This window comes from Phocoena phocoena, chromosome 1 (assembly GCF_963924675.1).
Source record: "Phocoena phocoena chromosome 1, mPhoPho1.1, whole genome shotgun sequence".
Lineage (NCBI taxonomy): Eukaryota > Metazoa > Chordata > Mammalia > Artiodactyla > Phocoenidae > Phocoena > Phocoena phocoena.
In genome coordinates this window covers 122,853,271-122,997,449 of record NC_089219.1, presented here as the reverse complement: position 1 = coordinate 122,997,449, position 144,179 = coordinate 122,853,271, and the positions used below count along the sequence as shown (strand labels likewise).

General features: G+C 39.1%; 2 protein-coding genes and 4 pseudogenes across 5 annotated transcripts; all 6 read right to left on the bottom strand.

The window, feature by feature from the left end:
• LOC136126388 (RAD52 motif-containing protein 1-like) overlaps positions 1 to 2,619 on the bottom strand; it is an 8,759-nt pseudogene extending 6,140 nt beyond the window's left edge.
• A 29,241-nt stretch (positions 2,620 to 31,860) lies between these two features.
• Positions 31,861 to 40,671, bottom strand: LOC136126043 (RAD52 motif-containing protein 1-like). The gene is given in 7 exon segments (XM_065881095.1): positions 31,861 to 31,962; positions 33,424 to 33,509; positions 35,143 to 35,241; positions 36,211 to 36,379; positions 36,755 to 36,877; positions 40,025 to 40,226; positions 40,598 to 40,671. Coding segments are annotated over 7 exon segments (855 nt in total).
• Positions 40,672 to 41,006: 335 nt separating this feature from the next.
• LOC136142264 (leucine-rich repeat-containing protein 37A-like) lies at positions 41,007 to 77,807 on the bottom strand (annotated as a pseudogene).
• A 1,986-nt stretch (positions 77,808 to 79,793) lies between these two features.
• Positions 79,794 to 120,883, bottom strand: LOC136142166 (leucine-rich repeat-containing protein 37A3-like; annotated as a pseudogene).
• Positions 85,875 to 86,694, bottom strand: LOC136132083 (leucine-rich repeat-containing protein 37B-like; annotated as a pseudogene).
• On the bottom strand, positions 87,161 to 96,306 carry LOC136125950 (RAD52 motif-containing protein 1-like). Of its 4 annotated transcripts, none has more exons than XM_065880963.1 (7): positions 96,202 to 96,306; positions 95,651 to 95,830; positions 92,416 to 92,538; positions 91,869 to 92,040; positions 90,812 to 90,907; positions 88,702 to 88,787; positions 87,161 to 87,262 (listed from the first exon to the last, which is right to left on the bottom strand). In XM_065880963.1, exons 1-7 carry the CDS (start codon positions 96,304 to 96,306, stop codon positions 87,161 to 87,163), a joined length of 864 nt encoding a protein of 287 aa, XP_065737035.1. The 4 variants fall into 4 exon arrangements, with proteins under 4 accessions (XP_065737035.1, XP_065737043.1, XP_065737053.1 ...); XM_065880971.1 differs by having other exon boundaries at positions 95,651 to 95,837; positions 96,212 to 96,306; XM_065880981.1 differs by lacking the exon at positions 90,812 to 90,907 and having other exon boundaries at positions 88,702 to 88,783; positions 91,868 to 92,040; positions 95,651 to 95,837; positions 96,212 to 96,306.
• Positions 120,884 to 144,179: the final 23,296 nt, after the last annotated feature.

The following is a 144,179-nucleotide window of genomic DNA, read 5'->3' as shown; positions in this document are numbered from 1 at the left end:
AAAAATGATAGGAAGATACCTGCCAATGAATAAAATAACACCTAATTGGAACTTCCGTGCTGGTGCAGTGGTTAAGATTCCGTTAACTCAATGCAGGGGGCCCAGGTTCGATCCCTGGTCAGGGAACTAGGTCTCACATGCATGCTGCAACTAAGAGTTCGCACGTCACATTTAAGAAGCCTGCAAGCCACAAAAAAAAGGAGCCTGCCTGCCTGTTGCAACTGGGGAGCCTACATGCCACAACTGGGGAGCCCTTGAGCCGCAACTAAGGAGCACGCCTGCTGCAACTGAGACCCAGTATAAGCAAATAAATAAATAAATAAATAAAATTTAAAAAGAACGCATAAGTAAAGTAGGGAAAAATTTCGGGGTTGTGGGTAGTAAACTAAGGCTCTGCATTAAATAAACAAATCTAATACGAATGCCCTTTCCTCTCAACTCTATAGTGACTTGGAGAACATTTTCTTCATTACGCCATCAGTGACCGGGCTTTATGCTGTGAAAATCTCACAACCTACGCTTATGGAATGGTCTTAATGTCCAATATAAGAAAAGAACTCATTACTCAGAACTGATACCAAGTAACTGTTTCATAATCTTTCCAGGACCATTTGTAATATCTGAGTGGTACGTGAAATGGTCACAGTGTCCGCAAAGTAAAGAATGTCTGACACAAAATCATTTCAATCCCAGGGAGTACTGCCAGGATTGAAGAGGGTGTTAAACAGGGTAAAGAAGTGGGAGGTAGTGTACCTGGAGTCACATCTGAGGAGAGTTCTCAGATTCAATAAAGGTGAAATCAGTGAGTAAAGAAATATGGGTGAGAAGAGGCAGCAACGTCAGTAGGAAGTAGCCAGAGCAAGAAGCCAATCAGAGAAGACACACAATTATAAAGGGAAAGGTCTGGGAAGTCTAAGCCACACTCACTTATTCAGAGGAATTGTAAAGGTCCTTAACATAATGAAATGTTAATTCTGGGTAAGTAAATTTGGATGGCATGTTAATATGGAATAAGGTTTCTACAATGCATTAAAGAATATTTACCCATTTTCTGGAATCTGAAGTGAGTTCTTAATAGGCAGTTTGAGAGTGATGATGATGATGAAGCCTCCTTTATGTTACATCTGACAAAAGTTTGTCAAACTCAGGACTTCCCTGTTGGCACACTGGTTAAGAGCCAGGTTGCCAATGCAGGGGACACGAGTTCGATCCTTGTCTGGAAAAATCTCACATGCCGCAGAGCAACTAAGCCCGTCTGCCACAACTACTGAGCCTGTGCTCTAGAGCCCGTGAGGCACAACTACTGAATCCCGTGTGCCTAGAACCCGTGCTCCACAACAAGAGAAGCCGTCGCGATGAGAAGCCCATGCACCGCAACGAAGAGCAAACTCCGCTCGCCGCAGATAGAGAAAGCCGGCGCGCAGCAACAAGACCTAATGCAGCCAAAAATAAATAAATAAATTCATTAATTAATTTAAAAATTTTTTGTCAACTTCACACATTTAAAATCCACATAAATGTATATATAAGGAATATTCTTGTGAGGATTTCTTAAATTAAGGGGCAGCAGAAAATGACATGGGGTTTAACATCAGTTAAGTTTGGGTTTGGCCTCTAGTTTCCACATTTACTGATACGAAACTTAAGTAAGTCACTTAACCATCCTGAGTTCGAGTTTCTTCATCTAAAAACAGAGAAAGAAACAACTGGGGAACTGGGGGATCAGTGAAGCAGTGCATCTGAGAGCATTCTGTACACCACAGTGCTGTACAAAAGCTGGACGTTTCCCGCCCCCCCCACCGGGACCTCAGTTCCCAGACCAGGGATTGAACCCAGACCCTCAGCAGTGAAAGTGCAGAGTCCTAACCACTGGACCACCAGGGAATTCCTGATGGCCTATTAGTTTTAAATTCAGCACTTCATCCCAGTAGAGCGAGGAATTCCACATTTGGACCCACCTTCACTGGAGATGTATGAAAAAGCTGCTTCTGGTCGCATGCCTTTTGGGCTCTGTGGGCATCCCTTGCTGAATAAAACTTGATGATGGCAGAGAACCCAGGACCACCCGCTGCTGCGTTTGGGAAGACTCGGACGGAATACAGAAGGCCAAACTGGGAGAAGACTGTAAACAGAGAATGCTTTAGGGTGGTCTCACACTAAGTAAGTGCAGTAAATTTCAGGCCCAGAAAACCAACCCTCCCATTCCCTTGTATTCCCCCAGCCTTTCGCCACAGGCAACTGTGGTGAGCCTGCAACTCCCAAACACTTCTCCTTTCATGAACAAGTTTCCTTCTGAAATCCTAAGCTTCGAGAAGCATTAGGAGGCAATACCTTCTGTTGGGGACTAACTCTCAAAGATCTATGGGGGTGAGCTGACTGCTCGGGTCGTCTCTAGAACTAAGATTCCTCTCAGCGGAGACCACAGGCAGATGAGGTACTGAAGCAGTACCCTGGGGCGCCCAGTTACAGGGGCGCGGGGCGGCTTCCTCCACCCTTCCCTCCGCTCCGGCTCGTCTCACTTGCAAGGCCTCGGCCGTGGGTCGAGAGCTCAGTTCCCACAGCAGCAAGGTTTTGTCAGCCCTGATATGTCAGCCCCGCGTAAGGTACCAACTGCACCATCCCACCGTCACCGCACGTGCGCTGCTCGGGGCGCACCATGCTTTTTAAATACTTAGTGCCAATAAATCTAATACATAGAAAAATAGTTGAAATCCCCTGAGTGTTTTGTGGATAGAAAAGCTTGAGATTCAGAGCAAGTTCAGAGCTTGACAGTCAAAGAATAAACTAGCTCTCCATTCCATTAGAAGGGCTAGGTAGCAGCTTCTGGTTATGGAATTCAAAACTCTCAGGTTCCCAATAGGACATAAAACAGCATCACTTGTACTCTTTATAAAATTGCAGAAACAAACAAAAATATATTTACACCTGTCCTATAAGACAAAGGGTACTTGAGACCTAATGTATATAAAATCAGTTTACAAACTGTGAGGCACTATATCAATAAGTTCACATTTGCAGAGAGCACAGCATAGGATATGTGGCCATTAATGTTAATTCCCTTCCCGCTTCCATTCCTTTATCTTGTTCCTTTATGTATGCGGATCAGTTACATTATTAAGCTAACAATGTAACTGAGCTATTATGAGCTTAATAATGGAACCAAGAATCTGATTTTTATCAAGGGGATAGTTCTTAGAAACGTAGGGAGCTGGAACTCTGAATGTATGAATTACAATAATGCAATTACATCATGAATTTTAAAATTTATCATCATTGATTAAAAATAAAAGTATTAAATTAAAAATTTATTATCCCGCAATTGAGACTCACCACAATGTGTGACGTCTGTCAGGCATTCATTGTCACAATGCAGCTTGACTGTCTTTCAGACAACCTCAACACTATTTTTAAATTGGCAGAGGCAGCAGGCCATAAGGCTAGCTAAGATCCTATAAATAGAAACATAGGTAATTAAATTCGTGGTAAAAGAGTTACTTGAGTAGGCAGAAGAGGTCGGCCAAGGTCACCACAGACCAGTGCAAAAAGGAGCTCTTGGGGCATATGGACTGCAGAACTGGATAGGGGCCGGTTGGCCAATTGCTGCTCTTGACTGTTGTAAATAAATATAGAGGAGGAGAGAGGCGCCCAACAGAAGGAGTAAGATGGTAGTAGATATAGTATGCCTAGAAAAAAGGGAATAGGGATTAGAATCAGGTGACACTGATCTGTAGTTTAAATCCGAATTATCTCCTTCCAAACCGAAAGCCTCACTTTGGGTTGAGAGTACACAGGAAGAAGGCAGACTTCTAAGAAGAGTCTGAATAAGACCGCTCCTTCTGAGAATCCCTTTCTCAGTTCCTATTTGTGAGTAGTAATATATTAGAAATTATTCTAGTAATAAAAATGCATCGTGGTTAAACAATAACAGAGGTCGCTTTGGCCAAATCTGGACAAAAGGAACATTCCAATGAATAACATTACATTATAATAAGTTATCACATAGTTAATTGAAAAAAAAGCACATGAGTTCATAATGATACTCAAAATGAAGGTGGGGGGGCTCTTCTTTATAAAATAATGTCAGCTAATAAATGCTAAAGGAAAGACAGAATTAGGAAAGTGTCATTTTGCATCTATCAATGTAATAATCGATTCAGACAAGGATTATCATTGAGACACAGTTGGGTGAAGAGTTGTTTGAAAGTAGGATCTTCACTGATCCCAAACTATCACCCCACATATTATTTTTCAATTACCAAGGGGAAAAATAACTTTACAATGGAGAGATATGGAAGATACCACCTTAATCAAGTGATCAAACTTAACACTGGGCCACCTGAAGTGATGAAGTATGAAGACTACATCACGTATATAGTATTCTTCCCCCAAAATTTACTTTGAATCTAATGAGGAAACGGACAAATCCAGATTGTGGGGCAATTTATAACACAACTGGCTTAGAGTCTTCAAAAATGCCAATGTCATAAAAGACCAAGAAAAAAAATAGCAGGGAAATATTGTAGATTAAAGGAAACAAAGACAAGACATGAAATGCCTAATCTTATTTGGACCCTGTATCAAAGCAAAACACACTTAAAGAATGTTATAGGATTCTGGCCAAGATGAAGTAACAAGGACCAATTTAACCTTCCATCTGAAGCAATGAAAAATAAGACAGACCATACGAAAAAAGAGTTTTCAAGAAACTGGACCTCAGGCAATAAAGTTCAGTAATCCCCATGAGATGGGAAATAAATGAAGTGATCCCTATAATTGCCCTAATTTACTTCTATGAGAGAGTTTCCAGGTCACGGTACAGTGAAGAGAAGTCCAGGCAGAGACTGCTGGGCTCCCTGACTGAGGAAATGGAGCTGCGAGTCTGGGAAAACCAAGGTAACTAGAGTTCAAAAAGCAGAGTTATCAGTGACAAAAGAAGTGCACAGACAAAGAACTCTGGAGATATGCAGAGGAATCTCTTGAGAGTTCAACAAAGTATTTGTCAGTACATTTGTGTGAGGAATTACTTGAGGCCAGGAAAAGAACCATATGAAAGGATTAATAATAAGAATAACTGGATATCACACAGGGTTGTAGGAATAGTACCTGTTCTTACAAGTCAGACTGGAAAACCTCATGATACTGAGAAAGGACTTGTCTCAGTAGTTGCAAATAATGAGCTCCAGACTAAAGGCTACTTGGACTCCTACCCAACGAATCTTAAAAACTAGACCTAAAATAATAAAATTGTTTTGAGTAACTAAATTTCACTCAAAACAAATCCCAAGCATTTTACATGAATATAAATATATATAGCACACAATAACTTAAAACTCACAATATCTGGGATCATATGAAAAATTGCCAACCATGCAAAGAAGTAGGAAAATATGACCCATAGTGAGGAGAAAAGGTAATCAATCAAAACTAACCCATAATCTATACAGATGTTACAATCGGCAGAAAAGAACATTTAAAAAGTTATTATACCTGAAGTAAAGTTATTATAACTGTATTTCATATGTTAAAAAACCTAGACTAAAAACTGAAAATGTTAAGTACAGGCACGGAAAAGGTAAAAGAGACCAAAATTGAGCTTCTAGAGATTAAAACAATGTCTAAATGAAAAATATATTGAACGAGGTTAATGGCTGATTAGACACTGCAGAAGAAAGGGTCACTGAACATTAAGGCATAGTAATAGAAACTATCCAAAATGAAACAAAAAGAGTAACAAAACTAAACAACAACAAAACTTAATAGAGCATCAGTGAGCTGTGCAACAACTTCAAGTGGCTTAATACATGTGTACTTAGAGTCCATGAAGGAGAGAGAAATGCAAAAATTTGAAGAAATAATAGCCAAAATTTTTCCAAATTGGTAAACACTATAAAGCCACAAAGTCAAGAAGATCAATGAACTTTAAGCATAAGAAACATGGACAAAACTACACCAAGGCACAAAAAATAATCAAATTGCTCAAAACCAACAATAAAGAGAAAAATTTAAAAGCAGCCAGAGGAAAAAACTATACACTACATACAGAGGAACAAAGATAACAATGACAGCAGAATGTTTGTTGGAAATAATGTAAATGAGAACACAGCAAAATAACATCTTTAAAGTAGTGAATTGAATTATATCAAGCTAGAATTCTATACGCAAATCTGTCAAAACAAAAGCAAAATAAAGACTATCTCAGACATTCAAAAGCTGAAAGAATTCATTACTAGTAGACTTTCACTTTAAGAAATGTTAAAAGAAGTATTTTCAAGCAGAAGGAAAATGACACCAGATTGGAATATGGATCTACACAGAAGATTAAGAATACAGGAATAGGGACTTCCCTGGTTGTTCAGTGTTTAAAAATCTGCCTGCCAATGCAGGGGGTCAAGGGTTCGATCCCTGTTCCGGGAAGATCCCACATCCCGCGGAGCAACTAAGCCTGTACGTCACAACTACTGAGGCTGCACTCTAGAGCCTGTGTGCCACAACTACTGAAGCCCATGCACTTACAGCCTGTGCTCTGCAACAAGAGAAGACTTCCAGTGAGAAGCTGGTGCACCGCAACAAAGAGTAGGCCCTGCTCGCTGCAACTGGAGAAAGCCCAGGCGAAGCAAAAAAGACACAACGCCGCAAAAAAATAAATTAAAAAAATACTTAAAAATTTTTTTAAAGGATTTTAGTCATTCAATATATATCTCCAAACACAATGGAAATAAATTAAAAATTAACAAATCTGAAAAAGCTCCAAATGTTTGGAAACTAAACAACACACTTCTGAGTAACTTTGTGGTCAAACAAGAAATCAAAAGGGAAATCAGAAACTATTTTGAACTCACTGGAACTGAAAACATAATATGTCAACATGTGGGATATTGCTAAATCTGTACTCAGCTTACTCAACTTCCACCTTAATCTGGGAAAACGAGAGCAAATTAATCACAGAGTAAGAGAAGAAATAACACAATAAAGATCAAAGTAGAAATAAATAAAATGGAAAACAGAAAAATACTATAGATATTAAAAGGATAGTAAGAGAATATATAGAATATACCAATAAATTCAAGATGAAATGGACAAATTCCTTGAAAGACAAACACTAGTAAAGTTTTTCAAGAATATAGATATTAGGGCCTCCCTGGTGGCACAGTGTTTGAGAGTCCGCCTGCCGATGCAGGGGACATGGGTTCGTGCCCCCATCTGTGAAGATCCCACATGCCACGGAGTGGCTAGTCCCGTGAGGCATGGCCGTTGAGCCTGCGCGACCGGAGCCTGTGCTCCGCAACAGATGAGGCCACAACAGTGAGAGGCCCGCGTACCGCAAAAAAAAAAAAAAAAAAAAAAAAAGAATACAGCTATTAAAGAAATTGGATGTGCACTTTAAAACCTTCCAACAAAGAAATCTTCAAGTCCAGGTGGCTTAACTGATAAATTCTACTGAACATTTAAGGAATAAAATAATTTCAATTCTACACAAACTGTACCAGAAAGTTGAAGACAACGGATTTCCCAACTAATTTATAAGGCCAACTTTCACTGTATCAAGATTACCCAATGACATTGCAAGAAAACTATAGACCAATATCTCTCATGAACACAGGCAAAAATTCTTAACAAAATTTTAGCATATCAAATCCAATATTATATAAAAATATGATACATCATGACCAATTGTGTTTATCTCAAGAATGAAAGGTTGGTTTAATATTTGAAAATCAATTTACCCAACTTTGTACACTAAAAAATAAAAATAAGACATCTCTGGTGGGGCAGTGGTTAAGAATCCACCTGCCCGTGCAGGGGACATGGGTTTCAGCTCTGGTCCGGGAAGATCCCACATGCCACGGATCAACTAAGTCCGTGCGCCACAACTGATGAACCTGCGCTCTAGAGCCTGTGAGACACACCTACTGAGCCCATGTGCCACAACTAGTGAAGCCCATTAACCTAGAGTTCATGCCCTGCAACAAGAGAAGCCACTGCAATGAGAAGCCTGCATACTGCAATGAAGAGTAGTCCCTGCTCGCCACAACTAGAGAAAGCCTGTGTGCAGCAATGAAGACCCAATGCAGCCAAAAATAAATAAACAAATTAAGAAAACAAAAGAAGGGAAAAATCACATAATCATTGCAATAGATGCAGGAAAACAATGCAAGAATCTAACATCCATTCCTTAATAAAGAAAAACACAGGCCTCAGTAGACTAGGAATGCAGGAGACTTCCTCAACTTGATAAATGACTTCTACAGAAAACATAACATCATCTTTTTTTTTTTTTTTTTTGCGGTACGTGGGCCTCTCACTGTTCTGGCCTCTCCCATTGCGGAGAACAGGCTCCGGACGCGCAGGCTCAGCGGCCATGGCCCACGGGCATGTGGGATCTTCCCAGAAGGGGGCATGAACCCGCGTCCCCTGCATCGGCAGGCGGACTCTCAACCACTGCGCCACCAGGGAAGCCCCCATAACATCATCTTTAATGGTGAAGGCGAAAGTACTTTCTCTCCAGGATCAGGACAAAAGCAAGGATGTCTACTCTCATTACTTCTATTTGACATTGCAGTGAAGGTTCTAGCCAGTGCAATAGGGCAACAAAAAAAAAGAGATATTCAGAATGCAAAGGAAGAAGTAGAACTATCTTTATTTGCAGATAACATGATTATGTAGAAAACCTAATAGAATCTACAAAATTGCTACTGGAACTAATAAATGAGTTTATCAAGTTTCAGGGTACAAGATCAACATTCAAAAAGATTAATTTATCTCAACAATCAGAGATCAAACTTTTAAAATACTACTTATAATAGAATCAAACATATAAAATACTTAGAATAAATCTCATAAAATATGGAAACACTTGCACACTGAAAACTATAAAATATTGCTGGGGGAAATTAAGGAAGACCTAAATAAATGGAGAGATATAATGTATTCATGGATCCGAAGATTCAATATTGATAAGGTATTAATTCTCCCCAAATTGATTTATAGATCAAAATCCCCATAGGCTTTTCTGTAAAAATAGGCAAGCTAATTCTAAATTTTATATGGAAATAAAATTTAGAATAACTAAAGCAACGGTGAAAAAGAACAAAGTTGAAGAACAGTAACTGATTTCAAGGCTTATGAAGCTACACTTCCAAAACAAGGTGATAGTAGTGTACAGACACACAAAAAATCAAAGGAACAGAATAGAAAGTTCAGAAGTACAGAGATGTGGACAACTGACTTTCAGGTTCAAAGGCATTTGAGAGGAGAAACGATAGTCTTTTCAACAAATGATGCTGGAACAATTGAATATCCAGGTGCAACAAAAAAAAACTTCCATCGATACCATATACAGAAATAAACTCAAATTGGTTCAAAGATCTAAATGTATAACACAAAACTATAAAACTTCTAGAGCAAAACAAGTGAAAAATTTTATGACCTTGAGTTAGGCAAGATTTCTTAGATACAACACCAAAAGTGTAATACATAGAAGAAAAAAAATAGATAAATTAGCCACCATCAAAATTAAGAATTTCTGCCCTGCAAAAGACACTGAGAGAATGAAAAGATGAGTCCCAGAATAGGAGAAAATACTTAGCAACTTACACATTGGATAAAGGACTAATTTCAAGAATATATAAAGAACTCACAAACCTCCAGAAAAATATAGATAAAAGATTCAAAGATATACATATGGAAAATAAGCATATGAAAAGATGTTTGACAAGATTAATCATTAGGGATGCTAGAGTGAGAAAAAATTACACACCTATTGAACTATCTAAAATTAAAAATACTGAGCATACCAAGTGTTGGCCGCAACGTGAAGAAAATGCAACTCTCATACACTGCTGTTAGAGATGTAAAATGATCAAACCACTATGGAAAATAGGTATTTTTTAAAAACTTAAACATACACTTACCAATGGTCCAGCCATTCTACTTGCAGGTATTTACCCAAGAGAAATGGAAGTATACATCCATACAAAGACTTGTACACAAATATTCATAGCAACTTTATCTGTAATACACAAAGACTGAAACAACTCACATGTCCATCAATGGTGAATAGGTAAATTGGGGTACATCCGTATAATGGAATACTATTCAGCAATAAACAGAAATGAATGACTGATATATACAACAATATAGATGAAGACTTAAACAATCATGCTGAGCTTAGAAGCCAGTTAGAAAAAAGTATACACTGCATGACTTCATTTACATAAAATTCTAGAAAATGCAAACAGAAAGCAGATCAATGGTTGCATGGCGACTGGAAAGGGAAAGGAACGATAGGAAGCAATAATTACGAAGAAACGTTAAGAAACTTTCTGAGGTGATAGACATTTTGATTTTGGTGATGTCTTCATGGTGTGTATGTATGTGTGTGTGTGAATTACTGTATGTCAATTATACCTCAAAAAGATGTTAAAAGACCTATTATATGAGAGACACAATTGGGGAAAATTGAATAGCAACTATTTATTAGGTAATATTATTGTGCAGGAATTTAATTTCTTCAATACTGTGTGTTAACAGTATTGTAGTTACATAGGGAATTTTTTTTTTTTTTTTTTTTGGTGCGGTACGCGGGCCTCTCACCATTGTGGCCTTTACCGTTGCGGAGCACAGGCTCCGGACGCAGAGGCTCAGCAGCCATGGCTCACGGGCCTAGCTGCTCCACGGCCTGTGGGATCTTCCCGGACCGGGGCATGAACCCATGTCCCCTGCGACAGCAGGCGGACTCCCAACCACTGCGCCACCAGGGAAGCCCTGTGACAATCTTTTGAAAGTAACTGTGAACGAGTTTTAGGAGTACAGTACTAATTTATTTACAACATCAGATAGATCTGATTCTTTCACTACCTCTTTCTGTCATTTAAGAGGAACACAAATTCAAAAGGAACAAGTTGGTGCCTCTTCCATTACAAATATTTTCTAACCTACCACGCATTTTCTACTTCATCACCCCCGTCCCACACCTTGTTACCCTGCTGCATAGATGCTCAAATAGCTCTCATATATGTTTTGCCATCAACATCCATCTTTCTGCTTCCAGTATGAAAGTTTCTTGGGGAGAAAGTCCCTGCTCTGTGCGTCTTTGTATCCCCAGCACTCAGTACAGTGCTGACACACAGTGGGCATGGCACTCAGTGAACGTTTTTGAATGAATTCATTAATTTTTAAACCGTGATTTATTTATTTATTACCACAATGTATTTTCCCGTGCTGCCTACATAACTACAGTGAAACTCTGATTCTTATAAGGAACTCTTGCTGTTATAGGATGTTTAGGAAAGGTGGTGAGTTTAAGACGTTGTATTATCGCTACTAAAACCTCCTGGTGAAGGGACCTCATGAGCCTGCTCTCCAGTTCGCTGGAAAAGAAAAACTGACCCTTGGTGCTATCTCCCCAAGGTAGGCATCAGCAAACTAACAAGGGAAAGGAAGGAGGGCGCTAAAGATAGGCATCTGCAGGAATTGCTAATCCAGCTCCAGACACAGCCTCAACACCTTCATTAACCCAAAATGTGTGAACTGTGTGAAACTGGATTTCTGAACCACAAGACAAGTAAGAGAGTCTTTTCCAAAGTCAGGTGTAGAAGAGCTCTTTTTTACCTTGAGTCTGAAATCACCTTCGGGCCATTGAACGTACCCTCTATCATTTCCTTGAGTCATGAGAAATCACAGAATTTTTGATCTGAAGGGGTGTACAACCCACACTTCCTATTGAAGAGTAGTCAGCAAAGAAAGTATATTGTATTAGGCTACAGCAATGTATTTTCTTTATATTTTTCACACTACAGCTGAACACAAACAACATTTTTCCATACCTCAAAGGTTCCTATTGGCCACAGATAATTCACTTCAGAGATATATGCTTTTTGAAAAATAATGTTCTGGGTGGCTGGGGAGAGCCATGTGGTGGGTGTACAGGAATTCTTTCTGCTTTACCATTTAAAAGAGCTAATAATGCTTGGGGAAGCACCCACACCTTTTTCTCTCTGCAGAATTCGGTGCTAAACTTAGTTCTTTGCAGCTCTGTGTTGCATACATTTTAAGCAGTTAGGAACTTTGCACATGAGGAAGATTAAAAGTTAAATTCAAAAGTGGAACTTCATGGACTATTCACATATTGGAGAGGCATCAGTTGGATTCCATGACAATGCTAATTTGAGTGTTTTTGCTTGGTGCATTTTATTGCCCGTGCCAAAGATCAGTACTATGGAAAGCAGAGCGTTTCATATATATGAGTTAAACAAGTCTCTTGGCCTCTTTGTTCCTTAGTTTCCTCATTTGAAAAAATAAAATAAATGGCTCTCAAGACATGTTTTCCAGAATTCATACTGGTCTTACACCCAGCTAACCAATAACTGCATGATGTTTTTATACACAGTTTTTTACATGTATTCATCTTCTATTTCACTTACTACTTGTGGAAAAACTGCATTCCATGCCAGGCCTGGATGTTCCAAAGCTCAGTTCTGTGAGTAAATTGCAACCAAAATTTCTACAAAAAAAGACAGAAGCAAAAGAAGAATAAAAATATATATTCTTTCAGAACATTTATCCTTCGGCAATAATTCTAATTTATATATGATGAAACATAACATCACTACTCCCTCCATACAGTAAAGAAATCTCACTGTGGAAGATATTATGATTTATACTTCCATGATTATATATGTGGTGCATTAGATAGAAAATAGTAAATGTTCATTAAATACTTGTGTTAAGTGATCTTTATTTCTCTAGAAAGGCAGCACTCTTGCCATTTTTGACTGGTTAATTCTTTGCTGTGGGAGGCTTCCTTGAACAGTTGGATGTTTAGTAGCATCTCTGACCTCTGTTCACTAGATGCCAGTAGCATATACAGTTCTGACAAGGAAATATATCTCCAGACACTACCAAATGTCACCTGACTGCAAAAATCACCCTGGTTGAGAACCATTGCTCCATAAAGATTCCTCTGATCTGTGTAATAATTCTCACACTAATCTTTGCTAGAGACAAAAAGGATTTGCTACATAATTTTAGTAGTAATTTATTCTTATTTCAAATTGAGTAACAAACTAATCTTATAAAAAATTAAGCTTTATAAAAATTCCAAATATAATGAAGTTATATTTGTAACTTACATAAACTGCAAAAAAGGTAGTGGTTCACATGTACGTCTTTCGATAGTCTGTATTTTACTGTAAGATAAATCTCTAGGAAATGTAAAAGGAAAATATTGCCTCAATTAGCTATTACATATCTAATTAGTAGGAATAACTAGTAGAAGTTAGAATGATAATAAATAAGAAGCTTTGTTCTAATCTCCAAACCTTACGAATTACTATTTGAACCTTCCAGAGCCCCTAACCCTGCCTTCACCTCTCTTAAAGAGTCTCACCTTCAGGATCTTCATAAATTAAATATACAACTATAGATCTTTATAGATTTTGGAGGTAATCTTTCCTGAGAGCAGAGGCATTGATTAGATTCCAACTTTTGTGGTCTTATCAAATTCTAGATTATGAGCTCAAAGGTTTTATCTCTATATATCATTATAATTTCTAATATTAGAAGGAATATTCTTATATTTACACATTTCCCAGTATAGTTCTGTTTTTCTATGCCAATTCGTTACCAGAAGAAATAAAAGATACCCTTTCACACAACTCCTATCATTAATATGTAACGTTAATTCAGGATTACACTTTCTATCGTACTGACTTTTATTCGAAAATACCTACTCTTGACGATAGCTGACTATCTTATTTCCATTGATTCCAGCTTAGTCTCTCATTTCACCTAGATCGGTATAACTGTCTTCTGACTGCTGTTTCCATCTCTACCCTCTCCCCTTCTAAAATATGCTCCACAGGATCACCAGGTTAACTGCTCTGGCCGTGGAATCAGCCTCACCGTCAGCAGGTGATTACTGAACAGGGACTGCATGGAGCTTGGACCTACCCAGCAGCAAACCTGCTCTAGCAGTGGGATCAGCCTCATACACCAACAGGCACACACCAGCTCCAGGAATACCGCATTCCAGCAGCATGTGTGACCAGAACACTCACTTGCAGGCCAGAAGCAGCCATGGACTCAGCTGGGTCCTGACCCTGCCCATCAGAATGCCAACACAAGATTAGGGATACCTCAGACCCTGCAGATAGCTGTGTCAGGGACAGTGATCCAACACCAACTCTGCGACTCCTGGGTCCTGCAGCCAGAGCTCAGGACCTGTGTCTTCCTCCCAGTAGCCAGCATAGCCCCAGGACCAGGGACTGGGCACTAGCCCTGAAATCACCTGGACTGCAGTTCAACCCATAAGCCATCCAGCACTAGATTTGGTGTCCCCCAGAGTTGTGCAGCCAGCTGCCTTATGATTTAGCCTCACCAAGCAGCACAGACAGCTTCCATACTAGGCAAAGTCTGGCAAACATGCACTCTGGGGGCAGCCAAGGCTACCAGACCACCCACAGTAGTCAGCCCACCACAACAGAAGAGCCCAAGCAGCCCACATAGTGGGTACACCTAGAACATATAGTTCTAGTGAGCAGGGGAGAGTGGGCTGCTGGGACACATAGGATCTCTCTTACAAAAGGCCACTTCTCCAAGGTCAGGAAATGTAACGAGCCTACTATATACATAGCAATAAAAACAGCAAGTTAAGTAAAATGAGGTGACACAGAAACACGATCCAAATGAAGGAACGAGATAAGAACTCAGAAGAAGATCTAAGTGAAGTGGAGATAGCCAATCTCCTCAACAAACAGTTCAAGGTAACGACTATAAAGATGATCAAAAAACTCAGGAGAAGAATGGATGACCAGAGCAAGAAGTTAGAATTTTTTAAAAAAGAGTTAGACCATTAAAGAAAAACAAAACAGAGATGAGGAATACAAGAACTGAAATGAAAAATACACTAAAAGGAAAGAAGCTGAAGGTAACAGAAAAAGATGGGAAAATACAGCAGGTGCATGGACTTGAAGAATTAACACTGTTAAAATAACCATACTACCAAAGACAATCTACAGATTTAATGCAATCCCTATCAGAATACCAAAGCATTTTCACAGAACTTTAAAAAGTAATTTTAAAATTTGTATAGAAACACAAAGACCCCAAATAGCCAAACAATGTGGAGAAAGAACAGAGCTGGAGGCATCACGCACCTAGACTTCAGGTTATACTGAAAAGCAAGAGCAATCAAAGAGAATCGGACCGGAGCAAAAACAGAATCAAAGATCACTGGAATAGAACAGAGATCCCAGAAAGAAGCCCACACACGTATATTTAATTGATTTATGACAAAGCAGGCAATATGGAGAAAAAACTGTCTCTTTAATAAGTGGTACTCGGAAAACTGGTCAGCTACATGGAAAAGAATAAAATTAGAGTATTTTAGCACACCATATATAAAATCAATGCAAAACTGAATAAATACTTATATAGGACCATAAAACCCCTAGAGGAAAATACAGAACATTCTTCAACATAAATGACAGCAAGTTTTAGGTTCAGTCTACAAAGACAAATGAAACAAAAGCAAAAATAAACAAATGGGACTTCACTAAACTTAAAAGATTTTGCACAGCAAAGGAAACCAAAGACAAAATGAAAAGACCACCTGCTGAAGGACAGACAATATTTGCACATGATAAGAGGTTAACACCAAAAAGATGACCAAGCAAGGGTTCATATCTAAACTACAGAAACAGCACATACAACTCAATATCAGAACAACACCCAAAATCATTTTTAAAAATATGAGAAGACCTAAAGAGTCATTTTTCCAAGGAAAAAGTATAGATCGACAGCCAGAACTCACAAAGATGCTAAACATAGCTAATCCGGCAATAAAATGCAAATCAAAACAATGAGATATATCACCTCAGGCTTGTCAGAATGGCTGTCATCAAAAAGGTCACAAATAACAAAGGTCATCAACAAGTTAGGGGATAAAAAAGATTTTCTATGATGACTTCAGCAAAAGATGAAATTTTGCCATTTGCAAGAACATGGATGGACTTGGAGGGTATTATGCTTAGTAAAATAAGCCGCAGAGAAAACAAGCCTGGTAGGTTATCAGTTACACGTGGCATCTAAAAAATTGAATACAACAACAACAACAAGAACAAAACAGACTCACAGATTAAAGAACAGACGAGTGGTTACCAGCAGGGAGAGACAAGGTGGAGGAGCAAAACAGTAGTAGGAGACTCTAAGGAAGAATCCACTATGTATAAAATCAATAATCTACAGTGACGTACTGTATAGCATGGGGGATAGAGCCACTCTTTTATAATAAGTATAACAACCTAAACATTTATGAATCACTATGTTGTACCTGTGAAACTAATATAATAATATAAATATAATATAATAATGTAAATTAACTATAGATCAATAAAATATAAAGAAAAAATAAAGAGGAAATTATTAGATAGAAATCAATTAAATAAACACAAATTTTGGAAATCAAGGAATTAAAAAACAACATGTAAGACACAACATTGGCATTTAAAGTGTACGATTATTCATTTAAAAGAAATCATTTAAGTGGTGAAAAATGGCACCCATTCTCACAATTTTGTATATCTAGCATAAATTATTAGCTACAAAAATATGTTACAAATATTCACTAAAAAAGAAAGACAAAATTTGGATTAACCCATTTTAGTATACAAATTTAATATCAAAGCCTCTATGTAACATTGATTTGAATAAGTTCTGTTAGCCACTTCTAGTTTCTTTGTGATGTAAAATCTTTTAAAGCATAAAAATCAGCCTTTCTACATTATTCCATTAGACATACATAGAAGTTAAAAGAAATGAGAAGACAGAACAATCAACCAAGAAGGTAAATTTCCTGAGAAACACTCGTTCGTTCTCCCTCCTCCTTTTCCAGGTCTCTTTCGATTCCAATCAAGAGAAGTCTTGAGAATTCTGAGAATATTTCTTTCAGGGCTTCAAATCACCATACCTACATCCTCCGCCACAACTACACACACAGGAACAAAAATAAACCTCTGCTATCTACTCACGTAGGAGGGATTCATGCAAAATAAACTCTTACATGGAGAACAACAGGTGAGTTTTCTACCTGTTCTTTGTAATGTCCTTCCATTATAGTAAATCCCACACATTATGAGGCAGAAGGGGTTATGTGAGCTCTTCCTTGAAGTAAAAAAAACTTGCATTCATTTCAAGTACCTGGTGATCATAGGGTACAGCCAGGAAAGGTGCCATCCCCCCTGGGGGGAGGGTCGGTGAATGGGCTCCCGCAGCCATGCACCTCCTGATGTACAGATTCTGGAGAAACAAAGGGCGGTCACACCGCAGTCAGCCTGTCAGGCTGTCGGGCCACTGGGCAACCACACCAGCCTGGAAGTGCCCCATCAGTTGCTGAAAGCAAAACTCTGTCCCCGCCGTGAAGCCAGGTAATCTGGGCCAGAGAGTCAGAGGAGACCGGTAATCAACTCCTCCTCTCTGCTCACCTCCTTGGGGTTACAACAACCCCGTCTCCAAACCCAACTCTGATCCTGGAGTGCCAAAGTGGGAGTGCAGGTGGGCTCTGCCATGCTTCAGCGCACTCTGGAGGTTGTCTGCTCTAATGGCAACTCTCAGCCCTTCCTCCTCCTCCTTCCCTAGTCCTGGGGGCTGCCTTGCCCTCTGCAGCTGCTGGCCTGACTTCATTCTGCTTTTTTCTCCAATTACACTGAAGTGTCCTACAGAGGTCTGGAACCTCTTGAAGGAAGGTCTTTTAGTCAATACACCTTTACTGTGAGAAGCTGGTTTCAAGAATGAACCTGAAATACTCTATTTTTCTCCTGATGATTCCAAGGAGAGGCAGCTCAAGTTTTCTAAATTATAAGAAAAACCAAGGTAAATATGATATTCTGAGCCAGAGGTGAAAAAGCAGTTTTTAGCACCCCCTCCTCATGTCATATGACCGGGATTTAAATCAATCAACCGCCACTGGTTTTTAAATCACATGACCCAACTTTAAGTCAATCAGCTGCTTCCCTATAACTCATGTGACTTGGCTTTGAATAGTAAGAAATGCAGAGGTATAAAAATGTTCTGAACAATAAATGGAAAAACAACATTTTAGAAAGCTCTTTTCTTTTCAAATGGACCATTCATTGCATACAGAGTTAAGGATTCTCTTCTGGATTTCTTGAACTGTAAACACATACAATGTCACCGTTGGCTTGACTGACTTAGCTTTTTGGGGCTGTTAACATCTTTATTGGAGTATAATTGTTTTACCATGTTGTGTTAGCTTCTGCTGTATAACAAAGTGAATCAGCTATTCGTATACATACATCCCCATATCCCCGCCCTCTTGTGTCTCCCTCCCATCCTCCCTATACCACCTCTAGGTGATCACAAAGCACTGAGCTGATCTCCCTGTGCTATATGCAGCTGCTTCCCACTAGCTATCTATTTCACCTTTGGTAGTGTATACATGTCTATGCCACTCTCTCACTTCATCCCAGCTTACCCTTCCCCCTCTATGTGTCCTCAAGTCAGTTCTTTACATCTGCTTCTTTATTCCTCAGCAGCGACTTCTGCGAGGGGTGGATACTTACTTTTATGCTCAGAAGAAATCCCCTAGTTTGTATTTTTTTTTTTTTTTTCAGTACACAGGCTTCTCACTGTTGTGACCTCTCCCCCTGTGGAGCACAGGTTCCGGACACGCAGGTTCAGTGGCTATGGCTCATGGGACCAGCCACTCCGCGGCATGTGGGATCTTCCCGGATCGGGGCACGAACCCATATCCCCTCCACTGGAAGGTGGACTCCCAACCTCTGTGCCACCAGGGAAGCCCCCTAGTTTAAAACAGATTTCAGTTTGATCCTGTGAAACCATCAGAACTTCCCACCAGAGATAAATGAGGAGATTCTGGCCATTATTACTACGCACGGGGAACACGGTTGTCCTAGCTGTACTTGCCAACCCTCCTATTTTACCCACCTATTTTTATCCACCTTCTTCCTTGTGAGTACCTTTGACCAACCCTGAGCTCAGACTCCTGACCTATTATAGTGACTTTGTCAGCCTTTCTTTAAAAATGGACAGGTAGGGCTTCCCAGGTGGTGCAGTGGTTGAGAGTCCGCCTGCCAATGCAGGGGACACGGGTTCGTGCCCCGGTCCGGGATGATGCCACATGCCGTGGAGCGGCTAGGTCCGTGAGCCATGGCCGCTGAGCCTGTGCGTCCGGAGCCTGTGCTCCGCAACGGGAGAGACCACGACAGTGAGAGTCCCGCGTACTGCAAAAAAAAAAAAAATAAAAAAGGACAGGTAATAAAATGAATTTAACCTAGAAGCAGCAGCTCAGTAAGGGAAAAAAATCATCAGAAGTTATCTAATCACAGCCACAGCCATCCAGGGCTCTGTCTTATCCGCTGGGGCATAAGAATGGGACCTTCCTAAGCTTGAAGGGCATCCAATCAAATAAGTAAAGGTGTCGCTCACCTCCGGCTCTTGGAGGGATTGCTAGGCAGTCTACCCAGTGTTTACTAACTGCAAAACACTGTCATGGTTTTGAAACACCTATGTTCAAGGAAAGCTTTTTAGGGTACATGAGGAAGGTTTCTTTTTGACATCAAGCAGAAAATAAATCACCAAGCTCTTTGAGCACAGGGGTTCTTAAGAGGGAAGTAGAAGGAAGGAATGGGCAGAAAAGACGATCTCCCCTGAAGTGAAGGTCGTTTTTCCAAAAGAGTAGGATTTAGTCTCACTTTAAGGAGAACACTTTTAAATAGCTGGGACAGCTCCAAACTGCAGTTTAGGGAACGAGTGCTTCAAAAGAACAGTGCTTTAAAAGTCCTGGCAAGGCAGCAAGAGGATGAAGAGTTTGTTTTGCATAGTTTTGAACACAGGAGTAAAGAAGCAGAGGCATCTCTGACTAAAAGGACCTGAGATCCTATGGCATCAATGCGGCACTTGCAGGGGGCATGGGGTGTGGGAGGCGATATTTCTCTCTCAACAACTGCCAGGGCAGCCACCCCTCGCTACTCCACCCCCCTACTCCCTTCACCCTTCCTCTCTCCACCGTAGGGTCCCAAGGGGCAGTACTTCTTAAGCGGGAGCCCTCGGGCACCATCTCTGCAGTCTGGATTCTTCCTGGAGCCTGGAAAATTCTGCAACAGGAAGCCAGGTCTGCAAGGCCGCTGGGATGAAGTTGGACCTGGAGGCCTGGAGGGGAACTGGAGCCCTGAAGTCCACCCATGTCCTTGAAGCCGAGGGAGGAAAACATCCTCCTAACAGTACTTCTCAGGGCTCAGCGTGCTCCCTACCGGGCAGTGATCCATACTCACTTGAGGCAGCAAGGACTGCCTCTAACTGGCTCCCTCAATTCCGCCTTAAGGGTCCTCGGACATAAGTGAGAGCACAGGCCCCGGATCTCTTTAGTCAGCTGAGGCCAGTGCTGCAGGGGTCCCTCCAGTCCCATCCCCCAGCCCCTCCCTCTGGGACTGTATCTAATAGAAAAAAGAGCACAGAGGAATTGGCTGAATCAAGGGACCTGGGAGCCTGGGTGTGAGTTTGAAGACCGAGAACCTAAGGCGCAATTACATATTATTGGAAACTCTTGTGGGGTGTGTGCAGGGAGGTTAGGAGGCTGAGAGGCTGAGTTGACCTGGTGAGTCCAGCCCCAGGACACCACACAGCCCCGCCCCCCCTTCCCTGCCATCAGACAAGGGGTGCCGCAACTCCAGTCGCAACTCCAGTCGGGACTCTGCACTTCCCCCTCCCTGATTCTCCTCCAGAAGAGCAGGTGGCCTCCCTCTGAGGGCAGGGTCAAGACAACTCACCAAGTCCCCCTGCACTAAGGCGCTACTGGAAACTCTTCCTGAACAGCAGTGCTGGCTTGGAGCGAACCCGTGCACCCCCAAAGTTGTTCTCATCCTGCAGCTGAGGGACGCAGTCTTTAAGTCAGCTGCCTTGGCTTTAAATCATTCAGCACCCCCCTTTAAGTCAGGTGACCCGACTTTAAATCACTGTGTGCCCCTCATGCCTGCAACTTCAAAAGTTGGGAACTTCACTTTGATCCCAGCAGCTCACCGAGCTGAACGCACACTGTAGTCACCCCCAAGCCTGGCTCAGAGGCAAGATATAAGGTAAGGGGATGGGCGTGCACTCATGGTGATGAGAGTGTACTTCATGTACCAGAACGGTCTAGGCACTCTGGGGTACAGCGAGCAGTGCACGATACAGCAGCTCCCTGGCAAAGCTGGTGATGCACAGGGAGAGCAGGCACACCCATGCATGCAGAGGGTCCAGGACGGGAGCTGGAGCACAGCCAGCCGGGAGGGTGTGAAAGCGGAGGATCTGAGCCTTCTTGAGAAAGGCAGACACAGAGGATGGATGAGAAACAAAGACCAGATGAAATATGGATTTGCAAAACACACCCTGATCTTGAAATTGGCGTGGGGGGGCACCCAAGATTTGAGTCTTCTTACTCCCCAGTACCTAGTGCTTTGGCCTTTGCCCAAATACTTATAAAATTTACTGATAATATCTAGCCCATAGAATACTGCATTTGTACTGGTATCGCGTGTTAATGTTTCTATAGTGGAATAATCTGTTCTACAAGAAACATGTACACTATCTGACATAAATGAAAACCCCTCTTTATAAAGTACTATATCGGACTTCCCTGGTGGCACAATGGTTAAGAATCTGCCTGCCAACGCAGGGGACATGGGTTTGAGCCCTGGTCAGGGAAGTTCTGACATGCCGAGGAGCAGCTATGCCCATGCGCCACAACTACTGAGGCTGCAGGCCACAACTATTGAAGCTCGCGTGCCTAGAGCTGGTGCTCCACAGCAAGCGCAGCAAGAGAAGCCACCGCAATAAGAAGCCCGTGCACCACAACAAAGAGTAGCCCCCGCTCGCCACAACTAGAGATGCCTGCGCATAGCAAAGAAGACCCAACGCAGCCAAAAATTAATTAATTAATTAATTTTTTAAAAGTACTATATCCTTCTGTACAACTTCTCTGGGAAGAACAGAGAGATGGCATAGGAGAGTGAGAAAGACCAATATTTAGTGCACATCTCTCCTGCAAGTGCTCTGCTGGCTCAGATACATTTATCCCCACTTTACAAAGGAGAAAATAAGCTCAGAGAGCTTTAGTAATTTTCCCAAAGCCAAATAGCTATTGAGTGGCAGAACCAGGATCTGAACCAAGTCTGTTACCTTCAAAGCCTAAGTCCTAATCACAACAAAACTCAATTAATATTTACATTTATCGAATTACATTGAAGACTGGGGAGTTCTTGGCACAATCCTGAATAAGAGTGAGAAAGAAAGAAATAGCATTGCTCCTACAGTCAACCAAAATTTTTGAGCAGCTGCTAGATGCCTGGCTCTTTTTGGGGTTCAGCAGTGATCATGACAGGAAGAGTCCTGTTTTCATGGACCATGTAGTGGGGAGGAGAGACGGGTACAACTTGGGTGAGGTATTTCACCTTGCTGGGCCTCTGTTTTCTCATCTGGAAAATGGGACGGGTGTTCCTCATTTTCTGGGATTGTCCAGCCCTCACATTCTCTGATTCCATAAGAAGCATCTGTTTTCCTGTTTCTTTAAAATTCATTCAGGCCATGAACCGTGATGAATGTTGTTAGCTGCTCCCCAAATCACTCTATTCCCACCCTTTTCCTGTGACCAGGTTTTTACCGAAACATGACTCACAATCAGTCAAGTCACAGAACCTAAGGGGCACCCAGCAGAAAAATTCCAACCCTTGCTTCTCAGGAGCTCTGAGGTCTACCTGCCAGGTAAACTTAACTCACCTGGCACAAGGTGGCCATCCCTGGTTTCACATCAACATGATCTCAGGCACAAACCTCCTTGTTTTTCCATTTTGTCTTTAAGCAACTTGTTGAAACAACTGTACAAATATGACAAACATATAAAATCAGGCATCTTCTGCCCCCAGTGCCTACTAATAAATGATTTTCTGCCACTTTAATGATAAAGATAGAACATTTCAACATTCTGCTGCCCTTATTATTTGTCATTTTTGTTGATATTTCTATTGAATACACCTTTCAATATTTTAACAATGGAACATTCATGTAGGTTTTTGCAGACCCAGACTTTAGTGGAAAAGGTTTTGTTGTTATATTTCTATTATGTTTCCTCTAAAAATCATTATCCTATTTAAATGGATTAAGTCAAATCTATATGGCATTTATCTTATGAACATTGATGAAATGAATACATAGAGGGCAGTAGTACAAGTTGATTGGACTTGAGAACCTCTATTAGCACAGTTACGTATAAATATTATCTATAGGTAAACCAAACTACATGCTGAATGAGATTCTCTGACTCTTTTTCACTGTCTGCCCCTCAAGCCTGTGAGAAATGGAATATTTCTTGCCAGCTCAGTAAACAAAGGGTGTCACAGTCATCAGCACTTGCAGCCCTCCAGTGTGAGCCGCGGGCGATGAGGAATTCAGGACATGCAAATACAGAATGCAGGCCCCAGAGAGCTGAGGTGCATATGAAAGGAAGGATTTCAAGGGAGCCCAGACTCTGGCATCTTCGTATAGAAAGAAAAGCGCTACATTCCTCACATTGGGAGAGCTGGTTTTCCTTAGTTAACAATCACCTTTTAATGTTCCCCCTTACCTGCGCCAGGGCCCTGCCCTGTCCCCTCCCCCCCGATACTTTAGCTCTGGAAGGAAGGAGCTCAGAGGGTCTCGGCTGAATAAGGGGCCTGCAAGCTTCGGGAGGAGTTTTCAGCCGCTTTCCCCGCAGTCGGGAGGAGGGGCGCTGACGCTGCAGCCGGACCCTGCTCCTCCCTTGCCCCGTTTCCCCTCCGAACGCTCAGGCCGACCCCCTCTCCACGCCCCCCAGGCCCCGCGAGCCAGGCCGAGGGCAGGGGGGGAGAGGAGGGACCGAAGTTCCCCGGACCAGACGCTGGGGGCCGCTCTTTCTGCACAGCAGCGGCGGGGGGCAGCGAACCCTGCCTCTCAGAAGCTGGTCTTGCGCTGCCGCCCGGGCAGCGGACCAGGCGGAGGGTCGGCGCCCACTTACCCGGCCCGCGGTCCGCACGACTCTCCCGGCTTCGGCCGCCGGGGCCCGTCCAGAACCGGCAGCCTCAGTGAGGCCGCCCTCCCCTCGGCCTCCGGGGAGTTCCGTGATGGCGGAGGGAAGAGACCCCGAGCTGCAGCAGTTCCAGCTCTGCGGAAACGCGGGCTCCGTTCTTGGCGTAGAGGGTTGGACCGCTCTGATCCGAGGCCTGCCGGGAGGGAGGGGGCGCCGGGGGAGGGAGCCGCCAGGAGCGCAAGGCCCCGTCGGGGGTCCTGGAGGGGCGGCCCGGCCTGGGGGCCCCGCCCATTGTAGCAGCCCATGCCTTTTTCCTGGAATCCTACACAAAAAAGTTAGAAAGATACACGGTCTATAGTAAATATTCACAAATGATTGTTGCTGCTGTTCTGACTATTCTATTAAACGTGTAAAATCCATAAAACACTTTAAGTTCAAAATTAAATATGAATTTTTACCTTTCTAATTATGTCTCTGCTATTCACAATTGTCGTTAATGGATCAGAGACTGTGGCATCACTAGTTAAAAATGAGCTTGTGAAAAAAATAGAACTCAGGCCCACCGGACCTCCTCAATCATACACAATCTGCACTTCTACAATCTCCCCAGTGTACTTGTGTACCCATGAATAGTTGAAAGGTACATTTCTACCTCAACATGTCTTTTGTGTCTCAGAAATACACATATTTTATCCAATTTGATATAAATAAAACATTCAAAAATGTATATGCCTGTGTTGAAACCATCATTTTATAATTTCTTTTCCAGATAAGTATAGTCTCTATACTGGTTTTGTGGATCACATGCCACACTCTTTTCTTGTAGTTAGAAATAAGGTAGAGAAAGTTACTTTGTAAATATATATATATATATATATATATATATATATATATATATATTAGTGGATAACTGAAAACACTCTTCTAAATTAAAACCAGTTCTCTTAACTTGCTGTTTTCTTCTTGGGTCACCTTATGAACTCTTCCCATGGCCACATGGCATGTGTACCCTTAATTTCAGGGACTGCTGACATTCCAGGATATGGCCATACATTTCTCTCAAGAGGAGTGAGAGTGCCTGGACCAACATCAGTGGGAATTGTACAGGGATGTGATGTTAGACAAGTATAAGAACCTGCTCTCCTTGGGTGAGGATACCTTCCTTCTAGAATTCCTTATCCAATCACAGCGTTTAGAGTCCTTCATTTGTAGAATGTCTCCTGGAATCTTCTGCTTCCTACAATAGGGTTTCAGATTGCAACGTTTCAGGAAATATTGGGAGTTTGTGGGTATAATTTATCTTATTCTTTTAAAATTGCAGCCTCCCTCAACCACATAGCACAGGGAGAGCAACTTGGTGCTTTGTAACCACCTAGAGGGGTGGGATAGGGAGGGTGGGAGGGAGGGAGATGCAAGAGGGAAGAAATATGGGAACATATGCATATGTATAACTGATTCATTTTGTTATAAAGCAGAAAATAACACATGATTGTAAAGCAATTATACTCCAATATAGATGTTAAAAAAATAAAATTAAATTGCAGCCTTCCTTTTTTTTTTTGCGGTACACGGGCCTCTCACTGTTGTGGCCTCTCCCGTTGCAGGGCACAGGCTCCAGACGCGCAAGCTCAGCGGCCATGGCTCACAGGCCCAGCACACAGCATGTGGGATCTTCCCAGACAGGGGCATGATCCCGTGTCCCCTGCATCGGCAGGCGGACTCTCAACCACTGCGCCACCAGGGAAGCCCTGCAGCCTCCCTTTTAATATACTTTGTAACTGCTTGGGACGTGTCTATATGAACTGTGTACTATATGCTTCTGTTATAGTCCTTACAATATTTTATTGTCTTATTTTCTGTAACAATTTTCCATGGATTCTTTGGGCTTAAGGTATATTAAAAGGGAGACTGCAATTCTGGGACTTCTCTGGTGATGCAGTGGTTAAGAATTCGCCTGCAAATGCAGGGGACATGGGTTCGATCCCCAGTCTGGGAAGATCCCACGTGCCACGGAGCAACTAAGCCAGTGGGCCACAACTACTGAGCCTGTGCGCCACAACTACTGAAGCCAGTGCGCCTTGAGCCTGTGTGCCATTTATTTTTTGGAGAATAAAACCACCTCTGAGTGATTAAAATTTAGACCAGCTAGTCAAAAGGCTTTATCACCTGTTCTTCTAAAACACTGATCAACGCAACAAGTTTTACTACGGATAACAGTACAACTGTATTCTGGAGCTCATTTCGGCAATATGGTTTATGACCTTGATGCTGGATCACGACATTTCAATGGTATAGCTGCTATTAATTGTCTGTTTGTTCAATGATTAAAGTCTCACGTGTTCTGAGCTCAGACTGGAGTCATCCTGGTTGCTGTCCACTGCAGATTTCTTCCAGTATGAAAGGACAAGAGCAATACAGCTTACTTTATGAAACGTCTGCAAACTAAATGATGATATAATCTACATTCAATTAATTTATACATACCCTACTGTAGAACCCGGTTTGTTACGGTGGCAGAGCTCGGTAATTATGTAAAACTGAAACCTTTATCTGCACTGGTTCAAGTCCTCTTCCTAAGAATATGTTTATAATCAACATTCTTTCACAAATGAACCAATTTAATTCACCATAGCATTCCTCATATTAACTAAATGGAAAATACTAGGCTATATACAAATGCAGAAAGGGCCAAAAATCATCAGCCCCCATGGATTATTGCAACCCATTGCTGAGGCATTTAAATTTCTTATTAAAGAACCACTATGTCCATCAACATCATCAATTTATATATTATTGCCCCAATGCTAGCCTTAACCCTGGCTCTCACAACATGAATTCCTCTTCCCATACCTTATCCAATCATTAATATAAACGTAGGCATATTAGCCATATCACACCTAGCCATTTATTCCATCCTCAGATCTGGATGAGCTTCACATTCAAAATACTTACTCACTGGAGCTCTAGGGACAGTAGCACACACAATCTCATATGAAGTAATGTAGCAGTTATTCCATTCTCAGTCTTACTGATAAATGGATCATTTACAATTTCAACAGTAATTATTACACGAGAACACCTATGACTAATTTTCTCCTGACCCCTACCCAGAATTTGATTATCTCTGCAGTAGCAGAAATCCAATGAAGCCCCACTTGATTTAACAGAAGTAGAATCAAAACCTGTATACATCTTCAGGCCCATTCAGACCGCCCTTCCTAAAGAATATGTCAATTTCCTTATAATAAACATTTCCACAACAATCTATTTTTAGGAGCATTGGACAATCCCTAGGTGCCAGAATTATATACAGCCCAAGTCATCATTAAAACACATCTAACAATCTCCTTTCTATGAATTTGAGCATCCTACCCAAAAGTTTGATATGGTCAAAATATACATCTCTTATAAAAACTTTTTTTACTACTATCGTTAGCCCTATATATATGAGAGTTTTCACTACCTGTCATCATACCAGGCAACCCAACACAAACTTAAGAAATATGTCTGACAAAAGAGTTTCTTTGATAGAGTAAATCATAGAGGTTTCAATACTCTTATTCCTGGAATTGAATTCTTCCTAAGAATTTTACATTCTCCATGCTACCACATTACACCACATGCTACATAGTAAGGTTCTCTAAGTAAGCTTCAGGCTCATACCCCCAAAATGTTGTCGTATGCCCTTCCTGTACTAATAAACTCTCATTGTTTTTACTATCATTTTACTGACCATTTTCTCAGGAAACATAATTGTATAACAAGCTCACACTGGTTAATGGTATCCCCATTCTAATAAAAAAACACGAACCCATAAGCTACAGAAGCATCCAACAAATATTTCCTAAAACAATCCACCACATCAGTACTACTTATAATGGCTATTATCATTAATCTAATATACTCTGGTCAAAGAACACAATGAATAACAAAAATCTTTAATCCAGCAGCATCCACCCTCGTGACAATCACCCTTGTCACAAAAGTAGGACTTTCCCCATTTCACTTCTGAGTGCCTGAAGTCACACAAGGTATCCCATGAACAGCAGGCCTGATGCTATCAGCCTGACAAAACTGCAGCCCTATCAGTTTTATATCACATGTCACCATCCATCAAGCTAAATATACTATGGATCATAGTGATATTATAAATCATAGCTGGAGGCTGAGGCAGACTTAGCCATACTCATCTGGAAAAAACTACACCCTCATCAATTGCCCATATAGGATGAATAACAGCTATTATAAAGTATATTCCAATTATAACAATCCTAAACATACTAATTTATATCATAACAACACTCTCTTCTTCTTACTTATGCCCAGATCATGTACTACAAGAGTATCATTATCACACACAAGAGATAAAACACCTCCCATCACAATCCTTTTCCTCACCATTATAGTATCATTAGGACATCAGCCATCACTATCAGGGTTTTTACCCAAATGAGTAATTATCCAAGAGATAACAAAAATGATAACATCATTCTACCAACACTAATAGCCATCATAGCAGTCCTCAACATATATTTCTACTTGCAGCTAACATACTCCATATCACTAACTATGTTCCCTTCATTAAACAGCACAAAAATAAAACAATTTGAACATACAAAGAAATAACCTTCCTATCATTATCAATCATAATATCCACACAATTACTACACATAACACCCATTCTATCAGTGCTGGACTAGGAATTTAGGTTAGTTCAGACCAAGAGCTTTCATAACCCTAAACAAGTAAAATTTACTTAATTCCTAAAAATAAGGATTGCAAGACTTCATCCTACATCAATTGGATGTAAAGCAAACATTGTAATTAAGCCAAATCTTTACAATATTGATGAGTTTTAACCTCAGGAAAGTTTAGTTAACAGGCCAATCCTCTGGTCAGCTGGCTTCAGTCTACTTCTGCTTCATTTGAGAAAGAAAAAAAAAGGCAGGAAAATCACCAGCAGAAGTTTAAGCAGCTTCTCCGAATTTGTTGATTCACCACAGGGTTTCTGAGAAAGAGGGCTCAATCTCTGTCTTTACATTTACAGTCGAATGCTAGCTCAGTCTTTTTACCTCTGTTCATACACTGCTGATTATTTTCAACAAATCACAAAGATATTTTATATTTACTATTTGGTGCTTGAGCTGGAGTAGTAGGCAGCACCTTAAGTATATTAATCCAGGCTGAGCTATGCTAACCTGGAGCGCTACTTGGAGACGCCCAAATCTGTAAGGTAGTCATAACAGTCCCTGCACTTGTAATAATTTTCTTTATAGTTGTACCCATTATATTGTAGGGTTTGAAAATGGACTTGGGCCACTAATAACTCGGACACCTGAGGTAGCATTTCCCAAAAAAAATCACGTAAACTTTTGACTACTTCCCCCATCATTCTTGCTCCTACGCATATCACCAATAGTAGAAGCAGGTTCTGGTACCAGTGGAATCCCATATTCAGTTCTAGCCTGCAATCTGGCCCACGCAGGAACCTCTGTCGACCTAACCATTTTCTTCTTACATTTAGCCCGTGTCTCTGTAACTCTTGGTATTATTACTTTTATTACTATAGTCTTTCATACAAAACCAGCAGTCATATCCCAATACCAAACACCACTATTAGTTTAATCTTCCCCAACTATAGACATATTACTATAATTACCAGTGTCAGTCCGAGCAGCCAGAATTGCTATACTGTTAAGAGATAGAAATCTCAACACTACTTTCTTTGACCCTGCAGGAGGAGACCGAATCCTATACCAACACCTGTTTTGATTCTTTGGTCACCCTGAAGTCTGCATTCATGGCCTACCAGGGTTTGTTATAAACTCACATATCATTACATACTATTTAGGACAAAAAGTGTCTTTCAGCTATTTGGGAATAGTATGAGTCATGTCTACTGGCTTTTTAGGATTTCTCTTGTGGGCCCATCATACGTTTACCATAGGGATAGCTGTCAACTCAGGAGAACACTTTGCATCAGCTACCGTAATTACTTCTATCCCTACAGGAGTAAAAGTATCTAGCTGATTAGCAACTCTTTCTTTAAGTTTTCTTTTTTTTTGGCTGCGTTGGGTCTTCGTTGCTGCACATGGGCTTTCTCTGATTGCGATGAGAGGCAGCTACTCTTCGTTGCAGTGTGCGGCCTTTCCATTGCAGTGGCTTCTCTTGTTGCAGACCATGGTCTCTAGGTGCGTGGGCTTCAGTAGTTGTGGCTTGCGGGCTCTAGAGGGGAGGTTCAGTAGTTGCATCGCACGGGCTTTTTACTCTGCGGCATGTGGAATCTTCCCAGATGAAGGCTCGAACCCGTGTCCCCTGCATTGGCAGGCGAATTCGTAACCACTGCGTCACCAGGGAAGTCCCTGGTTAGCAAATGTTCACGGAGGTAATACTGTATGACCTCCCACTATATTATGAGTTTTAGGCTTTAGTTTTTCTTTTTACAGTAGGTGGTTTGACAGGAATTATCTTAGCCAACTCATCCCCAGACATTGTCCTCTAGGATACATACAATGTAGTAGCACACTTCCATGACCTAATGTCCATGGGAGCAGTCTTCACTATTATAGGAGGGTTCCTACACTGATTCCCACTATTCTCAGGTTATACAGTTAACTCAGCATGAGCAAAAATTCATTTAACAAGTATATTTGTAGCAGTAAATAGGACTTCCTGCAGCACTTTCTTGGCCTCTCAGGGATGTCACTACGTTAGTCTGAGTACCCTGAGGCAAACACAACATGAAGTATTTTGTCTTTAGGCTCATTCATCTCAGTAGTAGCGGTAATGTTAATAATCTTCATACTTTGAAAAGCATTTGCGTCTAAACAAGAAGTCTTAGCAGTGGGAACTGCTACTCCTAACCTAGAATGGTTACATGAATGCCCTACATCATATCCTATGTTTCAAGATCCTACCTATATAAATGTAAAATAAGGAAGGACTCAAGTCCTTTGCAACCAGTTTCAAGCCAACACCATAACAATTATGTCTTTCTCAATAAATGAGATAAAAGTAAAAAGTGATGTAGCTTTGTCAAAGTTAAATCATAGGTTAAAATCCTGTATATCACTAAGGCATATCAATTTCATCTAGGCTCTCAAGATACATCACTGATTATGGAAGAACTTTTACATTTTCGCCATCACACAATAGTGATTTTTAAAATAAGTTCTCTAGTCCTCTATATTATTTCACTAATATTGACAACTAAACTAACTCATATATGTACAATAGATGCAAAGGTAGAGAAAATGTGAACAATTTACCAGCCATTATTGTAATCTTAGCTGCTCTATCATCATTGTGAATCCTTTACATGATACATGAAATCAATAACTCTTCCCAAACCATAAAAGACTATGGGTCAGTAATGATACTGAAGCTACAAATACACAGATTATGAAGATTTAAATGTTGACTCCTCTGTAATCCCCACAACAGAGCTAAAACCAGGAGAATAATAACTAATAGAAATCAACAACCGAGTAGTTAGAGATAGTCCTTGAATATTAGTTAGTTTCATCTGAAATTGTTGTACACCCCTGAGCTGTTCCTTCTCAGGCCCAAAAAGAGCTGCTATCCCACGATGCCAACGCCAAATTAAAGAATCCTAATACCAACAGGACCAGGCCTATGTTATGAACAAGTTATTCCACCACCCCCTACAGAATTTGTTCTTGTCATTGTTCACATTTGAGCCGTTCTAATGGGTGTCTCCAGCAGCCCAGTGGTGGAGGGGGGTTGGGAAGGAGGCAGAACTTCCCGAGGAAACCACAGGACCTGGCATTCTGGGAAATTCAAAAGTGCTAGTCAAGTTCTGGCAACCTGAACACTTCCTCCTGAAAGCTGAAGTCTGAGAGACATTCTTCCTCCCTTTGGCCACATGGCTGACAAGAAAAGTAGCTGACCTGCAAAATGAGCACCAGTTAGGGTGGCGGGAGGGGGACACTCCTTACAATTATGCTAAAATGTTGCCATTTCCTCCAAACTCTCAGTATTCACAACTCATTATTCATGCACAACTGTGTTATTAGGGGTTACCACTCAATCAGTGATGACTCCAGAATTTCTGTAGGAGGGGTTTGGGGCAGGTGAGCAATTCATTCTGGGAAAGAGAGTTTAAAACCAAGTGAATGGCTCTTTATATTAGCATGGGAAAACGTCCCACATCCCAACTTGTCTCAACAGACCCATTAATCTAGAAAAAACTACAGTGCCACTTTTCAGAGGTCTACCCTGTGTGCACACATGGAGAAGATACTTAGAATGTTAAAGTCAGCATGTTAAGTAATTTTCTTGAAATACTGTAACTAGCACCCAGTTTACTTTCTTCACAGGCCTTTTCATAATCTATTTAATTTTAGTCCTTTTTAATTGTCTGTTACACCTTTAACACCTAAATTCCAAGAGAGAAGGAGCTTCATCTTATCTCCACTGCCTAGCACATAATGGTTTCTAAATGGAACTGATTCCAAGACTGGCCTCATTTAGGAGTGCATCTCTTGTTATAATCAGGTTTCTAAAATCCTTAGTATCAATACGGAATCCTTTCCTCTCACATTTCACAGGAAGATAGACTTCTTATAGCCCAAACATGGATATGTTTGAAGTTTCCTTGACTGATTTAAATTGAATTAAAATTAAAATAATAATTTTGTATAGGAAAAACTTTCAATTTTTTTTCATTTTTCAGAACATAACCACCTTTTCTTTCTCTACTTTCTTCCCTTCAAAACAAACTTTGCAACATTGGGGTGAGTTAAATAATCAGAAATCTAGCCAAAAATTAAGCTCTCAATGACATGAAACACGTTTTTTGCTCCTTTTTAATAAAAATCCTATATGCAGTACATTAATGTTTTCTTTTAGAAATTATGTTGGCAACTTAATCCCTAATTCGAGGTATCCATATAACTGGTTTACAGTAAGGTTCTTTGGCAAAATATTTAACACAAGATACATATGAGATGTTCAGATCTGGGTAATATACCTTACTCGAAAGGCATGAATAGTTTTTAAACAGTGTAGCATAATCACACTTAAGACTATAGTTACTTTGTTCCCAAGTCCCTGAAATTCTATTTGAGGGGAGTTCTAAAAGGCCTGTGTCTTCTCCTGTGTCCACAACCGTAGACATACACTGATGACCCTCAATCCTGCTCTCCAAACTTCAAATAAGGGGCCAGAGACAAGGCTCGGGACTTGGAAAAGTCCTAGAAATTCCCTGCCTCAAAAGCACTTTCAGAGTTTCACATTTCCCTAAGGAAGACAGAGCTGAGTAGACATGCCTAAATCTTCCAAATCCTGCTGGTTGTTTTGAATTATGGCTACATTGGCTGTATACCGCTTGAGCTTTTATTTCCACATACTTGAATTAAATCCTGTAGTTCTTCTTCAATTCTAGCATCTGTCACCTGTTCACAGGGTCTATATGCCACAGCTGCTTTACCACTTTCTGAAATAAAGTTAACAAGGATCAATTCAGAGGTTTTCTTGTTCTAAAACTTCCTGTACACAATGGTAGCACCGAATACTTAGACATTCTTTTGACTTCTAAAAGCAGAAAATAGCATTTTCCTAGAAGTTCCCTCATCTGACACTTCAGTTTTTATCATAATTATTCGTGAAAACATATATAAGAAGTATCAACTTGGGTTCAAAAACTTTATGATCTTAGAAATAAGAACTAAGGAATAAGGACATAGAAATTAAAAGCTGTAGAAACAAAAATGTTCAATCAGAATACAATTAAATAGTAAGGCATTAGGTGGGGGTCAACGTGAGTTCAAACCTGGGAAAGATACCACTGGACTATAATAGATACTTCCTATTAGAAGCAAGGCAAGTGCCTACTCCTTGGGACAAAAATTCTACCAGATAAAATGAACAAAGCTTTGGAGACAGAGAGAGGGAGCATTTGAACACTCTACTGGCAGAAACTGGCCCATGTACCCTTTGGACAATACAGCTTTCCTCAAGGCAACCTAGAGACACCAGGCTTATTGGTCTAAGGAGTTTTGGGTACATATAAGGAGTACCTTGGCATATTAGGCACAAACAACCCAGGCATTTAGTTTGGTTCTTAAATGTTGTTACCCAGAGTTGACAGCTGATGGAGATTCTGTCTGATGACCAGAGAAGTCAAACTTCACCGGAACGACTGCCCAGGTTGGAAGGCTAAGACCAATCCAGGGTCAACTCTTACAAGCCAATAAGCTCTCTGACAACTTAGCTTGGATTTCTCAGCCTGCAGGGCTGTGAAGCAGGGGAGCAATTCTGTTCCGGGAATCTACTAATCATAAAGTTTCCTTTGGGCACAGCCTGTGACATTCTCACCGCTGTATAACTCAATAAGGAACACAATTAACGCTATTCAATAGCATGACCAGTTTCAAGACTCACAAAAACGTAGCTGATTATTATATAAGAATCATATTCACCCAATATATCAGAAATGAAAACTGAAATTAAACTGATTCCAAAAACATAATCTAATAAACTCTTCAACAAGAAAACAATGGTAATAATAATAGTCAATATACTTTGTCTACTTACTATGTTTCAGGCATAGCTCTAAGCTTGTTACATTCATCAGCCCATTTACTCTTACAATATCCCCCATTTGGTGGTAAGCTGAATTACTAACCCTATTTGCAGATAAAGAAATTGAAGCTTAGAGATATTAAATACCTTCAAATGTCTCTGGTTGGAAAAACCTAAAACTACAACAACAACAACAAAATCTAAGAGACAATGTTAGGACTCAAACACAGGTGTCCAAGGCTTATAATCACTACACTACTCTGTATGATAAGCAAGCAATTGAGGAAGAAGTGGATCAAACACTTTCTGTATGAACTGAGGCAAGTGATTCTATATCTAAACACTGGGGACAATAATATTTGCTGTCGTTTTTTCTCATAAATGCCACAAAGAATAAATGTAAGACTCCTGCTGTGAAAGCATGTGGTGAATGAAAGAATATGTAATGTTTTAGATAACCATTATTTTCATCCAATTAACTTTTCAAAAAAATTTATTTGCTCACTGCAACTGAAGCACTTCAACGACAATTAAAAAGGTCTTACTTAAAACAACAATCAGCAATTTCTGAAATGCATCTGTCATAGCTTTCTGAATAGCAAGCTTCTGGGTTATCTTCCTTTTCATAAAGAACAATAATGACCCTAAATCCCACCAAAACAGATGAATTTAAAATGCCTATATGAATAACTGATTTCTAGATTATATGTTTAAAACTAAAAATGCATCTGTGATTCTTAGATCATTACCTTAGTGATTAAGGGCAGGCACAACACTGGGGTACAGGTGAATGTCTCTGTTGCAGGTATACCCTGGCATGGCACATGTTTACTGCTCAGATCTATTCTGGAAGTTCCTAAAATACTAGACGGGAAATGCAAACCAAAAACGTGGCACAAATCTCATACTACTCACAGATTTCAAATGCACAAGCTGAGGCTGCACTGCTACAGACCCTGCTCTCCTCTGCGTAAAGGGCTGGAATCATACAGTGAGACAGATTTGGTTGCAGTGCAGATGATCCTGCCTCTACTCAACCATCACCCACTCAGGTGGATGGTGGAGCCTCCTCCACCTCATTAGCTAACAGCCCTGCCTCTGACTTAAAACCCTAAGCCCAAGTGCCATGGATTCTAGGAAAACAGTACCAATCGGAATCCCCTTTCTAGGGATCTATATTTACTTTTTCTGCTCAGGCCCTTCTATAAGAGGCAAAGGACTGAACATTTACACAAGAGTTTATTTCAATCTTTAGACAATGATTTTGTTGGGATAACTGAAGGCCAGAAGACATGTGCATTTGAAGGACTATTTTAGCACAAAACATATTATTAACAAAAAAAAAACCCCAAAAGAACAAAACAAAAAAAACTAATTTTCCCTCCTCCTAAGCTTCTTGGCAGGCACTCAGTATTAAAATTCTAAAGTATAAGGTCCTGTCACGTATTGCCTAAGATAAAAACCGATATTGTCAGGCAGAAAAATTCTGCCCAGGGCTTTAGTTGCTTAGAAAAGATGATCATGTATCTGAAAATTTGAGTTTCAGAAAGAAAGGAAAACAGAGAAATCCCACTGCCTCACCTCCCCACACACACACATACTAGAAAACAGACCTTCCTCCAACTTATCCAAAGGTTCCTCAGCCATGCCAACTCCAGGACTCCTGCACTCATGGGAGGGTAACACCACCTCTAAAGAACAGAAGAACTTCAGGCTTTGCTTCTGAAGTGGTGTCACAATATCTTCATTTTCCCTTTCTTCAAGGTTACAAAGATCCCGAAGCTGTTAGGATTTTGAATTAAAGGCTAGACTTCAACATATACTGTTGTTAGAAATAAAAACTAAACTCCAGCAATCCCAGGAAATAGTTTAGGTATGCTACCCCTTCAAAATCAACTGAGACTTACAAATGAATGACTAGATATGGGCCACTGTTTTTTATGATATACCATACAAATACTGGAGAAAATTATGGACAGCACCATCCAAGTCATTGAGATTATCACTAATTCTAGGTGGCAGGCCAATGCTCAGATACTTCTATGTGGAAGTCTCTCACATCTCCTCCCCATAGCCATGTTCTATTCTGCTCTCTAAAGTCTAGGAGTTCAATGTTGAAAAGAGTCTGGTTAGTCAAAGAAAATCTACAGAGTTTACCTTGATGATACTTTTTGACCACCCATGGAAATCAAAGTAGTAATTTGCCAATTCTCGGCATCTGGAGCTGCTTAGGGCAGGTGTATTATGTTGAACCGCCTTATGTCTGGTGCCGAGATGAACCTAAAGACATAAAAAACCTAAAAGTATCACAACCCTACATAGAAACTTATATTGGATATACCTGAGATTTATTAATTCCTATTTCATTAAGTGTTTGTGAAGATTAAGTAGGACATTTTAAGCAATGAGTTCACAGTGAGCCCTAAATAAATGTTATTTATTATTTTTCAGTCAGTACTTTTCTGCATCATTTCCAGGGCCCCTGATTAACAGAAGGTTCCCTGACACCCGGTGGTGAAAGTGATGATGAAAGCATCCAAGGAAGCCCAGCAGAAGCCTATTATGGGGCTGGGGGTAAGCAAAGGAATGGACTGTTTTACTCATCTCATCCTGTAGATACTGCTTCAGAATATGAACTGAAGAGGAGACAAGATGGACCTGCCACTGAATTAGGACCTGAATCTGTAGCACCCCCTCCCCAAGTTACTAACCCCTGTTAGAAGAGGGAATATGTATACCTCTATAAATGTAAATGAAGCAACGAAAAGAATTAGAGGTTCATCTGCATTAACAAGCTTCTTTGAGAGTGCAAATATTTCCAGTCTTAACTCTCTAAAGAACTTCTATATTACTGTGGATATTTTACATCACTAGTTCCTTCTTAGATGTCCATTTCCATTCTGAACAGAGTAAGTATATAAATATAGTCATAAAAAATCAAATAATACAAATAAAGTCAAAGCATTGTTAATCTTTATTGAATTGTGTGTGCATCTTCCTCTGTCACTAGTTTATGAGCTCCTTAAGTGCTTGAAGGAACCATATATTATTCTTTCCTTGCTACCAGAAACAAGCATAGATCTTGTATTATAATAGAGGAGTGATGGTCTGTTGACTGAGTGAATGAATGAGTACATAAGAAAATGAAATTACTTTCTCCAACTGAAGCTGTCTGCTGGGAAGGAGAAATGAAGACTAATTTTTAAATGTTGAGTGTCACATGGTCCTGTGCGGTGAGTCATAACGGAGCTGTCCTGGACAAATAGGAAGCTTCAGAAGGGTTCTGAGCCCCTGGGTAGTAAAGACAGTTCACATCTGGGATAACCTTGCCACAGTTCTTGCTGGCAAACATTTCCTTTCGTGCTGAGAAAAACTCAGATACATTAGGCCTTTCCTTCATTCTATTTTTTAGTTGTTACTCTCTTTTCTGTATTTATAAAAAACACAGGGGAAAAAAGCTAAGAAGTATGTATACCTGCCAATGAATAAAAGAACACATAATTGGAACTTCCGTGCTGGTGCAGTGTTAAGACTCCTTGGTCCCAATGCAGGTGGCCCAGGTTCGAACTCTGGTCAGGGAACTAGGTCTCACATGCATGCTGCAACTAAGAGTTCGCACGCCACATTTAAGGAGCCTGCAAGTCATAACTAAAGGAGCCTGCCTGCTGCAACTGGGGAGCCCACATGCCACAAGTGCGGAGCCCTTGAGGCACAAGTAAGGACCCCGCCTGCTGCAACTGAGACCCGGTGCAACCAAATAAATAAATAAATAAATAAAATTGAAAAAGAACGCATAAGTAAAGAAGGAAACAATTTCGGGGATGTGGGTAGTAAACTAAGGCTCTGCATTAAATAAAGAAAACTAATACGAATGTCCTTTCCTCTCAACTCTATAGTGACTTATAGAACATTTTCTTCATTACTCTATCGGTGACGGGTTTTATGCTGTGAAAATCTCACAACCTACGCTTATGGAATGGTCTTAATGTCCAATATAAGAAAAGAACTCATTACTCACAACTGATACGAAGTAACTGTTTCATAATCTTTCCAGGACCATCTGTAATATATGAGTGGTATGTGAAATGGTAGCAGGGTCCGCAAATTAAAAATGTGTGACACAAAATCATTTCAACCCCAGGGAGTACTTCCAGGACTGAAGTAGGTGTTAAACAGGTTACAGAAGTGGGAGGTAGTGTACCTGGAGTCCCATCTGAGGAGAGTTCTCAGATTCAATATAGGTGAAATCAGTGAGAAAAGAAATATGGGTGAGAATAGGCAGCAAGGTTAGTAGGAAGTAGCCAGAGCAAGAAGCCAATTAGAGAAGACACACAATTATAAAGGGAAAGGTCTGGGAAATCTAAGCCTCACTCCCTTATTCAGAGGAATTGACAAGGTCCTTGAAAAAGGAATGGTGGCTGAATGGAGGCACATAATGAAATGTTAATTCTGGGGAAGTAAAATTGGATGGCATGTTGATATGGGATAAGGTTTCTACAATGCAATAAAGAATATTTTAACCATTTTCTGGAATCTGAAGGGAGTTCTAAATAGGCAGTTTGACAGTAATGATGATGATGAAGCCTCCTTTATGTTACACCTGACAAAAGTTTGTCAAGCTCGGGACTTCCATGGTGGCACAGTTGTTAAGAGTCCGCCTGCCAGTGCAGGGGACACGGGTTCGATCTCTGGTCCAGGAAGATCCCACATGCCGCAGAGCAACTAACCCCGTGAGCCACAACAACTGAGCCTGTGCTTTGAGCCTGTGAGACACAACTACTGAAGCCCGCGTGCCTAGAACCCATGCTCCGCAACAAGAGAAACCGTCGAGATGAGAAGCCCATGCACGGCAACGAAGAGCAACACCTGCTCGCCACAACTAGAGATAGCCGGCGCACAGCTACAAGACCCAACACAGCCAAAAATAAATAAATAAATTAATTAATTAATTAAAAATTGTCAACCTCACACATTTAAAATCCACATAAAAGTAAATATAAGGAAGACTCTTGTGAAGATTTCTTAAATTAAGGGGCAGCAGAAAATGACATGGGGTTTAACATCAGTCAAATTTGGGTTTGGCCTCTAGTTTCCACGTTTACTGTCATGAACCTTAAGTAAGTCACTTAACCATCCTGAGTTTGAGTTTCTTCATCTAAAAAACAGGAAGAAACCACTAGGGAACTGGGGGATCAGTGGAGCAGTGCATCTGAGAGCATTCTGTACACCACAGTGCTGTTGAAACGGTGGCCTTTTTTTTTTTTTCCCCTGGTATCTTAGTTCCAAGACCAGGGGTTGAACCTGGGCCCTCAGCAGTGAAAGTGCAGAGTCCTATCCACTGGACAGCCAGGGAATTCCCGATGGCCTATTAGTTTTGAATTCAGCACACCATCCCAGTGGAGCGAGGAATTCCACAGTTGGACCCACCTTCACTGGAGATGTGTGAAAAAGCTGTTTCTGCTCGCATGCCTTTTGGGCTCTGTGGGCATCCATTGCTGAATAAAACTTAATAATGGCATAAAACGTAGGACAGGCCACTGCTGCGTTTGGGAAGACTCAGACAGAATACAGAAGGCCAAACCGGGAGAAGACTGTGAAGAAAGAATGCTGCACGCTTAAGTAAGTGCAGTAAATTTCAGGCCCAGGAAACAAAACCGCCCATTCCCTTATATTCCCGCAGCCTTCCGCCACAGGTAACTATGGTGAGTCTGGAACTCCAAACACTTCTCATTTCATAAACAAGGTTCCCTCTGAAATCCTAAGCTTCGAGAAGCATTAGGAGTCAATGACTTCTGTTGGGAACTAACTCTCAAAAATCTATGGGGGAGAGCTGACTGCTCAGGTCATCTCTAGAACTAAGATTCCTCTCAGCGGAGACCACAGGCAGATGAGGTACTGAAGCAGTACCCCAGAGCGCCCAGTTACTGGGGCGTGGGGCGGCCTCCTCCACCCCTCCCTCCCCTCCGGCTCATCTCACTTGCAAGGGCTCAGCCCTTTTATCCAGGGCTCAACTCCCACACCAGCAAGGTTTTGTCATCCCCGATGGGAACCGCAAAAGCTACCAAGTGCACCATCCTATCGTCACAGCGCGTGCGCGGCTCAGGGCGCAAGCAGACTGCGCCAGGGAACGCGTGCCCGCGCTTTTTAAAAAGTTAGTGCCAATAAATCTAATATATAGAAAAATAGTTGAAAGCCCCTGAGTGTTTTGTGGATAGAAAAGCTTGAGATTCAGAGCAAGTTCAGAGCTTGACATTCTAAGAATAAACTAGCTTTCCATTCCATTAGAAGGGCTAGGTAGCAGCTTCTTGTTACGGAACCAGAAACTCTCAGGCTCCAAATAGAACATAAAACAACATCAATTGTACTCTTTATAAAATTGCAGACACAAACAAAATAAACAAAAATATATTTACACTTGAGACAAAGGGTACTTGAGACCTAATGTATATAAAATCAGTTTACAAACTGTGAGGCACTATATCAATAAGTTCTCGTTTGCAGAGAGCACAGCATAGGATATGAGGCCATTAATGTTAATTCCCTTCCCCCTTCCATTCCTTTCTCTTGTTCCTTTATGTATGCGGATCAGGTACATTATTAACCTAACAATGTAACTGAGATATTATTAGCTTAATAATGTAAACAATAATCTGATTTTTAGCAAGGGGGTAATTTTTAGAAACTTAGGGAGCTGGAACTCTGAATGTATGAATTGAAATAATGCAATTACATCATTAATTTTAAAATTTATCATCAGATTAAAATATTAAATTAAAAATTTACTGTCCCGCAATTGAGACTCACCACAACGTGTGACGTCTGTCAGGCATTCACTGTCACAACACAGCTTGACTGTCTTTCAGACAACCTCAATAATATTTTTAAATTGGCAGAGGCAGCAGGCCATACGGCTAGGTAAGATCCTATAAATGGAAACACAGGTAATTAAATTCGTGGTAAAAGAGTTATTTGAGTAGGTAGAAGAGGTAAGCCAAGGCCACCACAGACCAGTGCAAAAAGGAGTTCCTGGGACACATGGACTGCAGAACTGGATAGGGGCCGGTTGGCCAATTGCTGCTCTTGACTGTTGTAAATAAATATAGAGGAGGAGAGAGGTGCCCAACAGAAGGATTAGAATGTCAGTAGGTATTGCATGCCTAGATAAAAGGGAATAGGGATTAGAATTGGGTGACATTGATCTGTAATTTAATTCAGAATTATCTCCTTCCAACCCGAAATCCGTACTTTGGGTTGAGAGTACACAGGAAGAAGGCAGACTTCTAAGAAGAGTCTGAATAAGACCGCTCCTTCTGAGAATCCCTTTCTCAGTTCCTATTTGTGAGTAGTAATATATTAGAAGTTATTCTAGTAGTAAAAAAGCATCATGTGGTTAAACTATAACAGAGATCGCATTGGCCAAATCTGGAAAAAAGGAACATTCGAAAGAATAACTTTATCATTATAATAAGGTATAGAATAGTTAATTGAAAAAAAAGCACATGAGTTCATAATGATACTCAAAATGAAAAGTGGGGGAGCTCTTCTTTATAGAATAATGTCAGCTAATAAATGCAAAAGGAAAGATAGAATTAGGAAAGTGTCATTTTGCATCTATCAATGTAATAATCGATTCAGACTAGGATTATCATTGATGCACAGTTGGGTGAAGAGTTGTTTGAAAGTAGGATCCTCACTGATCCCAAAGTATCACCCCACATATGACTTATCAATTACCAAGTGGAAAAGTAACTTTACAATGGAGAGATATGGAAGATACCACCTTAATCAAGTGATTAAACTTAGCACTGGGACACCTGAAGTGATGAAGTATGAAGAATACATCACCTATATAGTATTCTTCCCCAAAATATTTACTTTGAATCTAATGACAAAACAGACAAATACTGATCGTGGGGTAATTTCATGACAACTGGCTTAGATTCTTCAAAAACGCCAATGTCATAAAAGACCAAAAAAAAAATAGTAGGGAAATATTCCATATTAAAGGAAACAAAGACATGACATTCAATGCCTAGTCTTTAATTGGAACCTGTATCAAAACAAAACAGACTTAAAGAATGTTATTGGCTTCTGGTCAAGATGAAGTTACAAGGACCAATTTAACCTCCCACCTGAAACAATGAAAACATCAGACAGAACATATGAAACAACAGGTTTCAAGAAACTGGACATCAGGCAATAAAGTTCAGTGATCCCCAGGAAATGGGAAATAAATGAAATGCTCCCTATAACTGCCGTAACTTACTTCTCTCAGAGAGTGTCCTGGTCATCGTACAGGGAAGAGAAGTCCAGGCAGAGACTGGTGGACTCCCTGACTGAGGAAATGGAGCTGAGAGTCTGGGAAAACCAAGGTAACTAGAGTTCACAAAGCAGACTACCAGAGAGAAAAGAAGTGCACAGACAAAGAACTCTGGAGATATGCAGAGGGATCTCTTGAGAATTCAAAAAAGTATTGGTCAGTACATTTGTGTGAGGAATTACTTGATGCCAGGAAAAGAACCACATGAAAGGATTAATAATAAGAATATCTGGATATCACACAGGGTTGTAGGAATAGTACCTGTTCTTACAAGTCAGACTGGAAAACCTCATGATACTCAGAAAGGACTTGTCTCAGTAGCTGCAAATAATGTGCTCCAGACTAAAGGCTACTTGGACTCCTACCCAACGAATCTTAAAAGCTAGACCTAAAAGAATAAAATTGTTTTGAGTAACTTAATTCCACCCAAAACAAAGCCCAAGCATTTTACAAGAATATAAATATGTATAGCACACAAGAAAGTAAAACTCACAACATCTGGGATCATATGAAATATTGTCAAGCCTGCAAAGAAGTAGGAAAATATGCCCCATAGTGAGGAGAAAAGGCAATCAATCAAAACTAACCCATAATCTATACAGATGTTACAATCAGCAGAAAAGAACATTTAAAAAGTTATCATACCCGAAGTAAAGTTATTATAACCGTATTTCATGTTAAAAAACGTAGACTAAAAACAGAAAATGTTAAGTACAGGCATGGAAAAGGTAAAAGATACCAAAATTGAGCTTCTAGCGATTAAAAACAATGTCTAAATTAAAAATATATTGAACGAGGTTGATGGCTGATTAGACACTGCAGAAGAAAGGGTCACTGAACATTAAGGCATAGTAATAGAAACTAACCAAAATGAAACAAAAAAAGTAACAAAACAAAACAACAACAAAAATGAATAGAGCATCAGTGAGTTGTGTAACAATTTCAAGTCACTTAATACATGTGTACCTAGAGCCCATGAAGGAGAGGAGAAATACAAAAATTTGAAGAAATAATAGCCATAATTTTCCCAAACTGGTAAACACTATAAACTCACAAACTCAAGAAGATCAATGAACTTTAAGCATAAGAAACATGGACAAAACTACACAAAGACACAAAAAATAATCAAATTGCTCAAAATCAGCAATAAAGAGAAACATTTAAAAGCAGCCAGAGGAAAAAACTACACAATACATGCAGAGGAAGTAAGAAAACAATGACAGCAGAATTTTTGTTGGAAACAATGTAAATGAGATCTCAGTGGAATAACATCTTTAAAGTAGTGAATTGAATTCTATAAAGCTAGAATTCTATACCCAGATCTGTCAAAACAAAAGCAAAATAAAGACTATCTCAGACATAAAACAGCTGAAAGACTTCACTACTAGTAGAATTTCACTATAAGAAATTTTAAAATAAGTATTTTTAAGCAGAAGGAAAATGACACCAGATTGGAATATGGATCTACACAGAAGATTAAGAATACAGGAATAGGGACTTCCCTGGTGGTTCAGTGGTTAAGAATCTGCCTGCCAATGCAGGGGACACGGGTTTGATCCTTGGTCCAGGAAGATCCCACATGCCGTGGAGCAACTGAGTACGTATGCCACAACTACTGAGCCTGCACTCTAAAGCCTGTGTGCCACAACTACTGAAGCCCACGCACCTGGAGACTGTGCTCTGCAACAAAAGAAGTTATCCAATGAGAAGCCGATGCACTGCAACGAAGAGCAGCCCCTGCTTGCTGCAGCTAGGGAAAGCCCAGGCGAAGCAACAAAGACCCAATGCAGCAAAATAATAAATTTAAAAAGATACTTAAAAATTTTTTAAAGGATTTTAGTCATTCAATATATGTCTCCAAACACAATGCAATTAAATTAGAAATTAACAAATCTGAAAAAGCTCTAAATATTTGGAAACTAAACAGCACACTTCTGAGTAACTTTGTGGTCAAAGAAGAAATCAAAAGGGAAATCAGAAACTATTTTGAACTCACTGAAACTGAAAACATGTCAACATGTGGGATATTGCTAAATCTGTATTCAGCTTCCTCAACTTCCACCTTAATCTGGAAAAACGAGAGCAAATTAATCACAGAGTAAGAGAAGAAAGAACACAATAAAGTTCAAGGTAGAAATAAATAAAATGGAAAACAGAAAAATACTATAGATATTAAAAGGATAATAAGAGAATATTATAGAATACTTTATACCAATAAATTCAAGATGAAATGGAAAAATTCCTTGAAAGACATGCACTACTACAGTTTATTAAAGAATAAAGGTATCAAAGAAATTGGATGTGCAGTTTAAAACCTTCCAACAAAGAAAGCTTCAAGTCCAGGTGGCTTAACTGATAAATTCTACCGAATATTTAAGGAATAAAATAATGCCAGTTCTACAAAAACTTTACCAGAAAGTTGAAGAGAAGGGAATATTTCCCAACATTTTTATAAGGCCAACTTTCACCGTATCAAAATTAGACAATGACATTACAAGAAAACTATAGGCCAATATCTCACATGAAATTTAAGCATATCAAATCCAGTAATATATAAAAAGATGATACATCATGACCAAGTGGGGTTTATCTCAGGAAAGAAAGGTTGGTTTAATATTTGAAAATCAATTTACCCAACTTAGTACACTATAAAAAAGAAAAATCAGGACATCTCTGGTGGGGCAGTGGTTAAGAATCCACCTGCCAGTGCAGGGGACATGGGTTTCAGCCCTGGTCCAGGAAGATCCCACATGTCACGGAGCAACTAAGCCCGTGCACCACAGCTACTGAGCCTGTGCTCTAGAGCCTGTGAGCCACAAATACTGAGCCCATATGCCACCACTAGTGAAGCCTGTTCACCTAGAGCCTGTGCTCTACAACAAGAGAAGCCACCGCCATGAGAAGCCTGCATACTGCAACAAAGTTTAGTCCCTGCTAGCCACAACTAGAGAAAGCCTGCATGCAGCAATGAAGACCCAATGCAGCCAAAAATAATAAATTAAGAAAAGAACGGAAAAATCACATAATCATTGCAATAGATGCAAGAAAAGAATGAAAGAATCTAACATCCATTCCTGATTATAGAAAAAAAAAAACCCTCAGTAGAACAGGAATGGAAGGAGACTTCCTCAACTTGGTAAATGACTTCTACAAAAAACCTAACATCGTATTTAATGGTGAAGGACAAAGTACTTTCTCTCCAGGATCAGGACAAAAGCAAGGATGTCTACTCTCATTACTTCTATTTGACATTGCACTGAAGGTTCTAGCCAGTGCAATAGGGCAACAACAAAAAAAGAGATATTCAGAATGGAAAGGAAGAAGTAGAACTACTTTATTGGCAGATAACATGATTATGTAGAAAACCTGATAGAATCTATAAAATTGCTACTGGAACTAATAAATGAGTTTATCAAGTTTGCAGGGTACAAGATCAACATACAAAAAGATTAATTTATCTCAACCAACAATCAGAGATCAAAGTTTTAAAATACTACTTAGAATCAAACATATAAAATACTTAAATAAATCTGAAAAAAGAGGTAAAAGACTTGCACACTGAAAACTGAAAAATATTGCTGGGGGAAATTAAGGAAGACCTAAATAAATGGAGAGATATAATGTATTCATGGATCAGAAGATTCAATATTGTTAAGACATCAATTCTCCCCAAATTGATTTATACATCAAAATCGAAGTAGGCTTTTCTATAGAAATTGACAAGCTAATTCTAAAATTCATATGGAAATAAAATTTAGAATAACTAAAACAACGCTGAAAAAGAACAAAGTTGAAGAACTAACAGTAACTGATTTCAAGGGTTATGAAGCTACACTTTCAAGACATTCTGATAGTAGGGTAAAGACAGAGAAAAAAAATCAAAGGAACAGAATGGAAAGTTCAAAAGTAGAGAGATGTGGACAACTGACTTTCAGTTTCAAAGGCATTTAAGTGGAGAAACGATAGTCTTTTCACCAAATGATGCTGGAACAATTGAATATCCAGGTGCAAAAAAGAAAAAAGAACTTCCATCCAAATGATATATAGAAATGAACTCAAATTGGTTCAGAGATCTAAATGTAAAACATAAAAGTATAAAACTTCTAGAACAAAACAGGTGAAAAATTTTATGACCTTGAGCTAGGCAAAATTTCTTAGATACAACACCAAAAACAGAATGCATAAAAGAAAGAAAGAGATAAATTAGACACCATCAAAATTAAAAATTTCTGCCCTGCAAAAGACACTCCTGAGGGAACGAAAAGATGAGTCACAGAATGGGAGAAAATACTTAGCAACTTATATACTGGATAAGGACTAATTTCCAGAATATATAAAGAACTCTCAAAACTCCAGAAAAATATAGATAAAAGATTCAAAGATATACACATGGAAAATAAGCATATGAATAGATGTTTGACATCATTAATCATTAGGGATGCTACAATGAAATACAACTACACACCTATTAAACTATCTAAAATTAAAAATACTGAGCATACCAAGTGTTGGCCACAACGTGAAGAAGATGCAACTCTCATACACTGCTGGTAGAGATGTAAAATGATCACACCAGTAATGGAAAATAGGTATTTTTTAAAAAATAAAACATACACTTTCCAATGATCCAGCCATTCTACTTGCAGGTATTTACCCAAGAGAAATGGAAGTATACATACATACAAAGACTTGTACACAAATATTCATAGCAACTTTATCTGTAATAGACAAAGACTGAAACAACTCACATGTCTATCAATGGTGAATAGATAATTTGGGGTACATCCATATAATGGAATACTATTCAGCGAAAAACAGAAATGAATGACTGATATATACAACAATATGGATGAAGATTAAAATAATCATGCTGAGTTAGAAGCCAGTTAGAAAAAAGTATACACTGTATGATGCTATTTACATAAAATTTTAGAAAATGCAAACAGAAAGCACATCAACGGTTGTATCGCGATTGGGAAGGGCAAGAAACAATAGGAAGGAAGAATTATAAAGAGACGTTAAGAAACTTTCTGAGATGATGGACATTTTGATTTTGCTGATGTCTTCATGGTGTGTATGTATGTGTGTGTGTGAACACAGATTACTGTATGTCAATGATACCTCAAAAAGCTGTTAAAAGAAATGATATTATATGAGAGAGACAATTGGGGAAATTTGAATAGCAAGTCTTTATTATGTAATATTATTGTGTAGGAATTTAATTTCTTCAATACTGTGTGTTAACAGTATTGTAGTGACATAGGGAAATAATTTTTAATATCCAGAGAGGAGGGCATCTACCTGACAAGAGAGGGATCACAATTGTGGCAGATGCGGTGGGTGGCTGAGGAAGATGAGGCTAGAGCAGTGACCAATGTGTGATGGCTTGGTGAAGACACTCATTTGTCAGCTGACCTAAGATGGTTGGAATAGAGTGCTAAATGCAGGACCCTTTCCACATACTAATCTCATGCAATCGCCTCAACTAGCCTTGGAATAACAGAAAGTTTCTATTAGCTTGCCATACTGGAGGGGGGATGGCACAGTTTAAGGTGCAGTAAGTTGTGTAATAAACTGTCACAATAGGGTTCTACATAAATAGTTTTTTTTAAATGGCAAAAAAAAGAAACTTGACCCTTCCCTCAAAACATATATGAAAATTAACTCAAAATGAATCATAGACCTAAATGGAACTATACAACTTCTGGAAGAAAACATAGGAGAAAATCGTTGTGATTTTGGGTTAGACAATGGGGTCTCAGACAAAGATTTCTTAGATAAGACACAAAAAAGCACAAACCATCCAAGAAAAATGGCTAAGGGACTTCCCTGGTGGTTAAGACTCCGAGTTCCCAATGCAGGAACCCGGGTTTGATCCCTGATCAGGGAACGAGATCCCACATGCATGCCGCAACTAAGAGTTCAAATGCCACAACTAAGAAGCCCATGAGCCACAACTAAGGAGTCCATCTGCTGCAACTAAGACAAAGAACATGTAAAGAAATAAATTAAATAAATATGAAAACAAAGAAAAATTGCTAAATTAGAGTTCATCAAAAATTTAAAACTTCTAGTCTTCAGAGACACTTTAATACAATGAAGATAAGTCACAATCTGGGAGAAGATATTTACTAAACACATATCTCAGAGAAAGGACTTTTCCCATTGCTTTTTATATAAAGCACTCTTAAAACTCAGTATAAATATCCAATTAAAAATGGATTTGAACAGACACTTCATTTAAAAAGATGTCTTCACATGAATAGACACTCAACATCATCAGCTATTACAGAAATGCAAAATGTAGCAAAAAACATGAGATTCAACTACGCACATACTAGAAATGCTAATTTAAAAAAAATATATATATATAAGGATCAGGTGACGATGTGGAGAAACTGCAACTCTCATAGACTGCCAGTGGGAAAGCAAAATGGCACAGGCACTTTAGAAAACAGTTTACCAGTTTCTTAAAAAGTTAAATATGCACTTAGCATATGTTGAAGTAATCCCACCCTTAGGTATTTTACCCCAAAGAAATGAAAACATATGATCGCACAGAATATATGCTCACACACACATGCGAGTGTTTTCACTGGCTTTGTTCATAATAGTCAAAAAACTAGAAAAAACTCAAATGTTCATCAAACGATGAATGTGTAAACAAACTGTGTATCCACACAACTAGAATACTACTCAGCAATAAAAAGGAATGAACTACTGACAGGTGCAGCAAAACAGATGAATCTCCAAAGAGACTGGTAAGTGAAAGAAGCCAAAAACAAAAGGCTATATAACACATGCTTTCAGTTATAAGATATTCTGGAAAAGACAACATTATACGGACAAAAATCAGATTGGTGGTTGCCAGGGGTTGGTAGTGGGAGGAGGATGGATTGACTACAAAGGGACATGAGGGGTCTTTTGGGAGTGCAGAAGTTTTCTTTACCTCAAATGTGGTGGTGGCTACAGAACTGTATGTTTGTCAGAATACATCACACTGTATATTTAAAAATAGTGAATTTTGTGACATGAAAATTATACATAAATAAACCTGACTTAAGAAAATAATAAAGCAAACCTAAAAAAACAATTGAGTGAAAATAAATGTCAGAAAAATCAGCTTACAGTTTTTCCAATTCAAGGGTCATCATGAGGATGCCTTCAATTGTTGTAAGTGACACTTGTGTTGTTCCCATGTCTCTGAAGGAGAAGTCCAAACATGCTTGATATAAAACCCAAAGACAAAAATTCTAAACTTAAAAAGATACTTAACATGTGATTACTTCAATTCTGGCTTCTGACTTGCCACAGATGATAATACTAAAGAACTCTTACTGAAGAAATTTAAATTTGCATCATCAAATGAATGACCTTGGTGCTGAACAGCAAAATCATTTTTTATTATCCTAACTTCTCATTTTCAATTGCATCTACCTCTTTGCTTACTCATTTTAAAAAAAATAATGTACCCCTTATTCCTTTTGGCTTTCTGGGTTAAATAATATTCCTACAGGCATCTACATCTTCCATAACTATATGTGTTCTTCAACACTGTTCTCATTCTCTGCTGGCTGTCTTACCCATATATATGTTTTATTAATCCTTTTCTTTTCCAATAACTCTTATTTTCAATAACCCAGTTAAAATCTAAATTATGACATTTCAGCCAAAGTACTCAGTCTTTGACGAAAGCATAAAAGAGCAGAAATTATTTCATGAGCCATGAAACTGTTGCAATACTTACAAATATTTTAATGCTGGCAATTTAAGAATCTTCAACTGTTGTCAAAGGATTACGATTGAGAATTCTGACCAATGGAATGGAATTAAAATTATCTGTATTTTCAATTATTTCCATGAAAGCTTATATTCATTTTTTTTGGTATGGAACTTGAAGGTTAAAAAAAATCATTTTCTGTCTTTACCTTTAAATCACCCTTAGAATCTTTAAAACACTCTTTCATTGGGAACCACCCAGGTCTCTAGATGATAAAGTGGAGAAGAGAAACAAACAAACAAAAAAATAGGAAAAAAGTGGCTAGCAAAGAAAAAATATGCCAAAGAACTTTTCAGGTTCAAAACCCTCAAAGTGACTATGCTGGTAGGAAGCCCTTGCTCTGTAAAAAAGTACTATTTCTAGTGTCCTCCATAATTCAAGGGGTTTTTCTTTGATCTCTACAATTTTTTTAAAATTTAGTGATTTAAACTACCCAGTTAAAGACAAAAATAGGGCTAATTCCTTGGTTCTGGAGCCAAAGAAGAAGAGATAAATCCAACAGGAACTGGTGAAAGCCATACTCCCATCACATAGTACCATGCGTATTCTTCTATCATAGCCTTTGTTACTGTGTATATAATCACCTGTTTACTTGTCAGTCTCTTAGATTGTCAGCAACATGAGAGTAGGGATCACACTTTACTGTCATTATTATTCCTCTGCCTGACACAGTGCCTAATATTTACTAGGTATTTACTAATTGTTTCCCGAATAAATAAATAACATTTTCTTTATATATCAATAAAATAAACAAATTAATTTTGGGGAGCAGAATTTTATTCCAAAATGCTGGGATGGATTTTCTTCTTAGTACTTTCTTTCTTAATTCTTTAAAACAAATAAGGGGGGAAAACAAACCCAAAAGAAACAGGAAAAAAGAAAAGAATATCTGACTTTAGGTTAACTCTACTCAAGAATTATTAGCATATTTTTGCAAAATATTAGAAAGATAACTATCAAAACTAATATCTTTTAGGTTGCCAGGCTTCTGTGATCAGCATTTAACAGTTAATCCTCACAGTAACCTTATGTGATAGATATATTACCCCCTTGTACAAATGAGGAAACTGAGGCACAGAGACGCTTCATAACTTGTCCTAATTCATCAAGCTAGTAAGAAGCAGAGATGGAATTTGAACTCAGTTCTGACTCTAAAGCCTGTGTTTAACCTGAATGAAAAAAGAAGTGGGCGTGTTTTAAACATCTGTTACTTGAACCTTAATTTTGAGAGCACTAAATATATAAATACCTTTTCAAACTTCATCTACCCATCTGGGAAACCCTCTATGATAATTATATTTTCTCTTTTTATTTTTTTATTTATTTCTCTTTTTATTTATTTTTCCTTAATCATCTCCCATTACAAATATTTAATTAGCCTATGGTCATTGAGACTTTAGATATTTTAAAAAACATTGCAGGAAAATCAGTAAAAATGATGGAAGGGGGCTTCCCTGGTGGCGCAGTGGTTGAGAGTCCGCCTGCCGATGCAGGGGACACGGGTTCGTGCCCCGGTCTGGGAAGATCCCACATGCCGCGGAGTGGCTGGGCCCGTGAGCCATGGCCGCTGAGCCTGCGCGTCCGGAGCCTGTCCTCCGCAACGGGAGAGGCCACAACAGTGAGAGGCCCGCGTAACGCATTAAAAAAAAAAAAAAAAAAAAAAAAAAAAAAATGATGGAGGAAGGACATCTGAAAATTCATCCCTCCATAGAAGCAACAATACCAATAACAACAACAACAACAAAACTGGCAAAAATGGTCAGAATCAACTTCTTCTGAACTCTGGAAATTTAACCAACAGACTTGCAACACATTGGGGAGCAATTTATTCAAGGAAAACAAATTAATTTCTGTAAGAACAATGAGATCTGTGTTGCTTGAACTTGTCCTTGACCTTAGCTCTCCATGCCACTGGTAGCCTTGAAAAACAGCCCGCATCCCTGGTACCAAAAGGAGCAGCATGGACTGGGAGGACCTTCAAAGCCTCATTACCAAAGAACTATCATCGTTTTACATGCCTGGTGGTGCCTGGAAAACCTCAGTTGAAAGGCTTGCCTGTGACCTGACTGAGAGCTGTCTAGTGAGAAAAGTCGCTTCTCAGGTGTCATTACTGGAAAACATTTTCAAGCAAATATTTTAACATGACGGTTGCATGAGGCAATGGATAACAGTTTGGGGCAAAAAACAGCCCAATGAAAAAGCTTAAAAAGAAAAGCTGAGGAATGAGATGTCCACAGAGACTTTTAAATGTTCCAATGTATTCCTGGGAAACTGGAAGACCACAAGACATATTCCTGGGAATCTAGGAAAATAACTATTAGCATTAATAAATGAATTCAGGAAGGTTGTAAGATCAATATTATTTCTAGACACCAGCGATGAGAAATCCAAAAATGAAATTAAGAAAACAATTCCATGTATAATAGCATCAAAAGACATAAAATACTTAGGGAAAAATTTAACCAAGTAAGTGCAAGATTCACACTGAAAAGTACAAAACCGATGAAAGAAATTGAAACGGATCTAAATAAATATAAAGACATGCTGGATTCATGGACTGGAAGATAATCTTATTAAAATGTCACTACTTCCCAAATCGACCTATGGTTCCACTGCAATTCCTATCAAAATCCCAACTGATTTCTTTCCAGAAATTGCCAAGCTAATTCTAAAATTCATATGGCAATTCAAGGAAACAGAATAACCAAAACAATGTACGTAAAGAATGAAGTGGGGGACTCACACATCCTGGTTTCAAAACTCCATTCAAAGCAACTGCAATCACAGTGTGGTACTGGAATAAGAACAGACATGTAAATCAATGGAACAGAATAGACATTATAGAAATAAACCCTCATATATATGGTCTATCGAGTTTCAACAAGCATGCCAAAACAATTCCATGTAGAAAGAACAGTCTTTTCAAATGATACTGGGACAACTGTACATCCACACACAAAATAACGAAGCTGGACTCCTACTCTTCACACCATATATGAAAATTAACTTCAAATGGATCAAATATCCAAACTTAAGAGCTAAAGCTATAAAACTCTTAGAAGAAAACAGAGGGCTAAATCTTTATGACCTTGCTTTAGACAACAGTTTCTTAGATATTATACCAGAAGCACAAAGAACCAAAGGAAAAATACATGAATGGGATTTTATAACATTTAAAAAGTTTGTGCTTCAAAGGACACTATCAAGAAAGTGAAAAAACATATAGAATGGGAGACAATACTACAGGTGGGAAAAATAAGATGCAGTTGGGATAAGAAAAGTATGGTAGTTTCTAGGTGTGACAATCTCAAAATTTTGAACTATTACAAATAAAACAGCCACCCTGAATCACCCCGAAGGGCAGACCCAAGTTTTTTTTGTTTTTAGCGTTTATGCCTTTCTAAATCTGAGAAGCTGCCAGGATTCTAGTACATAGCAAAAAGTGATGACAGCACCCTGAAGTGTGTCAGCTTTTGTGTATACATAGCTATCTAAAGGGAACCAATGATAGTTGACTGGGGGAGCATTAGGGTTGCTCTGTGATGACAGCTCAATTTGCCTTCATAGTGTGGCCACACCTCCCTCATTGATATTCTCAACAATGGGGTAAATAATTCAATATGGATAAGGCTTTGATTTTCCTCTTATTCTCTCTTAGTCCTTTTGTTCTTGGTACAATATTGATGTACCACAGACAAGGCAGCATGTGAATGTTCTCTGTCTCGTTAAGTTATATAGCCTTTGTACAATGTAGAGTCCTTCAGTTTCTAAAATCTAGGAGCTTGTATTGTTAGAACCAAAGAAGTGACTAAAAGAATTTTAAAAATAAGCCATCAGTCTGGACCTGCATAGGTGAATGAAGGAGAAACACTTTGAAGTCAGAAAAAAAAGTATACTTAACATTTAGGATTATCAACCACTGCTGGTTTTCCATAATATATTTCACTCCTGATTTTATCTGAAAGAGATATGATTACTACCAACATTCAAAAAGTTGCACTTTATTAATTAATAAGCTCTTGGCTCATCTTTGAGGCAGATTTCGGATTTAAAATAGACTACCACACTGCTAACTACTTCACCTGATATTTGTCAATAACATAGAGGCTTCATTCAAGAAACCTGCTGACCTATAATTACCTGAAACCCAGTGATGACTCAAAGTTTTGTGGGGCCTGAAGCTCATCTACTTTGGGAAATCCTATCTAATAAAAACATGCAAAGTTATGAATACAAAAATCGCTAGGACCCTTCTCAAGACCTTGGAAGGGACCTATGCAAGTCAGGAGCCCTGAACCCTAAGCTTCATTGAATTCATGATAAATCTACCTAAGCTAGGGCCCTTTTCCAAACTTATTTAATGCAGGCAAATTATAAACACCCCAGTAATATGTCATAATAGGTACTAAAATGACTTAACTCGAGGGTGGTGTCTTCCCTTGGTGGCTTGCCTTCGGAAAGAGATGCAATAAAGCTTATGTCTCACCATGGCAAATGTTTCCTGAAGCAAATTAGCTTTGTCTATTAGAAAGACTTAGCCCAAAACAAAGACTTACTATACTGTGACAATCTTTTGAAAGTAACTGTGAACGAGTTTTAGGAGTACAGTACTAATTTATTTCAAACACCAGATAGTTCTGATTCTTTCACTAACTTTTTCTGTCATTTAAGAGGAACACAAATTCAAAAGGAACAAGTTGGTGCCTCTTCCATTACAAATCTTTTCTAAAATACCACCCATTTTCTACTTCATCACCCCCCTCCCTCACCTTGTTACCCCGCTGCATAGATGCTAGAATGGCTCTCATATATGTTTTCCCATCAACATCCATCTTTCTCCTCCCAGTATGAAAACTTCTTGGGGAGAAAGTCCCTGCCCTATGCGTCTTTGTATCCCCAGCACTCAGTACAGTGCTGACACACAGTGGGCATGGCACTCAGTGAATGTTTTTGAATGAATTCATTAACTTTTAAACTGCGATTTATGTATTTATTCATTTCCACAATGTATTGTCCTGTGTTGCCTACATAACTATAGTGAAACTCTGATTCTTATAAGGAACTCTTGCTGTTATACGATGTTTAGGAAAGTTGGTGAGTTTCAGACGTTTTATTGACTTCACTAAAACCTCCTGGTGAAGGGACCTCATGAGCCTGCTCTCCGGTGTGCAGGCAAAAGAACACCTGACCCTTGGTGCTCTCTCCCCAAGGTAGGCATCAGCAAACTAACAAGGGAAAGGATGGAGGCCGCTAAAAATAGGCATCTGCAGGAATTGCTAATCCAGTTCCAGACACAGCCTCAACACCTTCATTAACCCAAAATGTGTGAACTGTGTGAAACTGGATTTCTGAACCACAAGACAGGTAAGAGAGTCTTTTCCAAAGCCAGGTGTAGAAGAGCTCTTTTTACCTTGAGTCTGAAATCACCTTCGGGCCATTGAACATACCCACTATCATTTCCTTGTGTCAAGAGAAATCACAGAATTTTTGAGCTGAAGGGGTGTAAAACCCATACTTCTTATTGAAGAGTAGTCAGCAAAGAGAGTATATTGAATTAGGCTACAGCAATGTATTTTCTATATATTTTTCACACTACAGCTGAACACAAACAACATCTTTTTCCATACCTCAAAAGTTCCTATTGGCCACAGATAATTCAGTTCAGAGATACATGCTCTTTGAAAAATAATGTTCTGGGTGGCTGGGGAGAGCTTGTGGTGGGTGTTCAGGAATTCTTTCTGCTTTACCATTTAAAAGAGCTAATAATGCTTGGGGAAGCACCCACACCTTTTGCTCCCTGAAGAATTCGGTGCTAAACTTAGTTCTTTGCAGCTCTGTGTTGCATACATTTTATGCAGTTAGGAACTTTGCACATGAGCAGGAATCAAAGTTAAATTCAAAAGTGTAACTTCATAGACCATTCGCATATTGGAAAGGCATCAGTTGGATTCCATGACAATGCTAATTTGAGTGTTTTTGCTTGGTGCCTTTTATTGCCCGTGCCAAAGATCAGTACTATGGAAAGCAGAGCGTTTCATATATATGAGTTAAACAAGTCTCTTGGCCTCGTTGTTCCTTACTTTCCTCATTTGAAAAAAAAAATAAATGGCTCTCAAGAAATACTTTCCAGAGTTCATACTGGGCTTACACCCAGCTAACCAATAACTGCATGATGCTTTTACACACAGTTTTTTACATTTATTCATCTTCTGTTTTACTTACTATCTGTGTAAAAACTGCATTCCATGCTGGGCCTGAAACGTTCCAAAGTTCATTTCTGTGAGTAAATTGCAACCAAGATTTCTACAAAAAAAGACACAAGCAAAAGAAGAAGAAAAATATATATTCTTTCAGAACATTTATCCTTTGGCAATAATTCTAATTTATATATGATGAAACATAACATCACTACTCCATACAGTAAAGAAATCTCACTGTGGAAGATATTATGGTTTATACCTTCATGATTATATATGTGGTGCATTAGATATAAAATAGTAAATGCTTATTAAATACTCGTGTTAAGTGATCTTTAGTTCTCTAGAAAGGCAGCACTATTGACATTTTGGGCTGGATAATTCTTTACTGTGGGAGGCTCTCCTGTACAGTGTTGGATGTTTTGTAGCATCTCTGGCCTCTGTCCACTAGATGCCAGTAGCATATACAGTTCTGACAAGCAAAAATATCTCCAGACACTACCAAATGTCACCGGTGTGCAAAATCACCCTGGGTGAGAACCACTGCTCTATAATGATTCACTCTGATCTGTGTAATAATTCTCACACTAATCTTTGCTGGAGACAAAAAGGATTTGCTACAAAATTTTAGTAGCAATTTTCACATTTCAAAATGAGTAACAAATTAATTTTATAAAAAATTAAGCTTTATAAAATTTGCAAACATAATGAATTATAGTTGTAACTTACATAAACTGCAAAAAAGGTAGTGGTTCAAATGTACGTCTTTCGATAGACGGTATTTTATTGCAGGATAAATCTCTAGGAAAAGTAAAAGGAAAATATTGCCTCAATTAGCTACTAGATATCTAATTAGTAGGGATAACTAGTAGAAGTTAGAATGATAAGAATAAATAAGAAGCTTTGGTCTAATCTCCAAACCTTAGGAATTACTATTTGAACCTTCCAGAGCCCCTAACCCTGCCTTCACCTCTCTTAAGAGTCTCACCTTCAGGATCTTCACAAATTAAATATACAACTATAGATCAATAGATTTTGGAGGTAACCTTTTCTAAGGGCAGAAGCATTGATTAGATTCCACCTTTTGTGGTCTCATCAAATTCTAGATTATGAGCTCAAAGTTTTTATCTCTATATATCATTGTAATTTCTAATATTAAAAGGAATATTGTTATATTTACACACTCCCCAGTATAGTTCTGTTTCTCTAGGCCAATTCATTACTAGAAGAAATAAAAGATAACGTTTCACACAACTTAAAAGGAGGTTACTCCTATCATTAATATGTAATGTTAATTCAGGATTACACTTTCTATCATATTGACTTTTATTCGAAAATACCTACTCTTGACAATAGCTGACTATCATATTTCCATTGATTCCAGCTTAGTCTCTCATTTCACCTGGATGGGTATAACTGTCTTTTGACTGGTTTTTCCATCTCTACCCTCTCCTTTTCTAAGCCATCCTCCAGGCGATCACCAGATTAACTCTTTGGAAGCGGTTCTCAAATACCAGCATCACTTGTGAGCTTATTGAATATACAAATATTCAGCCTACTCTGGACCTCTTGAATTAGTACCTATGGGGCTGGAACTTGTGTTTTCACAAGCCCTCCAAGTGGTTGGTTCTGTTGCAGGCTAAAGCTTGTCCTAAAGCACTGCTGTGGTAACATGGTAGCTTGGCATGTTATCCTTGGCTTGGCCTCCAAAGCCCTAGATGATCTGGCTCTAATCCCCTCTCTTCCCACTTGTACTCTACAGGTACTCAGAGTATTTTTCCTGTGTGTTGCCTTTCTCCCACTTTCCTTTTGCAACCTTATTCTTCCCAAGATGTCTGTCATTGATACCCAATGGCCCTTCGTGCTCCCATTTAAACAGCATTGCTCTAATAACATCTTCCCTGATCAAATTTGAAGTCTTTTTTTCCCTCTTTTGTGCTCTAATACCAACTTACAGCTCTCCTTCCCCATATTCATTTCTTTCTTTAAATATAGCTCTTTTTACAACCCATTTCCTCTGAGCATAAACTCCTTCAAAGTATGGACTAGATCCTGCTTATGTGCATCATCTATCATGTTTAACGCCAACGCGTGGACATGAAGCAAACTCAAACATTTATAAAATCAGCAAATAGCTGGGGAGTGAACAGAAGGAGGGAATGACTGTTTTTTAAAAGAAGTGTAGATTTATTACTTCATGGTGCCTCCATAGCACTTTGTCATTATGGTTTGAGCTTATTATATGTTTATTTTACCTATGAGATCATGAGTTGCTAAAAGGAATCCTGTCTTACTCATCTTCATGTTTACAACACTAGGCATAGTGCGTATTAGCATATTCTTTTTTTGCTTTTTTATTGATTGGCATTTTTTTAAAGAATGAGAATACTTATGCTAACATAAAATAATCAGATTATAAAGTATTTCATAGTAGAAGTAATGAAGGGCCTAGTCCACTGAGCAGTTATCTTATTTGTTTTTCTGCAAACTGTGTTTGTAAGGTTTGGAGCCCAGATGGCAGAGAAGAGACTAATATAAAGGTGATTGCCCCTTAATGCTTGGAAGGTTTGATAATTAAAAGAACTATTTTCGGGTCATGTGAGGCTCTTTATACCCATTTCCCTTAAGCCTTTTATATTTGCAAGAAGAATCTATTTGCTAAAGAGGATCTTGGCCTAATAAGGAATAATGACATACACAGCCTTGGATGCCATGGACAAAGGACAAAAACTGAGCTTTTATAGCAAAAAACACAGTTATCTACTTATCCCCAAATAAAAAGAAATACTAGGCAAGCATTTCCTCTTTGATAAAAAAGCTGGAGAGGGAATTCCCTGGCGATCCAGGGGTTAGGACTCGGTGCTTCCACTGCTGGGGACCTGGGTTCAATCCCTGGTCAGGGAACTAAGATCCTGCAAGTCGTGTGGCATGGCCCTAAAAACAAAATAAACAAACAAACAAAAAAAACAGAAAATAAAAGGCTGGAGAGATTTTTGTTAGGGGCATTTCTGAGATGCTTATTTAGTGTGAACATTTCTAAATATACCACTTAACCATCACCTTAAACATTCTTAATATCAGTATCACAGTTTATGCATTGAAATCCTTAACAGCAGTTTGTTCTTGTGGTAACTTAATGTGTTCCTCACAGTACTGATTTTTTTTTAAGATTTTTTTTTTGATGTGGACCATTTTTAAAGTCTATACTGAATTTGTTACAATATTGCTTCTTTTTTTGGACATGAGGCATGTGAGATCTTAGCTCCCTGACGAGGGATCGAACCCACACCCCCTGCATTGGAAGGCAAAGTCTTAACCAGTAGGCCACGAGGGAAGTCCCTTTACAATACCGTTTATATAATTCATCTGCTTAAATATTTAACACTTAAATGTTAATTTAATTTAGATTAAATTATCAAAGCTATGAGTTAATGGCATTCATATTAATGTAAGTGTGCTATATTTTCTTGTCCTGCAGGTGACAATTTGAGGTTAATTTTAATTCCACTCATTTCACTAAACCAACTTTTTCAATCCTTTTCTGCAAAGACCAGATAAGTAAATATTTTAGGCTTTGCAGGCCACATACAGTCTCTGTCACATATTTTTCGTCTTTTTTCTTTTTTCTCATTTACAGCCCTTTAAAAATCACTTTTAAGTTATGGGCTGTATAAAAATGGACTGTGGGCCAGATTTGATCCATAGGTCATAAACAAAATGTAAATACAGATGGAGACTATATGAACACTTATATAACAAGGTTCATATGGGAGTCTATAATGGCTGAGACCTCATTACCACTTTTCCTCTACAACTAAAGGGTATTTTTCTATCTATACCTTGTCTATATAGTTAAAAAATTAAAAATGAATAGGAAATATTTAGTGCTAGTGATGGGCTGGGGGCCTACACAGACTCACAGAATTGTAGAATTTAATTGCTAGAAGAAATTGAAGACATTATCTCACTTGAACCCCTTAATTACTGTATAGATAATCTACTTTAGATAAGAACTCATAAATAAATATGATTAACTTACAAATATTAGAGGGGTAGCAAGTCTTCAAATGAGTTCTTATGTAATTCAGTCAAATAATTTTCACTGAGAATTCTGAAAAATGAAAGGGTTATTTCTGGATCAAAATGCAAAATAACTACAACTATATACTACATAGGACTAACTCCTATATGTGGAGGAAAGCTGGGTAATGGTGCCACCTAAACAACATAATTCTTTTTTAATTTAGGGATGGTGATTTCTGCTCTGTTTCCATTTAAACCTTCTTTTCACGTCCTCCTTTGTGTCCTCTCTCTCCATCACACATGTGCTTACACGCGCACACACACACCACGCACTCTTCCCACCAAATCATATAGTTAATGCCTACTCTCTAGAACAGGAAGTCTTGGTTAGAACCCTGCAGTTGCAGTGCTTCCCTTCCTTACTCTCTTTCCCCAAAACTTATTGGGAAGTCCCACACAGAACTGTATCAGGGCAAATGAAGCCATCTGATTTCTTACCCCATTACAAACTTTTTGAAAACTACAATCTGCATAAAATATACATAACTGTTCAATAATTCAATTGAACAACTGTTCAACTATTTAATAATTACAAAACATATGCCCAAGTAACACCATTCATGTCAGGAAAGAATCCTGCCAGCATCCCAGAAGCCCCCCGTGTGCCCTTTTCCAATCACAACGCTCTCTCTGACTTCCTAGAGGTAACAACTATCCTGACTTTAGTAATAATTTCCTTGCTTTTTAAATGTGGTTTTGCCTTTTCGCTATCAGCCATAAACAACACAGTTTAGTCTTGCTTCTTCTTGAACTTTATATGAGTGGAATCATATTATATGTATTATTTTCCACAGGGATCTTTTCATTCAACATTATTTTGTAAAATTATTTTATTTTTGCCTGTAATATGTAGTGTTGCATGTCCAACTACATGAGGATTCTGAGTATTTGAAAGTGGCTAATGTGACTAAGGAGTTGAATTTTTAATTTAATTAACTTCAATTATTTTAAAATTAAAACTGATAATGTAATTATTGGAAAATGTTTATGTTAGCAAAATTTTCATATGTGATACATTTTCGACTGTAAATCTTACGAAATCTAAATACCAATCAAGCATTTGTAATAAAATTTAGCAACCAAATTGGGATTTCAAAGAGTTAGTATGGGCAAAAAATGTAGATCCTCTCATTAGTTTTTATATTGATTACATGTAGATATGAAAATACCTTGGATATTTTAAAATACTTAGTATGAAAAAAGCATAGAATCTTATTAATAATGTATATAATGATTACATGTTAAAATGATAATATTTTGGATATAAGGGTTAAATAAAAGATATTAACATATATTTCATCTGTTTCATTTTACTTTTAAGTGGCTATCAGAAAACTTAAGATTACTTATGTGGCTTGCATTATATTTCTGATGAAGTGTATGACTTCTAGGTATGATTATACCATAGTTTACTCATTCAACTGTTGGTGTATACTGAGATTTTTTCTAGTTTTTATTTATTAAAGACAATACTGCTTTGAAACTTCTTGTATTTGTATCCTGATACATATTTGCCTGAGTCTGTCTAGGATGTAATAGGGATACAAAATTGTTTCCTAAAAAGTTGTGCTATTTCAAATTGGCAGATTGAAGCATGTCAAGTCTCCACCCCTTCAACTTCCACCAAAATCCTTAAGAATGATAGAAAAGATATAACTTAAAAATCACAACCTTAGCTCAATGTGTGGGAGCACCTCCCCTACCAGAAACGTCTCGGAGCTGCCTACAGGGTGATCAGTTGGAATAGTGTGGTAGGAGCAGCTGACAGCACACATCAACCCCACATCTTCCCTCCTTGATCAAGACAGCAAAAGGTGTTTTCTTCTAGGCAGAGCAATTGGTGTTAGAAAGTGGGCAAAGTCCCAGAACCCTGAAAGAAAGGTATGCACTCCCTGACTAGCCACAAGAAGTCACCTTCCACCTCTGCCTTATTCTCAGGGGAACCCATTGGGTGTAATAAGCCCTAACAGCTCATTTCACTTCTCTCCTTAAGCTAGGAAAGAAACGCAGTAGAATCTCAACTACAAAGATGAATTACACTCAGGAATGACCAAACAATGTGAGAAAGTCAACTCCATTAAGGACAGAGAACAAAAACAAACATAAGAGCTTATAGCCAATGAATCAGTTAACAAAGCACAAGAGGACTTAGGATAGCACAATTATTACCCTCAGACAGATGTAAGCAGATAGTGCCTCCATTAATCAACTCAAGAATATACGAATGAAAAGTGTTAGCAATAATAAAAAAAAAACTCAGTATATGAGCAGCAGAAGTGACAGTTAAAGAATAAATTAGGAAACTGAGAGATCCAGCCAAATACTTCTCCAGAATGCAGAATGAAGGGAGCAGGAACGATTTACAGTCAAGCCTGACGCCTGGGTCTGCATGAAGAATGTTAAGCCCTTTGCTTCTGCTGGTCTCACAATAAAGTCTAGTAACATGCTGCGGGGAGGAGGGCGTGGTGTTTTGCACCTGTTTCTTATATCTGATAAGCAGGAAGGAACATAACCAGTATCCCAAGAGTGGAGTGAGGGAGTGGTAGAGAGAGCCAGTACAGAAGAAACTCTATAAGATGTCAAAGGTAGGTTTCTCTTGCCTGGAAGAATCCCCTTCCTTGCAGGTAATACTAACAGTGGTACATCCTTCAGGAGCCTTGAGGATCTGAGCACAAGCTATGTTGCCTTGTGAAGCTATTTCCACTGAGATCTGCATTTAAAACGTTCTGCTTTTCACTCACAGTGTCTCTTGGTCACACATTTATATTAATTCCATCTCATAGCTTAATTCCAGCTCAAAAATTAATTCTTTACTCATAGCTTATGAGAATTAAAATATTACTACCTGGAAACTCTGCAACTCAGTTATTAAGGTGGTTCATATTATACAGAATATAGTCACACACATTTGTATAAGATCACTAAAACAAAAACACAAAAGACTTCAATTCCTACAAAGAACTCTTGGAGCCCTGAGCATGCTTCAAAGACCCAGACCTCAATTTGAAATTCACCATTTTAGAAGGAATCGCAGTGATTGTCAGAATATATGCTAGGGGGAAGGGTCAACAGATGGTAATAAGATTGATTGTTTTCTCACCTCTAAGTAGTGGTTTCATATTTTCATGGAAATGATCCAAAAAGAAAAAAAACAAGTCAATATGTCCAACGACATTTATGGTAACCCTTTCCATACCTTCAAAGGTAGGAAAAAACTCTACCTCCCCATATTGCGTAACAAAACTGTATGTATACACCATACATGATATACAAACGTCACAGGAAATGATGGTATATGAAAAAAAGCTACATAAAAGTGGAACTCATATATACTAATTATAACTTTGAACCTTGACAAGAATTCAGTAAGTACAGCAAAGAGATGATCCTCAACTGTTTATGGCACTGTCTTCTCTGACTGGCTGATGCCCATATCAGACTGGTTACAGTTTGAATATCATGGTAGGACAGGGCGTAACCAAACAGTATGTATTTCAAATTAATGGGGTTTCTTTCTCTGGAGTTGTTTGGATGATAGGATAGTAGAAATTTTTAAAATAAAAACGGTAAATTCAGCCTAGAAGTAAACTTGAGATTGAGAATGAGTTAGTCACCGAAAATTTACCCAAAAAGGAGCTTCAAATAAGCAATAACTGAATAACTGAAACAAAATACATTAATCTGTAAAATTCCAAATATTCATTTTGACTGAAGAAAAACATTTTTAAACTATGGGGAATCAGAGCTAAAGCCAGATCTAAAACTTTCTCACACCATGAAAATATCAAACCAGGCATGAAATAACATTTAGGAAAGATCCATGTCTAACTTTTGACCAGGGTTCTAGTCTAAAGCAATCTTCTGAATTTCACATTCATTCTTGATTCTGTATTACTGACAGTTATCCTTCTTTCCACCTCTGTAACTTTTAGGAAATTGAGAGGTCTCAGGGTTTCTTTGTTTCATTGATTTAACTATATCAATCAACAATATATATATATAAAATGCAAACAATAGGCATTTCTGGAACTGATCTACTCTCCTTCCCCTGCTTTCTTTCTCCACAAAGTACTTAGCAATGCTTGAAATTATATCTATTTATTATACTTATATACTTATTTCTATATATTTGCAAACCCCCTGAGAACTGGCATACTTGGTCTGTTTCATTCTTGGGCCTGTAACCCTAGCATGTAAAAGAGTTCCTGGCATATAGTAGATATTTGAAAAATATTTTTTGAATGAATTCAGAAACTGACAAGTTATCAACTATCAGATACTTTTATTTAAAACAAATTATCCATTTATCGTCACTCATGAGGATAAGTACAGGAAAAGAAATGTCTTTCTTCTCCCCTACATTTGTGACTCAAACTTTTGAGACAAGAATCCTTTGAGAATTTCATAAAAGCAATGGTTCTTTTCCCTAAAAAACTGCACTTTCTTGAACACACGCAAAAGTGTGCATGCAATTTCGACTTGTGGATCATCCTTTTAGGGCAGAGGTCTGTGAATCAAGAGGACTGAATGCTGAGTGCCAAACTTGGATGGGAAATAAAAGTACATCTCAGTTTTCACAAATCTCTAACTAAAATCAGCACTTCCTTCCATTATGAATGTAGGCAACAAACCACAGTAGATCAGCAGTATAGTTAATTTGGGCCCAACAAAAATCACAGGTCATTTCATATCACGTATATGTTGCAGATACCTTGAAATATCATTTATTCTCATCACTACCCTGGAGTTATATTATTTATTAGACCTACCACTGTATCTTGTTTTATAATGTGTTAAGAGAAGCATATTTATTACTATTTCACTAATTTTAAAAATATTCTGAAAACTATTTCAATATAGCTGGTTTCCTTTGTTTTTCTATATAGTTGGGCTTATTATACATTTTAAAACATTATCCCAAGAACATAAGCTTCTGCAGCTTGCCGAAGAGGTATACGCTGGGGAGCAGGAGGGAGGTTAAGGAATTCTGCTTTGGGGAACCACTGACCTCAAGTTAGGAACCTCTGTTTATAAGGTATAAACTTCAAGCTGACTTAGAAATCTTCAAACCTTACCAGACTCATGTTATAGTGTATCGCCTCCCAAACACATGCTTTTTAAAAATCAATTTTTAAATTTCAATTTATTTTTTAAAAATATGTAATATATATTCACATCTTAAAATTCCAAAAATATGTAGCACACAATTCAAACTTTTTCTCTTACCTCTGTCCCTCTGTCTACCACTCCCCTCCATTCCCAGAGGAAATTAAGTTATCTATTTCTTGTGCCAAATGATTTTCATTTTTCTTACAAGTTTGGGAAATAAAATCTCCAAGTTAGATACTATCATGGGAAATATAAACTACATATAATATTTAGGAAATCTGTAAATTAAAAAACATTGCCTGGTTCTAGCATTTTTTTCTTTACCAATAAGATATCAGACTAAGGAGGCATCTCTTTAAGGGTGGTCACAATACCTGTTTTTAGATTGACTGTTATGTCTTTTATTATTAATTCAGAAGTCATTTATGACTTGTCTATTCAAGTTGAACTACGGATATGACCACAGACTGTTATGAAAAATTACTTTGAATGTTTTTTTCCAAAATCACTTATGTATCTAAACTGACATTTTCTACAAATCTATTAAAAAAATAGTAACAGAAAAATGGGCAAAGGACAGACAATTCAGAGATAAAATACAAATGTACAGTAAAAATATAAAGATATTTAAGTTCACAAGTAATAAGAAAAATTCAAATTCAGATGGGCCTCCTTTTATTCACCCGTCAGATTAGCAGAAAAAAAAAAAAAGGGAGAATATCCAGTGGTGGTGGAAGGGTGTGGGGAAATGAATGTCATCACAGCATGATGACTGGAGTATAAGTTGGCACAACTTTTTTGAGGGCAATTAAAATTTTATATCTAAATAGTCTTCACCCCAACAATCTCATTTCTAGATAACTATTCTATAGAAATTAATGACCAGGCTCACAAAAATGGATGTACAAGGATATTCATTGCAGCAATGCAAGTAACAAGAAAACTGGACATAATCTAAACATCCTTCAATAGGGGCATTATTAAACTGTGATACATTCATACTATGGAATATTAGGCAAGAGTTTAAATGAACAGGGTAAAGCTCTATGTACTGGGAAGGAAAGAAATCTAAGACATATCATGAAATGAAGGAATCAAGTTGCAGGATGTTACTTATGTATAAAAAAGGTAAGAAAAACACACAAACCTATTTTGCTATCTGTAAATATGTATGTACTCAAACGTATGGAAAAGAGTCTGGAAGGATTAATACAAAACTCAAAGTAGTGGGTGGGGGATTAGGGCACAAGGAGGGTTTTCACTATATCTGTTATTTAATTGTTACATATTGAGAATACAATCATGTATTACTTGTATAATGGAAAATAAGTTTAAATTGTCTCTTACTGATTTTAAAGAGGTCCTGCCAAATTTAATTTTTAAAATAAACACAGAATTTCAATCATTAGGTTGCTTTGGGATATGGAAGGGCAAATACCTTTTCTCACAGGTATTGACGTCAAAATTCTGGACCAAGAAGGATCTTACAATGCAGTTAGCTTTTTGTATTGATATTTGGGGAGAGTATACTCACAGCTTCTAAGCCCAGCAGTATGCCTTCCATATACTTTCATCAATGTAAGAAATAAAGTTTCCTTGGAAATTTCTGTGAAGAAACACAGTTCATATCCTTTTATAGGTAGGAAGAGAATGCAGAGAATAAGGAAGAGAATAGTGGCCACCGAGTGGGAAATACTCAAATGCAGAAAAGACCAGCTTTCCAGTTCCCACAGCTTATCAGCTTATCAGTGTGCACAATTAATAAAAACATACCGTGAGGCCACTGGCACAAACAATGAAGCATCTCCTCAGAACCTGAACTTCCTATCTGTCCAATTTCTTGGATACACGCCAATTACTTTTTTTCCAAAATCACTTATGTGTCTAAAATGACTCCTACAAATGAATGAGAAAAATGGCAAACATTTATCAATATCAGCAAATAAATATAAAGAAATCCTATGCCAGGAAACATCAAGGCTTTGGCTCAGTCTACTCAGAATCTCTCCATGTGTTAGAAGGATACAGGCAATTAGAAATTATAGGGAGTAATATGAAAATATCTCTTCAACATATTGCATAGGGAAAAGCACAAGTCACTGAGCAAGGAATAAAGTTATTACCTCATTAGGGGAACAAAATACAAAGGAAAGAGATCGGAAGGAAGGACACACATCAAAACAGTAACAGGAGTTACCTTATTGGTGGTAGGGAAGGTGGGGTGCAATTTTCACATTTTATCCTATATACTTCTGTGACATTTCTTTTTTTAAACAGTGAGAATGTATCCATGAATTAGACATGTTTAAGACAAGCTGTTAAATGCCTGAGGTTCAGTTTCAACCACTAACTCAGTGGTTGACTTTGAATCTTTCGCTTTAGCTTTGCCCTCTTCCCTCAGCAACAATGTAACTATTCAGTTTATATGCACATTTTTCACAGGAGTCAGAAAGAAGTCAAAACGGATACCTGTCTGCCCATCTGCCTGAGGGACATTTTCACTCAAACAGAGCCTTCTGCTTGCTTTATACTCACCAATAAAAGATGCCTAAGACTGAACTCATCTCCCTCAAACTGACTCTGCTTCCCAACTGCTGTATTTCCACCTGTTATACCACCATCATTCTTCCCATCAACACATACGAGTTTTCTCTTTCCTGTACTACAATCCCCCAACTCTAGTCAATTACTACTTCTTACCAGTTTTTCCTCTGTAGTACTCTCAGGTTTTTCTTTCTACTTCCATCACAACCACTCTAATTCGGCCCCTTCTCACTTTACCCCTAGATTTTGCTAAAGCATTCTGTCTGGTCTCCCTGAAGCAAGCTTTCCTCTCTAGATCCCTCTACATATGAAATCTAAAATAAGCCTCTTATATTAATCATTTGTCTCTCTTGCTTGAAAACTTGCAGTGGCTCCCCATATCTTACAGCGTAATTTTCAAACACCCATTGCCGATAGCCAAGGTATTTTATAATCCTACCTTTCATTGTTGCCTAACCCAATTCTTTTCAGCCAGACTAATATATAAAATTCTGCTCAGTCCTGCAGTCACACTTTTGCCTAGATGGTACTGCCTCTTATTTTTCTGACAAATCACAGCCAATCTTTAAAGTCCCAGCTAAAGATTTAGGTTACCCATGCAGCCTTCTGTGACCTCCACACCCCTGTTATTACAGGTTCTGGTGAATTACAGCACCTATCTGTATTTCTCTTAGTACTTAATTATATATTACCTCCCTTTTAAGGCATATCCCCTTTCTTCCCACTTGTCATTGTCATGTTCTGGAGACAATGCCATATACTTCTGTGGCTCCTAAAGTACTTAGCCCTGGGTTGGGCACAAAATGGGTGCTACATATAGAAAGCCAGGGGACAAAGATGAGTTCTAGATATAACTGAGGGATGGAATAATAATAATAGCTAACACTAAAATATATGCTAGGCACTGACAGACGAGCTTTACCTATATTAACTCATCTAAATCACCCAATGAGATTGGAGTCATTGGGAGATTTAGGAGTCATAGGAGTCATCCTATGAGATGATGACTACCATAATCCCCATTTTACAGATGAGGAAATTGAGTCATAAAGCTAATAAATGACAAACCTGGGTTCAAACCCAGGTAGTCTGGCTCCAGAATCTCTACTCTTAACCACTTTGCTGTATTACCACAAATGAGATGGGGAGAGGGACAAGTTGCTGTAAAGAGGATGGAATAAAGATGGGAGAAGAGTAGATGTTAAGGAATTAAATAATGGGGTAAAAAATGGAGAAGGAAAAAATAAGGGCAATTAAAAATAAAAGACTGGAGGAGAGGGAAACATAGTAAGAAGGAGAAGGAAGATAAGGAATCATTGACAAACAAAAGGTGAAAACAGGAAGTCAGTCACTGTGGATTGGTGAGATAAGGAGGACCCAGGAATACCTGAAGAAAGGCTACCATGTCAGGCAGGATGCAGAGAACAAATGAGGAGAGGCAATTCTTACATGATGGTGAAGGTGCCGTTATAGGTGTTAGGCTCTGGCTCAGGCACTCTGTGGAGCTTCTGCTTTGGGCTGAGACCATTACATGACAGCGTCTCATTTTTGCAGGTACAGAGCTCACATATGCTGATGTTTGTGGTGGCATTCTGTTCCGGCTGCTTCTTTTCTGGGGTATATTTTACACCAGGAAGACCTGTGGAAACTGAATACTGAGTCGAAGGAAAAAGAACTGTCTCAGATGCCTTGGCTGCAGAGATATGCTAACTCACAGGTCCACAGGTGGAACTGTGACTTGAGTCAGGTTTGGTTGTGCAAGTGTCACCTCAGGGTGTTTTGGCTGGGGAGCTATAGTCTGCTGTAGGGATGTAGAATGTCCAGCCTCCATAGTGGGTTCTGGAATTGTGGTTTGCTCTAGGTCCACATGATGAACTGTGACGCTGGATGATGCTGAACACTGACCTTGATCCTTACTTCAAGTTGGAACTGTCACCTTCTGCTGGAATGGAGATTGAATTACTACATCCTGAGGTGCCTCTGGAGGCTGAGTTGTGGTCTCCTGCATGATTGGAGAAGGTACAGTCTCCATATTGCATCCTGCAGTAATGGTAAGTTGCACATCCATAGGTTGAATTGTGATTGAGTCAGGTTTGGCTGTGCAAGTGTCATCTCAGGGTGTTTTGGAGGGGAGCTGTAGTCTGCTGCCGGGCTGTAGAATGTTCAGACTCCGTAGTAGGTGCTGGAGTTTTGGTAAGCTCCAGATCCAAAGGTTTAACTGTGATACTGGGTGATGTTCGATGCTCAGCATGATCCTGATCTGGGGCTGGAACTGGCACCTCGGGATACAATGGAGACTGAGCTACAACGTCCTTAACGAGCTCTGGAGGCTGAGCTTGGGTCTGCTGCATTGCTGGAGAAGGTTCAACCTCCATACTGGATTCCAGAATTAATGTAAGTTCCAGGTCGAAAGGTTGAACTGTGACCTCAGTCAAGGTTGGATGCTGAGCCTGAACTTGCTCTGGGTTTAGAAGTGCCACCTCGGGGTATGTTGGAGGATCTATACTCTCCTGCAGGGGTGTGGAATGTTCACCTCCATAGTAGGCTCTGGAGTTGTGGTAAGCCCCTGGTCAAAAGGTTGAACTGTGACACCGGGTGACGTTGGAAGCTCGGTGTGATCCTGATCTGGTGTTGGAACGATTGGGTCCTGATATACTGGAGGATGAGCTACAAAAACCTCCTTAGGTGGTTATGGAGGCTGTGTTAAGTTATCCCACATGGATGGAGAAGGTTCATCTTCCTTAGTGGGTTCTGGCCTTATCGTCAGTTTAAGGTCCAAAGGTTGAATAGTGACCTCAGTCAAGGCTGGATGATGAGCCTGAACTTGCTCTGCATTTGGAAATGTCACCTCGGGGTATGTTGGAGGAACTGCAGTTTGCTGCATGGCTGCAGAATGTTCAGCCTCGGTTGTAGGTTCTGGAGCTCTGGGAAGTGCCAGGTGCAAAGGTTTAACCCTGACCCTGGGCAAGTTTAAATGCTGAGCTTGGTCCTGTCCTAGTGTTGGAACTGTTATCTGATAATGCACTGGAATTTGTGCTACAAACTCCTTAGGTGTTGCTGGAGGCTGAGATGGGGCCTCCTGCTCGGCTGGAGAAGGGTCTGTCTATTTAAGGGGTTCCAGAGGTAGGTCTGGGAACTCCTGCTGGACTGGAGAAGATTCCATATTCTCAGGGAGCTGTAGAAGCTGAGGAAGGGTCTCTTGAGGGACTGGAAATGGTTCCATCTTTGCAGGGAGCTCTGATGACTGAGCCTGAAGCTGCTGCTGTGTGGGAGAAGCTACCACCCATCCATAGGGGCCTCAGGAGATATATCTGAGCCCCACTATGGAACTGGAGATTGAGCTGGAGCCTCTTCCTGGATTAAAGAAAGCTCTATCCCTCCAGGGGGATCTGGAGTCTGAGTAGGGACCTCCTGCTGCACTGGAGGATGTTCAACCTCTTACTGGGCTCTAGAGTTAAGACAACTGCGAGACCCATGGGTTTAACTGTGGTATTAGGCAACACTGGATGTTCAACTTCACCTGGACCTAGAGGTGAGACTGTCACTTCATTATGTACTGAAGGTTGAGCTGCACCATCTGTAGAGGCCCCTGGAGGCTGAATTGGGTGCTGATGCTGGACTGCAGAAGGTCCAACCCACTCAGTGGGCTTTGGATGCTGAGCTGAGCTCTCCTGCTGGATTGGAGAAGGGTCAGTTTCCTCAGAAAGCTCTTCAGGTTGAGTTGGGGCTGCCTGCTGAACTGCAGAAGGTTCAACATTCTCAGAGGGGGTTGGATGCTGATCTGAAAACTCTTGCTGGACTGACAAAGGTTCCAACTGCTGAGGGGAGACCGTAGACTGAGCCAAGGTTTCTTGTTGGGGTTGAGAAGTTTCAACCTCATTAGTGAACGCTGGAGTTACGATAAGTGCAAGATCCACAGGTTTAACAGTGACATCGGGCCAATGCAGAAGCTGAGCTTGATCCTGACCTAGAGGAGAAACTGTTGTCACAGGATGCTCTGGAGAGAAAACTACAGTCCCATTAGAGAGCTCTGGAGACTGAGTTGGAGAGGATTCCACCTCACCATGGGACTCTGGATGCTGAGCTGTGGCTTCTTGCTGAGGTGGAGAAGGTACAAACTCAGGAGCCTTTGGAAGCTGATCTAGAGTCTCCTGCTGGTATAATTTCTTCTCCAGAATACTTTGGATACTGAGCTGGGGTCTCCTCTTGTACTGAAGGTTATTATGTGTACAAGCTTCTGGAGATTGGGCTGGAACCTCCTCTTGAACTGGCAAAGGTTCAACCTCCTCAGGTGGCTGTGAAGGCAGCGTGTGGGCCTCATGCTGTATTGTAGAAAATTCTGCATTAGCAAGGGCCCCTAAGGGCTGAGCTGAAGGACTGTGCTGATTTGGAGAAGGTCCCACCTCTGGAGTGGGTTATTTTCTTATGGTAAGCTCCACATCTGCATGTTTGACAGTGACACTGGATAAGTTTGAATGCTGAGCATAAGGGTGACTTGGAGGTGAACCTGTCACTTCATGATGCTCTGGAGGTTGAGCTGGCTGTTCCTTTTGAGTTGGAGAAGGTTCCACCTCCCCTGAAGAAGGCTCTGGAGGCTGATCTGGTTGCTCCTGCAGTGTTGCAGAAGGTTCTCTGTCTGCTGGAGAAACAGCTGGGATCTCCTGCTAGGTTGGAGAAGATTCTGCTTAACTGAGCTGTGGCTTTCTCTTTTGTTGCAGAAGTTTCAGCTTCTCCAAAAGACTCTGAAAGCTGAGCTGGAATGTCCTGCTGGGTTGCTGGTTTCACCTCCTCAGGAGGCTCAGTAGGCTAAGAAGGCTGAGCCAGTTGATCCTGTTCACTTGGAGAAGGCTCAGCTTCCACAAGAGGCCCTGGGGGCTGACCTGTGGGCCCCTGCTGGGTTGGAGAAGGTTCAACTTCCCCAGGAGGCTCAGAAGGCTGAGCTGGCTGCTCCTGCTCCCTTGAAGGCTCAACCTCTCCAGGAGGCTCTGGAGGCTTAGCTGAGGTCTCTTGTTGGGTTGGAGAAGATTCTGTCTGCTCAGGATGCTCAAGCGGTGGAGTCAGGTCCTCCTGCTGAGCTGTAGGAAATTCAGCTTTTGTAGTGGGCTCTGGAGTGATGTAAGTTCCAAGTTCAGAGGTTGAAGTGTAACACTGGGCAAGTTGGAATGAGCATGACGCTGAACGCCAGGTAGAGATACTACCACATCACTCACTGGAATTTCATGTAAATACTCAGTAGGAAACCCTGGAGCCTGAATTGGGGCCTCTTGATGGAGTAGAGAAGGTTCAATCTTCTCAGGGTGCTCTGGAGCCTGAGATGGGGCATGCTGCTGGATTGGCAGAGGTGCAACCGCCTCAGGGCTCTCTGGAGGCTGAGATGGGGTCTCCTGCTGGACTGGAGAGGGTTCAACCTCTTTACTGACCTGTGGAGTTATGTAAGTGCCAGATCCAGAGTTTTATCAGTGACATTGTACAAGTTTGACTGCTGAGCTTCATTTACCCCATGATGTGCTACTGGTCAAACTACAACCTCCTTAAGTGTCTCCAAAGGCCGGGCGAGGGCCTCCTGAGAACTTGAAGTTTCTAGTTCATCAGGGGCCTCTGAAGGCTGAGATGGAGACTCCTGCTGAAGTGGAGGTGGTTCTACCTGTTCAGTGGGCTCTGGATGCCGAGTCTGGGCCTCTGCCTGGGGTGAAGAAGATTCAACCTCCTCAGGGGTCTGTGGATGCTGAGCAGGGGCCTCCTGGGGAAAAGATTCAGCCTCCTCAGTGAGCTCTGGATGACGAGTTTGGGCCTTCTGCTGGGATGGAGAAATATCTCATCCTCATCAGAAGACTCCCTGTCATGTAGCTTTTGTGCCATGTTTTCCTTGTGTGTGGCGTTGAGAGGCCTATATGTATCCCTAAGCCAAAGTGGCCGCCTTCTCCCGAAAAAGCCTTCCTAGAACACAGAAATGGAAATATTAATTCTGCATCTCTCCTGCTGTCTCTGGTCACAGTACTTTATCCTCCTCAAATTTTCCTGACTCTCACCTCCCCTGAGCTTCTCTTACGCAGCAGAAATCGAAAAAAGCCCCTTGGAAGAAAACACACACAGTTTGTGTTACATGTCATTTTTCATCTGTCTCACAATGTGTTATCTCTGGGCTTATTAGGACTAAATGGGTACCTCAGTCCATAATCACAATGAGCAAAATCACAACAGACCTGGGATCTTGAAAATCGTTGCATGCATGCTGACCTTCCAGAAGTTCTCTGTGTCTGTCCAAAATGGCCCTCTAGTGTCTCTGGGGAGACCTGTGCATGTGGCTTAGCATGGAGTATAGGCAGGATTTTAAGCCCCATTCACCTTTCTTGGCCCCCTGCCACGTGCCATCATGCAGAGAAAACACTGCACAACGGCTCTTGGCAGAAACACGTTAGTTACTCTCTAGATGTGCTTCACACCAGTCCGTTTCGGACTCAGTCACACATGCAGCATTTGCTGGGGGTGTGGGTGTGGGCAGAAGGTGCTTTTATTTTCCTGGCTACTCTCTCCTATAAGTTGAACCACACCAAGTAGCACCTGAACCCAATGTGCAAAGTTATCTGTAACTCTCTGACTTTCGTACTGCAGGCAGTCACTAAGGTGACAGTGAATTGTGGAATCAGTTTAAAGGCCATGACCAGCAGGGAAACACAAAATACTCTTTCTGAATACAAATAGAAGAGAAAAACATCATAGTGCACAATAAGTTTGTTTCAGAAACTACTTATGTCCATATAGTATGTGTATACAGAACTGTGACATAAAACGAAGCTCACAGCCCAAGCACAGTGTGATCAGTAGAGAAGTCCTCAGTGGAAAGGGACAATCTTCTTTTTGATAATCACTAGCAGTATGACCATGGGGCAAGATATTTTCCCTTTCTGTTTCTCCAGTTCCTTATTATAAAAGGAAGAGATAAACTACTGTCTAAAGCTTCTCCCTGTTAAAATTCTATGAGCTTCGGATAAAGGGAATAGAGAGTAGGGGCCTGAAAAACAGTAGGATGAGAAGGGAAGTTTTCTTGCCACTTTACAGAACGGACTCATATATTCTGCCTTTCATCAGCTTTGAATGAGGCCAGCCCCTAAATCCCCAACCATGTGGCCCTCCTACCACAGAGCCTCCTAGAAGGCCTCTGGCCTGGCCTGATATCTAGGAACCAGACATCAGGCCAGCAGGAACAGGTACAAAAAAAACCTCTCCCCGTTCACCCTCTTTCCTTAAAGGACTAGTGAAAGCAGATGAACCTGTGCCAGTCTTGTTCTAACTCACGTCGGCTGGGGAGCTAATTCTGCTGATAAATAAATTAGGGTAAACAATTAGGGTAATTAAACATTCTTCCTGCCTTTGGTGAGGAAATTGAAATAGATGAGTTCTAAGTTTCCTCTAGTTGTAAAATTCTGCTTTAAAAGACCAATATGTACCTTCTGCTTCTTTTTTTCACTTCCTCTTTTGCAATTCTATGAGAATAAACCTGTTTTGAAAGAAAACATGATCATGATTATCCATTACAACTATTTCCAAATCCTTATTCATTCCTTTTTACTTTAAATCTTATCTACCCAGTGAGATGACAACTTTTTTAAGGAAAGGAAATCTACCCTGTTTAATAATCCTTTGACTCTTCCACAGTACCTAACTTAGGGTCTTGCATGAATCTGGTGATATATTTTATTGACTGTTTTAGATAACATTCAACAGATCATTCTTAACAAAAACTCTTAAAAGTAGGAAGAGAAAATAAAAGTTTCTAGCAGAAACCTAAGCATTGTTTTAAAGTCAAGAACAAGAGTAGGAGGTCCATGATTACTGCTACTATTGATCATTGTGAAGGAGGTCTCAATCAGTATGACAAGAAAAATGAAGTATTGGAAAGGAAGAGACAAACATATTTGCATAGGAAATGAGGGACCTAAAAAGACCAAAAGAATCAACCGAAATTTCATTGGAAGTAAAATGAGTAAGATGGCTCCATACAAAATCAAGAGCTCAACATATAAGCCTCAATAGCTTTCCCATATAACACAAATAACTAACTGAAAAACAGAAGACACATCCCATTTAATATATCAATAGAAATGCATAAAGTACCTAGGAATAAACTTAACCAAAAATTTGTAAGACCTATGTGATGAAAATATTAAAAATTTTCTGAACAGCATTAAGAAGATGTACTTACATGGCATGAGATACCATCCTCCTAGAAGGTTGTAAAGACATCGGTTCTCCTCACATTAACCTACAAATTCAACGCAATCCATTTATATCCAAAATAATTTTTTAAAAAAACCTGGCCAGCTGACATTTGGTCTGAATATATGTAAGAATAGTTATGAAATTTATGAAAAAGATGGTCAAAGAGTAGGACCTTGCCCTACCAGATATAACATATGTTATAGAGCAACTGGAATTAAGCAGTGTGATATTGGTACTGGTACAGGATGAGATAACTGGATCACAGAATAGAGTCCAGATGAAGAGAGTATATTAGACCAGGGAAGAAAGAATAAATCATTTAGTGAAAGATTTGAAAACAATTAGATCTTCATGTAGGAGGAAACAGTTAGATCCCCTACCTCACACGAAAAAACAAATACAACAAATTCTAGACAGATTATTAAAGTACTTGAAGAAAATATTAAAGATTATTTTTACGTCATGAGGTGACAAAGGCCTGGCTAACAAAACCCACCACACATGAGCCATGAGGAGAGGACGGGCAGATATGGTGGCTGACTGTCAACACATATCCTACTCTTCACAGCCCTTGCCCCCTTTTCCCCTGGACTGTTTGTCTTCTTCTTGTTGACTTATGAAACTCTTGGGAGTTCCCTGGTGGTCCAGTGGTTAGGCCTTGGCGCTTTCACTGCTGTGGCCCGAGGTTCAGTCCCTGGTCAGGGAACTAAGATCCCGCAAGCTGCACAGCATGGCCAAACCCCCCATGCCCAAACAACCAAACAAACAAACAACAAACTCCTTATAGTAAAGAAATACTGGCTTTCATTGAATTTCAGTGTTTCGAATCTTTCCAGTTTTTTTGTCTCTGAGGAGACAAGACAAAAGAGTGGAGTAGGGAGCACAAGCTTTGCAGTCGGGTGAAACTGGCTTCTGCTTTTGGTTTGGCCACTGGGGCCTTACATTGACCTCCTTCATCTACGAAGGAGGGATAGTAATATCAACCTTACAGGACTCTGGGCATTAAATCAGACAATATATGGAAAACTCTTCCTCATACGCTTGGCATGAATCAGTGCTAAGCTGGTGTCACAGACAAGATGGTGGAATATATCAAAGGCTCTGCTCGTGGCATCAGGCTCTGAAGGCTCTTTCCCACCATAAGATTATAAAAATATTGCTTTATTTTCTCTAATACCTTTATGTGGTCTTTCTTCACATTTATGGAAATACGTTTATTTAAGATGAAAAATGGGGATCTGCTATTATTTACCCCCCAAATAGTTAGGCAGCTATTCTATCACCATTAATTCATTTTTCTTCACTGATTCGAATGTTAAAACATGACATTTCAAATGTCTTAAGAAAACATGGGTCTATCGCTTGACTCTATGCTACTTCAGATAAATATTCGGCTGCATTATTCCTCACTGTGGAATTGACATAACGCCTCATCTCTCTTCCACTGAACAGCATTATTGGCTACCATAGGAAGAGCACTGCATGGCCCCTGTCCTCAAAGCTTATCATATAAGTGGGGAGAGGAAATAACGGTTAGGATTCCTCGCTTTCACTGCCGAGGGTACAGGTTTAATCCCTACTTGGGGAACTAAGATCCCACAGGCCAAAACAAAACAAAACAAAACGAACGCAAAACAAAAGGTTACACTACATAGAAGTTAAAAACAATAAAAAGGGTACTTTACAGAAATCGTAAAAAAGCAAAAGGCCATATGCCAGCTGGAGATGTAGAGGGCACAGTCTGGGCAATGGCCAATGACTAGCAAGCTGACCCCATGCTAGTCCCCAGCCTCCTAGGCTCAGAAATCATACTCTTCCTCACCAAGAGAGAATTCATGTCTTCCTGTTGTGGCAGTCTCACTTTATCAATATCACAGGATTGATCAAAAATCAGAATGCCAAATTATTACTGGACAATGAGAAATACATCTGTTCGACACACAGGGCATCCGTGTCTGCACAATCAGTGAATTACCTTTTGTAGATACAGGCCTCAGTGGCACACTCAAGCACAGTCACAAAATCGAAGGCTACTTGGTGAGAACAGAATTAGAAAAGGAATCAGCTGCATCGAGAATTTAATGGGAAGGCCTGAGGTAGCTGGATCCGCCCATCTCCTCAACAGGCACAGCCTGGCTAGTGGGCCTGACCCTTCAGTTATGCTGCCTAAGGTGCCATCTCTACTCTCGGGCAATGTGAGGATGGGCACTGCCCATGTTGGTCTCTCCTCACCTTTTCTTTGCTTTCACTAGTGACCAACCCTCCTGCAGATAGACACATTTCTCTTGAGAAGTTAGTACATCATGTCAGGTTTTATTCAAGTCTGATAGGCCAGGAAGCCACTGGTCCTTACACATCTCTGCTCAGCTCCGTGATGTGCTAACATTGGTGTTTCTCGCCTGGGCGGCTGCCTTTTAAAAAACTGCTTACCACTTTTGCGAGTTCTGAGGGGAAGTGACTGTTTGCTATGGTCCCTAAGAAATGTTGACAAACCTTACAGGACAAGGATCAGGAGGGCTGGAGTATTCAGGAAATGCTTTATGAAGATAACTGAACTTGAGTTGGTTTGTGAGAGATTCATAGGACTTCCACAGGCAAAACAAAATAAAGGAATTTTCGATGGGTAAAGGCATAGACAGAAGTAGGAATGGGCTTGGTGTAACTAGCGTATACTGAGGAGCTGCTTTGGCTGGAATGGGGGGCTGCCATTACAAGAGAAAAGGTCAATAAAGTAGTTTGGATTGGTAGGGTAGAATCAAGATTGTCAGCTTATTAAAGTCACTCTTTTAATGTTAGCAACTGCCTGTTGGGAAAAGTAATAAACCATTATGTAACTGAACAAAAGGTAAACAGGCTAGCTCCAGGAATAGGCTACTATAAATATGACATACTTTAGGGTAGCCTGCTGCAGGATTTTACTTGCAGTGTTTTAATGGAAGCTACCTACACAATTCCTAATACACCGGAGAAGAAAGCAGCTAAGTAAACCTAAGGAATTGAAGAGATCACACTTTTATCTTTTAGGCACATCCTTTTAGCCCTCCCAGGGTGACTGATCGCTCCATGAGTATGGAGATCCTATATCTCTCATCATTTCAGCCAACAAGTAAAGAAATCAACAGTAGAATGAGAGTGACTGGTGAGTACATCAAATCAGCATATTTTTTTTTGTGTTGACGAAATTTTACTATCATGTCAACTCTGGCCTTCTTATAAACTTCACTTGTCAAAACAGTCCAATGGCTTGTCACCATGGGTCCAATTCCATAGAGATCTCTTGGGAGTGGAGTGCCTTTAAAAATCCTGTGGAGACTTCCCTGGTGGCACAGTGGTTAAGAATTCGCCTGCCAGTGAAGGGGATGCGGGTTTGATCCCTGGTCTGGGAAGGTCCCACATGCTGCATAGCAACTAAGTCCATGAGCCACAATTCCTGAGCCCGCGCGCCTAGAGCCCGTACTCCACAAGAGTAGCCACCAAAATGAGAAGCCTGCACAACGCCATGAAGACCCAATGCACAGAAAAAACAAAGAAAAACACAAACAAACAAACAAAAATCCTGGGAATATACTTTTCAGTAAAAGAACAAAGTGTATTCAGTCCTCCTGATTAAAGAGAAGAATCAAGTAGTAGGAGGAGGAAAGGTGGCTTTGATCCTCAGTTTGCGGGTTCTGAATCTGAATTAATTATTGTCCTTACGTCAATGAGACACAGAATTGTAACCAAAATCGTCACTACTACAGTTACAGATACTGCCAAGATGAGTTTGTTGTTATAGCCATATCCTGAAACTTCTGTGTGCTAAAAAAAATAAAAAACAATTTTTTAAGAACAAGGAGATTGAAGGGATGAAAGCTATTTTTAATCCTATTCTAAATGATAGTTAACTATTCTTAAAATATTATAAAACCCAATCCTTTCAGGTGAGTAGCTTCTATAAGAACAAGCCAAATTTAATGTTATTAATCTTATCATTAGCATTTTCTTCTACAATTTATTTATCTACACATTATTTATCTTGTGTTATGCCTTTTCTCGTCTACCCTAGGAATAGTGGCACACTCTCTAAACGAGCAAAGTGGGAGATCACTGTTGTAGGCAGTTTAATGGCTGAAGAAAAGATACAGACTAGGAGTCCGTGGTATTCCTGCCTGGGCACGTTAACGGCATGTCCTAAACTGAGTGAAAGTCCAGCTCCCATGTGTCAGGGGTTATCCTCACCTCACTTGACTCCTGCTCTTTCTGCTCATTCTGGGCTTCTGTGCTCTCACTGATATAGTTGTCAGTTTTCCACTGGTCCGTATGCCATTCCGCTTTGGAAACATTTACTTCTTGCTGCTTGCTGAGAAGTTTCATCAGGAGGCCTGTTTTAGAGATGAGGTTGGCACAGGCCAGCTGCACGTGGGTCTCTGAGCAGTCCATTTTCAAAGTCTGGGTAACATGAGAAATGAGCCTTCACATGTCATTGTTGGGGATGAGGGACCGTAGCTGCTGGTTTAGCTGAGTTTCAACTTGATCACCTGGGGATGTGAGCCCTGGGAAAGTGAAGCCTGTGGGCTTGGAGATAATTCAGTGCCCGTGTTGTGGTACTCCCATTGTGTTTTGTTGGTGTGTCAAACAGTTGGCATACTGTTATCTGCAGCAACAGTAGAATGTGCAGTGAAGACGTTCCTATGGGTAGTGTTTCCAGGGCCGGTTCCTCCCGGCAGAGTACTTTCCTCTAGAAGTAATTTCATCAGAAACATTTTGTGCAGTATTGTTTTCTGAACTAGTGTTTTCTGCAGAAGTTTCTGTAAAAGAAAATAATGCTGGAAAAGGATTTTCCTGAGAAGTCACTTTTCTTGAAGGTGAAACAGCCTCTCGTGGAGGGGAATTTATGAGACTCCTCGCTACAGAGAACGGAGAGCTTGCAAGCATCATTTTATTGAGTGAACTTTTCTTTCTGAACTTTCGACTCCTTTTGACTTTGGGTTTTCTGTGGACCTGATGAGACTAAGTTTTATGGAAGATGTATTTTTCACCAGAAGGTGAGATTAGTTCAGGAGACTCAGTATTTCTAACTCTAGCCTTTACAGCTTCTTAAACAAAAATAGTGTGGGATAAGTCTTTTGATTTGCTTTTAACCTCAGATGGGGATTTTGGAGGGATGGAGACAGAAGGCCTGCCCTTGAAGGACTGTTTCAGGGAAGAGGAGCCTGCTGCCTTGTGTTCCTTTATGAATGAAGACACTGCATTGGACGAATTTCCTACCAGCTTCCTGGGCCTCTGCACCATGAGAAGCTGTTTCAGCTTTCTTGGGGATGGCCTCCTGAGCCTTCTTTCTTCGGCAGTGTTCGCCACAGATTGCTGGGCATTCCGTTTCCTCCTGACGCTCTCATCTCCCACTGCTTTGAGGTGCATTTTCTGTATGCCCCTTGGGCCCCTGAGGACCCTGTTCACTCTCAGCAGATGTTTCTCTGTACTCTCAATCTTTGCTAGGCTGTCTTTCTCTGGTTGGGCAGCTTCCAATTTCTTTTGAAAGATGTAGAGTTTAAACATGGCACCTAAATGGTTGGAACGTGTATGCGTGACAAGTTTATCTTCCTTTTCAACCTCATCAAATTTTTCTTCGGTTTCTGCATCTACCAAATTTTCCAGAAAGTGAAGTTTCTTCAATTTGTTTTTATTAGTTGAATTGTTGGGTACAGCTTTAACAGAAGGGCTCCTTGTATTGATTTTCAAAATGCCCAGTGGCATATCTCCATCTTGTGTATTTGAAAAAAGAAGTTGAATGAATGGTAATAATGTTGATTCCACATCTCCTAGATTTCCCTCTGAGATAAAAGGCAGTATGTAATTCAGTGCACTGATAATATCACTTTTATTATTAAAGTCCAGCTGCTCATTCATGAAGCCTGAGAAGCTGACAGCACTCTATCTGAGGATGCCCTCTCTGACTCAATAGTCAGCTCGCTGCTGTTCTTCTTCCAGGCTTGTAACACCTTTATCAATGATCCTTTTGCATTCCCTATAGATGTTTCTTCATCTGTCAAAAATAACTGTTTTTGATCATTGAAGACTGATGGGACAGCTTTTAGTCAGTCCACAGCCAAATAAATTAGGAATCAGTCAACGTTTGAGTGACAGGAGAAAAAGAAACACACACTTAAACCTATAACTGGCAACAGCAAAATGCGAAAAGATATCTCTTGAAAAAGTGGCTATCTACTCAGAAAATTCTGTAGCGTGAAATATACTAACTATATTCAGGATTACTCCACTGGTTCACAGGGGCCAGTACTGAAGAAAAGCCAAGGCTGGAAGACAAATATTCCCCTACTCAGCTGGACTCTCTGCAGATCTACTGGGACTCCTCAAATTCATATACCCCATCCTGTCCCTCCTCAGAGGCAGAGGAGTGTGAGCCTTCCTCTATCCACCTCTTTAGTGTGCTTGTGTCCTTGCTACTACCACAGATGACCACGACAACAACCGCCGTTAACAGGTCGTCATCTGGACATTTTCTTCTCCACCCACCCACCGAGTCCTTTGCTCAGTCCCTGCTTCCATATATCCCAGCCCTCATAACAGAAGGCTCTATACACAAAAAAAACACTATGTCTGCCCGAGCTCTTTGCTAAAATTTGGGCAGGGATCTGGGGTATGAGTTAAGAGATTTGCCCAATTGTATGCCAATGTGGAATGTTCAACAAATCAATGGAATAATACTTGAGGTCCAAAATGCAGAAGGGAAAAAGCAACTTCTGTCAGATGGCTACTTTGCTTTCATTTCATTTTACTTCTAATATTTCCAGCTTTACTTGGGGAACCATCCAAATCTTCTGACTGTGTGAAGGTAATGTGTACCATTGTGTAGCTACGCTTCTCTTCCAAAAGGATTAAAAGTATTTTTCCTAAGGGTCAAAGGAGGAGGGAAGGGTCATGAGAAAGGAGGAGCATGGGCTTGCAGAGAGCCCAAACTGGAGAGAGGAGATCAGGGCACTAGGGTCATAGCACTTAACACCTCTGATCTTGTTTCTCCTCACCTCTAAAAGGAGATTAAAAATGCCTTTTCTGCCCACTTCTGGGGTAGAAGGGAGTAATACAACTAGTAAAAAAATTGTTTGGGGGAGTTCCCTGGTTGTCTAGTGGTTAGGACCCGGCACTTTCCCTGCTGTGTCCCGGGTTCAATTCCTGGTTGTGGAGCTAAGATCCCAAAAGCTGTGTGTCACAGACAAAAACAAATTGTGTTGAAAAATCAGCGATATTGTCTTTATATAAGTAGCAAAGTATTATTATTTATGATGTGCTCTAGATCAGTGATAGAGACCTGTATTCAAGCTACGTGGGCATGAAAGCACATTTTGGAAGTCACCAAGTTAGTGCCAATAAATCTAATATATAGAAAAATAGTTGCAAGCCCCTGTTTTGTGGATAGAAAAGCTTGAGATTCAGAGCAAGTTCAGAGCTGGACAGTCTAAGAATAAACTAGCTCTCCATTCCATTAGAAGGGCTAAGCAGCAGCTTCTGGTTATGGAACCAGAAATCTCAGGCTCCAAACAGGACATAAAAACAGCATCACTTGTACTCTTTATACAATTGCAGAAACAAACAAAATAAACAAAAATATATTTACACCTGTCCTATAACACAAATGGTACTTGAGACCTAATGTATATAAAATCAGTTTACAAACTGTGAGGCACTATATCAATAAGTTCTCATTTGCAGAGAGCACAGCATAGGACATGTGGCCATTAATGTTAATTCCCTTCCCGCTTCCATTCCTTTCTCTTGTCCATTTATGTATGTGGATCAGTAACAATATTAAGCTAACAATGTAACTGAGCAACTATTAGCTTAATAATGTAACCAACACTCTGATTCTTACCAAGGGGGTAGTTCTTAGAAACTTAGGGAGCTGGAACTCTGAATGAATGAATTAAAATAATGAAATTACATCATTAATTTTAATTTTAAATTAATTTTTTAAATTATCATCATTGATTAAAAACAAAATTAAATTAAAAATTTATTATCCCACAGTTGAGACTCACCACAATGTGTAAAGTCTGTCAGGCATCCACTGTCAGAACACAGCTTGACTCTCTTACAGACAACCTCAAAGATATTTTTAAATTGGCAGAGGCAGCAGGCCATATGGCTAGGTAAGATCCTATAAATGGAAACACAGATAATTAAATTCATAGTAAAAGAGTTACTTGAGTAGGTAGAAGAGGTGGGCCAAGGCCATCACAGACCAGTTAAAAAAGGAGTTCTTTGGACATATGGACTGGAGAACTGAATAGGGGCCAGTTAGCCAATTGCTGCTCTTGACTGTTGTAAATAAATATAGAGGAGGAGAGATGTGCCCAACAGAAGGATTAGGATGGCCGTAGGTATGGTATGCCTAGAAAAAAGGGAATAGGGATTAGAATTGGGTGACACTGATCTGTACTTTAATTCAGAAGTATCTCCTTCCAACCCAAAAGCCTCACGTTGGGTTGAGAGTACACAGGAAGAAGGCAGACTTCTAAGAAGAGTCTGAATAAGACCACACCTTCTGGAATCCCTTTCTCACTTCCTATTTGTGAGTAGTAATATATTAGAAGTTATCCTAGTAATAAAAAAGCATCGTGTGGTTAAACAATAACAAAGATCGCATTGGCCAAATCTAGACAAAAGGAACATTCCAAAGAATAACATTATCATTATAATAAGGTATAACATAGTTAATTTTAAAAAAAGGTCATGAGTTCATAGTGATACTCAAAATGAAGTGGGGGAGTTCTCCTGTATAGAATAATGTCAGCTAATAAATGCAAAATGGATGATAGAATAGGAAAGTGTCATTTTGCAACTATCAATGTTATAATCCATATAGACAAAGATTATGATGGATGCACAGTTGGGTGAAGAGTTGTTTGAACGTATGATCTTCACTGATCCCAAAGTATCACCCCACAGATTATTTATCAATTACCAAGGGGATAAATAACTTTACAATGGAGAGATATGGAAGAAACCACCTTAATTAAGTGATCAAACTTAGCACTGGGCCATCCTGCTGGGATGGAGAAATTTCAGCTTCCTCAGGGGGTTCCGTAGGTTCATCTGGGTGCCCCAAAAAATCCGTAGGCTGTCCTCAGGATAAATGGCATCCATACTGGGATCTAAATAATCACCCTGCAACTGTTGTTCTAGACGCTGAGTGTTTTTTTGAAATTGGCCTATAGTTCCAACAATAATTTTGCCAAGCCGTTGATGCTGAGCTAGATCTTCCTTCAGGTTTGGGGGTGAAACAATAAACTTCATTTGTTTTGAGCTGTTACTACCTAGAGGTGGAACAAGTATGAACAAATGACTGGTGACCTTCAGCCTCATCTAGACCTATGTGTTTAGTCTTACTTTTGTGTCGAGAAAGGAGAAACAAGGGCTGATTCTGATCCCACTCTAGCACTGGAACTGCCTCTGGGAGCTTTTGATGTTGGGTTTGCTTGTTATTCAGATCCTGATGTGGAACAGCAAACTGATCTGGCCCTGTAGGCAGCTCTCCAACCGAATCCGTGTCCGGGTATGGAACCCCAGTCTCAGTCAACTCCTAATGAGGCCGGGCCAACATCTGGACTGGAGACAAGGACGTTAAGTAATTAAAGCCCCCGGCTTCTGCCAGGGGTGTAAGGGCATGGGGCAATTTGGGAGGAGGGTCTGAGGCCTGTGAAGACCAAGCCTCTGTCAGCCGCGGGGGGTTGGGGGTCACCTGGATGGGGCCCGGGGCCCACTCCGGAGGCTGAATTGCCTGGACTAGAAGCCACCGTCCTTGCCATGTGAGGAAGAGCCGTGGCATCCAATGGCACAGCCGCGACATAACATGCGGCGGCTCCAGGGGCAGTGACCCAGGCCAGTGAGGAGCCGGAGCCACATCCTGCGTCCGAGCTGAACGGAACCGCTATGCCAGCGCCAAAGCGACGGCTCACGTTAGCAACCGCGCGCCCCGCCCCCGCCTAACGTCCCTCCCGTTATTTATGACGTCTTTAGTTACGCCACCGTTATTAGGCTCGTGTGGAGATCCAATCCGCGCCACCAGAGTGGGCCTTTCTGCCAGAGTCCCCAGGGCGCAAGTCATCCTTCCCCTTGCAAAGGCGACAATTACCTCCTGCCGGGCCCTCTTCCCAACCCCGCCCTGCCTTCCCTGGCCCCAAACAATGAGGCGGGATTTGGGCTGCAGACCCGAGTGGCCCCAAACTCCAGCAGCCCAGGGGTTGACGGGGGAGGGAAGGATGCAGCTTCCCAAGGAAACCAAAGGACCTGGCATTCTGGGAAATTCAAAAGTGCTAGTCCAGTTCTGGCAATCTGAACTCTTCCTCCTCAAAGCTGAAGTCTGAGAGACATTCCTGCTCCCTTTGGCCACACGGCTGACAAGAAAAGTAGCTGACCTGCAAAATGAGCACCAGTTAGGGTGGCGGGAGGGGAACACACCTTACAATTATTCGAAAATGTTGACATTTCCTGCAAACTCTCAGTATTCACGTCTCATTATTCATACACCACTCTGTTATCAGGGGTCACCACTGAATCAGGGATGACTCCAGAACTTCTGAAGGAGGAGTTTGGGCAGGTGAGCAATTCATTCTGGGAAAGAGAGTCTAAAACCACGGCCCTTTACATTAGTATGGAAAACATCCCCCATCCCAACTTTTCAAAACAGAGCCATTAATCTAGAAAAAAACTACAGTGCCACTTTTCAGAGGTCTACCCTGTGTGCACATATGGAGAAGACACTTAGAATATTAAAGTCAGCATGTTAAGTAATTTTCTTGAAATACTGTAACTAGCACCCAGTTTACTTTCTTCACAGGCCTTTTCATAATCTATTTAATTTTACTCCTTTTTAATTTTCTGGTACACCTTTAACACCTAAATTCCAAGAGAGAAGGAGCTTCACCTTATTTCCAGCGCCTAGCACATAATGGTTTCTAAATGGAACTGATTCCAAGATTGGCCTCATTTAGGAGTGGATCTGTTGTTATAATCAGGTTTCCAGAATCTTTAGTATCAATACGGAACCCTTTCCTGTCACATTTCATAGGAAGCTAGACTTCGTAAAGCCCAAACATGGATACGTTTCAAGTTTCCTTGATTGATTTAAATTGAATTAAAATAATTATTTTGTACAGGAAAAAACTTTCAAAATTTTTACATTTTTCAGAACACAACCACCTTTTCTTTCTCTACTTTCTTCCCTTCAAAACAAGCTTTGCAACATTGGGGTTAGTTAAATAATCAGAAATCTAGCCAAAAATTAAGCTCTCAATGACATGAAACACATTTTTTGCTCCTTTTTAATAAAACTCCTATATGCAGTACATTAATGTTTTCTTTCAGAAATTACATTGACAACTTAATCCCTAATTCGATGCATCCATATAACTGATTTACAGAAACGTTCTTTGGCAAAATATTTAACACAAGATATATGAGATGCTGAGGTCTGGATAATATACTTTACTTGAAAAGCATGAATAGTTTTTAAACAGTGTAGCATAATCACACTTAAGACCATAGTTACTTTGTTCCCAAATCCCTGCAATTCTATTTGAGGGGAGTTCTAAAAGGCCTGTGTCTTCTCCTGTGTCCACAACCGTAGACATACACTGGTGGCCCTCAATCCTGCTCTCCAAACTTCAAATAAGGGGCCAGAGACAAGGCCCGGGACTTGGAAAAGTCCTAGAAATTCCCTGCCTCAAAAGCAGTTTCACCTTTTCCTAAGGAAGACAGAACTGAGTAGATATGCTGAAGTCTTCCAAATCCTGCTGGGTGTTTTGAATTATGGCTACACTGGCTGTGTACCCCTTGAGCTTTTATCTCCACATACTTGAATTAAATCCTGTAGTTCCTCTTCGGTTCTAGCATCTGTGACCTCTGCACAGGATCTATATGCCACAGCTGTTTTACCACTTTCTGTAATAAAGTTAACAAGGATCAATTCAGAAGTTTTCTTGTTCTAAAACTTCCTATATACAATGGTAGCACTGAATAATTAGACATTCTTTTGACTTCTAAAAACAGAAAATAAGAGCATTTTCCTAGAAGTTCCCTCATCTGACACTTCAGTTTTTATTGTAATTATTTGTGAAGACATATATAAGAAGTATCAACTTTATGATAAAGTTTTCAAAAACTTTATGATCTTAGAAATAAGAACTAAGGGGACTTCCCTGGTGGCACAGTGGTTGGGAATCCGCCTGTCAGTGCAGGGGACATGGGTTCGAGCCCTGGTCTGGGAAGATCCCACATGCCGCAGAGCAACTGGGCCCATGCACCACAACTACTGAGCCTGTGCTCTACGGCTAATGAGCTGCAACTACTGAAGACCACGTGTCACAACTACTGAAACCCCAGCACCTAGAGCCCGTGCTCCACAACGAGAGAGGCCTCAGCAATGAGGAGCCCGCACACCACAATGCAGAGTAGCCCCCACTCGCCCCAACTAGAGAAAGCCCTTGTGCGGCAACAAAGACCCAACACAGCCAAAAACAAACAATAAATTTATAAAAAAAAAAATAAGAACTAAGGAATAAGGACATAGTAATTAAAAGCTGTGGAAACAAAAATGTTCAATCAAAATACAATTAAATAGGAAGGCATTAGGTGGGGGTCAAAGTGAGTTCCAACCTGGGAGAGATACCACTAGACTATAATAGATACTTCCTATTAGAAGCAAGGCAAGTGCCTACTCCTTGGGACAAAAATTCTACCAGATAAAATGAACAAAGCTTTGGAGACAGAGACAGAGAGAGGGAGCATTTGAACATTCTACTGGCAGAAACTGGCCCATGTACCCTTTGGACAATACAGCTTTCCTCGAGGCAAGCTAGAGCCACCAGGCTTTTTGGTCTAAGGAGTTTTGGGTACATATAAGGAGTACCTTGGCATATTAGGCACAAACAACCCAGGCATTTAGTTCGGTTCTTAAAGGTTGTTACCCAGAGTTGACAGCTGATGGAGATTCTGCCTGACGACCAGGGAAGTCGAACTTCACTGGAAGGACTGCCCAGGCTGGAAGGCCAAGACCAATCGAGGGTCAACTCTTACAAGCCAATAAGGTCTCTGACAACTTGGCTAGGATTTCTCAGTCTCTAAGCCTGCAGGGCTGTGAAGCAGGGGAGCAATTCTGTTCTGGGAATCTACTAATCATAAAGTTTCCTTTGGGCACAGCCTGTGACATTCTCACCACTGTATAACTCGATAGGGAACACAATCAACGCTATTCAATAGCATGACCAGTTTCAAGGCTCACAAAAACATAGCCGACTATTATATAAGAATCATATTCACCCCATATATTAGAAACGAAAACTGAAATTCAACTGATTCCAAAAAGATAGTCTAATAAACTCTTCAACAAGAAAACAATGGTAATAATAATAGTTAATATGTTTTGTCTGCTTACTATGTTTCAGGCATAGTTCTAAGCTTTTTACATTCATCATCTCATTTACTCTTACAGTATCCCCCATTTGGTGGTAAGCTGAATTACTAACCCTATTTGCAGATAAAGAAATTGAAGCTTAGAGATATTAAATACCTTCAAATGTCTCTGGCTAGAAAAACCTACAATTGGGACAACAATAACAAAATCTAAGAGACAAAGTTAGGACTCAAACACAGGTGTCCAAGGCTTATAATCACTACACTACTCTGTATGATAAGCAAGCAATTGAGGAAGAAGTGGATCAAACACTTCCTGTATGAACTGAGGCAAGTCATTCTACATCTAAACACTGGGGACAATAATATTTGCTGTCATTCTTCTCATAAATGCCACAAAGAACAAATGTAAGACTGTTGCTGTGAAAGCATATGGTGAATGAAAGAATATGTAATGTTTTAGATAACCATTATATTCATCAAATTAACTTTTCAAATAAGTTTATTTGCTCACTGGAACTGAAGCACTTCAACGACAATTAAAAAGGTCTTACCTAAAACAACAATCAGCAATTTCTGAAATGCATCTGTCATAGCTTTCTGAATAGCAAGCTTCTGGGTTACCTTCCTTCTCATAAGGAATGATAATGACCCTAAATCCCACCAAAACAGATGAATTTAAAATGCCTATATGAATAACTGATTTCTAGATTATGTGTTTAAAACTAAAAATGCATCTGTGATTCTTAGATCATTACCTTAGTGATTAAGGGCAGGCACAACACTGGGGTACGGGTCAATGTCTCCGTTGCAGGTATACACTGGCATGGCATATTTTTACTGCTCCTATCTATTCTGGAAGTTCCTAAAATATTAGACGGGAAATGCAAACCAAAAACGTGGCAGAAATCTCATATTACTCACAGATTTCAAATGCACAAGCTGAGGCTGCACTGCTACAGACCCTGCTCTCCTCTGCGTAAAGGGCTGGAATCATACAGTGAGATAGATTTGGTTTTAGTGCAAATGATCCTGCCTCTACTCAACCATCACCCACTCACGTGAATGGTGGAGCCTCCTCCACCCCATTCGATAACAGCCCTGCCTCTGACTTAAAACCCTAAGCCCAAGTGCCATGGATTCTAGGAAGAAACTCAGTATCAATAAGAATCCCCTTTCTAGGGATCTACATTTACTTTTTCCGCTCAGGCCATTTTATAGGAGGCAAAGGACTGAACATTAACACATGAGTTTATTTCAATCTTCAGACAATGATTTTGTTGAGATAACTGAAGGCCAGATTACATGTGTATTTGAAGAATTACTTTAGCACAAAACAAATTATTAACCAAACAAATAATAATAATAACAACTAATTTTCCCCCCTTCTAAGCTTCTTGGCAGGCAGTGAGTTCTAAAATTCTAAAGTTTAAGGTGCTGTCAGGTATTGCCTAAGATTAAAAACCTATATTGTTGGGCAGAATAATTCTGCCCAGGGCTTTAGTTGCTTAGAAAGGTGATGGTGTATCTGAAAAGTTGAGTTTCATAAAGAAAGGAAAACAGAGAAATCCCACTGCCTCACCTCCCCACACACACACATACTGGAAAACAGATCTTCCTCCAACTTATCCAAAGGTTCCTCAGCCATGCCAACTCCAGGACTCCTGCACTCGTGGGAGGGTAACACCACCTCTAAAGAACAGAAGAACTTCAGGCTTTGCTTCTGAAGTGGTGTCACAATATCTTCATTTTCCCTTTCTTCAAGGTTAGAAAGATCCTGAAGCTGTTAGGATTTTGAATTAAAGGCTAGACTTCAACATATTCTTTTGTAAGAAATAAAAGATAAACTCCAGCAATCCCAGGTAATAGTTTAGGTATGCTATCCCTTCAAAATCAACTGAGACTTGCAAATGAATGACTAGATATAGACAACTATTTTTTATGATATACCATACAAATACTGGAGAAAATTTTGGACACCACCATCCAAGTCATTGAGATTATCACTAATTCTAGGTAGAAGGCCAATGCTCAGATACTTCCATGTGGAAGTCTCTCACATCTCCTCCCCATAGCCATGTTCTATTCTGCTCTCTAAAGTCTAGGAGTTCAATGTTGAAAGGAGTCTGGTTAGTCAAAGAAAGTCTACAGAGTTTACCTTGATGATACTTTTTGACCACTCATGGAAAACAAAAATGTAATTTGCCAATTTTTGGCATCTGGAGCTGTTTACGGCAAGCGTATTATGATGAACCGCCTTACGTCTGGTGCCAAGACGAACCTAAAGACATAAAAGACTTAAAACTATCACAACCCTACATAGAGATTTATTTTGGATATACCTGAGATTTATTAATTCCTATTTCATAGAGTGTTTGTGAAGATTAAGTAGGACATTTTAAGCAATGAGTTCACAGTGAGCCCTAAATAAATGTTATTTATTATTTTTCAGTCAGTACATTTCTGCATCATTTCCAGGGCCCCTGATTAACAGAAGGTTCCCTGACACCCGGTGGTGAAAGTGATGATGAAAGCATCCAAGGAAGCCCAGCAGAAGCCTATTATGGGGCTGGGGGTAAGCAAAGGAATGGACTGTTTTACTCATCTCATCCTGTAGATACTGCTTCAGAATATGAACTGAAGAGGAGACAAGATGGACCTGCCACTGAATTTGGACCTTAATCTGTAGCACTCCCTCCCCAAGTTACTAAGCCCTGTTAGAAGAGGGAATATGTATACCTCTATAAATGTAAATGAAGCATCAAAAAGAATTAGAGATTCATCTGCATTAACAAGCTTCTTTGAGAGTGCAAATATTTCCAGTCTTAACTCTCTAAATAACTTACATATTACTGTGGATTTTATACATCACTACTTCTTTCTGAAACGTCTATTTCCATTTGAACAGGGTGTAGTATATAAATTTAGTCATAAAAATTCAAATAATACAAATAAAATCAAAGCATTGTTAATTCTTTGTTGATTTGTTTGTGCATCTTCCTCTGTCACTAGTTTATGAGCTCCTTAAGTGCTTGAAGGAACCATATATTGTTCTTTCCTTGTTACCAGAAAGAATAATACATATTGGCATATAATAGAGGAGTGATGGTCTGTTGACTGAGTGAATGAATGAGTACATAAGAAAATGAAATTACTTTCTCCAACTGAAGCTACCTGCAGGGAAGGAGAAATGAAGACTAATTTTTAAATGTTGAGTGTCACATGGGAGGCTATGTCCTGTGCTGTGAGTCATAATGGAGCTGTCCTGGACAATTAGGAAGCTTCAGAAGGGCTCTGAGCCACTGGGTAGTAGAGACAGTTGACATCTGGGATAACCTTGCCACAGTTCTTGCTGGCAAAACTTTCCCTTCATGCTACTGAGAAAGACTCAGATACATTATGCCTTTCCTTCATTCTATTTTAAGACGTTATTCTCTTTTCTGTATTTATAAAAAACACCGGGGAAAAAAGATCGGAAGATACCTGCCAATGAATAAAAGAACACATAGTTGGAACTTCCTTGCTGGTGCAGTGGTTAAGATTACGTTATCCCAATGCAGGGGGCCAAGGTTCGATCCCCGGTCAGGGAACTAGGTCTCACATGCATGCTGCAACTAAGAGTTCGCACGCCACATTTAAGGAGCCTGCCTGCTGCAAATGGGGAGCCCACATGCCACAACTGGGTGCCCTTGACCCACAACTAAGGAGACCACCTGCTGCAACTGAGACCCGGTGCAAGCAAATAAATAAATAAATAAAATTGAAAAAGAACGCATAAGTAGGGAAAAATTTTGGGCTTGTGGGTAGTAAACTAACGCTCTGCATTAAATAAAGAAATCTAATACGAATCCCCTTTCCTCTCAACTCTATAGTGACTTGGAGAACATTTTCTTCATTACACTATCAGTGACGGGCTATATGCTGTGAAAATCTCACAACCTACGCTTATGGAATGGTCTTTATGTCAAATATAAGAAAAGAACTCATTACTCACAACTGATACTAAGTAACTGTTTCATAATCTTTCCAGGACCATCTGTCATATCTGAGTGGTACGTGAAATGGTCGCAGGGTCCGCAAATAAAAGCATGTCTGACAAAAATCATTTCAATCCCAGGGAGTACTGCCAGGATTGAAGAGGGTGTTAAACAGGGTACAGAACTGAGAGTTAGTGTACCTGGAGTCACATCTGAGGAGAGTTCTCAGATTCAATAAAGGTGAAATCAGTGAGTAAAGAAATATGGGTGAGAAGAGGCAGCAAGGTCAGTAGGAAGTAGCCAGAGCAAGAAGCCAATCAGAGAAGACACACAATTATAAAGGGAAAGGTCTGGGAAGTCTAAGCCTCACTCCCTTATTCAGAGGAATTAAAAAGGCCCTTAACATAATGAAATGTTAATTCTGGGGAGGTAAAACTGGATGGCATGTTAATATGGAATAAGGTTTCTACAATGCATTAAAGAATATTTACCCATTTTCTGGTATCTGAAGGGAGTTCTTAATAGGCAGTTTGAGAGTTATGATGATGATGAAGCCTCCTTTATGTTACATCTGACAAAAGTTTGTCAAGCTCGGGACTTCCCTGTTGGCACACTGGTTAAGAGTCTGGGTGCCAATGCAGGGGACACGGGTTCGATCCTTTTCCGGAAAAATCTCACATGCCACAGAGCAACTAAGCCCGTGTGCCACAACTACTGGGCCTGTGCTCTAGAGCCCGTGAGGCACAACTATTGAAGCCCGTGTGCCTAGAACCCGTGCTCCGCAACAAAAGCAGCCGTCGCGATGAGAAGCCCATGCACTGCAACGAAGAACAATCTCCCCTCGCCGCAAACAGAGAAAGCCGGCACGCAGCAACAAGACCCAACGCAGACAAAAATAAATAAATAAATTCATTAATTAATTAGAAAAATTTTTGTCAACTTCACACATTTAAAATCCACATAAATGTATATATAAGGAATATTCTTGTGAAGATTTCTTAAATTAAGGGGCAGCAGAAAATGACATGGGGTTTAACATCAGTTAAGTTTGGGTTTGGCCTCTAGTCTCCACGTTTACTGTCATGAACCTTAAGTAAGTCACTTAAGTATCCTGAGTTCGAGTTTCTTCATCTAAAAAAAGAAAGAAACAACTGGGAAGCTGGGGGATCAGTGGAGCAGTGCATCTGATAGCATTCTGTACACCACAGTGCTGTACAAACGCTGGCCGTTATTTTTGTTTGTCGGTTTGTTTTTTCCCTGGGATCTTAGTTCCCAGACCAGGGGTTGAACCCGGGCCCTCAGCAGTGAAAGTTCAGAGTCCTAACCAGTGGACCACCAGTGAATTCCCGATGGCCTATTAGTTTTAAATTCAGCACTTCATCCCAGTAGAGCGAGGAATTCCACATTTGGACCCACCTTCACTGGAGACGTGTGAAAAAGCTGCTTCTGGTCGCATGGCTTTTGGGCTCTGTGGGCATCCCTTGCTGAGTAAAACTTGATGATGGCAGAGAACCCAGGACTGCCCACTGCTGCGTTTGGGAAGAGTCGGACCGAATACAGAAGGCCAAACTGAGAGAAGACTGTAAACAGAGAATGCTTTAGGGTGGTCTCACACTAAGTAAGTGTACTAAATTTCAGGCCTAGGAAACCAAACCGCCCATTCCTTTATATTCCCCCAGCCCTTCACCACAGGCAACTGTGGTGAGCCTGTAACTCCAAACACTTCTCATTTCATAAACAAGGTTCCCTCTGAAATCCTAAGCTTCGAGAAGCATTAGGAGGCAATTCCTTCTGTTGGGGACTAACTCTCAAAAATCTATGGGGGTGAGCGGACTGCTCAGGTCGTCTCTAGAACTAAGATTCCTCTCAGCAGAGACCACAGGCAGATGAGGTACTGAAGCAGTACCCTGGGGCGCCCAGTTACTGGGGCACGGGGTGTTTTCCTCCGCCCTTCCCTCCCCTCCAGCTAGGCTCAATTGCAAAGCCTCGGGGGTGGGTCCAGAGCTCAGCTCCCACACCAGCAAGGTTTTGTCACCCTCGATGGGAACCGCAAAAGGTACCAACTGCACCATCCCACCGTCACCGCACGTGCGCTGCTCGGGGAGCAAGCGGACTACGCTTGCGCACATGCACCCGTGCTTTTTAAATACTTAGTGCCAATAAATCTAATATATAGAAAAATAGTTCAAAGCCCCTGAGTGTTTTGTGAATAGAAAAGCTTGAGATTCAGAGCAAGTTCAGAGCTTGACAGTCTAAGAATAAATTAGCTCTCCATTCCATTAGAAGGGCTAGGTAGCAGCTTCTGGTTATGGAATCCGAAACTCTCAGGCTCCAAATAGGACGTAAAACAGCATCACTTGTACTCTTTATAAAACTGCAGAAACAAAACTATATTTACACCTGTCCTATAAGACAAAGGGTACTTGAGACCTAATGTATATAAAATCAGTTTACAGACTGTGATGCATTATATCAATAAGTTCTCATTTGCAGAGAGCACAACATAGGATATGAGGCCATTAATGTTAATTCCCTTCTGTAGTGGGATAACTGAGGACATGGAAAGGAGACGTGACCAATGAGCCCCCCCGCAGCAAACTGAGGGCTGGCGAATAAGCCAGAACTGCAAACAGTCCTGATTGCTTTGAGCCGCGCGCCCCGCCCCACCCCCGGCAAACCGGGGTCTTGCAAATAAGCCAGAGTTGTGAACAGTTCTGAGTGCTTCGAGCGCCCCACCCCGGCAAACCGGGTGCCTGCAAAAGAAGCATTGAGTGCTTTGGGCACTGATCCATGAGATGTCCTCAGTATAATCAGAGTGGTGGGAACGCAAGGAAATGTCCTTGTGCTACTTCAGTATAATCAAAATAATGGTGGGAATTTTGTGCTGTTCTTGCGCTCAAGGACGAAGCATGGCAGGTGCTCACGAAAGCCAATTATTGCTTGTATAATTAATAAAAACATAGGTTGCTGCTTTGGCACTTCTGAAATGTTAAGAAAACAAGTCTTGAAGTGTAAATCTAGATAATGCTTTAATAAAAGTTACCACAGCAAGACAGACGGCGCTGTTTTGCCTGAGCGAGCGGCAGCCCTCTCCTGCTGTGCTTTGGCACAATTCATCTCGTGTGATGAGCTTACTTTCAGCCCTGTCCTAAGAAACTACAACACCCTTCCCCCATCCATTCGTTTCTCTTGTTCCTTTATGTATGCGGTCAGTTACATTACTAAGCTAACAATGTAACTCAGCTATTATTAGCTTAATAATGTAAACAATAATCTGATTTTTAGCAAGCGGGTAGTTCTTAGAAACTTAGGGAGCTGGAACTCTGAATGTATGAATTAAAATAATGCAATTACATCATGAATTTTAAAATTTATCATCATTGATTAAAAATAAAAATTAAAATATTAAATTAAAAATTTATTATCCCGCAATGGAGACTCACCACAACATGTGACGTCTGTCAGGCATCCACTATCACAACTCAGCTTGACTGTCTTTCAGACAACCTCAATAATATTTTTAAATTAGTAGAGGCAGCAGGCCATACGGCTAGGTAAGATCCTATAAATGGCAACACAGGTAATTAAATTCGTGGTAAAAGATTTACTTGGGTAGGTAGAAGAGGTCAGCCAAGGCCACCACAGACCAGTGCAAAAAGGAGTTCTTGGGGCATATGGACTGCAGAACTGGACAGGGGCCGGTTGGCCAATTGCTGCTCTTGACTGTTGTAAATAAATATAGAGGAGGAGAGAGGTGCCCAACAGAAGGAGTAAGATGTTAGTACATATAGTATGCCTAGAAAAGAGGGAATAGGGATTAGAATGGGTGACACTGATCTGTAGTTTAAATCCAAAGTATTTCCTTCCAACCTGAAAGCCTCACTTTGGGTTGAGAGTACACAGGAAGAAGGCAGGCTTCTAAGAAAAGTCTGAATAAGACCGTTCCTTTTGGAATCCCTTTCTCAGTTCCTATTTGTGAGTAGTAATACATTAGAAATTATTCTAGTAATAAAAATGCATCGTGGTTAAACAATAACAGAGGTCGCTTTGGCCAAATCTGGACAAAAGGAACATTCCAATGAATAACATTACATTATAATAATTTATAACATAGTTAATTTAAAAAAAGCACATGAGTTCATAATCATACTCAAAATGAAAGTGGGGGGAGCTCTTCTTTATAAAATAATGTCAGCTAATAAATGCAAAAGGAATGATAGAATTTGAAAGTGTCATTTTGCATCTAACAATGTAATAATCGATTCAGACAAGGATTATGATTGATGCACAGCTGGGTGAAGAGTTGTTTGAAAGTAGGATCTTCCGTGATCCCAAAGTATCACCCCACATATTATTTTTCAATTACCAAGGGGAAAAATAACTTTACAATGGAGAGATATGGAAGATACCACCTTAATCAAGTGATCTAACTTAGCACTGGGCCACCTGAAGTGATGAAGTATGAAGACTACATCACCTATATAGTATTTTTCCCCAAAAAGTTTACTTTGAATCTAATGAGGAAACAGACAAATCCAGATTGTAGGGCAATTTACAAGACAACAGGCTTAGACTCTTCAAGAATGCCAATGTCATAAAAGACCAAAAACAAAAATAGAAGGGAAATATTGTAGATTAAAGGAAACAAAGACAAGACATGAAATGCCTAATCTTATTTGGATCCTGTATCAAAGCAAAACACACTTAAAGAATGTTATTGGATTCTTGCCAAGAAGAAGTAACAAGGACCAATTTAACCTTGCACCTGAAGCAATGAAAAAATAAGACAGAACATATGATAAAACAGTTTTCAAGAAACTGGACCTCAGGCAATAAAGTTCAGTAATCGCCAGGAGATGGGAAATAAATGAAGTTATCCCTATAATTGCCCTAATTTACTTCTCTGAGAGAGTTTCCAGGTCACGGTACAGGGAAGAGAAGTCCAAGCAGAGACGGGTGGACACCCTGACTGAGGAAATGGAACTGAGAGTCTGGGAAAACCAAGGTAACTAGAGTTCAAAAAGCAGAGTATCAGAGACAAAAGAAGTGCACAAAGAACTCTGGAGATATGCAGAGGGATCTCTTGAGAGTTCAACAAAGTATTTGTCAGTACATTTGTGTGAGGAATTACTTGAGGCCAGGAAAAGAACCACATGAAAGGATTAATAATAAGAATAACTGGATATCACACAGGGTTGTAGGAATAGTACCTGTTCTTACAAGTCAGACTGGAAAACCTCATGATACTCAGAAAGGACTTGTCTCAATAGTTGCAAATAATGAGCTCCACACTAAAGGCTACTTGGACTCCTACCCAACGAATCTTAAAAGCTAGACCTAAAAGAATAAAATTGTTTTGAGTAACTTAATTCCACCCAAAACAAAGCCCAAGCATTTTACAAGAATATAAATATGTATAGCACACAAGAAAGTAAAACTCACAACATCTGGGATCATATGAAATATTGCCAAGCCTGCAAAGAAGTAGGAAAATATGCCCCATAGTGAGGAGAAAAGGCAATCAATCAAAGCTAACCCATAATCTATACAGATGTTACAATCGGCAGAAAAGAACATTTAAAAAGTTATCATACCCGAAGTAAAGTTATTATAACCGTATTTCATATGTTAAAAAACGTAGACTAAAAACTGAAAATGTTAAGTACAGGCATGGAAAAGGTAAAAGATACCAAAATTGAGCTTCTAGCGATTAAAAACAACGTCTAAATTAAAAATATATTGAACGAGGTTGATGGCTGATTAGACACTGCAGAAGAAAGGGTCACTGAACATTAAGGCATAGTAAAAGAAACTATCCAAAATGAAACAAAAAGAGTAACAAAACTAAACAACAACAAAACTGAATAAAGCATCAGTGAGCTGTGGAACAACTTCAAGTGGCTTAATACATGTGTACTTAGAGTCCATGAAGGAGAGAGAAATGCAAAAATTTGAAGAAATAATAGCCAAAATTTTTCCAAATTGGTAAACACTATAAAGCCTCAAAGTCAAGAAGATCAGTGACCTTTAAGCATAAGAAACATGGACAAAACTATACCAAGGCAGAAAAAATAATCAAATTGCTCAAAACCAGCAATAAATAGAAAACTTTAAAAGCAGCCAGAGGAAAAAACTATGCACTACATACAGAGGAAGAAAGAAAACAATGACAGCAGAATTTTTGTTGGAAACAATGTAAATGAGAACACAGTGAAATAACATCTTTAAAGTAGTGAACTGAATTCTATAAAGCTAGAATTCTATACCCAAATCTGTCAAAACAAAAGCAAAATAAAGACTATCTCAGACATACAAAAGCTGATAGATTTCATTACTGGTAGACTTTCACTTTAAGAAATGTTAAAAGAAGTATTTTCAAGCAGAAGGAAAATAACACCAGATTGGAATATGGATCTACACAAAAGATTAAGAATACAGGAATAGGGACTTCACTGGTTGTTCAGTGCTTAAAAATCTGCCTGCCAATGCAGGGATCAAGGGTTCAATCCCTGTTCCGGGAATATCCCACATGCCGTGGAGCAAGTAAGCCAGTACGTCACAACTACTGAGCCTGCACTCTAGAGCCTGTGTGCCACAATTACTGAAGCCCATGCACCTAGAGTCTGTGCTCTGCAACAAGAGAAGACATCGAATGAGAAGCCAGTGCACTGCAACGAAGAGTAGGCCCTGCTCGCTGCAACTGGAGAAAGCCCCGGCAAAGCAAAAAAGACCCAATGCAGCAAAAAAATAAATTAAAAAAATACTTAAAAATTTTTTAAAAGGATTTTAGTCATTCAATATATGTCTCTGAACACAATGGAAATAAATTAGAAATTAACAAATCTGAAAAAGCTCCAAATATTTGGAAACTAAACAACACACTTCTGAGTAAATTGTGGTCAAAGAAGAAATCAAAAGGGAAATCAGAAACTATTTTGAACTCACTGAAGCTGAAAATATAATATGTCAACATGTGGGATATTGCTAAATCTGTACTCAGCTTCCTCAACTTCCACCTTAATCTGGGAAAACGAGAGCAAATTAATCACAGAGTAAGAGAAGGAAGAACACAATAAAGATCAAAGTAGAAATAAATAAAATGGAAAACAGAAAAATACTATAGATATTAAAAGGATAATAAGAGAATATATAGAATAAACCAATAAATTCAAGATGAAATGGACAAATTCCTTGAAAGGCAAGCACTACTAAAGTTTATTCAAGAATATAAATATTAGGGCTTCCCTGGTGGCACAGTGTTTGAGAGTCCGCCTGCCGATGCAGGGGACACGGGTTCGTGCTCCGGTCTGTGAAGATCCCACATGCCGCACAGTGGCTAGGCCCGTGAGCCATGGCCGATGAGCCTGCGCGTCCGGAGCCTGTGCTCTACAACGGGAGAGGCCCACAAAAAAAAAAAAAAAGAATACAGCTATTAAATAAATTGGATGTGCAGTTTAAAACCTTCCAACAAAGAAAGCTTCAAGTCCAGGTGGCTTAACTGATAAATTCTACCGAACATTTAAGGAATAAAATAATGTCAATTCTACACAAACTCTACCAGAAAGTTGAAGAGAAGGGAATATTTCCCAACTTATTTATAAGGCCAACTTTCACCGTATCAAAAATAGACAATAACATTACAAGAAAACTATAGGCCAATATCTCACATGAACACAGAGACAAAAATTCTTAATAAAATTTAAGCATATCAAATCCAGTAATATATAAAAAGATGATACATCATGACCAACTAGGTTTATCTCAAGAATGAAAGGTTGGTTTAATATTTGAAAATCAATTTACCCAACTTAGTACACTAAAAAAGAAAAATCAGGACATCTCTGCTGGGGTAGTGGTTAAGAATCCACCTGCCAGTGCAGGGGACATGGGTTTCACCTCTGGTCCGGGAAGATCCCACATGCCACGGAGCAACTAAGCCCATGCACCACAACTAATGAACCTGCGCTCTAGAGCCTGTGAGCCACAACTACTGAGCCCATGTGCCACAACTAGTGAAGCCCGTTCACCTAGAGACTGTGCCCTGCAACAAGGGAAGCCACCGCAATGAGAAGCCTGCATACTGCAACGAAGTTTAGTCCCTGCTCGCCACAACTAGAGAAAGCCTGCGTGCAGCAATGAAGACCCAAAGCAGCCAAAAATAAATAAACACATTAAGAAAAGAAAAGAAGGGAAAAATCACATAATCATTGCAATAGATGCAGGAAAAGAATGAAATAATCTAACATTCATTCCTGATTAAAGAAAATAACAGCCCTCAGTACACTAGGAATGGAAGGAGACTTCCTCAACTTGATAAATGACTTCTACAAAAAACTTAACATCATATTTAATGCTGAAGGACAAAGTACTTTCTCTCCAGAATCACGATAAAAGCAAGGATGTCTGCTCCCATTACTTCTATTTGACATTGCACTGAAGGTTCTAGCCAGTGCAATAGGGCAACAAAAAAAAGATATTCAGAATGGAAAGGAAGAAGTAAAATGATCTTTATTTGCAGATAACATGATTATGTAGAAAACCTGATAGAATCTATAAAATTGCTACTGGAACTAATAAATGAGTTTATCAAGTTTGCAGGGTACAAGATCAACATTCAAAAAGATTAATTTATCTCAACAAACAATCAGAGATCAAAGTTTTAAAATATTACTTATAATAGAATCAAACATATAAAATACTTAAATAAATCTGAAAAAAGAGGTAAAAGACTTGCACACTGAAAACTGAAAAATATTGCTGGGGGAAATTAAGGAAGACCTAAATAAATGGAGAGATATAATGTATTCATGGATCTGAAGATTCAATATTGATAAGATATCAATTCTCCCCAAATTGATTTATAGATCAAAATACCAGTAGGCTTTTCTATAGAAATAGACAAGCTAATTCTAAATTTTATATGGAAATAAAATTTAGAATAACTAAAACAACATTGAAAAAGAACAAAGTTGAAGAACTTTGTAACTGATTTCAAGGCTTATGAAGCTACACTTTCAAGACATTGTGATAGTAGCATAAAGATACACAAAAAATCAAAAGAACAAAATAGAAAGTTCAGAGACGTGGACAACTGACTTTCACGTTCAAAGGCATTTGAGAGGAGAAACGATAGTCTTTTCAGCAAATGATGCTGGAACAATTGAATATCCAGGTGCAAAAAACAAAAAAAACAAAAAAAACCACAGAACTTCCATCCAAACCATATACAGAAATGAACTGAAATTGGTTCAAAGATCTAAATGTAAAACATAAAACTATAAAACTTCTAGACAAAAACAAGTGAAAAATTTTATGACCTTGACTTACGCATGATTTCTTAGATACAACACCAAAAGCATAATCCATAAAAGAAAAAAATAGATAAATTAGCCACCATCAAAATTAAGAATTTCTGCCTTGCAAAAGACACTACAGAGAGAATGAAAAGATGAGTCCCAGAATAGGAGAAAATACTTAGCAACTTACAGATTGGATAAAGGACTAATTTCAAGAATATATAAAGAACTCTCAAAACTCCAGAAAAATATAGATAAAAGATTCAAAGATATACATATGGAAAATAAGCATATGAAAAGATGTTTGACAAGATTAATCATTAGGGATGCTAGAGTGAGAAAAAATTACACACCTATTAAACTATCTAAAATTAAAAATACTGGGCATAGCAAGTGTTGGCCGCAACGTGAAGAAGATGCAACTCTCATACACTGCTGGTAAGAGACGTAAAATGATCAAACCACTATGGAAAATAGGTATTTTTTAAAAACTTAAACATACACTTACCAGTGATCCAGCCAATCTACTTGCAGGTATTTACACAAGAGAAATGGAAGTATACATCCATACAAAGACTTGTACACAAATATTCATAGCAACTTTATCTGTAATAGACAAAGACTGAAACAACTCACATGTCCATCAATGGTGAATAGATAAATTGGGGTACATCTGTATAATGGAATAATATTCAACAACAAACAGAAATGAATTACTGATAAATACAAAAATATGGATGAAGATTAAAATAATCATGCTGAGCTTAGAAGCCAGTTAGAAAAAAGTGTACACTGCATGATTTCATTTACATAAAATTCTAGAAAATTAAAACAGAAAGCACATCAATGGTTGCATGGCGATTGGAACGGGCAAGGAAAAATGGGAAGCAATAATTACGAAGAAACGTTAAGAAACTTTCTGAGGTGATGGACATTTTGATTTTGGTGATGTCTTCATGGTGTGTATGTATGTGTGTGTGTGAACACAGATTACTGTATGTCAATGATACCTCAAAAAGCTGTTAAAAGACATGATAATATATGAGAGAGACACTTGGGGAAAATTGAACAGCAACTCTTTATTAGGTAATATTATTGTGCAGGAATTTAATTTCTTCAATACTGTGTGTTAACAGTATTGTAGTTACATAGGGAAAGAATCTTTTTTTTTTTTTTTTTTTTTTTGTGGTACACAGGCCTCTCACTGTTGTGGCCCCTCCTGTTGCAGAGCACAGGTTCCGGACGCACAGGCCCAGCGGCCATGATTCACGGGCCCAGCCATTCCGCGGCATGTGGGATCTTCCCGGACCAGGGCACGAACCCACGTCTCCTGCATCGGCAGGTGGACTCTCAACCACTGCGCCACCAGGGAAGCCCCGGGAAATAATTTTTAATATCCAGAGAGGAGGACATCTAGGTGACAAGAGAGGGATCACAATTGTGGCAGATGCTGTTGGAGGCTGAAGAAGATGAGGCTAGAGCAGTGACCAATGTGTGATGGCGTGGTGAAGACACTGATTTGTCAGCTGACCTGACAAAGACGGTTGGAACAGACTGCTAAATGCAGGGTTCTTTCTGCATACTAATCTCATGCAATCCCCTCACCTAGCCTTGGCATAACAGAAACTTTCTATTAGCTTGCCATACTGGAGGGGGGATGGCACAGTTTAAGGTGCAGTAAGTTGTGTAATAAACTGTCACAATAGGGTTCTACATAAATAGTTTTTTTTAAATGGCAAAAAAAAGAAACTTGACCCTTCCCTCAAAACATATATGAAAATTAACTCAAAATGAATCATAGACCTAAATGGAACTATACAACTTCCGGAAGAAAACATAGGAGAAAATCTTTGTGATTTTGGGTTACACAATGGGGTCTCAGACAAAGATTTCTTAGATAAGACACAAAAAAGCACAAACCATCTAAGAAAAATTGCTAAGGGACTTCCCTCGTGGTTAAGACTCCAAGTTCCCAAAGCAGGGAGCCCGGGTTCGATCCCTGGTCAGGGAACTAGATCCCACATGCGTGCTGCAACTAAGAGTTCGCATGCCACAACTAAGAAGTCCATGAGCTGCAACTAAGGAGTCCATCTGCTGCAACTAAGACCCAGCACAACCAAATAAATAAATTAAATATGAAAAAAATTGCTAAATTAGAGTTCATCAAACATTTAAAACTTCTAGTCTTCAGAGACATTTTAATAAAATGAAGATAAGTCATAATCTGGGAGAAGATATTTACTAAACACATCTGAGAGAAAGGACTTTTTCCATTGCTTTTTATATAAAGCACTCTTAAAACTCCATATAAATATCCAATTAAAAAAAGGTATTTTAACAGACACTTCATTTAAAAAGATGTTTGCACATGAATAGACACTCAACATCATCAGCTATTACAGAAATGCAAAATGTGGCACAAACCACGAGATGGAACTATACACCTACTAGAAAGGCTAAATTTTTTTAAAAAACAAATATAATGATCAGGTGACAATGCGGAGAAACTGCAACTCTCATAGACTGCTAGTGGGAAAGCAAAATGGCACAGGCACTTTAGAAAAAAGTTTAGCAGTTTCTTAAAAAGTTAAATACATACTTAGCATATGGTGAAGCAATCCTACACTTAGGTATTTTACCCCAAAGAAATGAAAACATATGCTCGCACAGAATATATGCTCACACACACATGTGAGTGTTTTCAGAGGCTTTCTTTATAATAGCCAAAAAACGAGAAACAACTCAAATGTTCATCAAATAATGAATGCATAAACAAATGTGTATCCACACAACTAGAATACTACTCAGCAATAAAAAGGAATGAAATACTGACAGGTGCAACAAAACAGATGAATTTCCAAAGAGACTGGCTAAGTGAAAAAGCCAAAATCAAAAAGCTACATTCCACATGATTTCATTTATTAGATATTCTGGAAAAGGCAACATTATACAGACAAAAATCAGATTGGTGGTTGCCAAGGGGTGGTAGTGGGAGGAGGATGGATTGACTACAAAGGGACATAAGGGGTCTTTTGAGAGTGCGGAAGTTTTCTTTACCTCAAATGCGGTGGTGGCTACAGAACTGTACGTTTGTCAAAACACATCACACTGTATATTTAAAAATAGTGAATTTTGTTAAATGAAAATTATACATAAATAAATCTGACTTAAGAAAATAATAAAAGAAAACTAAAAAGAAACAATTGAGTGAAAATAAATGTCAGAAAAATCAACTTACAGTTTTTCCAATTCAAGGGTCATCATGAGGATGCTTTCAATTGTTGTAAGTGACACTTGTGTTGTTCCCATGTCTCTGAAGGAGAAGCCCAAACATGCTTGATATAAAACCCAAAGACAAAAACTCTAAACTTAAAAAGATACTTAACATGTGATTACTTCAATTCTGGCTTCTGACTTGCCATAGATGATAATTCCAAAGAGCTCTTATTCAAGAAATTTAAATTTGCATCATCAAATTAATGACCTTGGTGCTGAACAGCAGAATCATTTTTTATTATCCAAACTTCTCATTTTCAATTGCATCTACCTCTTTGATCACTCTTTTTAAAAAATAATGTACCCCTTATTCCTTTTTGCTTTCTGGGATAAATAATATTCCTACATGCATCTACATCTTCCATAACTATATGTGTTCTTCAACACTGTTCTCATTCTCTGCTGGATGTCTTACCCATATATATTCTTTCTTAATCCTTTTCTTTGCCAAAAACTCTTATTTTCAATAACCCAGTTAAAATCTAAATTATGACATTACAGCCAAAGTACTCAGTCTTTGACGAAAGCAAAAAAGAGCAGAAATTATTTTATGAGCCATGAAACTGTTGCAATACTTACAAATATTTTAATGCTGGCAATTTAAAAAGATAAGAATCTTCAACTGTTGTCAAAGGATTACGATTGAGAATTCTGAAAAATGGAATGGAATTAAAATTATCTGCATTTTCATTTACTTCCATGAAAGTTTATATTCATTTTTTTTGGTATGGAACTTGAAGGTTAAAAAAATCATTTTCTGTCTTTACCTATAAATCACCCTTAGAATCTGTAAAACACTCTTTCATTGGGAAGGACCCAGGTCTCCAGATAATAAAGTGGAAAAGAGAAACAAACAAACAAAAATTAGAAAAAAAGTGGCTAGCAAAGAAAAAATATGCCAAAGAACGTTTCAGGTTCAAAACCCTCGAAGTGACTATGCTGGTAGGAAGCTCTTGCTCTGTAAAAAAGTACTATTTCTAGTGTCCTCTATAATTCAAGGGGTTTTTCTTTCATCCTTACAAATTTTTAAAAATGTCATGATTTAAACTACCCAGTTAAAGACAAAAATAGGACTACTTCCTTGGTTCTGGAGCCAAAGAAGCAGAGATAAATCCAGGAGAAACTGGTAAAAGCCATACTCCCATCACATAGTTCCATGTGTATCCTTGTACCATACCCTTTGTTACCGTGTATGTAATCACCTGTTTACTTGTCAGTCTCCTAGATTGTCAGCAACTTGAAAGCAGGGACCACACATTATTCTCATTATTATTCCTGTGCCTGACATAGTGGCTAATATTTACCAGGTATTTAATAAATGTTTGCTGAATAAATAAATAACATTTTGTTTATATATCAATAAATTAAACAAATTAATTTTGGGGAACAAAATTGTATTCCATAATGCTGGAATACATTTTCTTCTTAGTTCTTTCTTTCTTTTTTTCTTCGTAGTTCTTTACAACAAATATGGGGGGGAAAAGAAAACAGAAACAGGAAGAAAGAAAAGAATATCTGACTTTAGGTTAACATTACTCAAGAATTATTAGCATATTTGTGTACAATATTATAAAGATAATTATCAAAACTAATATATTTTGGGTTGCCAGGCATCTGTGATCAGCATTTAACAGTTAATCCTCACAATAACTTTATGTGATAGATATATTACCCTGTTGAACAAATGAGGAAACTGAGGCACAGAGAAGTTACATAACTTGTCCTAAGTCATCAAGCTAGTAAGAAGCAGAGCTGGAATTTGAACTCAGTTCTGACGCTAAAGCCTGTGTTTAACCTGAATGAAAAAAAAAGGGGGGGTGTTAATACATCTGTTACTTGAACCTTAACTTTGAGAGCACTAAATATATAAATACCATTTCAAACTTCATCTACCCATCTGGGAAAGCCTCTATGAGAATTATATTTTCTCTTTTTATTTATTATTTCTCCTTTAATTTATTTTTTCCTTAATCATCTCCCATCATAAATATTTAATTAGCCTATGGTCATTGAGACTTCAGAGATTTTTTAAAATATTGCACTAAAATCAGTAAAAATGATGGAGGAAAGACATCGGAAAATTCATCCCTCCATAGAAGCCACAATACCAATAACAACAAAAACAACAACAAAAGTGGCAAAAATCAGAATCAACTTCTTCTGAACTCTGGAAATTTAAACAACAGGCTTGCAGCACATGGAGCAATTTCTTCAAGGAAAACAAATTAATTTCAGTAAAAACAATGAGATCTGTGTTGCTTTAACTTGTTCTTGACCTTTGCTCTCCATACCAGTGGTAGCCTTGGAAAAACAGCCCACATCCCTGGTACCAGAAGGAGCAGCATGGACTGGCAGGGCCTTCAAAGCCTCATTCCCAAAGAACTGTTATTGTTTTACATGTCTGGTGGTCCCCTGGAAGACCTCACTTGCAAGGCTTTCCTTTGACCTGACGGAGAGCTGTCTGGTGAGAAAAGCTGCTCCTCAGGTGGCATTTCTGGAAAACATTTTCAAGCAAATATTTTAACATGGCGGTTGCATGAGGCAATGGATAACAGTTTGGGGCAAAAAACAGCCCAACCGAGAAGCTTAAAGAGAAAAGCTGAGGAATGAGATGTCCATGGAGACTTTGAAATGTTCCAATGTATTCCTGGGAAACTGGAAGACCACAAGACATATTCCTGGGAATCTAGGAAAATAACTGTTAGCATTCATAAATGAGTTCAGCAAGGTTGTAGGATATAAGATCAATATTATTTCTACACACCAGCAATCAGTAATCCAAAAATGAAATTAAGAAAACAATTCCATGTGTAACAGCATCAAAACAAGTAAAATACTTAGGGTAAAATTTAACCAAGTAAGGGCTAGATTCACTCTGAAATGTACAGAACTGTTGAAAGAAATTGAAGAAGATCTAAATAAATATAAAGGCATACTGGATTCATGGACTGGAAGATAATCTTATTAAAATGTCACTGTTTCCCAAACTGACCTATGGTTCCATTGCAATTCCTATCAAAATCCCAGCTGACTTCTTTACAGAAACTGCCAAGCTAATTCTAAAATTCATATGGCAATTCAAGGAAACAGAATAACCAAAACAATGTTGGTAAAGAACAAGTGGGAGGACTCACACATCCTGGTTTCAAAACTCAGTTCAAAACTACTGCAATCCACAGGAATATTAGCTCGGTGCTTTGTGACAGCCTGGAGGGGTGGGATAGGGAGAGTGGGAGGGAGGGAGACGCAAGAGGGAGGACATATGGGAACATATGTATATATATAACTGATTCACTTTGTTATAGAGCAGAAACTAACACACCATTGTAAAGCAATTGTACCCCAATAAAGATGTTAAAAAAAAAAAAAAAACTACTGCAATCACAGTGTGGTACTGGAATAAGAACAGACATGTAAATCAGTGGAACACAATTGGCAGTATAGAAATAAACTCTCATATGTATGGTCTATTGATTTTCAACAAGTGTGCCAAAACAATTCAATGTGGAAAGAACAGTCTTTTCAAATAATGCTGGGACAACAGTACATCCACACACAAAATAATGAAGCTGGACTCCTACACTTCACACCATATATGAAAATCAACAGAATATGGATCAAATATCCAAATGTAAGAGCTAAAGCTATAAAACTCTTAGAAGAAAACAGAGGGCTAAATCTTTATGACCTTGAATTACACAATAGTTTCTTAGATATGATACCAGAAGCACAAACAAGCAAAGGAAATATAGATGAATGGGATTTTATAAAAATGTAAAAGTTTGTCCTTCAAAGGACACTATCAGGAAAGTGAATAAACATATACAATGGGAGAAAATACTACAGGTGGGAAGAATAAGATGCAGTTGGGAGAAGAAAAGTATGGTAGTTTCTAGGTGTGACAATCTCAAAATTTTGAAACTATTACAAATAAAACAGCCACCCTGAATCACGGCAAAGGGCAGACCCAAGTTATTTCTGTTTTTAATGTTTATGCCTTTCTAAATCTGAGAAGCTGCCAGGATTCTAGTATATAGCAAAAAGTGATGACAGCACACTGAAGTGTGTAAGCTTTTGTGTGTACATAGCTATCTAAAGGAAACCAATATTAGTTGTCGGGGGGAGCATTAGGGCGGCTCTGTGACCGCAGCTCAATTTGCCTTCATAGTGTGGCCACACCTCCCTCATTGATATTCTCAACAACGGGGTAAATAATTTAACAGGGATAAGGCTTTGATTTTCCTCTTATTCTCTCTTAGTGCTTATGTTCTAGGTACAATATTGATGTACCACAGAAAAGGAAGCATGTGAATGTGCTCTGTCTGGTTAAGTTTTATATAGCCTTCTACATTGTAGAGTCCTTCAGTTTCTAAAATCATGGAGCTTGTATTGTTAGAACCAATGAAGTGACTAAAAGAATTTTTAAAAATAAGTCATCAGTCGGGACCTGCATAGGTGAATGAAGGAGAAACAATTTATAGTCAGAAAAAAAAGTAAAGTTAACATTTAGGATTATCAACCACTGCTGGTTTTCCATAATATATTTCATTCCTGATTTTATCGGAAAGAGATATGATTACTACCACCATTCAAAAAGTGGTACTTTATTAATTAATAAGCTCTTGGCTCATCTTTGAGGTAGATTTCGGATTTAAAATAGACTACCATACTGCTAACTACTTCACCTGATGTTTGTCAATATCATAGAGGCTTGATTCTAGAAACCTACAGACTTATAATTACCTGAAAACTGGTGACGAATCAAGGTTTTGTGAGGCCTGTACCTCATGTACTTCGGGAAATCCTATCTAATAAAAACATGCAAAGTTATGAATACAAAAATTGCTAGGACCCGGCTCAATATCTTGGAAGGAACCTATGCAAGTGAGGAGCCCTGAAGCCTAAGCCTCATTGTATTCATGATAAATCCACCTCATCTGGGGCCCTTTTTCAAACTTATTTAATACAGGCAACTTATAAACACCCCAGTAATATGTCATAATAGGTAGTAAAATGGCTTAACTCGAGTGTGGCATCTTCCTTTGGTGGCTTGCCTTTGGAAAGAGATGCAATAAAGTTTATATATCACTATGGCAAATATTTCCTGAAGCAAATTACCTTTGTCTATTAGAAAGAGTTAGCCCAAAACAGAGACTTACTATACTGTGACAATCTTTTTAAAGTAACTGTGAACGAGTTTTAGGAGTACAGTACTAATTTATTTCCAACACCAGATAGGTCTGATTCTTTCACTAACTTTTTTCTGTCATTTAAGAGGAACACAAATTCAAAAGGAACAAGTTCCTGCCTCTTCCATTACAAATCTTTTCTAAACTACCACCCATTTTCTACTTCACCACCCCCCTCCCTCACCTTGTTACCCTGCTGCATAGATGCTAGAATGGCTCTCATATACGTTTTCCCATCAACATCCCTCTTTCTCCTCCTAGTATGAAAGCTTCTTGGGGACAAAGTCCCTGGCGTATGCATGTTTGTATCCGCAGCATTTAGGACAGTGCTGACACACAGTGGGCATGGCACTCAGTGAATGTTTTCTGAATGATTTCATTAATTTTTAAACTGTGATTGATTGATTTATTTTTTTATTTCCACAATGTATTTTCCCGTGTTGCCTACATTAACTATAGTGAAACTGATTCTTATAAGGAAGTCTTGATGTTATAGGATGTTTAGGAAAGGTGGTGAGGTTATGACATATTGACGCTACTAAAACCTCCTGGTGAAGGGACCCCATCAGCCTGCTCCCCTGTGTGCTGCCAAAAGAAAAACTGACCCTTGGTACTCTCTCCCCAAGGTAGGTATCAGCAAAGTAACAAGGGAAAGGAAGGAGGGAGCTAAAGATAGGCATCTGCAGGAATTGCTAATCCAGCTCCAGACACAGCCTCAACACCTTCATTAACCCAAAATGTGTGAACTGTGTGAAACTGGATTTCTGACCCACAAGACGGGTAAGAGAGTCTTTTCCAAAGTCAGGTGTAGAAGAGCTCTTTTCCTTGAGTCTAAAATCAACTTCGGGCAAGAGGGAAGACACATGGGAGCATATGTATATGTATAGCTGATTCACTTTGTTATAAAGCAGAAACTAACACACCATTGTAAAGCAATTATACCCCAATAAAGATGTTAAAAAAAATAAAAAATAAAAAAAAATAAAATAAAATAAAATCAACTTCGGGCCATTGAAAGTACCCACTATCATTTCCCTGTGTCAAGAGAAATCACAGAATTTTTGAAATGAAGGGGTGTAAAACCCACACTTCTTATTGAAGAGTAGTCAGCAAAGAAAGTATATTGAATTAGGCTACAGCAATGTATTTTCTTCATATTTTTCACACTATAGCTGAACACAAACAATGTCTTTTCCCATACTACAAACGTGCCTATTGACCACAGATAATTCACTTCAGAGATATATGCTTTTTGAAAAATAATGTTCTGGGTGGCTGGGGAGAGCCTGTGGTGGGTGTTCAGGAATTCTTTCTGCTTTACCATTTAAAAGAGCTAATAATGGTTGGAGAAGCACCCACACCTTTTGCTCCCTGAAGAATTCAGTGCTATAGTTAGTTCTTTGCAGCTCTGTGTTGCATACATTTTAAGCAGTTAGGAATTTTGCAAATGAGCAGGAATCAAAGTTAAATTCAAAAGTGGAACTTCATCGACCATTCGCATATTGGAGAGGCATCAGTGGGATTCCATGACAATGCTAATTTGAGTGTTTTTGCCTGGTGCCTTTTATTGCCTGTACCAAAGATCAGTACTATGGAAAGCAGGGTGTTTCATATATATGAGTTAAACAAGTCTCTTGGCCTCTTTGTACCTTAGTTTCCTAATTTTAAAGGAAAATAAATTGCTCTCAAGACATACTTTCCAGAATTCATACTGAGCTTACACCAGCTAACCAATAACTGCATGATTTTTTTACACAGTGTTTTTTACATGCATTCATCTTCTATTTCACTTACAACTTGTATAATACCTGCATTCCATGCCAGGCCTAAAACTTTCCAAATCTAAGTTCTGTGAGTAAATTGCAACCAAGATTTCTACAAAAAAAAACACCAGCAAAAGAAGAAGAAAAATATGTATTCTTTCAGAATATTTATCCTTTGGCAAATATTCTAATTTATATATGATGAAACATAACATCAGTACTCCCTCCTTACACTAAAGTAATCTCACTGTGGAAGACATTATGATTTATACTTTCATGATTATATATGGGGTGCATTAGATACAAACTAGTAAATGCTCATTAAATACTTGTGTTAAGTGATCCTTATATCTCTAGAAAGGCAGCACTTTTAACATTTTGGGCTGGATAATTCTTTGCTGTCAGAGGCTTTCCTGTACACTGTTGGATGTTTGTAGTATCTCTGGCCTCTGTCCACTAGATGCCAGTAGCATATATAGTTCTGACAAGCAAAAATGTCTCCAGACACTACCAAATGTCACCTACGTGCCAAATCACCCTGGTTGAGAACCACTGCTCTATAATTATTCACTCTGATCTGTGTAATATTTCTCACATTAATCTTTGCTAGAGAGAAAAAGGATTTGCTACAAAATTTTAGCAGCAATTTTAATCAAAATGAGTAACAAATTAATTTTATAAATAATTAAACTTTATAAAAATTTCAAATATAATGAAGTTATATTTGTAACTTACATAAACTGCAGAAAAGGTAGTGGTTCAAATGTATGTTGCACAATAGACGGTATTTTATTGCAGGAAAAATTTCTAGGAAATGTAAAAGGAAACTATTGCCTCAATTAGCTATTAGATATCTAATTAGTAGGAATAACTAGTAGAGGTTAGAATGATAAGAATAAATAAGAAGCTTTGGTCTAAACTCCAAACCTTAGGAATTACTATTTGAATCTTCCAGAGCCCCTAACCCTGCCTTCACCTCTCTTAAGAGTCTCACCTTCAGGATCTTCATAAATTAAATATACAACTATAGATCAATAGATTTTGGAGGTAACCTTTCCTGAGAGGAGAAGCATTGATTAGATTCCACCTTTTGTGGTCTGATCAAATTCTAGATTATGAGCTCAAAGATTTTATCTCTATATATCATTATAATTTCTAATATTAAAAGGAATATTCTTAAATTTACACACTTCCCAGTATAGTTTTTCTAGCCCAATTCATTACCAAAAGAAATAAAAGAAAACCTTTCACACAACTTGAAAGGAAGTTACTCCTATCATTAATATGTAAATTTAATTCAGTATTATACTTTCTATCATATGGACTTTTATTCGAAAATACCTACTCTTGACTATAGCTGACTATCTTATTTCCATTGATTCCAGCTTCGTCTCTCATTTCACCTGGATGGGTATAACTGTCTTCTTAATGATATTTCCATCTCTACCCTCTCCCTTTCTAAGCCATCCTACATGTGATCGCCAGATTAACACTCTGTAAGTGGTTCTCAAATACCAGCATCACTTGTGAATTATCGAAGATACAAATACTCAGCCCTACTCTGGACCTCTTGAATCAGTAACTACGGGGGTGGAGCTTGTGTTTTCACAAGCCCTCCAAGTGGCTAGTTCTGTTGCAGGCTAAAGGTTGTCCTAAAGCACTGCCGTGGTAACATGGTGCTTGGCATGTTATCCTTGGCTTGGCCTCCAAAACTCTAGATGATCTGGCTCTAATCTTCTACTCTTCCCACTTGTACTCTACAGGTACTCAGAGTATTTCTCCTGTGCTTTGTCTTTCTCCCACTTTCCTTCTGCAAGCTTATTCTTCCCAAGATGTCTGTCATTGATACCAAATGGCCCTTCAAGGTCCCGTTTAAACAGCATTGCTCTAGTAATATATTCCCTGATCCAATTTGAAGTATTTTTTCCCTATTTTGTGCTCCAGTACCAACTTATAGTACTCATTGCACATATTCATTTCTTTCTTTAAATATAGCTATTTTTGCAACCCATGTCCTCTGAGCATAAACTCCTTCAAAGTATGGACTAGATCCTGCTTATGTGAATTGTATATCATGTTTAAAGCCAACGCGTGCACATAAAGCAAACTCAAATATTTATAAAATCAACAAATAGCTGGGGAGTGGAGAGAAGGAGGAAATGACTGTTTTAAAATAAATGTAGTTTTATTACTTCATTGTGCCTCCATAGCATTTTGTGATTATGGTTTGAGCTTATATGTTTTTTTCCCTGTGAGTTCATGAGTTGCTAAAAGGAATCCTGTCTTACCCATCTTAATGTTTACAACACTAGGCATAGTGCGTATTAGCATATTCGGTCTTCGCTTTTTTATTGATTGGCATTTTTTTTAAGAATGAGAATACTTATGCTAACATGAAATAATCAGATTATAAAGTATTTCACAGTAGAAGTAATGAAGGGCTTAGTCCACCGAGCAGTTATTTTATTTGTTCTTCTCCAAACTGTGTTTCTAAGGTTTGGAGCCCAGATGGCAGAGAAGAGACTAATATAAAGGTGATTGCCCCTTAAGGCTTGCAAGGTTTGATAATTAAACGAACTATTTATAGGGTCATCTGAGGCTCTTTATACCCATTTCCCTTAAGCCTTTTATATTTGCAAGAAGAATCTATTTGCTAAAGAGGATCATTCATTCGCTTAATAAAGATTAATGACATACACAACTTTGGATGCCATGGACAAAGGACAAAAACTGAGGTTTTATAGCAAAAAACACAGTTATCTGTTTATCCCTAAATTAAAAGAAATACTAGGCAAGCATTTCCTCTTTGATAAGGAAGCTGGAGAGGGAATTCCCTGGCGATCCAGAGGTTAGGACTCGGCGCTTCCACTCCTGGGGATCTGGGTTCAATGCCTGGTCAGGGAAATAAGACCCCACAAGTTGTGTGGCGTGCCCAAAAAACAAAACAAACAAACACAAAAAACAGAAATAAAAAGGCTGGAGAGATTTTTGTTAGGGGCATTTCTGAGATGCTTATTTAGTGTGAGCATTTCTAAATATACCACTTAACCATCATCTTAAACATTCTTAATATTAATATCACACTTCCTGCATTAAAATCCTTAACAAGTGTTTGTTATTTTGGTAACTTAATGTGTTCTTGACAATACTGATTTTTTTTAAGAGATTTTTTTTTGATGTGGACCATTTTTAAAGTCTTTATTGAATTTATTACAGTATTGCTTCTTTATTTTTATGTTTTCATTTTTGGCCATGAGGCATGTGGGACCTTAGCTCCCTGACCAGGGATCGAACCCACACCCCCTGCATTGGAAGGCAAAGTCTTAACCACTACACCACCAGGAAAGTCCCTTGGCAATACAGTTTACATAATTCACCTGCTTAAATATTTAATATTTAAATGTTAATTTAATTTAGATTAAATTATCAAAGTTAGGAGTTAATGGCATTCATATTAATCTAAGTGTTCTATATTTTCTTGTCTTGTAGGTGACAATTTGAGGTTAACTTTAATTCCTCTCATTTCACTAAACCAACTTTTTCAAACCTTTTCCGTAAAGGCCAGATAAGTAAATATTTTAGGCTTTGCAGGCCACATACAGTCTCTGTCACATATTTTTCTTCGTTTCTTTTTTTTTCTCATTTACAGCCCTTTAAAAATCAGTTTTAACATATGGGCTGTATAAAAACAGACTGTGGGCCAGATTTGATCCATAGGTCATAAACAAAATGTAAATACAGATGGAGACTATATGAACACTTATATAACAAGGTTCATATGGGAGCCTATAATTGCTCAGACATCATTACCACTTTTCCTCTACAACTAAAGTGTATTTTTCTATCTATACCTTGTCTGTATAATTAAAAAATTAAAAATGAATAGGAGATATTTAGTGCCAGTGATGGGCTGGGGCCCTACACAGACTCACAGGATTGTAGAATTGTACTGCTAGAAGAAATTGAAGAGATTATGTAACTTGAACCCCTTAATTACTTTATAGATAATCTACTTTATAGGTAAGAACTCATAAATAAATATGATTAACTTACAAATATCGGAGGGATAGCAAGCCTTCAAATGAGTCCTTATGTAATTCAGTCAAATCATTTTCACTGAGAATTCTGAAAAATGAAAAGGTTATTTCTGCATCAAAATGCAAAATAACTACAACTATATACTACATAGGAGTAACTCCTATATGTGGAGGAAAGCTGGGTAATGGTGTCACCTAAACAAACTAATTCTTATTTGATTTAGGGATGGTGATTTCTGCTCTGTTTCCATTTAAACCTTCTTTTCACGTCACACACACACACACACACACACACACACACACACACACAACACCCACTCTTCCCACCAAATCATATAGTTAAAGCCTACTCTCTAGACCACGAAGTCTCTGTTAGAACCCAGCTCTGGGTGGCACCAACGTTGCAGAGCTGCTCTTCCCTCCTCTCTTTCCCCAAACCTTATTGGGAAGTCCCCCACTCAACTGTATCAGGGCAAATGAAGCCATCTGATTTTTTCCCCCATAACAAATTTTTGAAAATTAAATGCGAATAAAATATACATAATTGTTCAATAATTCAACTGAACAACTGTTCAACTGTTAAATAATTACAATACAGATCCCCACGTAACACCATTCATGTCAAGAAAGAATCCTGCCAGCATCCCAGAAGCCCCCCATGTGTCCTTTTCCAATCACAACCCTCTCTCTTACTTCCTAGAGGGGACCACTATCCTAACTTTAAGAATAATTTCCTTGCTTTTTAAATTTACTTTTGCCTTTTCTCTATCAGCCATAAACAACATAGTTTAGTCTTCCTTCTTCTTGAACTTTATATAAGTGGAAGCATATTATATGTATTGTTTTCCACATTGCTTCTTTCATTCAACATTATTTTGTAAAATTATTTTAGTTTTGCCTGTAGTATGTAGTGTTGCATGTCCAACTACATGAGGCTTCTGAGTACTTCAAAGTGGCTAATGACACTAAGGAGTTGAATTTTCAATTTAATTAATTTCGATTATTTTAAAATTTAAAAAACAGATACGCAATGTAATTATCGGAAAATGTTTATGTTAGCAACAATCTGCATATGTGATACTACTTATTTGACTGTAAATCTTATGCAATCTAAATATTGATCAAGTATTTGTAATAAAATTTAGCAACCAAATAGTGATTTCAAATAGTAGGGAAAAAAAAATGTAGATTCTCTCATTAATTTTTATATTGATTAAATGTAAATATGATAATACTTTGGATATTTTTAAATCCTTAGTATGAAAAAAACATAGAATATCTTATTAATAATGTATATAATGATTACAGGTCAAAATGATATTTGGGATATAAGGGTTAAGTAAAAGATATTAACATTTATTTCATCTGTTTCATTTTACTTTTATTTTGAAGTGGCTACCAGAAAATTTAAGATTACTTATGTGGCTTGCATTATGTGTCTAATGAAGTCTATGACTTCTAATTATGATTATATCACACTTTATTTATTCAACGGTTGGTATATACTGAGATTTTTTCTAGTTTTTATTTATTAAAAACAATACTGCTTTGAACATTCTTATATTTGTATCCTGATACATATCTGCCTGAGTTTGTCTAGGATGTAATAGGGATACAAAATTGTTTCCTAAGAAGTTGTGCTATTTCAAGTTGGCAGATTGAAACATGTCAAGTCTCCACCCCTTCAACTTCCACCAAAATCCCTAAGAATGATAGAAAAGATATAACTTAAAAATCACAACCTTAGCTCAATGTGTGGGAGCACCTCCCCTACCAGAAACGTCCCGGAGCTGCCTACAGGGTGATCAGTTGGAATAGTGAGGTAGGAGCAGCTGACAGCACACATCAACCCCACATCTTCCCTCCTTGATCAAGACAGCAAAAGGTGTCTTCCTCTAGGCAGAAGCAATTGGTGTTAGAAAGGGGGCAAGGTCCCAGAACCCTGAAAGAAAGGTATGCACTCCCTGACTAGCCACAAGAAGGCACCTCCCACCTCTGCCTTATTCTCAGGGGAACCCATTGGGAGTAATAAGCCCCAACAGCTCATTTCACTTCTCCCCTAAAGCTGGGAAAGAAACACAGTAGAATCTCAACTACAAAGATGAATTACACTCAGGAATGACCAAACAATGTGATAAAGCCAACTCCATTAAGGACAGAAAACAAAAACAAACATAAGAGCTTATAGCCAATGAATCAGAGTTAACAAAGCACAAGAGGATCTTAGGATAGCACAATTATTACCCTCAGACAGATGTAGGAAGATAGTGCCTCCATTAATCAAGAATATACAAATGAAAAGTGTTAGCAACAATTTAAAAAACTCAGTATATGAGCAGCAGAAATGACAGTTAAAAAATAAATTAGGAAACTGAGAGATCCAGCCAAATACTTCTCCAGAATGCAGAATGAAGGGAGCAGAAACGATTCACAGTCAAGCCTGACCCCTGGGTCTGCCCGAGGAATGTTAACCCCTTTGCTTCAACTGGTCTCACAATAAAGACTAGGAACATAGTGCGGGGAGGAGGGGGTGGTGTTTTGCACCCGTTTCTTAAATCTGATAAGCAGGAAGGCACATAGCCAGTGACCCAAGAGTGGAGTGAGGGAGTGGTAGAGAGAGCCAGTACAGAAGAAACTCTATAAGATGTCAAAGGTAGGTTTCTCTTGCCTGGAAGTATCCCCTTCCTTGCACATGATATTAACAGTGGTACATCCTTCAGAAGCCTTGGGGATCTGAGCACAGGCTATGTTGCCTTGTGAAGAAGCTATTTCCACTGAGTTCTGTATTTAAACGTTCTGCTTTTCACTCAACAGTGTCTCTTGGTCACATATTTATATTAGTTCCATCTCATAGCTTAATTCCAGCTCAAAAATTAATTCTTTTCTCATAGCTTATGAGAATTAAAATATTACTACCTGGAAACTCTGCAACTCAGTTATTAAGGTGGTTCATATTATACAGAATATAGTCACACACATTTGTATAAGATCACTAAAACAAAAACACAAAAGACTTCAATTCCCACAAAGAACTCTTGGAGCCCTGAGCATGCTTCAAAGACTCTGACCTCAATTTGAAATTCACCATTTTAGAAGGAATAGCAGTGATTGTCAGAATAAATGCTAGGGGGAATGGTCAACAGATGGTGCTAAGATTGTTTTCTCACCTCTAAGTACTGGTTTCATATTTCTATGCAAATGATCCAAAAAGAAAAAAACAAATCAATATGTCCAACGACATGTATGCTAACCCTTTTCATACTTTCCAAGGTAGGAAAAAACTCTACCTCCCCATATGGCGTAACAAAACTGTATGTATATACCATAAACGATATACAAACGTCACAGGAAATGATGGTATATGAAAAAAGCTACACAAAAGTGGAACTCATATATACTAACTATAACTTTGAACGTTGACAAGGATTCAGTAAGTACAGCAAAGAAATGGGGCTGATCCTCAACTCTATATGGCACTGTCTTCTCTGACTGGCTGATGCCCATATCAGACTGGTTGGAGTTTGAATATCATGGTAGGACAGGGCGTAACCAAACAGTATGTATTTCAAATTAATGGGGTTTCTTTCTCTGGAGTTGTTTGGATGACAGGATAGTAGAAATGTTAAAAATAACAACGGTAAGTTCAGCCTAGAAGTAAAGTTTAGACTGAGAATGAGTCAGTCACCAGAAAATTACCCAAAAAGGAGCTTCAAATAATCAAAAACTGAATAACTGAAATGAAATACATTAATCTGTAGAACTCCAAATATCCATTTTGACTGAAGAAAAAAATTTAAAAATATGGGGAATCAGAGTTAAAGCCAGATCTAAAACTTTCTCACACCATGAAAATATCAAAACCAGGCGTGAATGAACATTTAAGAATGATCCATGTCTAACTTCTGACCAGGGTTCTGGTCTAAGGCAATCTTCTGAATTTCACATTCATTCTTGATTCTGTATTATTGACAATTATCCTTCTCTCAACCTCTGTAACTTCTAGGAAATTGAGAGGGCTCAGGGTTTGTTTGTTTGTTTTATTGATTTAACTATATATATAATGCAAACAATAGGTCTTTCTGGGACTGATTTACTCTCCTTTCCCTGCTTTCTTTCTCTCCAAAGTACTTAGCAATGCTTGAAATTATATCTATCTATTTATTATACTTACATACTTATTTCCATATATTTGTAATTCCCCTGAGAACTGGGATACTTGGGCTGTTTCATTCTTGGGCCTGTAACTCTAGCATGTAATAGTGGTGAGAGTAGGCAACCTTGTCTTGTTCCTTATCTTAGAGGAAATGGTTTCAGTTTTTCACCATTGAGGACAATGTTGGCTGTGGGTCTGTCATATATTGCCTTTATTATGTTGAGGATAGTTCCCTCTATGCCTACTTTCTGCAGGGTTTTTATCATAAATGGGTGTTGAAAGCTTTCTCTGCATCTACTGAGATGATCACATGGTTTTTATACTTCAATGTGTAGGCAGAACACTCTATGACATAAATCACAGCAAGATCCTTTTTGACCCACCTCCTAGAGAAATGGAAATAAAAACAAAAATAAACAAATGGGACTTCATGAAACTTAAAAGCTTTTGCACAGCAAAGGAAACCATAAACAAGACCAAAAGACAACCCTCAGAATGGCAGAAAATATTTGCAAATGGAGCAACTGACAAAGGATGAATCTCCAAAATTTACAAGCAGTTCATGCAGCTCAATAACAAAAAAACAAACAACCCAATCCAAAAATGGGCAGAAGACCTAAAGAGACACTTCTCCAAAGAAGGTATACAGATTGCCAACAAACACATGAAAGAATGCTCAACATCATTAATCATTAGAGAAATGCAAATCAAAACTACAATGAGATATCATCTCATACCGGTCAGAATGGCCATCATCAAAAAATCTGGAAACAATAAATGCTGGAGAGGGTGTGGAGAAAAGGGAACACTCTTGCATTGTTGGTGGGAATGTAAGTTGATACAGCCACTATGGAGAACAGTATGGAGGTTCCTTCACAAACTACAGATTGGGGGGCTTCCCTGGTGGCGCAGTGGTTGAGAGTCTGCCTGCCGATGCAGGGGACACGGGTTCGTGCCCCGGTCTGGGAAAATCCCACATGCCACGGAGTGGCTAGGCCCGTGAGCCATGGCCGCTGAGCCTGTGCCTCCAGAGCCTGTGCTCCGCAACGGGAGAGACCACAACAGTGAGAGGGCCGCATACCACAAAAAATAAAAAACTACAAATAGAACTACGATACAACCCAGCAATCCCACTACTGGGCATATAACCTGAGCAAACCATAATTCAAAAAGAGTCATGTACCAATATATTCATTGCAGCTCTATTTACAATAGCCAGGACATGGAAGCAATCTAAGTGTCCACTGACAGATGAACGGATAAAGAAGGTGTGGCAAATATATACAATGGAATATTACTCAGCCATAAAAAGAAACGAAATTGAGCTATTTGTAGTGAGGTGGATGGACCTAGAGTCTGTCATACAGAGTGAAGTAAGTCAGAAAGAGAAAAAGAAATACTGTATGCTAACACATATATATGGAATCCAAGAAAAAAAAAAAGTCATGAAGAACCTAGGGGTAAGATGGGAATAAAGGCACAGACCTACTAGAGAATGGACTTGAGGATATGGGGAGGGGGAAGGGTAAGCAGTGACAAAGTGAGAGAGTCGCATGGACATATATACACTACCAAATGTAAAACAGATAGCTAGTGGGAAGCAGCCATGAAGCACAGGGAGATCAGCTCGGTGGTTTGTGACCACCTAGAGGGGTGGGATAGGGAAGGTGGGAGGGAGGGAGACGCAAGAGGGAAAAGATATGGGAACATATGTATATGTATAACTGATTCACTTTGTTATAAAGCAGAAACTAACATGCCATTGTAAAGCAATTATACTCCAATAAAGATGTTAAAAAAAAAAGCTAACTGCATTATAAGATCCTTCTTGGTTCAGAATTTTGAGGTCAATACCTGTGAGAAAAGGTATTTCCCCTTCCATATCCCAAAGCAAGCTAATGATTGAAATTCTGTGTTTATTTTAAAAATCAAGTTTGGCAGGACCTCTTTAAAACCAGTAAGAGACAATTTAAACTTATTTTCTATTATATAAGTAATACATGATTATATTCTCAATATATAACAATGAAATTACAGGTATAGTGAAAACCCTCCTTGTGCCCTAATCCCCCACCCACTACTTTGAGTTTAGTATTAATCCTTCCAGATTCTTTTCCATACGTTTGAGTACATACATATTTACAGAGAGCCAAATAGGTTTGTGTGCTTTTTCCTATCTTCTTTTTACATAAGTAACATCCTTGCAACTTGATCCCTTCATTTCATGATGTCTTAGATTTCTTTCGTTCCCAGTACATAGAGGGTTACCCCATTCATTTAAACTCCTGTATAATATTCCATAGTATGAATGTATCACAGTTTAATAATGACCCTATTGAAGGATGTTTAGATTATGTCCAGTTTTCTTGTTACTTGCATTGCTGCAATGAGTATCCTTGTACATGCATTTTTGTGAGCCTGGTCATTAATTTCTATAGAATAGTTATCTAGAAATGGGATTGTTGGGGTGAAGACTATTTAGATATAAAGTTTTAATTGCCCTCAAAAAAGTTGTGCCACAGTTTTGGCAGAGAACGCGGTGAGAAGGGGATCGTGGCCTTCTAGTCCGGGGCCCTCCAGGCCCTCCGACTTCCGGTCGTCAGGTGAACTGGGGAGCCCCCGGGACAGGCTCAGGCTGTGTCTTGCTGAGCCCCAGAGCCCTCGCCGCAGCTGCCCACTGGCAGTGCCCGAGCCTGGAAGCAGCAACGAACTGCTCCCCGACCCCCACCTCCGCGACCTAATGGCGGCGGCCCCTCGGAGCCCAGATCCCACCTACCGCCGGGTCTCTTGATCTCACGCTGCAGGGGTTAGGCGAGGCCTCCCGCAGGCCACCGAGAACGTGGCGCCTTTGGGCGTCGGGCGTGGCAGGGCGAGAAGAATGGCGGCCACTGGAACGCTGCGGAGGGATGTTAGAGCCTCGAGGGCCCGGGAAGGAGGGTCTACATGTACGCCAGCTCAGCCACCCTTAGGCCTTGGAGCCCGCGCGATCTGGGACCTGAGGTGACCTCTCTGTCCCAGCTGGACAAGACCTCACCTCGTCCGTACAACGACAGACAAAGGCCTTAACGGGCCCGGAAGGTGAGCGGAGCCGTGGTCGATGACGGGTGGAACGTTAGCGGGTCATCGGGCGGTTGGTCTTCGTTCTACCAAGACCTAGATGTTGGAAGATAGAAATGGTAGAATAACGTACCACATGTGGCCAATAGGAAGTGCCCGCCACCCTTTGGGAAGATTTACTGGCCGTTTATAGAAGGCCTGTGTATATAATATGAAAAAGCTGCTCTCAACTTTCCCCCCAACCTTTCGAAAACTTTTCGCTACATATAGGCCTTATAGATGTGAAGAGATTGCCGACGTATGATAGTTAAAGTCACATGTCTTGTAAATGCCCATTTGTTTCTTTAAAAAAACCGTAGAAAAGAAATGTCTTCTGGAAATGACTTTTCGAAATGGAATTGTTTGACCACCTCTAGAGGTGACATCAGGAGCCACAGAGCTCCACGTTTGTTCAGTGGGTTAGAGGACATGGAATGGAAGACGTTGAGGAGGAAGAAAAGAAGGTTCTATGCCAGACTGGTAACAGTCTGAGGTCTTCTGCCAGCGTTCAGTAGGTGTTCTGTAGGAGTTGTTCCACATGTAGATGTATTTCTGATGTATTTGTGTGGAGGAAGATCACGTGATCTGTGTCTTACTCTTCCGCCACTTGAAGCTCCTCCCGGCATTTTAAATATGGACTGGTTGGAGTAGCAAATGCCCAAAGAAAAAGCAGAAACCACAGATGTTCTTTAAATATCACTCTTGGCATACCGTAAATGCTCAGTACATATTAGGTATTACTACCTCGTTCTTTAATGTTGTTGTTGTTGCCATGATGGTTAATAATAATAAACCATCTTGTTACAAAGCTGTCAGTTACTGACAATATAAGTTCATTAACAAATATCTTCCACTGTTAGAAAAACCAAATATATCAGGGAGAAATGTCATAGATGTAAATTTAAGAACTACCAGATTTTTTTCAATGTTAAGTTTACATTAGTCAAGCAACCAGTGGGTGTGAAGGCCTGGACTGACAATTTGTCTTCAATTTGATAAGAAAATGAAGAATGTAACCCCTTGATTAGGAGTGCAGACTCTATAGCTGCTTTGAATCTCAGCCTACCCACTTCCTTATTATTTGATTCTGGGAAATTAGATTAGTCTCTCTACATTTCAGTTCTCTCATATTTAATTCATTGAGTTAACTGAAGTAGACAATCCACTTAAAGCATTCACAGAGTCCCTGACACTTAGTACATGCTCAGTAAATGTTAACTATGACTCTTATTCAGTAAGCGGCAGAAGTTCATGACTTCACTCTTTTACCTGCCTGCCCACAGCATATAAATGATAGATCTGCAAAATCAGTCATGGCCTCTACTGGACATTTTTATAAACAAAAATAGCCAAACAATTATGAAAACCCTGCATGCTGAGGATAAAGACTTAATCTGGCAAATATTTTTCTGAGGAAAAAAAAAGATTTACTAAGATTTTAAATTTGCTTGTATAGAAAAAAAAAGTCCACTTAAAAAGAGATTTAATTATTTGGCAATAAAATTATCTTTTATTGTGATTTCAGTGTGCAATTTAACCACACTTTTTGAGCTCATGTGTGTGTACATTGTAATAATCATTCAACTGTCTTAATTTAGCTATTTGTCTCCTTTGTCTTATAAATTGCTTTATATTTGCACTGAAACAAGCTTTTTAAAATTATCACAAATATTTCTTTTACATAACCACTGTTGAGGAAAAAAGAAAAGCTTGCTGGGACTTCACTCGTGGTGCAGTGGTTAGGAGTCTGCCTGCCAATGCAGGGGACACGGGTTCAAGCGCTCATCTGGGAAGATCCCACATGCCGTGAAGCAACTAAGCCTGTGCGCCACAACTACTGAGCCTGTGCTCTAGAACCCACGAGCCACAACTACTGAGCCCACGTGCTACAACTACCAAAGCCCGCGTGCCTTCAGCCCGTGCTCTGCAACAAGAGAAGCCCCAGCTCAATGCAGCTAGAGAGAGTCCACACATAGCAATGAAGACCCAATGTAGCCAAAAATAAAATAAATAAACATATAAACAAATTTATAAAAAAAAGAAACAAAGATCTTGTTGATTTCCATGTAATTCTAAAGGATACAGAAAATGATACTTTCTTACTCCCTGCATTATCAGGCTATAGTTATGTAAATGGGATCTGTGACCAAGTATTTACTGCACTTGCATTCACTGAACACTGCAGCTGAGCAGGACCCAGGAATTATAAAACGTGTAAATTTACTGATCTATAGCATCTCTTCCTTGTTTAATCTATGGCTTTTTAAAGATGCAGAAGAATCTAACTAGGGGTTTACCAAAATGTTAGTTCCATAATAGCTGCTGACCTCAATGGCGGGGCATGATTTCTAAAGAAAAGGGGAAAAAAAAATCATCATTTTCACATCTCTCACTACTGGGTTTTGCTTTGGAAGTCCCCATTCTTATGGACGTGAATCCAGACAAACCTAGGCCTGAGCTCTCTCTTTGCCATTTACTCCTTATGTAACTTCATATTTCAGTTAATTTTGCTGAGCCCTGGTTCCTAGGAATCCTGGTCTTTATTTTATTGGGTCTGTGGAAAAATCAGAATAATATTTCTGAGTTTGTATTTGTGGTCCCAATTATATCAGAATGGTCCTCCCTCTCAGAGGTGACTTCATTCTTCACAATGACCTTGGTTTGCATATTCCTCAATCTTGATAATCCTGACCAAAGAATTAAGATTCCCAGAACAAATTCCTGTTCTGCTTTTCTTTCTGCCTCTTTACTCTTTTGTCCCCATCGGCATCTCTTCTTCTTCCTACTATTCCACACATGGAGAGCCCCATAACACAACTGAGTCCTTGGCCTCATGTTCCCTTATACCTTCATTCCTAGAAACTTTAAAAAATTCTTATTCCACTAATAATTAGCATCAACTAGTAATGGCACGTATTCTAATTCTTGCAACAATTCTACAAGTTGCTTCTAATATTTGCCACTTTTACACATTGGTTTTATTCCTAGCCTTCAAAAGAAAACTTAAAACCAGATTTGCCTGACCCAAATGATCATACTCTTTCAGATATACACGCTACTTCTTTATTTACACCTCGGCTCTAGACCTGACCACCTGAGTCCTTGGCTTATATATACAGCTAATTAGGTCTGAGTGTTTTTAACTGGAGGGTAATCAATCTCTCACAGGCATACTCCTCTATGCCCATCCCAGTTTCTGTCCATTAGAATTACCACTATCCTCATAGTTTCCTCAATGGCTGGGATCTTATAGTATCTACATCAAAGGGTCAGTTGTAAGGACAAAATATATGAATAGGTATAGATGGGGTAGTATCTGGCACATGATCCGTTCTCAATAAGTTGTTGTTCTTATTATTACTAATACTACTACTTCAAAAATGCTTTAAAAGCTTAAGATCTAGAAAATGAGTAGATACATAGGGAGTAACAACTCAGTCAGTTAAGTGCTCTGATAGATATTTGTATAAGATGCTCTATGATCACAGCAGAGTGTCTAAATGTACAATGCCTGCACTTTTTAATATTTAGTCACTAAACACACGCACAGACACACAAGCACACACACTGACTATATGTGCACCCCATATTTTGGAGAAGGAAGTATATTGGTAAGATTCCTCTGGACTATCCCCCATGGAATGAAATTCTTAGTGAATGCCACTCTGAAGTGAGACTTTCTATCTTCAGTTACCAGATTGTCTCCTGAAGTAATTGAAACTCGTGAGCCTTGAATATAAAGCTGCTCAGTGCCACTGATCATAATAGAGCAATGCGAGCTGAGGTGACAATACTGTTTTTGAAATGGGAGAGTTAGCTTAGCCAATATAAAATATGTAAACATATATTTATTTAAATACATAATTTTTAAAGGATTTGTGCCTGAGTGGTGCAGCTCCTAAATCTCTAATTACATTTAATATAGTAAGGAAGCTTAGTCATTGCTTCCTGGCCCTTCCAACAAGAGTCAGAATAACATCCAGGGAACTTCATGAAGCAAAAGCCCAATGACCTTCTCTCTCTTTGGAGAATCCTAAAGCAACAGAGCCTGGATGGTCAATGCTGCTACTGATAGGACAGTTCCTTGCTAGCCATTACCTGAAGGGATGAGAAAGTAACCATTAAATTCCTACATCTCTTAACTTATTGAGATCTGAAGAGGAAAAGGACAGGAGATGGCATTAAAGCTTAGCTCCACTTACTTCTACTTTTGCCTCTGCGAAAATTAGAAAATTAGTCCTTACTTGGACTAAGTCAGAGGAGGAAGTTAGATGGGTAGAAAAGGAACCACATGCTTCTTAATAACCTCACTGTCACTAATGCACCCTGAGGAAGGCACCAGTGCCCCACAGTCATGTGAGAAGCAGGGGAGATAGTTGTTTTATTCAGAAGCACAGTGATTGAGTAGGGTGGTGTTCCAAAGAAAGACAAATGGAGGAACTCTTGAAACAGAATTGCTCATGTTTAAATCCTGTATCATATATGCCAGCTGTGTGACTTTGGGCAAATGATTCTAATCCTCTGAATTCCAGTCGCCTCATTTGTATAATGGGGACAAAACTTACGTTAAAAACCTGTTGATAGAATTTAAGATGATGCAGGTAAATGGTGTAGCATGTAATAAATATCCAATCAATTATGGTTTCCTTCTTTGTTTTGCCTACCAATTCTATTTCCTCCAATACCACATTTAAGAGCAGTACATCAATTGATATAAAAGTCAGATCATTAAGAAAATTTAAATTATTTTCTGATTAAAAAGAGGAAAGAAGTTGGGAAAATCTTTTTGAAATTTGTGTTGAAAAATATTCTGAGGTCAAGTTAGGACCTAAGTGGGTAGAGTGTTCTGATTGGTTAACAATATCTACACAGACAGAGGAGGGGACAGTAGTTACTTGCATACCATATAGTTATGATCTCTCGGCTAACATGTCTTAGAGATATTTGCAGCATTTGAATCACGAAGTCCTAAATATCCAACTACATAGAAACTAAATTATGACTGACTTTTGCCTCTTATTAAATTTTATTGGGAGTATAAAGAGGGATGACATAGTCCTTGTCCTCCATTAACTAGGTAAATAAGGATAGAAAAGATATTCTACAGAAATAAATGACATTTACAATCAAATAAATAAAGGACCTAGGAATAAATTTAACCAAGGAGGTAAAAGATCTGTACACTGGACACTATAAGACACTGATGAAAGAAACTGAAGAAGACACAAATAAGTAGAAAGATATCCCATGCTCATGGACTGGCAGAATTAATATTGTTAAAATGTTCATACTGCCCAAAACAATCTACAGATGCAATGAAATCCCTAACAAATTCTTAATGGCATTTTTCACAGAAATAGAGCTAACATTCCTAAAATTTGTATGGAACCACAAAAGACTCCAAATAGCCAAAGCAACCTTGAAAAGAAGAACAAAGCTGGGGTTATCAAGCTTTGTGATTTCAAACTATATTACAGAGCGATAGTAATCAAAACAGTATGGTATTGGCATTAAAACAGACACATAGATCAATAGAACAGAATAGACAGCCCAGAAATAAACCATGCACATATGGTCAGTTAATCTACAACAAAGGAGCCAAGAATATACAATGGGGAAAGGAAAGTCTCTGCAATAAACAGTGTTGAGAAAACTAGATAGCCACATACAAAAGAATGAAACTGGACTACTGTCTCACACCATATACAGAAACCAACTCAAAATGTATTAGACTTGAACAAAAGACCTGAAACCATAAAACTACTAGAAGAAAACATATGGGTATACTCCTTGATACTGGTCTTAGCAATGATTTTGATTTGACATTAAAAGCCAAGGCAACAAAAGCAAAAATAAACAAGTGAGACTACAACAAACTAAAAAGCTTCTGCACAGCAAAGGAAATTATCAACAAAATGAAAAAGCAACCTATGAAATGGGATAAAAATGCAAACCACATATCTGATAAGCAGTTAATATCCAAAATACACCTGGAACTCACACAACTCAACAGCAAGAAAAAACAAATAACCTAATTTAAAAATGGGCAAAGGACCTGAATAGACATTTTTCCAAGGAAGACATGAAAATGACCAACAGCTACAAAAAGGTGCTCAACATGACTAATATCAGGGAAATGCAAATCAAAGCCACAAATGGTATCACCTCATACCTCTTAGGATGGCTATCATCAAAAACACAAGAGAGAAATCATGGTGAGAATGTAGAGAAAAGGGAACGCTTGTACACTGTTGATGGAAATGTAAACTGGTACAGCCACTATGGAAAACAGTATAAAGGTTCCTCAAATTAAAAATAAAACTACCACATGATCCAGCAATCCCACTCCCGGATATATATCCAAAGGAAACAAAATTACTATCTTAGAGAGTTGTACTCCAATGTTCATTGCAGCATTACTCACAATAGCCAAGGTATGGAAACAACATAAGTTTGTCAGCAGATCAGTGGATACAGAAAAAGTGATTGATACACACACACACACACACACACACACACACACACACACACAGAGGAATACTCTTCAGCCTTGAAAAAGAAGGGAATCCTGCCATTTGGATGAATCTGAAGGTCATTATGCTAAATGAAATAACCCATAACAGAAAAATGAACACTGCATGGTATCACATATGTGTAGAACCTGGGAAAAAAAAAGTTGAACTCATAAAAACAGAGAGTAGAATGGTGGTTGCCAGGAGATGGGGAATAGGAGAAAGAGGGATAGGTGGTAAAAGGGTACAAACTTTCAGTTATAAAATGAATAAGATCTGAGGACCTAATGTATAACATTGTGATTAGAGTTGATAACACAGTGTTGTATAACTGAAATTTGCTAAGAGAGTGGAACTTAAGTGTTCTCACCAAAAGAAAAAAAAAGTGAATAAATATGTGAGGTGATAGATGTGTTAATTAATGTGATGGTAGGAATTCTTTTACAATATATATGTATATCAAATTATCACATTGTACACTTTATAAATTGTAATACAATTTGTCAATAAAGCTGGAAAAACATATGAGTATTCATACTCGTCTTATCAAAAGGTGGGAGTCTTTGTCCCCTAATGTGAATCTGGATAGGGTTTCACTTTCCAACATCAATTTTCTAAAACCAGTGAGGTGTCCTACAATTCAAATGAATTCTGATACTAACTACCCAGATATAGCACAGACGCCATAGGCTAAAAGGCTCAGTGCTATGATACGGCCCCTACTTTGGGCCCCAGCTACAGGTGCTAGAGACTACTATACTTTTGACCAATAGGCTTGGCTACAAATTCAGGGGTTCCCCTGATCCCTTACAGTTTCAATAATTTTCTAGAACTCACAAAACTCAAGGAAGTGCTATATTTAAATTACCATTTTATTATAAAGGATATAAATGAACAGCCAGTTGAACAGGTACATGGGGCAAAGGTCCCAAGCACTGGAGCTTCTGGTCCCATGAAATCAGAGTATGTCACCCTCCCAGTACATCAATATGCTCACCAACCAAGAAGCTCTCTAGTCCCTCTACCCTCCAAGAGGGACTAGAGAGGTCAGGGGATGGGACTGAAATTTCCAACCCTCTCATCACATGGTTGGTTTTGCTGTCAATCAGCCCCCATGCTAAAGCTATCTAGAGGCCCCACTATGAGTTACCTCACTGCGTAAATTCAGATATGGTTGAAGAGGGGTCATTATGAATAACAAAAGACACTCTAGTCCCTCAGAAAATTCCAAGGATTCTTGAAACTCTGTGCCAGGAACCAGGGACAAAGACCAGATATATTCTTTATTATACCAGACCTTGCGATTGCTTTCACAAAGAGAGAACTGCTAAAGTGATTCTGTGTGATGCACAAAGCTGTGTCATAAAAGGCCATGCAGCTTCCACCTTGTTCAATGGACCATTCATACTCAGAGCCCTGAACCATACTCTAAGAAACCTAACTCCACGAGGCCTCCATGCCATAAACCAATCAAACCACATGTAGGCACTCTGATTTGAGTCATTCTAACAGATATGAGTCTTTAGAAGTTTCTAGCCAACAGCCTTCTCGTCAACTTAGCCAGTGAGTCTTCCCAACTGAATCCCCAGAATGTGGATCAGAGAAAAGCAGTCCCTGTTGGGTCCTATCTGAATTCCTGACCCATAGAATCTGTAAGCATAATAAGAGGGCTATTTTAAGCTGTTAAATTATAGGGTACCTTGTTACACAGCAATAGTAACTGGAACAAGTCATAACAAGTGAGGCTGGAGAAGTAGAATGGGGCCAGGTCGTGCCATGTGAAGAGCATTGAGCTTTATTCCATAGATAATCAGTTTTTAGAGTGGGGAGGAACACATCAGAGTTGGACTTACTTTTTAGATAACTGATACTGGCTGCAGTGAGAAGGTTAAATTTAAGACAGGCAAGACCAGAGTCAGGGAGACGGTAAAAGACTACTGAAAGATAAGGAGGACATTTACTAGGACAGTAATGATACAAATAGAGAAGGGAGGATAGCCTTGACAAAAAAAACCAAACCAAAATGAAACAAAATTTAGAAGGTAAAAGCAGCAGAATTTGGTGGAAAATCCAATGCAGAATTCAGAAGGAAGAATTAATGGTGACCCACATGTTTCTGGATTGAATGGCTAGGAAGCTGATAGGGCTATCAATTGAGATTTAATACTAAAGAAGTTAACTACAGTTGATGAAAATATAATATCCACCAAGTTTTGAATGTGTTAAATTGAAATTTCTTTGGAATGCTAGGTGGATATACCCAGCAAAGCGCTCACAAGCCTAAAGCTTGGGAAGGAAGTTAGGACAGATGGTAGTAGATTTGAGAATCAACAGTCTCTACAGTTAGACCAATGAAAACAGATTAGATCATTTAGGGGAATTATTCAAAATAAGTAAAATGGAGAATCAAAGATAAATCTCTATAGGTCCAGTATCTAAGAGTCTTATAGGGTAGGAATGACCAAGGAAACAAAGAAAAAAGGAAAGTAAGGCCAGAGAGGAAAGCAAGAGTGACACTGACTCCAAGGAGTAGAGTTTCAGAAAGCCTTTATTGCTGTCTGTCATTAAATGGAGCAGAGAGTGGCACTAAACCCATGTTAAGACCTTTCCAAGACACTGAGAATATAAATCTGAATACATCATCACTCTAGCCTTCACAGAGACACAGACAGGTAAACAAATATGTGACAGTAGAGTGGGAACAGTGCAAAATAGAACTGTTTTTCAGTACAGAATTACCTCAAGGAAGGAGAAACTGAGTTAGTGAAAATAAAATCTTCAGAGAATATAATACATCAGGTTTTTGTCTTCTAAAATGGTGTGCAAGCCACTTGAATTCAAGAATCAGAACTTTTTCCATACTCAAGCCTTGAGGACCACTACGTGTTCTTCAGTAAGTGAGTACACATGATGGACCTGAAATTCTGTAACTTCTGGGAAAGTCACACATTCTGAAATGATAATTTGCATTAAAGTGTAAAAAAAAAAATCCCACCCAGAGAAGGAAGAGGGTTGCCATTCACACCAGACCCCAAGGGAAGCCGGGCCCTTCTTCCTGTCTGGCATCAGTACAACTAATCTGTAAACTGCCTTTCTGGACCCTGGACCTCCCTGTTGGTATTCTGACCCTGTGCCATTATGTGGGGTGGAGAGCACCTGAAAGAAGCATTTATTACTGCCTTGAATTGAAATCTAGAAGCCAGAATTGTTTGGGAGCTAAAAGCAATTTATTCCTAAGCTTTCATGTTTATAAAGTTGAGATGATTCCCACGTCCAGTCCCTCCTCCCTCCAAGCTTTCCATCTTCAAGTTCCAGGGCAGGTGAGTTAGGTTTTGCGGCTGGTTCAACTCCAGATGGTTTCAAACTTTTGCACAGGCCTAAGGATTTACACAACCTCAAGTTTTACCTTTAAAGAAACAGCTAGCCATTTATTTTTGGATGTAGAAGAATTTCTTCCATAGTCAAATGCACAAAACCATGTAAGTAACACACATACAACTGGTAATTTTAGTATGAAACCTGTCCCTTCAAAGTGCTAGCATGTGTGTGCATGCATGTGTGCACGTGAGTGTGTGTGTGAGAGAGAGACAGAGAGAGAGAGAGAGAGGAGGGAGAAAAAAGAGGGAACCATGATTTCAACCAGGGACTATTTTACCTTCCAGGAAACACTTGACAATATGTGGAGATATTTCTGGTTGTCACAACTGAGGGGGGCGGGTGCTACTGGGATCATAGCCCAGGGATGCTGCTAAACACGCTACAAGGCACAGGGCAGCCCTTCACGACAAGGAATTTCCCAGCCCAAAATGTCAATAGTGCCACAGTTGAGAAATCTTGAGAGAGAAAGACAGGAAGAGGAATCCAGTGTTTTTTTCTACACAAATCAAACCTAGTCACAGAACCATCACGTCTTCGGGTTGGGAGGATATTCTAGTCATCACACAGTCTCATGTACCATGAAATACAGCATCAGCATGGCAAGACTGGTTTGTGTATTATAATTCTATTAGACAGACTTGTTGGATGAAAGAGAAAATGTGGAACACAATTCCATAATAAGGCTACAAAAACATTGCCCTGTGCTGTGACTAAAGAGAGATAACCCCTCAAGCTAGCAACAGAAGGAAGCTGACTGCATGAGGATACAACAAGAGAGAAAATATGTTTAATGTTCCAATTGCAAAGAGGCGCCAGCTAGATACAGCTTTGAGATGGTCTTGTAGATTTAGGAACCAGAAGGGAAAATGGTCTTTGACCTCGAGGAGTTGCTGGGAAACAGATGCCTGAAGAGCCCAGGGAAGAATTTTTGACCCAACAACAGGCTTCTTTCATGTGTCAAATGGTATTTCTTTGTGTGTGAAAATTTGCTGTTTCTTTCTAAAATATGAGAAAATGTCCATATTCTTGTGCAGCCTCCCTGAGGCTTCAGCTCATCTGGTTGGCCACACTCCCAGCTGGAATTTCTGATACCCAAATTCTTTCACTGCATGTTACTTAAGGATCCGCTGTTCTAAGAAATAGCGTGGGGTTTTCCCCTTGTCTCATGGCTCGCTGGGCAGCACAAGTCTTTGTAGAGATTTCAGGAAGTTAGAGGTATATTCACAGCGAAAAAACATGAGCTTGAGGAACAGACAAGCTTGAGTTTGAATCCTGGTTAGATTCCTATCCGAACCTGTGACGTTGGTAACATATTAACTTCTCCAAATCTCAATTTATAAATAAGTCAATGAGGAAGCATGATTCTTGTGAGAATTAGGTGTGACAACATATTTAATTCTGCCAGGACACTGCCTAGTTTATGGTGGGTATGCATTCAGATGGCTACTATTGAGATAGGTATTATTTCTGAAACACAAGATTTAAAAATACTTTTCTACCTATATTATTTTGTGTTTCTGCTTATAATCTAGCTGAGACAAATACAAAGTTGAACGATGTTCCTTGTACTTCTTACTAATCATGCTGGTGACAAAGTGACAAAGGCACAGGCCACACAGGATGGAAATAAAGGTACTAGAAATTGAGAGACAGCTTTTCCTTTCGAAATAAATTTGAGTCTGCACATATCTGTCCATATTTTTCCTGAACTTCTTCACAGTGAAAAAATACAGTAGAATGTCTAATTAGAATAGATGGGGAGAGGTGATTCATATGAATGCATGGCCTCTTAAAAGAAAACATTTTCTTATACTCAAGTACTTTTAATACCTAAAGAGATATAGTGTGTATCATTTTTCCCTTCATGTGCACACTTCCCACAATCTTCTAGAAGGCAGTGGAAGGGAATGGATATACTGCTCTGAAATACAGTACATGAAATTTCATGCAGTCAGAGATTTCAACTGTGAAAAATCATTCTAGATGTTATATCCACTTGATAATACTAATAATTTCAAAAATGAAGGCACTAAAAATATGAAACTTTGTTTTAATCCAAGGATCCAGTGCTTCTATACGACCTTCTAAGTTCTGAAGTTCTACCAACTCCTACCCTCGAGTGTCCTTCAGAGCCAATGTGCTAAAGGAAACACCACAGCAGGCCAAGACAGATGCTAGAAACAGCATGCTTGGGTATGAGTCCTGTCACCAGCACCTACCAGCTATGTGAATTTGGCAAAGTAATTTCACTCTTCTGAGGCTCAGTTTTCTCACTTGTAATACAGGAATATTCTCATCTACCCTGAAGGCTTGCTTGAGGATATTAAGTAAGATAATGCATATAAAGCATGTGAGATAGCCCCTGATGATAGCCTTATCTTTGCTACTACAGATTCCCATTTCATCTTTCCTCAGAAAAGTTGCACAGTGTTATCTGTGGTGTCCTATCAACTCCATCTGATGGCTTGATGCTTACTGTTTCTGCCCATTCTCTAAGTTGAAGCTTTTTTGGCACACTTCCAAGCCACTAAGGGAAATACTACTTTATTTGGACAGATTCCCAGGTATAGCCACTATCCTACTGGACTTCAAAATGGAAACACCCCAGCCGATGTCTCACCAACTGTGATAAGCCTTCTGCTATGATTAATGCAATTATCTCTAACCTCTCAGAGCCTTCTGGATCCTTCACCCAAGTATCCTTGTATTTTTCTGGGTTCTCCAGAGAAAAAGAACGTATATAGAGATTTACGGTTGAGAGCCCGCCTGCCGATGCAGGGGACGCAGGTTCATGCCCCGGTCTGGGAGGATCCCACATGCTGTGGAGCAGCTCGGCCCGTGAACCATGGCCACTGAGCCTGCGCATCCAGAGCCTGTGCTCTGCAACGGGAGAGGCCACAACAGTGAGAGGCCCGCGTACCAGAAAAAAAAAAAAAAAGGTCACCAATGTAAATGCTAATTTCATCTTAAACCACCCTCACAGAAAAATCCAGAATAATGTTTGACCAAATATCTGAATACCATGGCCCAGCCAAGTAAAACAAAATTAACCATCACAATCCTCTCTTAGGGCTGTTGTCCGGGCAGGTTATATTATCTGAATGCCCTCAACCCCAACATAGGTTTTCATTTGCTGCTGGTCCCCTCTGTACAGGTTTTGGCACACAGCTTTCTGTGCTGTGATACCAATCCCTAACTGTCAAGCAGCATAATGTCCCTAGTCATTTCAAGAACAATCAGATCATCAAAATCATAAACCTTTCATATTTTAGACAAACCCATAGTACCCAGCATTGCATTCTTCAGACAATAATACGTACCACAAATATTTGTTAAGAACATACCAAATTCTAGGCTTTTATCAGTCTTAAATATGGGGAAATAAAGAAGCCCCCCACTCACACAAAACTTATTTGCTGACTTCATTATTTTGGAGGACACCTAGTCAGAAATGACTCCTTTCATTGCATTTATCACAAGCTGAAATCATCAAGGCACTGTGATAGTCTGAAGATGGAGGGCAATTTACATGCAAAAGCCTGGGAAGGTCTGAGGGTGACATTTGAGCTGAAACTGAAGGATCAGAAATGAAAAGAAGTGTGAGAAACTCTAGGTAAGGGAACAATAAGAAAAAGATTTTGAGATGCAAAGAGCAGTGTGATTGGAGTATACAATTGAGAGGACAGTTTGGTGGCAAAAGGTCTAGATCATATAGGATGTGGTAGGTCATGGTAGTGCTTATGTTACATTAAAACTGCCACAATACATGAGTGCATTTTAAGTGAGGATGTGGGACAAACCAATTTACATTTTAAAACATATTCCTTGGACTTTTATGAAGAAAACAGAATGAGAATGTGGCCTACAATATCTGCCCTTCAATTATCTATCAACCGTCTATAACATTGGACCTGCTTGTTTATATTTGTTCCAGTTGGCACAGTTGGGAGATTTAGTTAAATGCTTCCATCATCTTACTTGCCTTGATGGTTTAATTTCTGCCTAATCCCATTAGTCCTACAATAGAGACTTAGTCACAGTTTGGAGTAATCCCTGAAGCTTCAACAGTCTTGGTTTGCACCATAATCCATCCTTACCATTCATTCAAGGAACCAGGGGCTTGTATACTTTATTATAGTTAGGGATAGGTTTTAAAAGAGATATAGAAAATGAAGACATTATAGGTCTTCAGAATATCTATATTAGCATTTATGCACACACTTAAAATATTTATGGAACGTGTACTATGTTTCAGGCACTGTGTTGGCCACTAGGGTTATAGTAACTGGAAAGACAGGCTATTCCTATGTGAAAGAGAATAAATGCATCTCAAACTGTTAAGGTCAAAGGTCATATTAATTAACAAATTTTTCCTCTAAAACAAGAAAGTGTCTTCATCTGGAAATGGGGACGACAAGATTGTTTTAAGGATAAAAAATTTTAAATTGTCACATTGACTAGTACATAGCAGATACATTTTAAAAAGCCACGTTTATAGACCTCTGGATATCATAAAGTGAAGTGCTTAGAATTATAGCACTACTCTGATTTCCTGTCCTATAATCAAGGCTTCTTTGAGCTGAAGATGCCAATGGATTTTAGGAATGGATTTATATATGATCTGCTAGGAACGAGCAATTTCTTAGCATATTACCTAGACCACACCAGTTGGGTTCATCCTTCAATTATATTGTATATACTGTTGTATATTAATACACATTTTATCTATCAAACGGGCCATGAGCTTGGCTTTAGGAACAAAATTAGCTTTAAAAAGCTAATTTTTTAATGTACAAATAGAGATAGCAATCTGAATCTGATTGGTAGCAGAACAGCATTTAGGGACTCACAGACAGTGGGTATCACTTTCTTCCAGACAAGATAGAAGTGAGGTATTGTATTATAAGTTTAGTAGTAACAATTGCATCATTTGTGTCATGAAAACAAATGTGAACTTTATGAATGATAATCTATTCTCCTGGACTGGAGATAATCTAATAATAATAATAAATTCCATTCATTGACCATCATAATGACAATAGTTACAATGGCATTTATTGACACTTATGTATCTATCTTAAGCACTTTGTATCTCACTTAATCTCCTAGCAGACTAATAAAATTGTCTGTTGCCTCCATTTACGCTTCGTACAGCTGGGGCTTGGAAAGGTTATGCAAGTCAACAGTGGAACTGATAATCAAACCAAGGCATTCATCAAACCAGAGCCATGCTCATCATGACTCATCATGCTCATCATCAATACTGCACCAATATTGGGTAGTGGTCTTGTGTAGGTATGCCTACCTGGCCAGAAGTGCTGCTTCAGACCTCCTCTATGGATGAACAAAGTAAGGCTGTTCAGGAACTATCATGCTGGAAATAAGTAGCTTTCAGATGCCAATGGCAATGACACTGAAAGTACACTAGTGGTAAAGAGGAGCCTTCTGTAACAACTAACATAAGCTTTTGCCAAAGATGTAGTTGCAACACACTGGCTGAGAAAGCCACACTCTTTCTGTGAAATCTGCAATTCTGCACACTTTGCAGAATTGTACTGTATTACTTCTGAGCACACTGAATTTTAGAGCATTCTCTAGAAGAGAAAAAAAAAGCAAACTCAGTAAATCCCAGTATTTTTACTGCCTTTGCCAAATTTGACATCTTTCAAAGTAACTGTAAGAAGCGCGCACAATCTCTGCCAACTGCATGATTTAGCAGCTATAAAATCTCTCTGAATCAAACCCATTTTGAAATAAAAAGGAACCTGCTTGAGAATTTCATTGCACTGTTGGGTACCTACTCAAAGACCAGTCACCTCTCTTCATTCTGTATTCCTGGTATATTTTTAAGTTTAATCTTTATTGCAGCTTACCCATTTAGTTAAGGGTAGAATTTTAAAAGACTAAAGATTGAAAAAGGAGGAGGAGGACATGAAATCTGAACAAAGAGCTTCTTTATATTCTGCACAATAGAATTGAAAAGGATGGTCTATTTTCTTTTCATCTTTTTCCCCAATGGTGCAGTACCTAGATTCTCAAAACTTGAGTGTCCTTTCCCCCAAGGAAAATAGTATCTCTCTGCAGGCTGTCTAGTACGATGAAACAGCTGTGTTTCCTACTCCACAGGGGATTTCTTCAGATGAAAGTCTATTTTTTTTTGCGGAATATGACTGGGTGAGCAGAAGGCTAAACACATTGCTTATGGTAGGCCTCCAATGACAATTGAAAAAAGGTGTTCATAAAATGTAGTATAAAAGGAATTAATTTAACTGTCTTGAGACTGAAATATACATTGCAAAATAAAATACTGGCTATAAGGAATATAAAGTTGTGAATAGTACCAAGCCTCAAAGGAATAAAAACAAAATTGTTTGAATTTTGGTCTCTATAAAGGTTTAGTGTCTATGGAAAATAAAATTCTTGGCTCTCACTTTGAGTCTTACTAATGCAAACATTTCAGTTATGACATATGCACAGACACTTCAGTTATACTGTATGTTTAAAAGTGAAGGCAACAAAGGAAGATACTTTTCCTCACAATAAGAATGTTTATTTAAAGGACTAATAATATTCACCTATAGAACTACTAAAAAAATACTAAGAAAAGTCAGATATGAGCTAAATTCCCATTAAGGGGCAAAACCTTATGTTGGAAACACCTCATAGCCTTTATCTTCCTCTCTCTGGAACAAGTCTCCCAAAGAATCACACCTAGAAATCATTCATAGACTCTAATTGTCTACTACACCGTATTTTTCTGGTTTGGACAACCAATAGCATTTTATTAATAACCCAAATTCATTTCAAGAGTAGTCAACTTCAATGTGTATCCATTCATGTCGAATTGGTATGGCGGTCCCAACATGAGGAATAGATTTGCAATTGTGTCAGTATAAGGAGCCCACAAGCCACAACTAAGGAGCCAGCCTGCCGCAACTGAGGTGTAGTGTGACCAAATAAATAATTTTTTAAATATAAGATTTTTGAAAGGGTGTATGTTTACTCTGCATAAAGCCATGAAGTTGCTAAATTGTGATTAATGTCTTAGATGCAAAACACACATAGTATCTGCAACATCCTTATAAAATCCACTGTAGGCTAGATTCTGTGTGTGTGTGTGTGTGTGTGTGTGTGTGTATGTGTGTGTGTGTTGGAGAGTCTGGACCACAGGAAAATTTAGAAATAAAAATAATAATTTGCCACTGAAACATAAATTAGAATGTGGGTTATTAGTAGAGTGTTCATATAAATTATTATCTTAAATGGACAATCATGAGAGTTAAAGGGGGCACAATTAATAATTGCACTGAGACAACAGGCATAAACTAGGATATATAATGACACTATATATTAGCAAAATATTCTCTTCCTAATCAGAATATAAGAAAACAGCAGCATGATGGGGGGAGGGAGGGTGTGCTTTGGAAGCAGCTAGGCTTAGATTTGAATCTAAACTCTGACTTACATTAGTTATATGCATCTGTTTCCATATCTCTCCATTTCCTCATCTGTAAGATAGCAGGATGTATATCTAACTTTGATGTAGTGTTTACAATGCACCAGAAAATATGTTAAGGTGTAATATTGAATAGCTTCATTTAAATCTCTTAACAACTACTCATATTATTACTCTTTTCCCTATTCTACACGTGAAGCAATGAATTAAGTGAGGTTAAATGACTTGCTTGTGCTCATTCAGCAAGTGGTAGAGCTGAAATATGAACCCTGGCAGTTGGTCTTCAGTGTTCATACTCTTAAACCTTGTAATATCCTGAAGATGTCAATACCAATTTTTCAGAGTTTTTGTTAAGACTAAATGAGATACTGGATGCCAGACAACAAGCACAATGCCCCAAACATAGCAGAAAATAAAATCAGAGTTACTAAAATGCTTTTTGTGATAACCCATCTGGGACTACTTTGGAGGTGACGTTTATTTATAGTGCGGCCCTTTGGTAATTCTATAGCTAAAGCTCTCACTTGACTAGAAAACTCTACTAACCTGACTGATACTGAATAATTGTTTAAAATCACAAGGTGAGACTGAAGTAACAGTCATTTTAAACTCTTGGTAATCTGGGATTACAGCCATTACTGAAATGTTTTACTCAAGTCATTCAATAATTTTTGTACAAGTATTTCTTCTCAAGAAGTAAGAAGAATCAACCAGGTTGAAAATGCCTTGTCAAAAAGCATTTGACAAAAGTCAACATCCATTCATGGTAAATAACCCTCAACAAACTAGGAATAGAAGAGAATTTTCTTTAAGCTAATAAAGGGCATTTAGGAAAAAACACGGGTCAGCTAACATCATACATCATGGTGAAGGCTGAATACTTTTCTGCAGAGTGGACAAGACAAGGATATCCACTCTCCCCACTTCTATTCCACATTATACTGAAGGGCCTAGCCAGTGCAACTAGTCAAGATACATAGATAGATAGATAAACAGATAAATGTATAAAGATAAATAATAATAAAAAAAAAGATAAATAATAGTATATATATTGAAAAAGAAGAAATAGAACTATCTCTATTTTCAAATTATAAGACTGTCTTCATAGAAAACCCAAGGAAGTCTACCCAAAAACCCCTCTAGAACTAATAAGTGAATTTATCAAAGTTACAAAACTCAAGATCAACACAGGGACTTCCCTGGTGGTGCAGTGGTTAAGAATCCGCCTGCCAATGCAGGGGACATGGGTTCAAGCTCTGGTCCAGGAAGATCCCACATGCCGTGGAGCAACTAAGCCCGTGCACCACAACTACTGACCCTGTGCTCTAGAGCCCGCGAGCCACAACTACTGAGCCCGTGTGCTGCAACTACTGAAGCTCGTGCACCTAGAGGCCATGCTCCAAAACAAGAGAAGCCACTGCAATGAGATGCCGGCACACCACAACGAAGAGTAGTCCACGCTCACTGCAACTAGAGAAAGCCCGTGTGCAGCAACGAAGACCCAATGCAGCCAAAAATAAATATATTAATTAAATTAAATGTTTAAAAATGATCAACATAAAAATCAACTGTATTTCTTCATATAGTAATGAAAAATTGTAAACAGATTTTTAAAGTGTTGCCTTCTCTCCCTTAGTATGTGTAAATCTGGAAAGAGTATCACTCCCACCTAACAATAAGGAAAAGCCGGATAATCAACAAAACTATAACTTCTGTCAAGTCTTTTGGAGAGCTGTGGTCACAGCAACCAAGTAGCCTAAGGAAAGACAGACATCTCCAATGAGAGACG

Excerpts from the sequence above, each read along its gene's own strand:
- LOC136125950 (XM_065880963.1), bottom strand. The coding sequence starts at position 96,306 with ATGGTGCAGTTGGTACCTTTTGCGGTTCCCATCGAGGGTGACAAAACC. Across the intron at positions 95,831-96,201 it reads AGGCTTTGCAATTGAGCCTA|CATTCTCTGTTTACAGTCTT; the intron begins GCTGGAGGGGAG and ends ACCACCCTAAAG. Across the intron at positions 88,788-90,811 it reads ATTGCTGATTGTTGTTTTAG|AAAGTGGTAAAACAGCTGTG; the intron begins GTAAGACCTTTT and ends ACTTTATTACAG.